The sequence below is a fragment of the Rhinatrema bivittatum genome, chromosome 4 (genome assembly GCF_901001135.1).
Source record: "Rhinatrema bivittatum chromosome 4, aRhiBiv1.1, whole genome shotgun sequence".
Lineage (NCBI taxonomy): Eukaryota > Metazoa > Chordata > Amphibia > Gymnophiona > Rhinatrematidae > Rhinatrema > Rhinatrema bivittatum.
The window spans coordinates 76,866,106-77,010,284 of record NC_042618.1 but is presented as its reverse complement, the minus strand read 5'-3'; positions in this window follow the sequence as shown (position 1 = coordinate 77,010,284).

Here is a 144,179-nt window from a genome sequence, read left to right as displayed (position 1 = left end):
CTTATATTTTCTCTTTTCAGAAGAAACAGCAGAACAGCTATGTTATCACAAATGTCAGTCAAAAAAGGCATAGTGTACACTTGGGGATTGTATGTGCTGAAACATCATTTAGTGGAGAAATACTCAATTCCATGGAGAAGGGCTATGGTAAAGATGGGGTATTCTTAGATGATATGCTCCAGAGCATTTTTATGGCTTCACGGTGGGATGGGGATATAAGCTGAATGAAATTTCAAAGGTTTGAAGAATTTAAAATTAATCATACTATCAGCATGCAGATAGATTGACTACTGTACTTACGCTATGTAAGCTGCATATCCCTACCCATTTTTAGGTTAGCACAGTTAAGCTGCTGCATGTTTCTAATAGAGATGTGATTCATTATCGGCCCGCCGCGGGAAATTTTGTTTCCTGTGCTTTGTGCCGATTTTATTTCGTCTACCCTCCCAAAACGAAGCCCGAAACCCGCCCCCGAATTACAATGGGGGTTGTAAAAAAAAAACCCAAACCCACACCAACCTGTCAAATTTAATTAATTGCAACGCCCCAACTTAAAAAATGGCCTGGGCCATCCATTGCTCCTACCATGTGACAGAGGCCAACCAATGGCACCAATAGCCCATCACATGGTAAGGGCAAAGGGCCATCGGCGCCATTTTGATTAGTCACAGCTGACGGTCTGAGAGGGGGAGATCGCTCTCGGGACCCCGCTGGACCATCAGGGACTTTCGGTAAGTCTTGGGGGAGGGGTCGGACAAGTCTTGGGGGGTCGGGAGGGTGAGGGGTTGCAATTAATTAAATTTGAAGGGTTGGGGTGGGTTTAGGTTTTGTTTTTTTTAATGTGCCCTTTCTCCCTCCCCCCCCCCAAAATACAATATGAAAACCACACGAAATTTCATGAGTTTTCTTATCGTTTCGTCATCCTCCCGAAACGCGACAAAATAGGAAATATCATCTCTATTTCCTATTTCATCGCAAACGAATACACATCCCTAGTTCCTAATGTGGCCATTGCAAGCTAAAATCAGTTCTAACTTCACAATATAACTGTATTGTAATATTAGAAAAATATTATTGACAAGTGTATACTTGCCAGATACACTTCTGATGTGACTCATCCAGATGCATGATCACTGAATCTAACTGAATAATAAATAGTAACAGTGCTTAATCTGCACTTTATTTCTTTGGAAGCTGTCAAGTAGGACAGGAACCAAAACTGGCTATCATGACTCCCTCACAGATGGCTGAATGAACTGTATGCTTCCATTGTATTATTATTTTAAAAATAATACAGGGATATCTATGGAATGAAAGGTACTATAAACAGATTAATTATTTTCTATTTTATTGCCCTGACATTTTATAGTATGATCTGGCAGCCCTTTCTTCCACTATGTGACACTGAATGCTAGGTAAGGATAAAATATTCTCAAATTATATTCAGGAAATCATTGTTCCATACTGCATTACACATTCCTTTTCATCACTTATTGTACAAATAAATCAAATAGAAAGTGGTACCTTATTGAACATTGTTATACAATATCCAAATTCAGTCATTTTCTCTCTTACAGTAAACATCTCAAATACTAGTTTAAAAAATAAAGTTGGAACGTGCACAATTAGCGAGTAATACTCTGGCATGTTGCCCCTTCCTCCTTTGCCAGACTCAGACACATCTGAGTTGGAGGATCAGTGGGGAGGGGAATGGTTGCGTGTGACTTGGCAGAAATGCAGTGGGTGTGTGGGTGGTGGAGGGATGTATGTGGTGAAAGAGAGAGAGTGTGTGTGTGCGCAGGGCCAGTGCAAGGGTATTAGGCGCCCTAGGCAATCCTTCTGCCTTGCGCTGGCCCCCCCCCCCCCCATTGCACCACACTGCCCCCCCCCCCAGGTCATGCCACCCCCCCCCCCTCTCCGGTCTCGCCCTGACTTCTACCTCATTCGCGCCGCCAACTGTGTGCTTCTTAGGGCCACGAGCAGGTTGGGCACTGCTCACAGCCAGACAAATCTCTATTGCTCTTTGCGGTGAGCAGGATAGGTTCCGCTCGCGACACCACATGATCAATCTTTGGCACCCCCTACTGGTTGGCACCACAGGCGACCACCTAAGTTTGCCTAATGGACGCACTGGCCTTGTGTGTGTGTGTAGGTGGTGGTGCTTGCGTGGAGACTCTGGGGTGTTTGTATGTGGCTGGAATATTTGGGGTGGGTGTATGTGTGTGTCTGGGGGTCTTTATGTTTGTGTGTCTATGGAGGTATATGTGCCTGTGTGGAGGGGGGGTGTCTGTAGAGATATATGTGGCGAGTTAGTTAGGGGTTTGAGGAGTGAGTGGTATATGGGGGGTGCATGTGTATCTGTGGAGGGGTCTGTGTATGTGTATCTGTGGGGAGGGTTTGTGTGAAGGGATGTCACTTGTACCCCCTTACATACACTCTTCTTCCATCTCTACTATCTTCCCCTCTCATTCCTTTCCCTTAGGCCCTCTCTATTTTCCCCTCTTTTCCTTTCACACTCCACTCTCAATCTCTCCCTTCCCTCTCCTTCTCACCCTTATCCCCCTACCTTCCCTCTCACTTCACAGGACTTCCCTTCTGCCAGAGGGGTTAGGGAACCCTGCCAGCACTGCAGCCTTCTACCTGCCATCGCATGAATCTACTATTTCTGCCAGTGGAGTTTGGGAACCCCGCCAGCACTGTGGCTTTCTCCATGCTGGTCTTCTCCGTCTGCTGGCAGGGCTTTGGAAGCCGGTCAACACATCACCATGAATTGTGCCTCCATGCAAGTCCTGGCTCCTCCTCTTTTTGATGTACCATGTGCATGGCTGCTTCAATAAAGGTAAGAAATTTACCTGATCAAGTCTTCTAGTGCACGTAGATGAACGGACAGATAGCCTGTGGTTGAGAGATAGCCTCAACCACAGGCTATCTCATTTTTGTGAAATGAGCCTAAGAAAGAACATTAATGAATAGGATGATCTAAAATAAAACATTACTGTATACTTTCACATAATACTATGTTATTGGTCTAGCAGGTCTTCCTGTTCTTTTTGGGGGGTTCACTTCAATCATAGCTGGCCTCTGTTGGGCTATGATGCCAAGAGACTTCATTTGCAACTAAAAAACCAGTTTGGTTTTCCCCAGGTTGTATCCCCGCCTGACTCAACCCAGACATTGCACTAACAGTGCTTGACTAGGGGTCAGGGGCCACAGGCTGCAGTTCCCATCATAGCATAGCTAATACAGTCATTGAATCTGGACATTAGGTGTTGCTATTGAGTGATGACTGAGGGGTTTTCCCCTACAGATGCCGTGGTTGCTACTTCTGTGGCATCACCAGACCCAGCCAACCTGGAAGGCAGAGTTCTGGTCTACATGGCAGTGCCATGAAGGCACCAGCCTGGCCCCAAACATAGTAGTATTAAATGTTCTTCAAAATGATTCTTTCAAAAACAAAAGTAATTTAAAGTAATTATTTTCTTTACCATACGAGTTACGAATTGCAGTGGACTCAAGCATTTTAAATTCTACTAGGTTAATGGGTAAAATACATTTTCATGCATGCATAACAAAAATGCATTTCCATTTGGCGTTTTACAGCTAAAGCTTGAAATCTTCCTGGCATTTATTTGACATTGAGACTGATAAGGAGTAGCATAATTACGGAAATGGGTGCACTGTTATCCTGAGCTCCGTGCTATCTCAATATTAATGATACAACCACAGGCTAGATACATTTCCATGTTATTCAAATGGGTCAGTTTTTGCATATAAGAATGTTACATTCTTTTTAAAAAGAGTTGTGATGCAGCATTCTAGTGAAAATGTTCCCGTTCGTCAAAAAATTAAGTCATATTTTCAACAATTACTTCCTAAGGGGTGGATGCAATAACGTGTGGGTTAAAACTGAGTGCTGAAGTTCAGCGTAGCTTCTTAATGTGCAGGTTAAACATTTGTTGTGCTTCCGATGCAGTAAGCTAATGCTATACTAATGCATCAGGAGTTTTAAAAAAGTGCACTAACTGGAAAATGTGCACATAAACTCCAAATTAAAATGTGCTCTCAGCACAGGTTGTTTGCATATTTTAAGTCAGGGGGAGTGGGAGATTCTCTTAGACATGATTCATGCATACAAAACTCATGTTTTGTGCCTGTAAATGACTTTTATGCACACAAACTATGATTTCTGCACATAAAATATTTACACACCCGAAAATGCTTTTCAGCGCAGAAACCATTTTGTTCAAACTAATTTTAAAACAAGAGCGCAAGCACCCATACACGTGCGTGTCGACACATGAGCAGAGATATGCTACAATTTTAAATCGTGCACACACTTATGCTCATATATTTTAAAATAAACCTCACGCGCCTCAGTATGCACCTCATCTTAAGAAATTTTTAAAGATGGTGGCTGCCGTCCATTGCTCCTACCATGTGACAGGACCCGGCCAATGGCACGGATACCCTGTCACATGCTAAGGGCAAAGGGCCATCGGCGCCATTTTGTTTACTGGCAGCCGACGGCCCCAGAACGGGAGAATGCTCCCGGGACCCCCGCTGGACCACCAGGTAGTTAAAAATTTTTGGAGGGGGTCCGGAGGGTGGGAAGATATTAACAAACTCATTTTAAAGAGTCGGCTGTATTTTTTGGTTATCGGCTCGGGCGCAGCGATAAAAAAAACCCGATCGGACTGCAAGATAAAAATTTCACGTTGTGAATCGGAACCGGAATCCAAACCGATACCGGTTCCGATTCACATCTCTACTTTGCATATCTTTCCTAGGACTTTGCCAGCATATGTAGGTGAATTTAAAAACATGCGTGCGCAGGAGTCAACCCAGTTTTTCCAACGAGTCCACCAGTCTGCTCAGTTAATATTGAGATCTTGAAAACCCCTCTGGTTCTTCATCCTGCATGCCGTCCAATGGATCTGGACCCGTCACCCTGTCCCGTAAGCCCTAAAACGTGAGATCTACAGACTTCATCCTCATCAGGAGCGGTAGTAAAGTTACGTGGATAACAAGCCAGCATGCGTTGCGGTCTTTGGTTTTAAAAATACAGAGTTACACGCGTAAATGTTGGCCCCCGCCCTGGGATGCGCATGCTCTACCCATGCTCTACCCATGCCGTACCCCTTCTCCGCCTTCTCCTTTTTGACACGCACACCAGCCTACACACCCTTACTTCGCGGCTTTTTAAAATCCGCATTGCTCGTATGTGCACATGTGGGCATATTTGCACAAGCAATGCTTTTAAAATCAACCTCTTTGAGCGCAGAAAGCATATTTATGTGCAGAAAACATGTTTTGTGTGTGCAAAACACCTTTTCTGTGTATAAATTCTCATTACAGATGCTAGTGTCAGAATTTCAGCTTCTGCTCATAGACTGATACAGGCACTGGAAACTTTACTCCACCTCTGACCAGGAGTAAACTTTCCAGTGCTAAGAAAACCCGAGTTAAGCCAGAGCACCTCTCTGCAAAGGGGAGTAATAGTTAATGCCCTCATGTACACAGGATTTCCACGCCAGCAGGATGCAGTTTTACACGCATATTTTTTGTACACAAAGCTCCTTGTTGCATCGGGAGTAACATTTATGAACCAAAACAAAATGTGTGCAGGTAAAACATGAACTCTGCTGAGCGGACATTACCGCATTGGCCCATAAATTGGGGTCCTGCTCATTGGCTAACACACAATAGCAGGAATTCCTTTCAGAATAGGGTTTTTTTCCTCCCCCTTATGCTATATCCTAGAAATGTATATTGTGGTGCTCCCATGAAAGAAACTTGTATTCAGTCCCCTGACCCAGAACTCACTATGCCTTATATCAGTAGGACCTTGGAATGATTTGTTTGTTTGGAAGTAGCTCACATCATTTCATTTGATAGTTTGAGGAGAGTTACATGCAGGTATAGTGGGTATTTCTCTTCCCCCAGAGAGCTTACCATCTAAGTTTATACCTGAAGCAACAGGTGACTTGCCCAAGGTCACAAGAAGCATTAGTGGGATTTGAATCCCAACTTCACTGGTTCATAAGCTACTGTTTTAACCACTAGCTACTCCTCCAGTGCCCAAAATTTCATATGGGAATCTCAGTAATCACTCAACAGCAACACCAGCTTGCTGAATTATGATCATATTTGTGCCAGGGCATCATGCTCTGTGCCTTTCAGGTGATAGATTAACTCTGCAATGATTGGCCTAGATGAAAGAATCATCGGCTTAAAATGAAGAAAAGCCCAAGGTAGCCAGGGAACCCAAGATGGCATTATGCTTCTAATGGTAGGCTAGAAGGTGGCTCCGTCATTTAAGCCTGAATTTCTTCGCTTCCTTCTTTTCCTCACTATGCTGACAATGGGAAAATGTAAAGAGAGGATTCAAGTCTATCCTTCACAGCTGGTATTTACCAGTAGGGATGTGATTCGGCCGAACCTTTTGGTTCGGCCTTCATTATTGGCCCGCCGTGGGATTTTCCCACAGTTCAGGCTGATTTTTTTCGTCTGCCCCGAAATGGCAACCCTACCCCCAACTAGGACCCCATTGCCCCTCAGCAAAAATGTCAAGGTTATACCCCAGTGTGAAGACCCTTCCTTTCCTACTCTTCCCTGCTCCCCAAAATCACATATGCCTACTATTAGGAGTCAAACTCCCACCCTCCCATGCCCCCAAAAGCATAGTGGTGGGGATCTTCCAGGAGCAGGATCAATCCCTACTCACTCCTGCTCCATCTGCACCTGATTTCAAAATGGCGCTGGCTGACCACAGGAGCTCCTTTGACATATATAAAGGACCTCCGGCAGTCAGCCAGCACCATTTTGAGCCAAAAACAGACGTCAGGAATGAGTGGAGACCACTTTTGCCCCCCTGAAGACTCTTGTCGCTATGGGGGTAAGCTTTTTTGGGGCAAGGGGTTGAGGGGAAGGACCCCTAATTGGGGGTTTATGGGATTTTCATTAACTTTTTTGTGTGCCCATTTTAACAAAATTGCCACATTAATGAGCTGCTTTGCATGTTTTTGCATTGCATCAGCTCATTAATATGCTATTTGAATAAACTCACTCAATGTGGACTATGCATGAATAAACTACTGAGAAACACAGTTTGCAAATTTTCTTTTTTGCAAAAGGTGTTTTCATGAAATCTTTCATACAAAACACCCTCAATGTAGTGTTTTAGTGTAGTTCTTGGCCTTTAGAGATATTTTTTGGTATGAAAAGCCTTTTCCTGAAAACATGTTGCAGCTTAGTAATTTGGCCTGGGAGAGAGACAGGAAGATCCATCTGATTCTGAAGTCCATGCAGTTTAACTACAGAGACTTTTTAAAACAGTAGTATACAGGCACAGGGTGCAATTCTTTAAAGCTGAACTATAATAATTTCTAGCAGATAACCCATCTAATGTATTCAAGATTTTCCCAGACTCAGTAATCACTGTCTAAATGTACTGATTGTGAGTCTTGACCGGAAAAAAGAAGAGTAAACAAACATCTTTTATTCAGCTTATATAACCTTACAAACTTCAGCTTCTTTCTGTAATTTGTCTGGATTTCTGGCTCAGTCCGATTCTCTTCAGTGCAAATGTAATTAGATTTTCCTATTGTCTCCAGTTGCTGATTAAATTTCTAATGCTGAATCTGACAAGGTGTATTTGATAATTAATCTTACTGCATTGTTAAAAAAAAATACATACAGAACACATTTTATTGATCTGAAAATGGTATTTAGTCAATTGTTTCTCCATATTCAAATCAGTAGCAAGTACAAAGCTATTCAACTTCATATCTTCTTTGGTTTTAAAATTAATCAATCATTCAGTTAGTTTGACATTAAAGCCCTGAATATCATCAAGCAACTGTTTCATAGTATGAAGAAAATTTGCCATCAATGAAAACAAAATAGAAATTAATAAATAATTAGCAGTATTGAAATAATAATTTAAATAATCAAACATCATGCTTGTGTGATCTAATGCTGCTTCTGAAGGTGTGGCAAGACAAAAGACAAAACTGAATGGGGCAGATTTTAAAAGCCCTGCATACGTAAATCCAGCCGGATTTACGTGGCAGGGGGACTTGCGTGCCGGCACGCCTATGTCGCATAGGCGTGCCGGCGCGCAAAGCCCTGGGATGCGCGTAAGTCCCGGGGCTTTGCTTGGGATGGTGTGTCAGGGGGCGTGTTGGGGGCGGCACGGCATTTGGGGGCATTCCGGGGCAGGGCCATGGGCAGGGTGCCGGCCTGGGGGCGTGACCGAGGCCTCCGAACCAGCCCCTGGGCCAGGGAATGGCGCACCGGCAGCCTGCCGGCGCAGGCAAGCAAAGCTTTCTGCACAAAGATAGGGGGGGAGTTAGTTAGGGCTGGGGGGTGGGTTAGGTAGGGGAAGGGAGGGGAAGGTGGGGGGGTCGGAAAAAAGTTCCCTCCGAGGCCGCTCCGATTTTGGAGCGGCCTCGGAGGGGTCGGAGGCAGGCTACTCAGCTCAGCGAGCGCAGGTTGCACAATTGTGCACCCCCCTGCGCGCGCCGACCCTGGATTTTATAATATGCACGCGGCAGTGCGCACATGTTATAAAATCGGGCATAGATTTGTTTGCGTCGGGTTGCGCGAACAAATCTATGCCCGTGCATAACTTTAAAAATCAACCCCAATGTGTTCAGACTTTGAGATATCCACATATATATATCACACAATCAGAATTCTTGGAGGGTGTTCGTGATCTTCTTAAACAAATCAAGTATGACTTTGTTTACCAAGGCACAACACCCCATGAGCAACAAAGGCAGGTCTTTCCATCTTTTCAATTGCAGCTTAGCTTTCTCTAGAATAGAAGTAAATTTATAATCATAAATCTCTTTATCCCATCTCGCCAAAGAGATCCCAAATTACATCAGACCACCCCTTGCCCAAGCCAGTGGAAACTGCCCCTGCCATCTATCATGCAGAGAACAATCCAGGGGAACTACCTAGGATTTATTATAATTAATTTTGAGACCAGCAAAAGCCCCAAAAGCATCAAAGATATGCAAAATATGGCCCAGGCAAGTCCCAGGGTTATCCACAAATAGCATCATATCATCTGTAAACAATCCTAATTTCACCCTTCTATTTTGTGTGCATATACCATGAAATGTTTCCAACTCATGCAATTTTATAGCCAAGGGCTCCAAAGATAGAACAAAGAGCAATGGTGATAATGGACAGCCCTGCCTAGTTCCCCATCCCAGGGCAAAAGAATGCGACAGAGTTCCATTTACCAGCAATTAAACCTGTGGCTGATGATATAATAACTGAATCCACTGAGTGAATGGGTTACTTGGGCCAAATTTCTGCAACACCCACATTAGATATGACCATTCCACACAATCAAAAGCTTTGGCGTCATCTAAGCTGATCAACAACCTCTCTTGTCAGATATATTGAGGGGATTGAGGCACCAGGATTGCCTTTAATAAATTGCTATGAGAAAGCCTGCCTTTGACAAAGCCAGACTGATCCTGTGATATCAGGGTCTGAATGACAGCATTCAAGCAGGTGGCAAGTACTGTTGCCAAGGTTTTCAGATCCTGGTTCAATAGCGATATAAGGTGATAAGCCTCAGATCCTTACCCAGTTTGGGGAGTAAAATTGCAATTGCTAGACTTTGTCCCACATCAAAAGAGCCATTTTCAAATGCAGCAGTGAACATAAGTTGCAAAGGAGTTACAGTTTTGTCTCCCAGAATTTTATAGAATTCCAGGCCAAACCATTGGACCCAGGAGCCTTGGCCAATTTCAACTGTTTAATAACCAGAAAAAGCTCAGCCTCTGTAAGAGGGGACTTCAAGCTATACCGAGCTGTATCAGACAATTGGGGAACATTCAAGTCATCAAGAAATGCTTGTCTGTTTTGTTCCACAATGGTGCCCGCTGCATAGACCTTGTCATAGCACTGTACAAAAGGTGACAGTATATCGGCAGTTTGCGAGTAAGAACAAGAATTATATTTAAGATGAGTAATCAGACCCCTAGGCTCTTTACCAACTTAGCTAATAGTTTGCCTGGTTTGTTTCCCCATCGATACAACCTGTATTTATACTATACTTTGTATTTATACTATATTTTGTTGGCCTTAATGGCTAAAGCCTCATTAAGCTCCCTTCTAGCTATCAGTAGATCTTCCTTAGTGTCTTGGGAGAGGTAACCCATATGCTGCCTTTTAAAGATTCGGAGACATTTTGTGAGACTTACAATCTTTTTATCTCTTTCCTCTTTTTTTCCAGGCTTAGTAAGCTATTATATGACCCCACGTGACCACCTTAGCAGCATTCCAAAATGTTGTATCGTTAACTTCTGGGGACTTATTAAACTCTATATACTCATCTCATTTTTATTTAAGGAAACCTTTAAAGCATTGATCATCATATAACCAGGGAGTCATCTTCCATTGTGCCACCCTTCCTTTCCCCATGGTACCCACTAACAAAAATATCACCATATCATGATCTGAAAAAGGGACAACTGCGATAGTACTGGATTCCAGTCTAGCGAACAAGATTTCTGCCATTAAGATATAATCCAGCCAAGTGTAAAGATTATGGGCATGAGAATAATGGGTAAACTCCACCTCATTGTGGTGTAATGTATGCCAGGTATCAATTAATTGATACCTCCCCCTCCCCCTCCCTTTTTTAATTAATTGATACCCTCCCCCTTCCTTTTTTATTGTAATTTTCCTCCTTTCTGTTCACTGTAAACCGGCATGATGTGCTTCACGAATGTCGGTAAATAAAAGTTCATAAATAAATAAATAAATAAATAAATAAATAAATAATTGCAGCTCTTGACAAAGAAAACAAATACCAATATGAGTCTGGTTTTTTCTCAGAGTTTTAGCTGGCCTGCAGTCCACCCTGGGGTTGTCAGTAATGTTAAAATCCCCTCCCATGATGATGGCAAAATCATCCCATTGTGCGATTTTTGAGAATAACTAAAGAAAACGTGGGAGAACTTATTAGGCGCATAGACACTAACCAATAATACTTTCAGGCCTTGAAGCACTCTGCGCATTATCACACTCTCAACAAATAATATCTTCTTACTGATCAATATCACCACTCCCCTTTGATTGGTCACATACGAAGTAAAGAAGCAATCTCCTACCCAATCTCTCCGCAGCTTTTGGTGATCTAAATCATTTAGGTGGGTTTCTTGTAAAAGACCGATAGTGATATTTTTTTGCTTCAATTCAGATAATAGTTTCTTCCTCTTAATGGGGGAATGCAAGCCAGCTATGTTGAGAGAGCATTGATATTAACCATACAAAGTATGATGGAAAATAAATTGCAACATAAAAAGTACATTTTGAAGACGCGAGGTCCCCCAGTCTAGATCTCCCCTCCTACCCCACAGACTCTCATAAGTGCCTGCTGCAGACCCACACAGTAGGAGTTCAGAATCAACTACACACATAGATACATACATACCATTGCCAATCACACAACCAAACTGCAAATCCCCATAACTCTCAAATCCAAAATCCCGTCCCCACTCCAGACTCCAACATGTTTTCTTCAGCGGAAGTCTCCTTTCCATGTCGTACATCGTGCAACAAGAATTGAAACCTGGAAGCTCCGGAGAACTGCAAAGTAACTGTGAAAAATATGATTAACCTGCGAGATGTAGCCATCAAGTGCTGTTTTTCCCAAAGTACATTGCCCAGCTCAAACTCCACAACAAGCAGAGCATGCCCAGAGTAGAAATAGGGCTTGGAATCCAAAGGGCTCAAGATAAGTCAAGCATCACAATTGGGAAAATCAACCCCAACTGGAACCAAACTATTACTTGAGATAGTTTTGGAAAGTCCTCTCAGATTTCTTTGAGAAATTTCTCAATGTCCTCCTTGGTATTAAACAGATGATTGGCTCCTTTATGAAAAACTCGCACCCAGGCGGGATACTGCAGGGCAAAGCGAATTCCTTTATTGAAAAGCTGAGTGCCGTATACGCCATGACACATGCAGAGAAATCCAAAAACAAAAGAATTTTGTGACACTCATAAAGAAGCTCTTTCTTCTTCTTCTTCTTGTAGGACTCTAGAATTTTATCCTTATCAATGAAATTGAAAAATTTCACAATAGCTTGCCAGGGCTTGTGATTAGCCACTTATTGAGGGCCTAATCTGTGTGCGAGCTCAACAATGATCTGCCACTCCAAGGTTACCAGCCGTAAGGCTTCCAGCAGCCACTTTACAAACCACCAACAGAGCTTCACCTTGGAGAGTTTCCGGTAGGCCCAGCACCCAAACATTGTTCCGCCAACTGCGATTTTCTAACCCATCTGGTTTGTTTTCCAGCTCTAGATCATTTTTTTTGCAGCGACGCAATGGAGCCCTTGGTGCCACCTTGCCTTTCCTCTTTCCAGTTTACACTTGCATTCATGGTCATCAATGCCGTGTGATTGTTTTCCAATTTATTGTGCAAATCATCTAGAGATAACTGCAACTTTTGCAGCTGATTGTTTAGAGCCGCTGAGACTGCCTTAGCTAGCAGATGAAGCGAGATTTCTGAAATGCCATCCAGCAAGGTATGCATGTCCACTGCCATCTTGTCATCCTGTAAAACCAACTTTTCCACCACTGCTTTTCTCATATCGAAAGATGTAGAATCTCCAGCAAAGTCCATTTAAGTTTCATTAACAAGTTGGTGTCCCAACTGGTACTCAATTCGCAGCTAGAGAGGGAAGAGTAAAAAAAAATTCATAGAACTCCCAGGAGCCGAGAGTGCTGACAACTGCTCAGCTCAGTGTTATCACCGGAAGTCCTCTGCGCTGATTTTTCTATACAAATATTTTTGATGTGCACAGCAAAAACTAGCAGCAGTGTGGGATGTAATAACAGCCACGTATGCCAATTAGATTTGCACATAAAACTCACATACACCAAACACACGCAGTAATTCGCACTCATGACCCTGTGTAGTAAATCACATAGATATCAGCGCAGAAATCCACGCAGTCACTCATTGGTGTGTGAACACTCAGATTCTTGCCTCAAAAGCCTTTCTTTTTTGAAAAAATGAATAAATTAGTGGTCCATAAGATGATGTGAAGGTGAGTAGAGAAATATCTAACCCCTTCTTGGTTGGACTCAGGCTACCGGGAGAACATTAAATGCAGATCAGCAATTCTACCTCAGTGAGAAGCTGCCTTCTCTCTACCAGTTGTCTGCTGCTTGGCTGACCCACAAAAGGATCAAAAAAACAGTCTCCACACTGGCGCTTTCACTTAACTCCTGCCCTGACCCAGGCACTATAAACCCACATTAAAAAACCAGCACTAACCCGATCTCCCTGCTAGCATGGTTCCCTGCATTGCCCATGATTAGATAATTGTCTCCTTTGCATGTAATTAGCATGCACTCATGCAGAACAAGACATGGATTGGAAAGCGGGTTTATACGCATGTTTTTTCCCGTGCACAAACCCTTATTACATATCCATCCAGGGTTTGCGTAAAAAAACACATGCACAGTACACACTAAAACCCACGCCAGCATTACCACTGCTTATAACATGCTTTCATGACCGCTGCCACACACGGGCCAAGGTTTTCAAAGCAGTGTTCACAATGATTCCAAATTCCTTTTCTTGGCTGATGATCCCTAATATGGAATCCAGAATCATGTACCTATAGTTTGACTTATTCTTTATATTTATCATTTTGTACTTATCCACATTTAATTTCATCTGTCATTTCGATGCCCAATCTCCCAGTCTCACCAGGTCCTATTGCAATTTATAACAATCAGCTTTGAATAATTTTGTGACATCGGTGAACCTGACACAGATAACACACCCTTTTCCAGATCATTTATAAATATATTAAAAAGCATTGATCCCAGTACACCTCGATAGGGCATGCCACAATTTACTTTTCCCCATTAAGAGAAATGAGCATTCAGTTTTCCAAACTTTAGCCCATTACCAGTCCATAATATGACATTACCTCCTATCTCATGACTTTATAAATTCCTGATGAGGCTTTCATGAGGGACTTTGTCAATGACTTCTGAGAATTCAGGTCCACTTACAGATGAATTTTAAAAGTACGGTGTGTGCCAAAACTGGGAGCATTGGGCACAAGTTGGGTCAGTATGTGCCAAGGAGATTTTAAAAGCCGCCTGGATATGCATGTACCTGCCCCTGTGTGCACAAATAAAATGTTTCCAAAAGGGGGCGGGGCATTGGTATGGTCTGGGCAGGGCATGGGCTTTCCTGGATTCAAACTTGAAATTAGCATGAAATTAGCGCATAACCCCCCGAAAACCGTTAGTAACCCTGCAAGCCCCAGCCTATTTTGCATAGGCTCGGCGGTGCGAGCAAGCCCCGGGATGCGCGTATGTCCCGGGGCTTTCAAAAATGGGCGGTCCAGGGGCGGGGCCGAGGGCGTTCCCACGTCCTCCGGGTCAGCGGCGGTGCCGGAGGTTCGCGCGCCGGCAGCTGGCCAGCGCACGCAAGTTACACCTGAAAGTTACATCCCCCCTACCTAGGGCCACGCCCCTGAGAAAGCAGCTCTCCCCCTACCCAGGTCCATGCCCTTGCTGGCCCCTGAGAAGGCAACTCTCCCCCCATCCAGGGCCCCAGAGGCAGGCGTAACTCCATCAAATAAGTTGGGGGGGGATCCAAAAAAAAGTTCCCTCCAAGGCCGCTCCGATTTCAGAGCGGCCTTGGAGGGAATGGGGAAAGCCATCGGGGCTCCCCTTGGGCTCGGCGCGCGCAAGGTGCACTGACCCTAGATTTTATAACATGTGCGCAGCAGCATGCGCATGTATAAAATCAGGTGTACATTTGTGCGTGCCGGGTAGCGCACACAAATGTACCCCGCGCACGTAAAATTTAAAATCGGCCCCTAAGTGCGCCGGGGTCCCAAGCCATGTAACTTCACTTCTGAAATGGAGGATGTGTAAGTTGTAAAATAAAAATATCTAGACTGATCAGTGGGGTTTTAAGGGTTGGGCCTAACAGGGGAGAAGGGAGGCTATTAAACTAGGGGGGTTTGGAAGTTGTATTTCTTAACTGGGCGAACTGGTAACTATCAGGAGAAATGGTCAATGGTGTCACCGAGCGTGTCTCTTAAAATCCCTCCACTTACGCGGTAGAAGTGGCATTTGCATGCACAGGCGCATGCCCGCTTAAAATTGTGCACACATGCATGCACGTTATAAAACAGGCTTGCTGCACGAACATGTGCGCTGAAATTTAAGCAGGTATGCACATGTGCGCGCAAATCCCACTTCTACCACATAAGTAGGGGGATTTTAAAAGAGACGCGCACTGATGCCATTGCCAGTAAAACCAGTTCGTCCCCAGTTCACCCAGATGGCAGCTAGCTTCACCAAATCCCCTAGTTTAAATGCCTTTACTCCCATCAGTTAGTCCCGACCCTTAAAATCCTGCAGATCTTCCTATTTTTCTTTATTTTTAAACTTACACGTTATCCATAGCAGAAGTAAAGTTACAAGGCAGGGGGCCTCGGCACACACCTGATTGCATAAGTATTTACATGCGCATCTCAGGTTCACACCCTGAAACGTCCATGCCCTGCCCAGACCACGCCCATGTCCCTCCCCTTTTTGAAAACTTTCAAGATGTACATGCTCTGGGAGATACTTGCATATCTCAGCAGCTTCTAAAATCCACTCTGCGCATGCAAGTCCAACATATTTGCGCATCCCCTAATTAATGCAAATGTCAGGCTTTTAAAATTCAACCTTTAAGTACCTGCAGAGATTTGCACTTGCTTTTGCTATGGATACTTTCCAACCAAAACTACACAATGTGGAGGTATTTGTTGCATCTGTGGATGCTTAGATCGAGGTAGGATTGGCTCTACCTGCAGGGAGGAGCCCTGAAGTTTCCCACTATTGGCAGGCAGACCTATTGAGGCAGAGACCCATCAGGACCTTCAACTTTATCAGCCCTCATTCCCCTCAGGTTGAGCCTTTGGGAGCCAAGGCCAACAGGACTTAGGTGGGGTCTCTGCTGGTGTCTGGAGCAAATGTCTATAGCTAACCTGGGTTGTAGGCAGGCGGCAATCAGGCATATACAAGGTCCAGGCAATGGTCAGAGACAGGCAGCGATCAGTGGTGTCCGAGGTCCAAGCCAAGGTCAAAACCAAATATACATCTGAGGGAGGAGACAAACGATGGCTAGGCATGGCAGGAAGGCAAGGACAAGAATAGGCAGGAGCAAGGCTGGAAATAATCTGGCCAAGAACTGAAGTCAAACTGAAGACAAGCTGGATGAAGAACTGAAGACCGGAATGCTGGAAGCAACATGCTTTACTCAGGAGTAATGGGACCTGTTACTGAGGCAGTGAAGGAATACCAGCAAGGGCCTTTTATAGGCCCAAGCGTGGGATGTCATTCAAGGGCGCCATGGGCCCTTTAAATCAAGAGATGTTGGGCACACGCACATCTAAGGAGAAGCGTGATCAGTAGAGGTTGGCAGCATGCCACCATGTCAAAGCACGGCATTCTGCTGCGAAGAGGACAGGAGAGGCTCGGCCACGTTGGGAGTAAGCAGAGACCCGACCAAGAAGGGGAGTGCGGCAGGTCATGGGAGTAGCCCGGGGACTGCCAAGTTAGTAATTTTCAAAGAGCTAGGTACTTAAAAAATAGTATAGACATGTATAAGTAGACTGCACTTGTGCAATCATTATTTTATAAAAGTTAAAAGTACGTATGCACTTTGCATTTTGCACGCACATATATGAACATAAAAAGGAGCGTTCTAATGGCAATCTGAGGTGGGGCCAACAGTTATACGCATAAGTTGCTATTTCAAAAGGCACTTACACATTTACGTTTGGCAACTTGTGTAATTTTACATCTACTAATTATTTTGAGTCATTGATAGACTTTTTTACTGTATAGTATTGGTTGGGTGGGAGGTCTGGGGCAACTGGGGGAAGTTCAGGCTCAAGAACCAGGAAGATCTCCATGAACTGCAGAAGGACTGGGTGAACTGGTGGCGTAATTAGTAAACTAGTTAATTTAAATTATGCACATATATTTTAAAATATACTGACATGCACATAAATGGGATTTTACATGAGTAAGTAGTTCTACTTTATTTTTGCTCATAAAATATATGCACATATATAGATAGGAAAAGTATGTACATTCAATGCATCGCATGTATTCGAGTGTAAGCATACATACACACACATATGTTGCGGGGTAGAGGTGTGTGTATTTTATAATACATGTGTATCTGATGCGCGTGGGTTATAAAATACTGTCGTCGCATGTACGCACATATATGCCACCGTGCATAACTGCTTGAAAGTTATCCTCCCTGTTTTGAAAATCCAAAATTATGCATGTAGTTTTCTCTTTTTACCTATCCCTGTCCCAGGCACATTACAATGCAGGGAAAACTACATGCATGTAAATTTTACCCACATGCAGTATATTTCTGAGAACTTCAATGCATAGACCCCCTAATCAACATACACGGTTATTTATACAATGCCAAGGAATTTACATGTGTAGTTTTCCTGGTAACAGAAAGTTACTGGCGTAAGGCAAAAAACACCATGGATGGAAATCAGCATAATTTTCCAGCGCCTCCTGTAAAGAATGTCTAAAAATGATGGTAATGTTGGCAAGCTGGAATCATTTTGCTACACACATATATTCTCTCTTCCCCAGGCTTGTTCTGCCTCTAGTTACAGGACTAGCCCTGTATTACGCATGTAAATCCAGAAAGAAAGGGCATTAATTTTGAAATCAGCAGACAGCTTACCAATTTATGGCAGAAGCTAAACATAACTCTGAGACAGATGTCTATACAGCATCCACATTTTCATTTCAGTTAATGCAAGGCACCATACTCACAAGCAAACATCCATATGCATGCACGAACATACACAAACACTTTCAGGAAGCTTCCATCTGAAGATAGCTGGAGAATGTTTCTCCTAATTAAAACCACTTTTTAATTTCCTGAAAATATTGAGGTTTCACCTGGATCTAAAGGCGTTTTTCATGTCTCTTCAGGGTCTAATTCACACTCCTGGAATTGGCACACATTTGCTGCATAGAGCAGATTTATATGCAGGAAAACATACAAATGGACGTTCACTGGTAGACACAGTCTTTTCCAGGGCATAAATTTCACTCTGTGCTCAAAAATGGATTAACAGGAGCCATGACTGAGACCTAGGCAGGACTCCAGCTATGGACAATTACACCCTTTCCCCAACAGACACACACACAACTCCCATTACTGTTTATCCTTAATCTGACTCTGTATGAGCCCCCATCTAGGCCTGAACCCTAATACCCCCCAATCCCTTAATCTGTCGCTGAGATATGCACCAAGGATCTAAATCACTAAACTATTTTTCCCCATAGACCCAGAATGAGAGAAAAACTAAGATGTACTTAAAACTGTTTATGAATGGGTTGTGTGAATAAAATACTGTAAGACAAAGAGGCTTCAGTGATATAAACACTAGTATTTAAAATCAAAATATGGAAATAACACAGCAAGAAGCAAGGCAGCCATTGATAAACTGAAAAAGTAAAGGAAGATCACTGGTTATATACAATGCTGACACTATTACAAATTTGTTACTACTAGATATATTTATTTGCTTTACAATTTGGCCCTAAAGCTTCATGTTTATCTGAGATTATGTATGCTATACCTTCACTATCTTCAATCAGCGAATTTGTCAGACATCTCATATAATAAATGGGGAGAGCAATTCTTAAAGCCATTTCAACAGGTAAAGCACAGTTTCCTCCAGGGAAACTGGATTTTTGAAAATGGATCACCCTCTTTGTGGCTGAAAATACCCACTAGTTTCACAACAAATGCTCTTTTACCTTCATTATGCAGAGGCATTCCTGGGGACAGGATGAGGTCAGGGGGAACTGACAACGCACATAGTTTTGACTATTCAAAAACATGCTTGTTTTGGCCGGAATTAGTACCTGCCGAAAAAGCAGGCACAAATCACCGTGGGTACTCTTCTAGGAGCAATAATCAAAGCAAAACTGCCCCTGCAGCATTGCTACGATTGTCAACCTGACAAGATCCCATGGCTTCAGCAACTTTAGAAATGAATAACACATTTCCAGCCACTGCTGGAAGGAACAGGCTAGCAGCCCATTACTATTACCTGCACTGTATGGACCATTTTGGGAAGAAGGAAAGATTTTGTATTATTATTTTTTTATTACCCAATCATTGTTGTATAAACGAGAGAGATGAAGTATTATGATTGTTGTAACACATTTAATCTAATATAGAGGTGGTCCTCAACAGTGACAAAGAGATCTAGTTTTCAGGATATCCACCATGAATATGCATAAGATAGATTTTCATACACTGTCTACATTGTATGACAAATATATCTCATGCATATTCATTTGTGGCTTTTGAGTACTGGAGTCAGTCACCCTTTGGTCTAGTATATGAAGCATTTCCCCATAGACACTATGGATATGCAGGTCAAAAATATTTGTTTTGGTTTGTTTCTTCATTTGGGGGGAGGGGTCATTTTTTCTGTTTCTTTAATGTTTTCATCAGTTCAGTAAATTTCCTTAATCCCCAAGAAAACAAAAGTAGGGCCTCCCCAAGGCCCTTTCACCTTCCCTCCTGCCCAGCAAAGACCACCCTAGGGCTCAGGCCTTACCAGCTGGGCTGAGTCAGGGACTTCCCCAGCCACTTACCCCTTGCATGGGGGGTCCCTGCCCTGACTTTCTGGTGCTTTAACAATGAAACTTGCGGTGCTGAGGGCAGCGCAGATGTGATGTCTCTTCGGTGCCCGTCTCAGGTGTGGTTGGCACCAAATGTTGTAAGGCTGCAATAGGTTCTACGAAATAACATGTGACTGAAATCTGTGCTGGGGGTCTACTTTGCTGGGAGAGCATAATCTCCCATGCTGCAGACCACTGCACTTATGGCCCGTGTCAGGAGAGCCTGTTCTCCAGTGTCCACAGGGTTCAGGTAGCAGCTAAAGAAGGGGGAATAAATGGTAGCGCACAGGGTGCTGCTCATGCTGACAGTACTGTGTGAGGTGCCTAATCTTTCCTGAGTTGAATTCATACTATCTCTCTGCCTCTGGCACTCCCTTTGCCGTAGCCATTAATATCTCCCAGTGAATTGTGGGACCAGAGGTCAATACTCCCTTTCACCCATTGGCTCACACATTGTAGCTAATATGTAAGTATCCTTCTTGGTTAGAGAATTGATCCTGCAAGAGTCCATGAACAGCAACACCTCTGGTATCAATCCCTGTTCCTGCCAGAAACCCTCTAACATCTTCTCCAGGATATTGACTATGCGGATGACCTGACTCAGGGTGGATCTTATAGAATTGAGATCTTCTGTAGCATCCTTAAAGGGCTTCAGGGCTTGTATAATCTACATCATGTGTCGTCAATCATGAGGTCCTTAGGGGAGGAGAATTCGCAGCTATCTCTCTATTCAGAGACAAGTCATGAAGGTCTGTCCATTGCTCCAATAAACCCTGCAAGATCAGATAGGTGAAATTCCACTTTATGCCAACATCCTGAATGAGCCAGTGCAGGTGTGCTCCCACTGCTTCTGGCTTCTTACAGAGCTGCTGCTCACCCTTCACAGTCCAGTGAAAATGTCTTTCAGGACTAAGCTACCATTTTTCTACTAGGTCCCCAAGCTGTCCTTTAATACCAGCTGCAGCAAGTGTACAATGCAACAGATCCCTCATAGCCTACATCTTCTACTGCTTTTTTCATGTTAGCACCACTGTCCATAATAATAATAAAAAACAGGAACAAATGTCTCTCCTGTCTGGTTGGGCAGCCCCCCCCCCCCCCCCCCCCCCCCCCCCCCCCCATCATCTCTCTTATTGCTCCTAAGATACTGACCAAGGAACGGCTGATATCATTTACCTGAGTGTGCAGCACTGCCCACATGTATCCTGATGATCCACCCGATAGAGCTCCTGCCTATCCCTGCTTCAATCAGCTACCACCAGTGTGCCAGCAGGGAGAGGTAGGCACATATAGCATTCTTAATGGTCCTGAATTCACTATCTTGGCCAGCTTTTCATGCATGTAAGCATGGCACTGAGGGTACAGGGCAGGGATAATGTGTCTACTAAATGTTGTTTGGGTTACTTTGTAATATGGGATAACAGATGCAGCATCAACTTGAATCTCACCTTCTCCACAATCTGCAGGGGATGGGTCATGCAGAGAAATTATTTCCCCAATGCATCATGTCACTACCTATAATGCCACCTGTCTCTTATTATGGGACAGTGATGTAGGTAAACACCCCATCCTTTCCACTTATCGCTGATGTGAAGTTAGTGGCTGCTGGTCCTTCCTAACTCTAAAATGCCTCCACATCTCTGATGTCTTGCAGGATCTCTTCTCCATCTCTGGATACTGGGACTGGGACTGAAGATGAACCAGGAGGGAAAAAGCCAGGGCCATCTCTCAAGTTCTCCAGTACCTACTTTTCCTGGGGGTTGCTCTTTTCCCAACAGTATCACTTTCTGCTTCTTGCAGCTCTCATTAGGCAGAAGATAGCATACTAGTAACTAGATTTCCAAAACTTTAAAAGAATATCATTTTGTAATTTTAGGTTATTTTTTTAGAAATGTTAATATTTTACAATATTTTTAATGTACTACTATGTGTATGTGAATTTTCTTGTTTAATGTAAACCACATTGATCTGTTTATGGATCTACAGAATGTCAAGAATGTAATTAAACTAAACTTGAGTTATTAGAAGTTTAATATACTCCGAGTCTGAGAATTTATCATATGAGTCATCTGAATCAGTACTTTCTCCAAGAATCTGCTACAGACACTGTTCTAGAGGAATCAGGAGTGCTATGCTGCTTTTGGGTATTCCACTCATAGTGTCCCTGTCCCTGTCCCTGCCCCTGCATTGCTAAAGTCAACCTCAATTGACTCTGCCTTCTTGTGCTCCTGCACCACAGGAAGAGATATCACGCTAGAAGCAAGCAATAGATGCGCTTTCAGCTTGAACTTCTTCCTGAGACTGTATGATTTCCATAAGCTAAAAAAATCTTATCATCATGAGTGAGGGATTATCAGTAGTGGTACCTGTATTCATCCTGGGTCCCTTTGGAGGAAAAATCTTCCCTATTTCTCTGCCCTCTTTGTTGATACTGATGACATATTTACCTTTTGTTTCCTGTGGCATGATGGAATTTTAAACAGTCGCTCGGTCACTAGAAGTGGCTAGAAGTTATAGTGTTACAATAGATTGTTTTCTGTAGCATTGTTGTTCACACTAGCACTAGTATGGAGACCGACAGGCAGAGTGGAACAGCTAGCACACAGTCTCTTTTGTTGCAAAGAGTGCCATACACTATCTGCTTGCTATGATTATGTAGAGTTCCTCTACAAAATGACATAGGTTGTGGAGAAAGAGTCTCTCTCTCTCGTGCACGCGCGCGCACACACACTGTAGACAGTGTATACTGACTTTTTTCCACACATACAAAATCAGAGAGAATAAAGAAAAGAGAATAGTCAATGGTTAGTGACACTGCAGCTGTTAAAATAAAAATAGATCTCTCTCTGTTGTGCAAGTGTACACAGAAAGAGATATACTCTTGTCTGTTAACGTGGTACAGTTACTCTGTGATAGTGAACAAACAGATTAAAATTGCAGTGTCTCCTCTTACAAAGACACACTGTGAGCACAGGCAAGAGCTCAGCCCTCCTTGCTTTAATTGTATTCTTCCTTTCCTTTTCAAATCCTTTTTTAAAGATTTTCTTTGACTCTGAGAATGAGCTTCAGAAGTACAATCTCTTTGTCTGAAATCCAGCAGAGAAATGACTGAACACAAAATGGTGATTGCTCAAAGTCACGTTACTTTCAGCTTCAAGTTTAAAAAAATTAGGAACTCATTGTTAATCCATGCAAATGCCAGCTGGAATAGGCTGGTTGAAAAAATGCTTAACCTTGATTGGTCCTGCTGTTACCTTGTCCCTTCCCACCCTGGCTCTTTTCTGTCTGATTTCAGTGGCTTGCCTTGAGTAGAAAGAAAAAAGCCCCTGTAGTTTTGCAAATACAATTTTTCATTATTTTGGGAGGCACTGTCCATTTGTTTTGATTTAAACAAAACAAAGCAAAAATGGTCTATTTTGTTTTGGATTACCCATTTGTTTCAAATAAATGTTTCTTAGCCATTCTATGAACTTTGTCAAATTTGGTAATGTTACTATCCTTTTCCATTTATTTTACAGCCTTCTGCATTTTCTAATTTAGTGCTACTGAGATCCAGGCTGGCATTGTACAGGCTGAATAGATCTGTCTATTTAGAGATGTAATGTGCCTGGGAGACTCCCCAGGCCTTCAGAAACATTTTTGTATTCAGCTAGAATTTGTGTCATGGATAGTTCCCTTCCCTGTGTTCGCTCTTGTGCACTGATAACACCATGGTGCAAATTGATTGCATACATTTCTGGCACAAGATTTAATTTTACAAGATTAATGCATTCACAAGTGTTGGCTGTCAGAAATGATTTCTGTTTAGAGTCTACAGCTTGAAATTCCAACTGGTATACTTTTTATTGATATTCTGCTTGTAGCACACATTGTCTTAGTGATTTGGTTGTAATTTTGCTGTCCAGTTTACATAATGTTGAGAAAATCTTTGTAGCCCCACGCACCACTGTCTATTTAGCAATCACTAGTGATTGCCTGTGATTTCATTTTGCACTGCAAGGTGGGATTGCAAATTTTACATACCATATTAATTCTGTCCCTTTTAAATATTTGTAGGATCTTACTGTCAGGGTTGCTGCTTAAGTCATTATTGTCTATCTCAAATATGTAATGTGTCATTTTCTTTTGCAGTTTTTGTCTACAAACTCTGGCATTCTTCCTGATGGTGATTTTTCTTACCAGTTTCTACATGCTATGCCATAGGCTGCGCATGTATCATCTTTATGTCATGCTCCACGGAGCCACAGCTTTTAGTGTATGGTATGCCGTCTCAATCACTATCCAGCTTTGCTACTTTATGCATTTTTGGTAAACCTCTACAGTTGTGTTTACTCACTTGATGCACCATTTCAGGCTCTGAGGTGCTCAGCCTTTGAATCTGAGAGTGCATTTTCACTCGCTATACACATATCTCTGGCCTCTTGCAGGTTTAATGTTGGGGCAATGCACATTCTCATTTGAACTTCCATGTCTTTGAGGTCTTTGAGCTGATCAAATCCTTTTTAAAAATTACATATTATTGCTATTTATTTTTCTTGATTAACTGCAGTTCCATTTGTATAATCAAAGTGCTTTATAAAACTGTAAGCTAAAATACTAAACAAAGAAATATAATATGAAGCAATACAAAGCAGTAGTAAAATGCATAATAATTTCTAATAACTCAGTAGTAAAATGCACTTATCTCATAACCAAATCATCATTTAGTTTAACAATATAAAATAAAAGCACAAAATCAAAAACAGGACATTTTAATACATAATAAAAATAAAAATAAATTTCGGTCCATTTCCTTCCCCCTCATTCTCCCTCCCCCTCCCTCTCCCACCTCCCCCTCATTCTCCTCTCCCCTCATTCTCCCTTCAACCTCATTCTCCCTCCCACCTCCTCCTCATTCTCTCTCCCCCTCCTCTCCCTTCCACCTCCCCCTCCCCCTCCCCCTCATTCTCCCTTTCCCCTTCCCCTCATTCTCCCTCCCTCTCATTCTCCCCTTCCACCTCCCCCTCCCCTCTCATTCGCCCCTTCCACCTCCCCCCTCCCCCTCATTCTCCCTTCCACCTCTCCCTTCCACTTCCCTCTCCTCTCCCCCATTCTCCCACCCATCTCTATTCTCCCTCCCACTCCTTCTCACCCCACTCTCTCCTTCCACCCCCTCCCCTTCCCCTCAGTCACTCCCCTCCTCTCCCAGCTCATTCACAACCCCTTCGGATGGCGCGCGCGTGCCGCCGCCTCTGCTAAGGGTCCTCGCCGCTGCTACGGGTCCTCACCGCCGCTACGGGTCCTCGCCGCCACCGCCGCCACCGCTGTTACGGGTCCTCCCAGCGCCATTTCTGTCAACAGGCAAACTCTGGCCGACGTGCTCGCCCGCGCATGCGTGGTAGAGCTGCTCTCTACTGCGCATTTGCGGGCCGTTGGTCAGAGCCCATTTATAAGTTAGATAGCTAAAATAACAATATTGTTAAACATCACTGTGAATAAATAAGCTATACTCCCTATTTCCTAGTGTGTAGCAGATGGACTCACGACCAATGGGGTATAGTGTACTCTTGATAGCAGTTGGAGATGGATCAGATTTCAATCTGACGTCAGCCCTAGTACATATACCCCTGCAGGAAGTGCAGCTCTTCAGTATTTTCCGTCTCCATAGCAGTTAGGGACTCTATGCATGCTAGCACAGCGTTAGAATAATTTTACCAAAGAAAAGCAAATTAAGAAGAAATCTTACCTCTACAGACGAGCTCAGCTCTCCTGCGGTGACACCCGTTGGGTCCCTCCCCCAGTTGAGAATTCCCGAGGTGATTTCCGCGATTCCTTGGAGGTAAGCCTCAGTCCGGCGGCCGACCCTTGGTGAGGACCTAGCCCCCGACATTGGGTGAGGCTGAGAGGCAGCGGGTGCAACCTCGAGCTCGGCGATGAAGGTATTTTCCCTCTCCCCCCACAGCCAGAGACCACCCGGAACGAAACCGGGAAGCGCCGAGACAAGGTAAGGTAGAAATCTATTTAAAAGTCTCCGGTCTCCGAAGCTCGAGGAGATGCACAGGTCACCAGCCGGGACCAGTGCCACCGGATTGATCTGTCCTAGCAGGGCTAGACCCTGGTCAGATCCGAAGGTCCTCCCACGTGGAGACCCTCCGAGGTGGTCACCATATTGTCCGCGTGGTCGCCGTCACCATTTTGCTCTGTTCGCCACCCTGTCCGCCGTTTCGATTCATGCGCACAAAGGCGAGCCGTGCGCACAAATACCTTGTGCGCACAACGTCACGCGCACAAGCGAATTGCATAGCCACACTCTTACTGTGCTGGGCGCTTAATTTCGACCTGCGCACACATCTCCCTGCACACGCACACCAAACCTATGCGCACAACTTCAACGCACACCGATGTGCACAACTGTATTGTACACGCACAAGTCATGGCACCACCAGAAAATAAACTCAAAGCTCAAGGCCTTTGCCCAGCATGCCATATTAGAGTTGCACAGCATGAGGAGGCCACAGTCCTGTGTATACAGTGCGAAGAGGTCCTAGGGGACCCAAATCATGGCCCTCCCCAGCCGGTACTGGACCCCAGCCTCTCAAGCCCTGTGTATACAGTACGAAGAGGCCCTAGGGGACCCAACTCATGGCCCTCCCCAGCCAGTACTGGACCCCGCCAGACCTAGCATTACACAGCGGGACCCCCCCTCAAACGGGGCTCCCCAGGTACATGGCACCCCCTAGACTAGACCCAGCATCTATCTCCTGGGTGGAATTCTTCAGAGGTCTGCATACCTTCATCCACATGCAACCAGGGCCTCCTATAATGCGGCCACAGGCTCCACCAGAGGACCTCAACATACCGGAACCCTCTATGCCCAGGGAAGTGATCCCACCGCCCAGAAGCCCCACCTTCGGGGACACGGACAACTCAGATGAGGAGTCAGAACCCCTGGAGGAAGGGGAACTTCCTCCAGGGACTGAACCCCACCGAACCATGAGACGCTTCTTCACCAAGGATGAGCTTCCAGACCTGGTCACACATAGCTTAAAAGAGCTTGCCATCCTGGGCACAAGTGCCTCGGGGGAACCTAAGATGAGCCCACTATTAGAGTGACTCTGTCAGACCTCCCACCATTTCCCACTATTACAAACCATCCAGCAACTAATTGACATGGAATGGGATGCCCCAGAAACTACATTCAAAGGGGGCCGGGCTCTGGCAGCCATGTACCCTCTGGACCCAGCTGCCAAAGATCTCCTGGCATGTCCGAAAGTGGATGCCATGGTCTGCGCGGTCTCGAAGCACACTACTATCCCAGTGGAGGGAGGAGCAGCACTCAAGGATGCTTAAGACAGACGTCTGGAATCTATCCTCAAACAGTCCTTTGACGTCTCTGCTATGTTTTTACAGATCGCGGACTGCTGTGCCGTGGTGACACGAGCCTGCTTAGCACAGACCAAGAACAATACTCCTGGGGAGGCACTGGAACCAGCTATATCATTCCTCATGGACGCCGCTTCGGATCTGGTACGCACAGCAGCTAGAGGAGTCTCATCCGCCGTGGCAGCCAGAAGACAAATCTGACTCCAAAACTGGTCAGCCGACGCATCCTCCAAAACGAGACTCACAAGGATGCCTTTCAAGGGAACACTCCTGTTTGGAAGCGAACTAGAGAAACTAGCCAACAAATGGGGCGAGTCCCCACTGCCGCAGCTAGTGGAGAACAGGAATAAGAGAAACCAGCAATTCTTCCCCCGGACCTCCAGGGGCAGAGGATCACAGTGCTTCAACCCATATAGAAGCTCATATTAAGCGGCCCGCCCCGCAGGCCGGAGCCAGTCCTTTCGGAACAAGCACAATAAAAGCGGAGCCAGCTCGGGCCCAGGCCCCAGCCACACCCTACAATGAAAATCAGCCGATCCATCCAAAGAAAGAAGACATAGGGAGAAGACTTGCCCTAATCTACCAAAGATGGGTCGAGATAACTTCGAACAAGTGGGTCCTATCCATCATTCAAGAGGGATATTACCTGGATTTCCACCACCTCCCTCCGGACAAGTTTGTGGAATCTCCCTGCCACGACTCTTCCAAGAGGATGGCAGTGGAAGCTACACTGACCAGATTACTAGCCTTAGAGGCTATAACACCGGTGCCTCCAAAACAAATAAATACTGGCCATTATTCCATCTATTTTATCGTCCCCAAGAAAGAAGGAACGTTCAGACCCATCCTGGACCTCAAGGCGGTCAACCGTCACCTGAAGATTCCTCGCTTCTGCATGGAAACCCTACGCTCGGTAATAAGGGCAATACAACTGGGAGAGTTTCTTACATCCCTGGATCTGTCGGAAGCCTACCTACACATTCTGATCCATCAAGAGCATCAGTGTTTTCTACGCTTCTCGATCCTGGACTATCACTACCAGTTCCGGGCACTACCTTTCGGGTTAGCCACTGCACCCCGGATGTTCACCAAGATTATAGTGGTGGTGGTAGCAACACTGAGGAAGGAAGGAATCCGCATGCACCCTTATCTAGACGATTGGCTAATCAGAGTGAAATCCCCAGAGGAAAGCTACCAGGCAACCAACAGAGTCAAAACTCTACTGGAGAGCCTCGGGTGGGTGGTCAACACAAACAAGAGCTGCTTGCAGCCCTTCCAATCTCTAGAATACTTGGGAGTCTGGTTCAACACCAAACAAGACAAGGTCATCCTGACACCGACAAGGAGATCAAAACTGATGACCCAGTTACGAACCCTGTTGAACGAACTTCACCCCACAACATGGGATTACCTACAAGTTCTCGGCCTCATGGCATCCACACTGGAAGTAGTCCAATGGGCATGAGCTCACATGAGACCCCTACAATGTTCACTACTATCACGATGGAATCCACTGTCCCAGAACTACACTGTACGACTTCAGCTCCCGGACAGAGTTCAGACCCAACTACGATGGTGGCTACAAGAAGCCCATCTGAGCCAGGGAATGAGACTATCCTCACCAACCTGGATTCTACTCCCCACAGATGCCAGCCTACAAGGATGGGGAGCACACTGCCAGGAGCTAACCGCCCAAGGGCAATGGAACGAAGAAGAGTCGGGATGGAACATCAATCGCCTAGAAGCCCAGGCAGACTAGCCTGCCTAAGGTTCGGTCACAGACTCCGAGACAAACCGGTCAGAGTAATCTTGGACAAAGCCACAACAGTGGCCTACATCAACTGGCAGGGAGGAACCAGAAGCCAACAGGTGTCTCTGGAAATAGATCTCCTAATGTCATGGGAAGAAGTGAATCTTCAAGAGATCTCGGCTGTCCACATTGCCAGCAAAGACAACGTCACTGCAGACTACATCAGCAGAGAAAGTCTAGATCCAGGAGAATGGAGGCTCTCGACCACAGCATTCCAACTGATAGTAAACCGTTGGGGAACACCAACCATGGACCTCCTGGAAAACCGGTCCAACGCCCAAGTACCGAGTTTCTTCAGCTGCAGGCGGGAACCTCAGTCCCAAGGAATCGATACCCTGGTACAGACCTGGCCACAGAAGACTCTGTTATATGCCTTCCCACCGTGACCCCTATTGGGCGCAATCATCCACAAGGTAGAGCACCACAGGGGACCAGTACCTCTAGTAGCCCCGGACTGGCCAAGAAGACCGTGGTATGCAGACATGCGAAGACTGCTGACAGGGAGCCCCCTGCCACTACCTCCACACAGAGACCTGCTCCAACAGGGACCGATCCTCCACGAGGATCCAGCTCCATTCTCTCTTACGGTCTGGCCATTGAGAGGACTCACCTAAGGAAGAGCGGATACTCGGGGGCAGTAATTGACACCCTACTCCGAGCACGCAAGTTCTTCACATCCCTAACATACATAAGGATTTGGAGAGTATTCGAAGCCTGGTGCGAGGACCATGGCATCATACCACACTCAGTCAAAATTCCTGCGATTTTGACAATGCGGCCACCTATACCTTGATGGAGCAGAACGACCCACAGAAGGGATTGTCCTTCAACTCCATCAAGGTACAGGTGGCCGCATTGTCATGCTACGGAACCAAGAGCGAGAGCGGCAGCATAGCCTCTCACCTGGATGTCTCCCACTTCCTGAAAGGAGTCAAGCACATTCGACCACCCCTAAAGAGGCCGGTGCCTCTGTGGAACCTCAATCTAGTCCTAGATTTCCTAGCAGGAACCTCCTTCAGACCTCTCCGCGGCCTGTCTCTCCGACTCTTAACATTGAAGACAGCCTTCCTGCTAGTAGTCTGTTCAGCCCATTGTATATCCGAGCTACAAGCACTGTCCTGCCGAGAGCCATTCCTCAGACTCACCCCGGGAGCAATCCAGTTATGCACAGTTCCATCGTTCCACCCCAAAGTGGTGTCTCACTTCCATCTCAACCAAACCGTCTCGCTACCATCGCCAGATGAGCATAAGAATTCGGAAAAGGCTCGAAGTCTACGCTATCTCAATGTCGGCAGACTCCTAGTCTGATACCTGGAAAGGTCGGAATCCGTACGAAAGATGGACCATCTATTCGTCCTTCACAGCGGGAAGAAGCAAGGGGAAGCGGCCTCGCGAGCAACCATAGCCCGCTGGATCAAAGAAGTCATCAAGGCGGCCTAGGTAGAAGCAGGCAAGCCACCGCCTTTACAAGTCAAGGCCCATTCTACTAGAGCCCAGACAGTGTCCTGGGCGGAAACCAAATGCTGACGCCCGCCGAGATCTGCAAGGTGGCGACATGGTCCTCCATCCACACCTTCTCCAGGTTTTACCACCTGGATGTTCAGGCTCAGAAGGACACAGCATTTGCAAGGGCAGTACTAAGTGGGTCATGGGCAGCCTCCCACCCGGTTCGGGAGTAACTTTTATACATCCCATAGGTCCTGAGTCCAACTGCTACACACTAGGAAATGGAGAAATTACTTACCTGATAATTTTGTTTTCCTTAGTGTAGACAGATGGACTCAGCATCCCACCCACGATTGCTGTTACTTATGGAATTCTCAGGGGACTTCCCTGGGAGCAAGTAATTCACGGTTAAGCCACGCCTTCCTTCATCTAGGACACCCATCCTACCGGGTATCGACGTTTCTCGGTTGAAGGCACTGGTGGTATCTAGCTATAGCCAATTCAACCAGTTCAAATTAATCAAGTTAACCAAGTTATAAAGTTAATCAAGTTATCCAAGTTATAGAGTAATCAAGTTATTCAAATTATTCAGTCATACATATATCCACAATGCTTTTTGAGAAGAATACTGAAGAGCTGCACTTCCTGCAGGGGTATATGTACTAGGGCTGATGTCAGATTGAAATCTGATCCGTCTCCAACTGCTATCAGGAGTACACTATACCCCATTGGTCCTGAGTCCATCTGTCTACACTAAGGAAAACAAAATCATCAGGTAAGTAATTTCTCTATTGCAGTAATTACCATCATCCTGAAATTTAAGCAGAGAAAAGGGATGAATATAATAGTCCCCTTTTAGTCGTATAAACTAGCCTGAGGATAAAAAAGCCATACTTTTAGGTAATACTCACATGAATCAGCCATTTGTTGCAGCCTGGCAATAGATTTTCTGCTGACTCTGCAGATGCTTGTACATATATGTGGGGAGAAGCGTTCATATATCACATTTCTGATATGCTGAAATTGTCATACATCTAAAATTTTGAAGAGATCTTCCCTGTCTGCTGGTGGCATGTGCAGATGTTGCTGTGCCATATGATAGTCTGCACATTACATCCAGTAGGATTGCAACCCTTATTTTCATATTTTTTTCATTCAGTCCTGCTGCAATTTCATAATTCTCCCACTATGTTCTAAAAACCATCAGTCCCATGGTCTCAGGGATATACATCACACTTACAGCCATGGCTAAAGCATGTATTTTTTAAATTATGCTAGTTCTTTGTTTACTGAGGCACTCAGTCTTCTGACACCATGTTAGATTTATTCAAAAAGAGCATTTACAGGGTTGCTACTGTGGCATTGACCGCTTTCTGAAGCTTACCCTCTGATCTATTTGCTGGTCTGCTGGAGGACAGCCATAGAGGCTGTTACATTGCTCAGTTCTCTGCAGGTCATTGCTGCATGTCTATCATAACATGGGGTGCCAGGCCTGGGAGACACCAACATTTCAGGAGCTACAGAGGAGGCAGTAGCTTTAAGACTAGAATGCAGCCACATCATCCAGTGAGATCCTGGCCAGCCATGTCAGCCATGGCTTGCTGGAATTTCAAAGGAGGAAGGAGCCCTTCCTCCCTAATCTGTGGCCAGCCAGAACTTCAGAAGAGGTACCTGCTCCCACCTGGACTGCCTGGGGTACCAGTTAGTTTGGTAATAGACCTGGTCATCATTCATACCGGGTGGCAAAATAGGTGGCACAGGTCTTGCTTCCTGAAGCTATTTGGGACTGGGTAGGGGGGAAGGCAGGCCTTCCCCAGCAACTTTTGGCTAGATGGGGGAAGGTCTGCAACTCTTCAGGGTGGGGCAAGTAGAATCTAGCCTTCCTGCAGCACCTTGAGAGAGAGAGGAAGGTTATCTGTGGCTCCATGGGGCTGGACAAGGAGGAATGTAGGCTATCTACAGCTCCATGGGACCAAATGAGAAAACATTTTCATCTATTTTTTTCAAATTAATTTGGGGATTTTGTATTGTGTTTTTTTGTATTTGATTAATTTATGTTTTGATTTAATGTGAATTAAATAATTGCAAATCCCTACCAGATGGGGAGGGGCCTTCCCGTAGCTTCTAATTTTGTACATTAAGAGGCTTTAATCACCTAAACAAGAATGTTATATTTCTGGATATAATGAACAGGTACATAAAACTATTTGCAAGCTATCACTATTTTTTTTTCACATTATTTACATGTACAATGATTTTAACCCTTGGGACTGGGGGTATCCTCTAACCTAGGCAAAAAAAAAAAAAATTCTGCTAGACTTATTATATATTTTATGAACGGTTGATGAGCTTTACATAGCCACTCACGACCTCCTGATTGGCTAATGCACAGGTAACAATGAGAGTGACTATGTCATCAGCATATTTTCAGGACATGGCATTTATAAGAACCTGTTTGCATGGTTTTCAATCAATATGTTTTTCTCCTGGGGACCTCCAGCATAAGGTCACTTATGCTAACAGTGAATGCTTATCATTATTAATGATTATAACTCTACATTCATATAAAAGAACTGACACCAGCATATTCTACAGTTATTTGAATTTCTGCTCATAAACTCTTATGAGCAGAAATTAAATCAATATTTAAAGAGGTAGGATTGACTAAATTTGTATACACTTATCCAGCTGACGTTTAGATAGCCCAGCTAACTGTGCAGCTGCCCAGCGACTGAAAATGAACCTCACTATTCTTAAAACTACAAATCCACATTATGCACGGATGATAAAAGTTGGATTTTCAGTCAGTTTTGAACTCAGATACATATTTTGGGACAACTAGGTTATGGATTTCCAATATTAATGAACAGGACCTCTTTTTCCACTGATTCAAATATGGTATGAGCAAAACTGTTTGAGCTATTAAATGATAAAGCCACACTGCCATCTCTGCAGTTCCTTGACCACAGGAGAGGCTAGATAATTAGCATGTCACTGCAGAATGTACATACCAGCTGGCTCCCCATCTCAGAATCAATTAAACTGCCTGCAAGCATTGTGATGAAACAACTGTATCCTTCTCCCCTGTGGTGCCGGCAGCAATACTGTTCTACAGCTGATTACATGTCCTTCTCTTTCGTCCAATCAATCCCCACCAGTGGGGAAGATAGCCAATCGGCATAGCAGAACAGAAGCAGCAACTTAAAACAGAAGAATTCTCCGACTCAGACTACACTGACAATATTGCGGTTGACATCTAGGGAGCACTTCAGTGAGGCGGACAGTCTGAAGGCCTGCAGGTTCTTTTGTACCTGATGATCTTGAAGCTAATTCTGAAAGGGAAACTACTGAGGACTTTTACTGGCCGCAGGCCTAGAGGGACACCAAGATGTACCCGCGCCACCACAGATTGGCTGACAGGGGTGGGCCTCAGTAGCTGCAGCCCATGTTCCCTTCCTCCCTCCCTCCCTCTCTGTGGAAAACCCTGTACTATAGCACAAAGCATGACACTTTATACATTCATTAAGATGTGAAATGATTTCATGGTTTAACCACCTTTTGTGATACCTCTGCAGGGCTATAGGTATTTTTTGTGCAATCTGCTTTTTTTTTTCCTGCCACTGTTCTGCTCTTTTTTTTTTATCTATTCATTCATTTATTCTCTATTAATACAATTTATTGATTTTTATTATTTACTATATCGTGTGGCAAATTCTGCTGAGCTGAGCAGCACTTCAGCATATATAAACTTTCATACTCGGAAAGAAAACAGCTTTCCCAAGAAAATATAAAAAGAATGGTCGCACTGTATTTGAATTCAGGACAAAAGTGACATTTCATAAAGTCTGTAACTTATGTCAAGTCTTTATTTGTTAAATAGATTTTATGTACATCTGTCATGGGGGTCACAGGCAAGTTATGGCCCTCTGCTCCTCTCTCGACCTCCTGGACATTTGCCAGCATACACACTATGAGCCTCAGCTGCAGTAAATTTCCTTTATTTCATCCCCAACATCCCTGAGGTCAGTCATGAAACAATATATATCTATAACTATCTATATCTATCTATATAAATCAAAACATTACTCAGAGCGCTGCCTGAACACTTAGCTGAAGACTGACTAGTTTGACGTGCTCTTTTCCTGTATCTAAATCCCATCCGTCCTGTACCCTGGAAGATATGCGCTTCGTCTTGGGCTCCTTTCTGTCTGACAGGCTCAGTTCCTCTATCCCAACTGAGGTCCTGAATTTCCAGGCATCCCTTCCACCGAGGCTCTCCTCACCTGTCCCAGTCTCTAGCTGTCCTGTGCCTCTCAGGCAGGTAACCCCCATCTTCTTTCCTAATGGCAATTTTTAAGGCCTGCTCCTAAGGAGGAGTGGAGCCTAGTTCTCCCTTTCCTAAAATTCCACTCAAGGACTCCCTTTGTCTGTTTGCAGGTTTTTATTTTCTCTTATTAACTTTATTTAGCAAGCTTAGTCTCTGGTCTATCCTTGTGAAACGGGTTGCTTCTCCTAGTTTCCTCATGCCAGAATCAACACGCCATCACAGCATGATTAACTTTATATCACATCATCATACACTTTATAAAATTTGCATCAGCTTAAATATTGAGCACAATATTCAAAGTCATGTACATGTGTGAACAGACATGTACATGCATAATGTGAAAATCTCCTGCTCTCAATGTGGCTAAAAGTAGGCACATTGTAGCACAACATGTTTTCTTTTGGCCTCATCAGTAGGAAGCCTTTCCAAGGGTATGTTTTTGATCAGGAGAGGAAAATAAGATGCACAGATTTTCCTTGAAACCACGCTATTTTCCATTGAAAAATTACCCACAAAAAAGGTCCAAATATCCATGGGCACTTTGTACCTGCAGCAAGTTACATTGGGAAATTCTGTTTACATTATCAAACTCATTAGCACACTTTTACACCTGCTAACTGACACATGCAATTGAAACTGTACTTCTCTTTTGTCTGAAGTTTTGGAGGAAAGTCTGTGTGAATTGGCATAGATCTAGGTGAACTGGCGAAGGCGTTAGCAAACTGATGATTTCAAGTGTATGCACAAGAATATGAGCATGCTTTGCTTCAGCGGCTGGGGAGAAAGACCGATACTTCACGCATATCCAGCATAGCTCTCTGCTTCAACGGCAGGGGGAATGAAGAAAAGTAGATCTATATACAGACAACAACCAACAAGGACTGAATAACATAGTCTAGGTAAACAAATAAGCATGGGAGTAGCTTGCTTATTGCGGCAGTTTCCACCCCTAACTAATTAAGCTAGATATTTCACTTAGATGCAGTTCCAACACTGCTCTCTACATTAATGGTAGGGGTGGAAGGGAAATAGAACCAAAAGGTTAATAAGAGCCAAGAGAAACAGATAAGTATGAGAAAAAAAAAGTGCGAACCTTGCTGTGCAAACTGGATGGGCCATTTGGTCTTCTTCTGCTGTCATTTCTATGTTTCTATGTTTCTATAAAATACCTGTCTCTGCATATAAGTGATGGTTATTACATGCACCTGTAACAAATATTATGCGAGTAAAATATGGGGTAGATTTTCAAAACTTACGGGCATAAAAGCTGGGGGTTTACGCGCGTGGGCAGGAGCAAAACGTGAGTTAATGAAATGGGGGGAGGGGGGGGCTAGGCTAGGGGGTTGGGAAGTTCCCTCGCTGTCCACTCCTTAATTGGAGCGGACTGGGAGGGAACTGGGGAAGGCCCCGATGCAGCGCTGCGCGTAATTGCAATAGTTGACACCCCCCCCCCCCTTGCGTGCCGACCCGGCATTTTATAACATGCATTCGCCAGCTCTGCACATGTAGGCTCACTCTTGCCTCACCATGGGCCAGCAACAGTGCATGCCACCTTTGCTTTTCTAATATTCTTCTTCTCTACCTTCTTCCCACAGGTGATAGAGGCTATCCCCTCAAAACCTGGCTTATGATCCCCTAACAAACCCCGAAAGTATGGCAGACTTCTTGCTTGGCTGTTGGAGGGGAAAGGGGGAGGAGAGTTATTTATTTATTTATTTAGCATTTTTCTATACCGACTTTCCAATAACAAAATTATTGATCAATTCGGTTTACATTTTAAACAATAACAACAATGACAAGTAAATGTCTTACAATAAACAGGTCGAATTAACTTGGATTAAGATATAAGGGGGTAATAACATAATTAACATGAGCGGTGCCTAATATAGGCTAGAGGCTGGGTTTTAATGATAGACTGCCAAAGATAATAGACTGCCAAAGATCATGTGATTTCTTGAGATTTCTTGAGAGTTATGACAGCCTGGAAACAATCCTTTGGACGATGCACTTAACCACATCCCTAATATGGTGGAGCACTTCCAGAGGCTCACCAGGACTGTAATAGAGATGATATGGGGCTATTCAAAAGCCACTTTAGGTGTCTGAGCAACTAGTGGGATGTCTGGCTCCTTTTCTGATAATCTTGGTATCTCCTGGGAGTTGGAGTTTGACTCCTATTCTGATTTCTTTTATATACTACATCTCTGTCCTAGGTTTTCCTTATAGCCCACTTTCTTGCATTCACCAGGGGAATATAATGTCCATCAGAACTATAAAGATATAAACAGAAAGCAAGGAACAAGGATACCATACAAAACACTAATACGAGCCAGACGCTAAACCAAAATCACTTAGGGAGGCTGAATAATCAGTCATTAAATGCTGACCTGTTTCTAAAGGTCTTAATGCAGATCTCAGCTCATAAATCATTGGGTAACAAATTCCATGTGCAGATCCAGCAATAATGCAAGCCAGGCTTTGAATTCCTAGAGTCAGGCCATTTAAAAGCCTCCTAAAGGAATTGTACAGCCTCAGGATATAATCACAAAACCTGCACTGGCCTTTAAAATCTTCTGTAGGAGCTGGCTACCTTGCCCGCTCTATTCTAGGCTATAACAGGCAAGCTTTGGATGGCTGCAGAATAGACAGTCTTACTTGTATAAGGGAAAACACCTAGGCATAGTACATATGCACTGCTAGAAAGTCAGAATGGCTACAAGTTGAACTGACTGTTGCGATCCCCCCTGTTGCTGCACTACAGGAAGTATCTTACCTTCCTCCCGGAGGCCGCTTCGAAGCCAGGGCCTCTCCTGTGCACCATCCGGGACTTGCTCCAGGGCCTGGGAGGCCTAGCTGTTCCTGAGGCCTGCCTGTGTCTTGCATGCCTCTATTGTGGGAGGGAGAAAGAGGACAACCAAGAGAGGGAAAGAAGGTAGTGGCTTGCTTGCCTTCTATTGTGGGTGGGGAGGAGGCGGGGGCGGCCAAAGGTCGCCCCGCCCCCTAAAGAAACAGGGAGAAACAGACAACTAAAGAAAGGGAAGGAGAATCCATTGCACCCCAGCGCCCCCTTGCGAGGGCGCCGGAGACTACCAGCATGGGACAAAGGAAGGGAAGGTAGGAGGGGTGACAAAACAAGAGGCCACTAGGACACACGTGGCCGAAAAAGCAAGCAGGAGGCTGGAAGCAGGAAGCAGCAGTAGCTGGAACCAGCAGGCAGCAGCAGCAGCAGGGCTCAGGAGTAGCAGCAGGGCTGGAGGCCCAGGAGACTCAAAGTCACAGGGCTGGAGGCCCAAGAGAGACAGCACTACAGGGCTGGAGGCCCAAGAGAGACAGCACTACAGGCCTGGGAGGCCTAGCAGACAGTTCCAGGGCCCGAGAGGCCTAGCAGACACAGTTCCAGGGCCTGGGAGGCCTAGCAGACACAGTTCCAGGGCCTGGGAGGCCTAGCAGACACAGCTCCAGGGCCTGTGTTCCATCCGGGACTTGCTCCAGGGCCTGGGAGGCCTAGCTGTTCCTGAGGCCTGCCTGTGGCTTGCATGCCTCTATTGTGGGAGGGAGGGAGGCGGGGGCGGCCTTTGGCCGCCCTGCCCCTTAAAGCAAAAGGGAGAAAGAGGACAACCAAGAGAGGGAAAGAAGGTAGTGGCTTGCATGCCTGCGTTTGGACTTCCTGTTTGGCGACGCCCTTCTCCTAGGGGCCGGCCCGCAGCAATCTACCCCACTTATAGGGACAGCGAGGGGCGGTCCTGGCAAACTCCTCCCAGGGAGTTGCCTACAACCTCCAGTATATAAGGATTTTCTTGTCACTTGCAACTGGCCTTCGGATTGAGTGCTACAGTTGCCTGTACCTCTTCCTCGATCCAGGTCCTCCATGGTCTACCTTGTTTTGATGGCTCCTTGTCCTGTCTTACCTTGATGTCCGCTACCTGATGTTACTGATGTCTGCTTTGATGTGTTACCTGATGTCTGATCCTGTGCCTGATCCAGTTCCTGCTTTTCCTTGATGTCCTGCCTTGAGCTGCCCGGAGTGCAGCGTTCCTGCCTTGTGCTGCCTGGAGAGCAGCGTTCCTGCCTTGTGCTGCCTGGAGAGCAGCGTTCCTGCCTTGTGCTGCCTGGAGTGCAGTATTTCGCCTCTTCTTCTTCCCAGCACCCTCCTATCCTCAGCGTGGTCTGCGACCAGCCTTCCTGGGCTGTGTAGGGCGCGTCTGGGACGGGGTGGTCCGCGACTCAGTCCCACGGGTGGGCTGAGTAGGGCGCCCTGATGGACAGTGCCATGTCTTCCTTCCAGCCCTCATCTTCGATGTCTGCACTAGCCTTTGTCTTCGATGTCTGCACCTGCCTTGTCTACGATGTCTTCAGTGTAAAGGACTCTGTCTGCCCTCGCCTCTGTCCGGCCTGCCGCCTATTGCCGTACCCAGCGGCAGGTCCGAAAGGGCCGGGAACAGTCGGAGGACCGTTCATCAATCAACTTCCCAGTGTTGGTTGCCATGGGCGTGCAGGTCCGGCTGAGGGTCAGACTCCATGCCTTACTCCCTGCTTTTGTACCCGCCTGGCTCACCATGCCTGCCCAGCTCACCTCCCACGGTGTGGCTTGGGGCTCCTCCTTGAGTCCTGCCGTGGCCCAAGTGCTCACCACCCGCTTGAGACGACCGCGCTCCGCGCGCACTCGTAACACTGACCTTGTGTGCCTTCTGCTCAGGAGGTATTTCACTGGCTGAGCCCTGACACTGTAGCTTTAACCATGGTGGGCAAAACTTGTATTTGATGGCAGATAAATTGAGCTGAGGTGAAAGACCCTTGTCGCAGATTGCAGCCTGTTCGGCTTTGATCTTCTTGCAGAGGACTCTCCATTTTTTTCTTAGGTCCTCTATGTCCCAGCAGTTATAGAAAAATACATTCAACTTATTCATCACAGCGTGTCAGATTTTTTTTGTTTCGAACAGGCATTCACTTCAGTGGATCCCTAGCTAAATGGATGACCCTGAGCCTTCAGGACTTCATTGAACAGCACTACCACTTTCTCTAGCAGGAAATTAGGCTTGCGCAGCTGATCACCCCTTCTGGCAGCCATTGTGCGTGACATGGACAGCGGGCACACACACAAATCTAGCATACCTGTGTCTGCGCATAAATTACTTTAAAATTACACACACTTATAGAGAATTATTTGGTGCATTAATTATACACATGCTTTTATAAAATGCAGGATGAATGTTCACACATGACACATACGCACATACTTTTCATAAATATATGTGTGCACATTTCCCACTTCTGTGTCTACAATGTGCCAGAGATACAAAGTGCCTGTACTATTAAGATGGTATAACTACATGTTTCACTGTTTTTTTAAGTGTATTCAAAGTCATGTATTATGTATTTCTATTTATCTGAAGCCTTAGCCATTATTAGCTCAGTGCCATACAGGTAGATTAGATATTTTTCTGTGATGTATATTAATATTAATTGGGTAGTGTGTTATACATGCAGAGGTTAAGACAACTACATCAGATGCCTTGTTGAAAGTGCTAAATATCTGGGCTATTCTGAAACACTCACCTTGCTTTGAAGTCTAAGTGCAGTATACATTAGTGCATTTAAGTAATGAAAATTGAAATTGTGACTGCTTTTAGTACTACAGTATGTGCTACTCAATGTGGGCTTTGCACACTATATCTGGCAGGTTGTCAGGTATTTCAGAGCAATGTGGTTGGCTCCTTCCAGGTGAAGCTCTGTATTTTAGAAAAAGAACTGCTGAGTATTAATGTTGTGCAAAGCAACAGACCCTTGTGACCCCTTACGGTAGAAGTAAACCAACTGCAAACAGTACCTGAATATAATCCACTTTGAAGTGTCTGGAAGGCAGAATATAAATCAAATAAATAATAAATTGCTAAATGCCAACCAACCTCAGCCTCAACTTTGTCAGCAATGCAAATGAGCAAAAAGGTGTAACTTATAGGGATTGCACATTGACTAAGGATATGGGAAGACTCATAAGAAGAATTCAAAAGGGTCAGAGTCACTGTGGGAGATCAGACTGCAACTAGGACTCTGTGCACTTGGCATTGCAGGGAGGAAAGACAACCTTTAACTCATATAGCCAAAATTGGGCTGAATTGCCCTGGGATGAATATGACAAGAGAAAGCAAACCCATGGTTGCATGGTGTAACCGCATATTCCTGCATCATGCTGTACAAGTAAGTGTGGATTTATTATCCAAGAGTAACAGTGTAGCTGGGTTTTTGTGTGAGAAGCAAATAGTGGCCAAACAACTATCCAGAAGTAGCAGCCTACAATTCTTGAGGGTTATGGGTCTTTAGAGCTGCTCATAGACACTGTTTTGCATGTGTTTTTGTTTAATAAGGTTATAAACATGTTACCTCCCTATGACTTGTGCAGGCTGTATTTGTGGGGAGTGGGATTCAGTGAGGTGGACCGTTCAGGAATACAGTTTCACAGAAGTCTGTTTCCTGGAGGCTGATACTCAGCACCACCTAACCAGATACGTTTGGACATATCTAGCTAAGTGGCATCATTTCAATATTCAGCCATGGTCAGAGGCTGCCACTTATCCAGATAACATTTTATCCAGTTAAAAAGTTATCTGGAAAAGTGAGAGCTGGGGCATTCTGGAGCAGAGCCACTTATCTGTACAGTCCAGAAAAAATCAGGACAGTTGGCAACCCTAGAAGGAGGACTCCGGACTTCTTAGTGAAGCTCCTTTGCATATGTGTGTGTGTGTTGCAGTAGGCCCTGACACCAGTTTCAGTAAAGGGTTACATGGAAACTTGGAGGGAAAGAAAATACAGCATATCTGAATATACATATTTTTTCATTAAACTATTATAACATTGTTTAAATACTTAATAAAACTGGGAAGAGGGTGGGGGAAGGAAGCACCAAGGATAAAAGTGTTATAAGAGAGACTGACCCAAAGAATATGAGGAGGAGAGGTTCTAGAGGGTTTAGAGGGCGATACTGAAGTGGCAGCCGCAGGGCTACCAGCTCAAAAGCAGCTGATACTTGCTTTTGAATGATAAGTAGGGATGTGAATCGTGTGATCGATCATCTTAACGATCGATTTTGGCTGGGGGGGAGGGAAATCTGATCGTCATGGTTGGTTTTTTTTAAAAAATCGTAAAAAATCGTAAATCGGGGGAGGGCGGAAAAACCGGCACACCAAAACAACCCTAAAACCCTTTAAAACAAATCCCCCACCCTCCCGAACCCCCACAAAATGTTTTAAATTACCTGGGGTCCAGTGGGGGGGGGTCCCAGCGCGATCTCCCGCGATCTCCCGCTCTCGGGCCACGGCTGCGTTAATAGAAATGGCGCCGGTGGCCCTTTGCCCTTACCATATGACAGGGCAAAGGTAGCGCCGGCGCCATTTTGGTTCCTGTCACCCGACGTCACAAGTGCAGGAGATCGCTCCCGGACCCCCGCTGGACCCCCAGGGACTTTTGGCCAGCTTTGGGGGGCCTCCTGATCCCCACAAGACTTGCCAAAAGTCCAGCAGGGGTCCGGGAGCGACCTCCTGCACTCGCGCCGGGTCGTATGACATAGTGAGGGCAAAAGAAGCGCCGGCGCCATTTTGAATATTGGCAATAAATAATCAATTCACATCTACACATTCTAGACCTCTCTTGATTTTAAAGACCTCTATTATATCCCCCCTCAGCCATCTCTTCTCCAAGCTGAACAGCCCTAACCTCTTTAGCCTTTCCTCATAGGGGAGCTGTTCTATCCCCTTTATCATTTTGGTTGCCCTTCTCTGTACCTTCTCCTGTGCAATTATATCTTTTTTTGAGATGCGATGACCAGAATTGTACACAGTACTCAAGGTGTGGTCTCATCATGGAGTGATACAGAGGCATTATAACATTTTCTGTTTTATTTGCCATTCCCTTCCTAATAATTCCTAACATTCTGTTTGCTTTTTTGATTGCTGTAGCACACTGAGCTGACTATTTCAATGTATTATCCACTATGACGCCTAGATCTTTTTCCTGGATGGTAGCTCCTAATATGGAACCTAACATAGTGTAACTACAGCAAGGGTTATTTTTCCCTATATGCATCACCTTACACTTGTCCACATTTAATTTTGTCTACCATTTGGAAGCTCAGTCTTCCAGTTGCCAATTGGAAGCCCAAATACTGGTCTGGACTTGAGCACGCAGATGCTATAACGGTAAAAAGAAAGTGCTAGGAGAAATTGTGCTCCCCTCTTAGGCAGCGGGTGCCCAGGAGAGGTAGTTGTCAGCAGGTTAGGAAAACAGGCTCAATTTTACAAGCATCCATTTTCCTAACCTGTGCATAGCCACGGGTTAGGAAATTGGATGCTCATTAATTGAACGACCCTTTTCCTATCCTGACTGCTGGCACTCTTTATTTATTTATTTTTTTAATTAATGTTTTTCCTTTTTCGGTTCCTCCGACTTAATATTGCCACAATATTAAATCAGAGGAACTACAGAAAAGCAGTATTTTCTGCTTTTCTGTAAACTTTTTGGGCTCCTCAAGAATCAACACGATCCAGGGCAGGCATTAATTTTTGAGGGTAAAAATGTGCGCATCGGGGGGGAAATAGCTAATAGCCTCATCAACATGTGATGAGTGCTGTCAGCTATGTGCTTGGTTGGATGCACGTGTTGATCATTTTGCATCTGGGGTGATGGACACGCGTCCAAAATGGAAGGCAGAAGAGATGTCTAGTTTAAGATTTAAGGAGGCTTTTGTTAGGGATGTGAATCGTGTCCTCGATCGTCTTAACGATCGATTTCGGCTGGGAGGGGGAGGGAATCGTATTGTTGCCGTTTGGGGGGGTAAAATATCGTGAAAAATCGTGAAAAATCGTGAAAAATCTAAAAATCTAAAAATCGCAAAACCGGCACATTAAAACCTCCTAAAACCCACCCCCGACCCTTTAAATTAAATCCCCCACCCTCCCGAACCCCCCCCAAATGACTTAAATAACCTGCGGGTCCAGCGGCGGTCCGGAACGGCAGCGGTGTGGAACGGGCTCCTGCTCCTCAATCTTGTTGTCTTCAGCCGGCGCCATTTTCCAAAATGGCGCCGAAAAATGGCGGCGGCCATAGACGAACACGATTGGACGGCAGGAGGTCCTTCCGGACCCCCGCTGGACTTTTGGCAAGTCTCGTGGGGGTCAGGAGGCCCCCCACAAGCTGGCCAAAAGTTCCTGGAGGTCCAGCGGGGGTCAGGGAGCGATTTCCCGCCGCGAATCGTTTTCGTACGGAAAATGGCGCCGGCAGGAGATCGACTGCAGGAGGTCGTTCAGCGAGGGTTCCGGCGCCTCGCTGAACAACCTCCTGCAGTCGATCTCCTGCCGGCGCCATTTTCCATACGGAAAATGGCGCCGGCCATACGCGTATGGCCGGCGCCATTTTCCGTACGAAAACGATTCGCGGCGGGAAATCGCTCCCTGACCCCCGCTGGACCTCCAGGAACTTTTGGCCAGCTTGTGGGGGGCCTCCTGACCCCCATGAGACTTGCCAAAAGTCCAGCGGGGGTCCGGAAGGACCTCCTGCCGTCCAATCGTGTTCGTCTATGGCCGCCGCCATTTTTCGCCGCCATTTTGGAAAATGGCGCCGGCTGAAGACAACAAGATTGAGGAGCAGGAGCCCGTTCCGGACCGCTGCCGTTCTGGACCGCCGCTGGACCCGCAGGTTATTTAAGTCATTTGGGGGGGTTCGGGAGGGTGGGGGATTTAATTTAAAGGGTCGGGGGTGGGTTTTAGGGGGTTTTAGTGTGCCGGCTCACGATTCTAACGATTTATAACGATAAATCGTTAGAATCTCTATTGTATTGTGTTCCATAACGGTTTAAGACGATATTAAAATTATCGGACGATAATTTTAATCGTCCTAAAACGATTCACATCCCTAGCTTTTGTATCTCCTTTCACCACTGGGATTTCAGAGCAGAGAGCTTGCCTGATCCCACCGACTTTTCCCCAAGAAAAGCCTCCAGGAAAAAATAATAAAGATGAAAAGAACAACTAAACTAAAGGAAGGAAGAACAAGAATCAGGAGATGCCATCTGGATTTCCTTTCAAGGGACCAGGACTGGCTGGGTGTCCAAGGAGAAGAAGATATCTGAAGGTAGGATTTTTGCAGTAAATTTGGGGATACTTCCACTAGGATTCCCATACAGTTGCTGGGAAAGTTTGCACAGGTAAAATCACCATGGACTCTTCCCAGAGGTCTAAATTAAAGACACCTACCTACATAAGAAATAAACCCCAATGTACCATCAGTCAGATATAAAACTTACACTTCTGGATAATGGATTTTAATTTATTATTACCAATCAGTACACTTTTATTTAACACCCAGATCTGGTCTTGTCTGCTTATTACAGCCTCTCACATCTTGGGAAGCACCTCACACTGGTGCCCTTTTTTCATTGTCTGGCCCATAAGTGAGAACTTCCCCTTGTAAAAAGAATCCCCCCAGGGATTAATAGTCAGGGTGGGATGTAACATGCTAGCCGGAGCAGCCCCAGAAGATATAAATTAGTTGTGTGCCTTGAAGGGAGTAACTACTCCTGAAAAAGGGGTTACAATACAAAATGGCAAAGAATAATCTTCAGCGTCAACACCTTGAAATCCTATGTTTTTGAATAAAGTGTAGTATGATTGCCATGTTAGTCCACTTGGATAAACGGAAATAAAGACTAATTTTGATGTTACTTTCTTAATGCATTCACTTCCTACATTTCGGCCTAGCTATTGAGAGTCATACCTGGTAAAAGGAGTATCTCTCTTGAAAGTGAATTACAAGTTAGTCCAGTGAAAAGGTATCACCTACAGCTTGTTTGCTTTCATTTCTCTCTCTTTCTTTAGATATTCAGGAGTATGTATGGGGTATTTCCCTTCTAGGTAACTGCTATATTTGATCACTTTTGCTCTGATTTATGAATATGTACCTCAGAGAGAAAATTAGAAACTAATGCTTTTCTTACTGAGATACAAGCATGCTCAGCTTCTGTGGTGACATCAGTAATTCATTATATAGCATACTTATTAGCTTCCTTATACCCATCTTTTTTCCAGTTGTGTGCATATCATTATCAGGAGACAAATGAGGGAAGAGACAGTGAAACAAGGATGGGTAGGACTTAAAAGTCACATATGTAATTCTTACTGGGGAGGGGGGGGGAGTGTTAGGTCTCAAGGGCACTTCTCCCATAACTTTACTCTCTTTCCCAAGGGTGAAATCCTTTTTGTGGGGGGAACTCTCGCTTATGGCCCAGGCAGTGCTATGTGTGTGTTTGTCTCTCTCTCTCTCTCTCTCTGTATGGTGTTGGCTGCTGCACCCCAGGGTGTGAGATGCTGGGACAAACCAGGAAGGACAAGGTACTGGGTATTAAACTAAATCTTTACTGATTCTTTAAGAATTAAAGTCCATTTTTCAATAAGGTGAATTTACACTTGACTGATGTACAAAGACGTATTTTTCTCTTCTGCATAAGTGTCCTTTATTTCAGGTATCTGGGTAAAGCTTCCCATGGTGATATTAAAGTGCACAAAGCTCTCCCAGTGGGCCAAATGGGAATCCTATTGGAGGGGGTCCCCTGAAACACAGAAGGGCCTGCCTGAGTCCAATTTACTCACAATTGCCCAGCCTGTCCTGGTCCCATGTGGTGGAGATCTGATTTGGACACTCCAAGATCTTGGTCCTTCTCCTTGATGTTGGTACTGGTGAATTCTCTTCCAGGAAAAGTCTTCAGAATGTAGGAACCGGGCTATGCCAGCCATGGAAACCTGTGAGGAGGGGTGAGTCACAAAAACCTCCCCACAAACAATATGCGAATACAGGCTCTCTGTAAAAGTTCTTGGTGGCTCCTGCTTCACTATCACTGGTGCTTGCCTCATCTAAGAAGTAGATAAGGGCTCAGGTCTTTAGCTCTTGTCCTTTGCTCCAGGGGAAGTCTTCGCCAAAGGGTGCATGGTTTAAGCAGCCATCCCTTCTGGAAAAAATCAAATATATCTTGGCCATCAAAACTCTCATGCTGGGGGTACTGTCACTGGTGTAGAGTGGGCTCACAGGTCTTCAAACCTTTCACGAGAGTCCCGAAGGGAATCCGGTAAAAATCTCTCTCACTGTAAATAAAGAGGGAGATCCTCTGGCAGGGAGTGCCCTGGGACAAAATATCCTCCAAACCAAAGCTTCTGATAAGGCAGTGGAACCTCACCGAATGTATGAAGCTAAATCCTTACTGCTCTGAAATTAACTCAAAATGACCACTCTGAACTCTAAAATGGCTGCACTAAATAGGAGCAGGCAAACAATCCCAGCTCCCCAGGTTGAGAAGGGTTGAAAAGGATGAAAGGCTCATAGATGTAAGTGTTCTAAGCAGGAACCTAGGGGCATCTAGTGGCTGACCCAAAGGGGTGCCACACCTATATAAAAATTGTACAAGCCTTTGACTGGTGCGAGGCCCCTAGTCATCGGCTCTTGCTGCAATTACTAGGTTAAATGAGTTGAGAGAGGATATAAAATAGAGGGAAAATCCCAAATCGCAAATGAAGACACATTGCACTGTGGCCCAACAGAAACCAGTTCTGATTGACTTGGAGGTCCAAAAAGAGCAGCGGGAACCCTGCGGAGTAAAAAAAATAAAATGTATCTGTGTGTCCATGCTGCCCAGTTATTGAACTCTGAATTATTTGTAAGACACCCTGAATATCCCTGTATATTATTTGTTACATACCTCTGAATTTGGTAGACAAAAAATAAGATCCTTAAGATGTTAGAAAGTAAAAGGAATGATTATGTTAACTGTATTTTGTAATATGCATTTTTTTTTTTTTGCAGCTGCCTATCTAGTGAGCCCCTCTAGTGGAAAGAGGAATGAACTGCAGCTACAAAAATATTAATGGAACGTCTTTTGCTTGACCTTAAGAAAGGTTTCAGTTTGGCTGATCATCTAAACATATTGATCAGAATGGCGCCTGTTACTTCTCTTCCCTGTTTCTTCTATTTCCATCTCCTTACACTCTTACAAGTACATGCTTTGTACAAACGAGATGCTTCTATGAGGCAGCGTTTTAAAAAAGCTACAGAAAGTAATTGTCCTGATGGTAAATATTTCCCTCTCAAAGAATAAGAATAGTTGAAGATAACTAAGATCCATCTTGGCACACATAAAATTGAATAATATGTACCCTTAAGTGCTTTCCTGTGCCTACGAAAAACAATTTAAACATATAACCCCCTTTTTCAAATCCATTATTCTTTCACAATTTTTCTTTGTTGTATTTTCTTCAGATCAAGCAGAGATTGTAGGGAAAACCTGGAGTCTGCTATGGTAGCTTGCTTGCCTGCCTTTTGCACGGGCCAGAAACTGCACGTTGCCTTGGCAATGTCAGAGGCTACTTTGGAACTCCTGCAGATTACAAAGCCAGAGACAAAGAATTCAACATTCTTTGGAAGTAGCAGCTCTAAAATCAAACATTTACAAGCTTTTATTTCATTTGTCTCGTAAGCTCGCTACAAAGAAGTGTATCAAATCCAAAGCAAAGGGAGGGAGAATGAGCAACTGGCAATCCTTGGTGCTGTTACTGCCCCTTTTCAAGTTTAATGCAAAGGTTTATTTAATCTTTAATAGATAATTGGCAAAACTAATCATTTAAAATTGTAAGAACTTATTTCCTCTTTACTCTGATGGCAATGTGTAATAAGAAGGCGGCACACTGGAGGTTGTTTCACAGCCTAGCAATAGGAAGAGTTTGAAAATCGCAAACTATTCTTTTTCACTGAGATCACGGAGGAGGTTACAGTGGTTGACGCTGCAAGTCACCACAATCCACCTCAGACCTGAGCTGCTCCCACCCTATGCTCCTTGAGCAGCTGGCCAGGAACCGGGGAGGATGTGGTCTATCTGCATTCTTCTAATGCTGCCTTGGTTGACTCTGGAAAATCACCACAGCCCAACTCAGCTGCTCACACTCCATGTTCCTTGAGCAGCTGGCCAGTTACTGGGGTTGTAGGCCTCTCTATATTTTCTTCTTCTGATATTAATCCTCCCCAATCTCATTCCCTGCTGTAAACCACTATTAATACCAAGTCCACCTTCCCCATTCTCTACATTCTTTACCTCACCTGCCATTCCGTCATCTACACTATCCACTGCTCTTAAGCGTTAAAGTTTTTTCCTCTCATCCAGCTGTCTCCATTCTCCCAGAAAGCATATCATCCTTGCCGCTATTGTCACACCTTTACCTCTCTTCTATGTATAACCCCTGGGAGGGAAAACCGAGAAGTCCACATCATAAAGGGTGGATCCTAATTGCACAGTTCTCAGCACACAAAACCTGAGAGTCCAAGATACCCTGTGGGAAAAAGCTCAGCTTCAAGGTCCTTTTGCAATAGCTTCTCACAAACTCTTCTGTCTCTCTCTCCAAGTCTTGTAAACAGCACTGATGATCTTCCAACATAGGCACCAGCAGTAATCATGCTGGAGACCGAGTAGGTTCCAATTCAATTTTACTGACTGGTTGTAAAAGTGAATTGATATTTTTTAACTCAGATTTTGAAACAGTCCAATTAATCTTCACAAATAAAACAATTAATTTGTGACCATACTTTTTCCAGCAACCAGTTCTCCAATTATTTCAACCAATTCCTTGGGGGATTTAACTCCTTACTTCTCCTCAATTTATAGTTAGATCTCCAGATCCTCCCTCGGGAATGGGAGGGTATTTATCTCACGTTATTTACTAAAATCAGAACAAAGTCCCATAGTCCTCACTAACCTTCACTCTCCACTTTGTGGTACCTGATGGGTACCTTTTCTCATACTCTTCTTGGATGGTTATATATGAGTTCATATAGAATTCTTACCCCATACCTCAGCTTCTTGTCCATGGAAATGCAAATGAGTCCATTCTTCCTTGATGACATCGCTTCTTCTCCAGTACTTTCTAAGGGAAAGATACTGCTCCTCAAACTAACAACAGCTGAGCTCCTGGGTCCTAGGGTGTTCAGTAACACATAAAGGCAAAATGTTACTCAAATCAACCAAACAAGAGGCAGGACGGGTGGAAAAAAAGAACTTCCTCCTCTGGCAATGAAAAAAGTTACCAAAACCAAGGACAAAACTACAGGGACACTTTCTTCTTACTTTTCCCAGTCTCTGTTTAGAGAGACTGCAGAACACAAAAAAGTAATGAAATAGGAACAACATAGGACATGCTGCCCTTTGAAGGTTAACTGAGGAAATCTAGCTCAAAAATCGAACCTAAAATCCAACTGAAATCCATGCTCTAAGATAGTGGCAGAGGTTTATACAGGCTCTGAGCACACCATTTGCTTTTCCCACATGGAGAAGCAACACCCAAACCTCTGCTTCACTACTCTCTCTGTACCTCTCCGGAACTTTGGTTCACTCTTTTTGGTAAGAAATCCAAAGCTTCCTTACATACATATTCCCTTGCTCTTCCTCCTACTCTCAGCTAGGGATATCAATCCTAATTCTGTCACTTCAAGGCAACTTTCACCCCATTGGTGTATATTAAGCCATTGCCTCTCCAATCTTTTCATTATACCCCTTCTCCTTCCCTCCTCTCTTCCTTTTTTGTGCTCTCTGTGGAATGCTCACTCTATTTACAAGATGTTTGCCTATATTCATAAGCTTTTTATATCTCCCATACTCTTCATTTCCTTGGCTTGACTGAGACATGGCTTTACCCTGAGGACTCTGATTCAGTTGCTGCTCTCTGTTATGGAGGCGATTTATTTCTCCCATACACTTTCCATAATAGGCCATGGTAGTAGTGTGGGACTGCTACTTTCCCCCTCCTGTAGGTTTCAACCCCTTCTTCCACCTCAATCCCACTCTTTTTCTTCCTTTGAGGCCCACTCCATCTGCTTATTCACCCCACTACCTCCTTTCTCACTGATTTTGAATCCTGGCTTTTCTTCTTCATTGATCCAGCTTCCTTTCCCTTACTCTTGGTAACTTTAACTTCCATGTTGATGACCACCACTGACCATCATATCTCAAAATTCCTTTCTTTAATCTCATTTGATCTCCAACTCTACTCCACCCCCTCTACTCACAAGCATGGCCACTGCCTTGACCTAGTCCATTCCTCCAACTGCTGTCTCTCAGACTTCTACACTTCCATTCTTCCCCTCAGACAATTATCTGATCATTTTCACACTAAACCACCTTCCCCCATAGCATCATCCAGTCAGTCACCACAAACACTTTCAGGAATCTCCAGGCTGTCAACCCTTGTATACTTTCCACTTCTGTTTCATCTCTCCTTTCTTCCACCGCATTGTCTGAGTCAGTTTCTTCTTGCAACACTATATTCTCCTCCACTTTAGATACTCTTGCCCCTACCGTTACCAGTCCTGTAAGGTGCACCAAAACCTAGCCTTGGCTCATTCCTAGAATTAACTACCTACATTCCTGTGAACATCTCTGGCTAATATTCCATGCCAATGCAAATTCCATATATTTCAAATTCATGCTAATCTCCCTACAGTCTGCCATTGCACTTGCCAAGCAAGACTACTATGTCCATCTGAGAAACTCGCTTGCATTCAACTTTCACCATCTCTTTGCCACACTCAAGACCCTTTTCAAACTTCCTTCACCTCCCCCCCATGCATACTCTTCCAAGTCTATGGCTGACCACTTCCATGAAAAGATTCACAAAATTGGTCTTGCATTCTCAATCAGGTCATCTCTCCTTACCTCTCCCCCAATTCTTTCCTCTACTCTTCCCCTGGCCTCTGGCCTCTTCCTCCTTTTCTGAAGTCACACCAGTGAAGGAAACTATTCATCTTCTCTCCTCCTCCAAACTCACTACTTGTTCCTGTGATGCCATTCCCACCTAGTTCCTCAGCTTCATTTCTATCGCAGTCATCCTTTCCATCTATCACATCCTCAGTCTATTGCTTTCCACTTCTGCTTTTCCTGCTGCCTTTAAACATGCTGTGATCACACGCTCCTCAAAAAACACTCACCATTCTTCCAACTATTGTCCCATCTCCCTCCTCCTTTTTGCTTCTAAACTACTTGAATGTGATGTTCACTGCCAATATCTTGACTTTCTTTCAGCTCAAGCTATTCTTGATCCACTCCAGTCAAGTTTTCACCCTCTGCATCACTGGCGCAGACACGGGTGGGCCTGGGTGGGCAATGGCCCACCCACTTTGAGCTCAGGCCCACCCACTCAGCATTTCCTGGTGGTCCAAGAAGAAGTCCTGTCACAGAGTCACAGCAGACATGCCGGCCGTGAGGAGGAAGAGGCCTACAAGGCCACTAGTAGACCCCATCCCACCAGCAGCCGAGAGGAGGAAGAGGCCCACGAGGCTGCCGGTGGATCCCATACCACCTGTGGCCGAGAAGAGAAGGAGGCCCAGCTGTTGAGAAGTTGAGCAGGCCAGCAAGGCTGCCAGTGGATCCATCCCACTGGTGGCCAAGAAGAGGAGGCGGAACAAGAGTCCAGTGGTCAAAGAAAAAAAAACCCTCACCAAAAGACATCAGTTCTCCTGCTCCTCCATGTGTGCCAGCCCTGAGGCATTCAAAACATGTGCAGCCAGTAAGTGCTCTGTGCTGAACTTGTATATCACAAGATCAACATAGGGGACATGCTAGCTCTGCGAGTTTTGAATACCGTGAGCAGTCACACAAGGAGAAGCAGCAGCAAAATAGGTTCCCCCTTTCACTCCCAATGGGGAGCCTGCCTGTGTTTTGTGTTTTTATGTGAGTCTACATATGAATGATAGCATGCCTGGGTATGAGTGTGTATGTGGATGGTAGCCTGCCTAGGGGTGTATGAATGATGGCCAGCCTGGGGTGTGTGTGAGTGTGGGAAGAGTAGCCTGCCTGGAGTGTGTGTGTGTGTGTGTGTGTCTGTGTGTGTGAGTGAATATTAGCTTGCCTGAGTGTGTGGGGGGGTCATGTGTGTGTGTTTGTGTATGTGTATGGTATCCTGCCTGGGTGTGTGTATGTGTGTGTGAGAATGGTAGCCTTCCTGAGTGTGTGTGTGTGTGTGTGTGTCTGAATGGTAGCCTTCCTGGGTGTGTGTACATGTGTCTGAATGGTAGTCTCTCTGGGGGGGGTAGGGGTGCGAATGGGAGCATGCCTGAGGAACTGGGGGTATGTGAATAGGAGCCCACCTGGGTTTGTGTGTGTAACAGAGAGCATGTGGGAGCAGGAGCCTGCATGTGAGAGAGAGCATGTGAGAGCCTGTGTGTTTGTGTATGAATAGGAAGCTGTGTGAGAGACATCTTGAAAAAGTGAGAGCCTGTGTGGGTGTCTGTGAGGAAGAATGGGGGACAGCATGTGAGAGTGAGAATCTATGTGTGTACGCATGCATGGGAGAGGGCATATGCATCTGTGAAAGAGCATGTAAGATTGAGAGCCTGTGTATGTCTGTAGGGGGGAATGAGAGCCTGCTTGTGAGAGACAGCATGTGAGAGTGAGAGTCTGTGTGTTGTGTTTGTAGGAATGGCAGCATATGTGTAAGAGCATGTGAGAATGGGAGTTTGTGTGTGTTTGTGGGAGTGGGAGCCTGTGTGTCAAAAAGAAAGCTTGTTAAGTGTGAGATCCTTTGTATTTGTGAGAGAGCATGGAAGACTGGAATCCTGTGTGAGAGTAAGCATATGTATGTAAGAAAACATGTGAGAGAGTCTGGATGTATTTATGAAGGAGGAAGGAAAGAAGACAGGAGGAGAGAAAAGAAGCAGAATAAAAGAGACTGAAAAAGGAATAAGGAAAAGGCAGACAAGGGGAAAAAAGAGACTGGGACCAACCTATTTGAAAAATAAGATCAAACAACAAAGGTAAAAAAAAATATTTTGCCTTTCAGCGATTGGAATATGCCATCTTTGGGAATGTGCATTTCTTATATAGTTGTATTTTGCCTTTTCTTCAGTATTCCAGGGTTCCTAGGCTTTCCATTTCAGTTTTGACTGCATGTTTGTTTCTAATTTGTAGTCCCTTATTCTGTATTAGGTAAGGGTCTGTCTGTGTTGTGCATGTGTGACAGAGATGCAGTATTTTGGCTAGCGTGTAGTTTTTCTGTAGGGATTTGTAGCAGTCCGGTTTGTTCTGTTTGCCCATTAGGTAATGTATTAGTGTTCTAGGACCTGATGTAATGTTTACCTTGCTGCCTATTTGTAGATAAGGTGTTGCTGTTTGAGCCCCGAGAGTTACTGCTGTTATAGTATGGTAAGTTTCTAGGTATTTATTCATTTTGCAGGGGTTTGTGTTACTTCACAAAGTGTTTGGCAGTGAAGGGAATTTGTTTTGCTGTCACTGAAGTGCCACTGGAATTTGAAATTTATTTTTTTTTTTGCATGTCCTAGTTCTGTTCTGCACCTGTTGCAAATCTTTTTATAATGATAATTATAATTATTGCTATTTTATTTTAGTTCTATGCATTTTTGAAAAGAGGATTCATAAAAGAATAAATTGATATTTGCTTTATTATGTGATTGGATCTGATGTTTCTGTTAAGTGTTCTTTGTTTTCTTTTTACATGATGCTGTGCATTTATAAACTCCAATATATATCAAATAAATTAATACAGGTTAATAAGGCATTTTTAATGTTGGCAAGTGCTTGAAGTAATAGAATTAAAATACTTTAAAATGTCACTCATGATGTATGATGGTGTTTGCAGACTACTCAGAAATCCATTGTAGGGTGCATGCTAAGGCATTATTTAATCAGTAAGAGTAAATTAGTAGGGCTCAGATCTGTATGTTTACTGCCCACCCATGTTAACCTTGGGCCCTCCCAAAAAAATCAGTTCTGGCTATGCCGCTGCTCTACATTCCACAGAGACAGCCCTTTCCAAAGTCTCCAATGACCTGTGTAAACCCCATCCCTGGGTGCAGACTGCACTCCAATGAGTCCATAAAAGAATTAGTAAGTTCTTTGGGGCAGGAGCCCAGGCCAGCTCTCCACTTCCCTTCCTTCCCAGGGTATAGTTTCGATAGACTTGGGGATGAAAGGAGTCCTCTCAGTCCCCAGTGTGGGGTGACTAAGTCTCCCTCTGGAATCCCCTGGGTTAGGGAAATTCTGATACTCTGTGTGCTATGCTCTGTTTGCCAAAAAGTCAAAGAAGCCACCGTGTTAGTATCCAGATAAATCTTTACTGTTGCAAATAGTTGAAAATTGGCACAATACTGGTTCTCAGCACCATAAATATGTTCTTTACAGGTTTTTTCTCAATCTGAACAGGACTCACTTATATCAGGGCAAGGGAGATACCCACCCTTCTTGGATTAAGGTAAAGTGGAGCTCCCAGATGGGCAGGGCCTTTAGAATGGTCAAAACCCTTCCAAGCTAATAAAAATAGCAAAAAGTCTATGGCACACAGAGTAAACCCTCTCTTTCTCTCCTCAGGGTGGTGAACACTGGATGGGTGTCCCCAGTGATGTTTTTTCCTTCACTCACGGTTAGCAGATCTTCAAGACCTCCTTGATCTTACCCAATCTTTTTAGTATTCTCTCTAGATCCTTGGTGCAAAGGATCCTCTTTGAAACAAGTAGTTCTCTTGCTTCTAGCAGGAAGGAAGCGGTAGCCAAAAGCCTTCCTCCTAGTTCTTCTAACAAAGGTGTTCTTCCCCAAATAGGATCAGAAGCTAACAGTGGAGTCCCCTCCTCACAGCAGGTCACCATCGTTTCAGGGATATCTTCCCTATCCCTGGGTGGTTCACATGCAAGGTTCCCCAATCCCTACATGTAAGACAGTCCCAGGTGCCAGTGAGGCTCCTTAATAAAAGTACCAAAATCCTCCTAACTTAGACCCAGAGGGAACTCAACCAGGCATGTTGTGAACTGGAAAAGGAAATCCCTCCCGACCCGGGCCAGGACCTCCAAACAGGGCTTGCTTGGCTAAAACTGACTAGGCCTGTAAATAATAAAAAGCTTAACTCTCTCTACCTCTGAACTCTGTTCTAAACTCAAAGAACTGCCTCCCAAGCTGTAGCAAGTGTGCGGTTATATACTGTTATACATGGGCTGGCCCTTCCAAACCCCACAGAAAGAGGGACTACATTTGAATGTATCCTCCATTTATCCATCCTTCTCTAGCTATTTGACACTGCACTAACCCAGGGCTTATTGGTAACCCGAGAAGTGCCCGGGTTACTCCTGTTTATGATTAAAATCAAAGGTCTTTACTCAGTCCTTATCCTCCTTGACTATCTGCTGATTTTGAAACTGCTGATCACCACTTACTCCTTGATATGCTATCCTCATTTGGATTTCAGGACTCTGTCCAGTCTTGGTTCTCTTCTTATCCCTCTCATTGCAATTTTTGTGTTTACTCTGGCAGATCCCCTCTACTGCCATCCCACTATCAATTGATATGCCTCATGGTACTGTCCTGGGCCCTCTTCTCTTCTAACTATATACTAATCCCCTTGATACTCTGATTTCCTCTCATGGCTTTCAATACCATCTTTATGCTGAAGATTCCCAGATCTACCTCTGCACTACAGAAATTCCATCAGGAATCCATTCTCAGATCTCAGCCTCCTTGTATGACATTGCTGCCTGAATATTTTATGGCCACCTTAAAATCAACATGGCCAGCACAGAGCTCCTTATTGTCTCCCCTCCAAGCCCACTTCCTTCTTTCTCTATTTTTGTGGATAACACCATAATCATCCTAGTCCTCTCAGTCCATAACCTTGAATTCATCTTTGACTCATCTCGCTCCTTCTTTACACCTATCCAAAACTGTTAAAATGTGCCATTTCTTTCTTTATAACATCATACAAATCCATCCCTTCCTTTCTAAATACACTACCAGGACCCTTATCCACTCTCTCATCATCTCCCAATTGAGACTACTACAGCCTGCTCCTCACAGGTCTCCATCTCTCTTCACTATAATCTATTCAAAATTCAGCTGCACGAATTATCTTTCGACAGTACTACACCCATATAACCCCTCTTCTCAAGTCACTACATTGGTTCCCTATCCATTTCCATATATAATTCAAGCTTCTCTTACTCACCTACAAGAACTTTCACTCTGCAGCTCCTCACTACCACTCCTCTCTCCCTATTTATTTTTATTTATTTATGTATTTGATTTACACGCATTCTCTGAACTCTGCTCATCAAGCAAGTCACTTATCTATGCCCTTCTCCTCTACTACCTATTTCTGACTCTGCTTTCTACCTGGCCCCACTGTATGCTTGGAATAGACTTCCTGAGATGGTGTGTCATGCTCTCTCGCTTGCCTTATTTAAATCCCATCTAGAAACCCATCTTTTTGAGGCTAGTTTTAAATCTTAACACCTGATTGTCCCACTTACAGCCTCATTAATTTTTAATCATTGATTAATAAATGAAATTCCCAAAGTCTCTTTTGTCCTGTATGTTTGTCTTGATTAGATTGTAAACTCTACAAAGCCAAGGACTGTCTTTTATATGTTTTTGTACAGCACTGCATATGTTGAGTAACACTATAGAAATGTTAAGTAGTAGTAATGCAGAAAAACAGAGCAGTGGGTTCTCAACCTGATCCTTGAGTACCCTCTTTCTGGTCTGGTTTTCAGGATACACAAAATGAATATGCATGAGCTAGATTTACGTGGACTGTCTCCATTGTAGGAAAATCAATCCAATGCATTTTCATTGTGGATATTCTGAAAAACAGACTGGCCAGGGTTCTCTGCAAGGCCAGGTTCTTTGAATATCTTTGGAACCATGCAACCTACATCCAAATCCTTCTGCCATTGTTACTGGTGACTGTGGTAAGTTATTTTATGTCCCATTGTCTCAGATACTCAATCAACGCTCTATGTACTGTATAGTGCCCTACTGTGTATTTGCTAAGAGGACCTAACCGTTAGGTTTCAAATGGATTACAGCTCCCTCATGTGGTTGCTGTCTTGGCGGTTTCTTACTACTTTAAAAAGAGGAAACATCTGGGAATGGATTTTTAGTTAGGCATTCTGAGCAGGCAAGATGTTGCTGATCTTGCTCCTGTTTTGTTTTTTGTTTTTGGGAGAGGACTCTTTGGGCCACATGGATTAAGGACTCGGTATGGAAATTGTAGAAGGGGTGCTCTTTTCCCAGTTTTAAGGAATATTATTTCCTTTTGGTACTGTGTGCCATTTTTTGTTCAAAGTTTTTGTCCATCCTTTCTTCCCTTTTTTGTTTGGATTTTGAAGACTAAATTTAGTTGCCATTATCAGGAGAAGAGTTTTTCAGAGACGTATCTCACCTAAAAAGATCCAGGGGCCTTCTGAAGGTTGGTAAAGGAATGTATCTTCATTGATTCCTGGGAGCAGGAAAAGACTGGGAAGAAAGGTGAACATTGGCACCAGTCTGGTGTTAACCACTACACTCTCATCAGAATATTCTGGGAGCAGTTTGAATAAGAAGTAAGAAACTTATTCTTGTCATCTGGATCAAGGCATGATAAATAGGACTTTGAATTATGCCAGCTAGGCTAATTCAAGTATCATGTCCACCAATTTGGCTGGAAGCTCCAAAACTATGAAAATGGGATAAGAAAATAAGAACTTGCCATACTGGGTCAGCTCAAAGATCCATCAAGCCCAGCATCCTGTTTCCAACAGTGGCCAATCCAGGTCACAAGTAACTGGCAGGATCCCAAGGGGTAGAGAGATTTCTGCACTGCTTAACCCAGGGATAAGCAGTGGATAAGGGGTAGAGAGATTTCTGCACTGCTTAACCCAGGGATAAGCAGTGGATTTCTGCAACTCCACCTTAATAATGGTTTATGGAAGCAAAAAAGAGCAGATTAAACTATCAGTTCAAAGAAACAGATTTATTGGAAAATGAGAATATAATGGACTGTATTGAACAAGGACTTGTAAATTGCCATTCATTTCCCTTTTCAATTAATTATCAGTAAAGTTATGTTGAAACCACATTCATCGACCAGTATGATTATTACTGTATTTCTTAAAGATTGTTAAAACAATGCTCGAGGTCTTGAAGAGAAGTCCCTTCTTCCAGCAGGGAATCCTGGGAAGCAGTGGGCTTATGGAAGGTATAGGAAGCTTGGACTTCTTAAGCCCATGGAGTTAGAGATGGCCCTTGGACTCCTCCGTGAGGACCTCAGCCCAGAGTTACAGTACTAATCGTGTTTCTCAAAGTCACAAATGGATAAAAGGTTTAGTATATTTGGCCTTTAGATCGTCAACTCATTGGCCTAGTTTAGGGCACCGCATAAATGCTAAAATAATGAAAGGATTGCAATGAGGTTGGCAGATGCCATTTTGCATGGCAGAGCCAATAGTGTCTTTCTGTCCTTTTCATCTGTTCCTGAGCTGCCAGTGTGGCAGTCAAAGGTGGTCCAGGCCTGGATAGAAGGAAGGGCATAGGGCAGAGTGCGGGTGACCTGGATGGACCTTTTTCTTCAGTCCAGGATGGTGGTGGAGAGGGGGAATTGGCCCAGTGAAGCTTCCTTACTCCTTAGTAGCATGTTGGAATTACAGTGGCTTCTTCAAGTTTTGGGTTGTTTGGGTCGGCCACACCAGCTTCATCTCTCCCCAGGGTGGCAGCCTGTGGAAAAAAGGCTCCTACAAGCTTTACACAGCACATCACTGCTGCCACCTAGTCTACAGAAACAGCTCTTCAGTCTGAGCTGATACATACTCAGCAGTAGGGAAGGGTCAAACCCACCCAATTGTCCATACTGCTACTATGTCATTCTGGTGAAGGATAATCTTATTGGACCAAGACAGTGAGCAAGGTGGTGATAAAACCTTAAAAATTGTTCCCCACCAACATCAGTAACCAAAACTTCAAGCAGTTTATCAATGTGCATTTGCAGAACAGCAGGTTAGTGAAAACGGGAGGCACCATTGTACGCACCCTTCCTTTGAGGGTACTGGAATGGCCATCCCCTTTGAGAGGGTTTTTAAGCAGCTCTTTCCTGAGAGCTCTGGGGGCAGTGTGAGTTGTTTTGAAGTTAGAAGAGATGTTTGGAGGAGTTTTGCCTGAGTTGTATTTTTGGGCCTACTCTTTAGGACTCCAGCAAACCCTACTGAAGTCTGTGAGTTAGGTCAGACCTGCCCTGCTTATTCACTCCTTGGTGGATAGGGTCTGTATCCTGGGTTAATTTGGGGCTTAAAGAGACTTTGGTTTGTAGGAAGCCTGGTGAAACCCTGTGCACCACCTCTATTCAGGGAATGGAGAACCCTCTTTCCGGGACTGCTCAGATTAGAGTAGTCCTTCCACTCTACACTGTCACCCAATGCTAGAACCTTCCAGTGTTTCTCTCAGTTTTGGGAAGAAGATTTTTGTAAAAAGATCTGGGAGGAAGTATTTAGCTGCCCCTTTTCCTGCCCTTGGAAGGAACATCTGAAACTGTTTGTTCCTGTGTGGATCCTTCCCATCTGGGATTCATGTAAGAGAAAAAAGAGATTAAAGAAAGATCTACTAACTACGAGTAAGAAACCATTAAGATCACTGGGGATATCCATCAGCAGTCTTTACCCTGGGGAGAGAGAAAGGTTTGGACTCTCTGTGCAGAGACTGAGTTACATTTTTACCAGTTGGAAGGTGTGTCCTGCCCATCTAAAGGATACTCAGCCCATCTGGGAACTCCACTTATCCAAGCCCTGCAGGGTGGATGCTTCCCTAGCCCTGGTAAAGGAAACACTTGCACAGATAGAGGGAAAGAGACTGTGAACAAAGAGAAATTTGTGGTGCTGAGAATTAAATTTATTGGACCATACTTCATCAGAGTTTTCAACATTAAAGACTTTAATTTTGGACAGAAACCCAGTGGCTCCAGTGTTTTTATTTGGCACACACAGCACACAAAGTGAAAGAAAACTACCTATTTCCCAGGTACAAGTACAAAGGTACAAAGGGCCACCCCTAGCACTCTGGGCCTTGAAAGTATGTCTTCCCCCCCCCCCCCCCTCCCCTCCCCCAGCAAAGGATCCGGGCCCTGGGGAAAGGAGATACAAGTTAGAGCTATCTAGGAACAGTTCTAGCCCCAAAGAGAGATTACAATCTTTTATGGGCCCATCAGAGCATAGCTCGCTCCCGAAGGTGGGGTTACATATAGAACATTTTTTAGATTTGGGAACCAGATATTGACAGAGTAGACTTTGCTTGTTCTGCCTAGCTGCCAGTAAAACTAATCAGAAGTTTTCGAAGAATGATACTGAGAATGACTGTATAATCTGTTTTATCTCTTAGCAGTTTTAATCTGAAGATATTTACTGTTATTTTTGGCTAGAGTTTGTAATCAAATGAAGTATGATCTATAAATTAGAGCATTAGACAATGGGTTAGGATGATTCCTGGAATGAAGGTTCAGTTCCCTTGCTGCATTTGATTTTCTGTGTGAATCTGGACAAGTCTTTTTGTAATTGGTTACTAATAATAGTATAATTCCTTCATGTGGTTTTTTAATTTTTTTTATATATATCTTCTATGGAATCTGTGTACCAGATGCACCTCAGATGTCGATATATACATGTTTCTAAAATACATAATTATAATGCATACTAGGATCTTTCTTAGAAAAAAGGTGCATTATACATCAAAATTCTTATTTATGCATGGACTTGATATTCAAAAATCCACAGATGCTCACTTAAATATACTTTTCAGCAAACTGGGATGTATAAATGAGATTTGGTTATAGGGGAGGGTACTGCTGAGTTTGGAAATGCATGCATGCAAATTTGTGCAGATGTCACATTGTTAGAAATCAAATATCAATCATGGCACATTTTCTACATAATAACTATATTATTTGGTTTTGGTTGCAGTGTTCAATTAAACTAAACGTATGCTCAGTCCTGAACAAATATGGCAAATGTTCATCTCGAGGTCCATATTCAATTTCAGAATTAGCTGGACAAATGGCACTATTTCAATATCCAGCTGTGCTCACTGCCCAGCTTCTAGCCATCTAACCTTTTATATAGCTAAAAGTTAGCCAGATACGTCAGGGGTAGGTCGTGGCCGTTCTAGTTAACCAAATAATTTTAGGACAGTATAAAAGCAGTCCAACTATTTTTGACTTAGCTATAGATAGTGGCGTGGCTGTGCCGCTGAATATCCAAACAAAATCAACCAGATAAGTTTATCTGGCTAACTTTGCAATCTGGCCAGTGGCTGAATATTGGCCTCCTTAAAGGTAAATTTGTAACAAGAACTTCATAGATGGGCATACAGCATTTTAACTAGGTCAGCTGTCATCACTTTCCCCTCTCTCTTTTTTTCAGCTGTCAGATTATTTTGGGTGATATATTGGGCCCTGATTCACTAAGAGGTAGTTTTTAAAAACATTGCTCATGCAAAAACAGTCACATATGTGGGGAAAGAGTGTGTGTATGGAATAAGGAAAAGGGCATGGGCATTCCAAGACTGGAATACATAACTTTGCTACTGGTGAGACAGAGTCAGACAAACAGACTCTGTATAGGGGAGGTCTGACAATCTAAATATAGGTATCACTGTAGAGGGGCACTTTGAATCGGGGTGGGTATTCAGAAGGTGGGTTGGAGTTAGGGGGAGTGGTGTTACAGACACAGACAGAGGTATTCATTGTAAAATTGACATCACTAAAGAATTTTACTCTTTGTAAGCGATGAAAAGGAGTTGATTTGTTTAATGCAGCTAGCAGAGACTGCAGTGTACAAATTTACTTCTTTTGTTACACTTTTCATCGCTTATAAGGACTAAAATTCTTTAGTGATGTCAATTTTACAATGAATATCTCTGACTGTGTCTGTAACACCACCACCACCCCTAACCCCAACCCACCTCCTGAAAACCCACCCCAATTCAAAGTGCCCCTCTACAGTGGTTTCTATATATAGAGCACAAGAGTGACCCTATATAGACACACACTCTCTCTCTCCCCCTCCCCCCTTGTGTGAGCATGCAAAGGCTATATTTTAATGCTACACACATAGGGACAGATCTTAAAACTTGCGCGTGGGCGTAGATTTGTTCGCGTGACTCGGCGCAAACAAATCTACTCCCAATTTTATAACATGCATGAGCAGCCACGCGCATGTTATAAAATCCAGGATCGGCACGCACAAGGGGGTGCACAATTGTGCAACTTGCGTGCACCGAGCCGCGCAGCCTTCCTCCGTTCCCTCCGCCTCCCCCATGTTCCCCTCCTTTCCCCTATCTAACCCTCCTCCCAGCCCTACCTAAATCCCCCCTACCTTTTGTTGTCAAAGTTACGCCTGCCTGAGGCAGGCGTAACTTGCGCACGCTGGCCAGCTGCCGGCGCACAAAACTCCAGCACGGCCGCTGTGCCGGAGGACTCGGGAACTCCCCCGGACCACCCCCGGACCACCTCCCCACCCCCACCCCGGCCCACCCATTTTTGAAAGCCCCGGGACATACGCGCGTCCCGGGGCTTGTGCGTGCCACCGAGTCTATGCAAAATAGACTCGGCGCGTGCAGGGGTAGGTTTTCAGGGGTTACGCGCTATATTACGCCCGTAACCCTTTGAAAATCTACCCCATACTTTATAAAATGAGGCACATGTTTATGGGTGCACACACATTTCTTTTAAAATTTACCAGTAAGATTTTTCTCCCATTTTCTCTAAGAAGGGAAAAACAGGTTTAGCAACTTACAATAAGTCTTTCCAAAGCAATGTACAGCAAAAGTATACATTAAATTAAAACAATGCAATAAAATAAAACCATCAATTGATTAAAAAAATATTGGACTAGGGGAAACTTTAACTTAAAATTCTTAAAAGCTCTAGTTTGGGCTCAAAGCTCGGAAGTCATGCCAGGACTTTAATTTATGACGAAAACGCATTAAGCAAGTTTCTTCCCTGATCAATAAGGAGTGATCTTTTATGCAATTTTACATGCTGAATGGTTCTAAGAGATGGGAGCTGAAGTATATATCTATGCTGAGAGCACACTTCCCTGAGTGAGGACTTCTAGCGCAGTCTAGATGACATATGAGGGAGGGCAATCCCATGTAAGATCTTAAAAGTGAAGGTAAGTACTTTATAGAAACATAGAAACATAGAAATGACGGCAGAAGAAGACCAAACGGCCCATCCAGTCTGCCCAGCAAGCTTCACACATTTTTTTTCTCATACTTATCTGTTTCTCTTAGCTCTTTGGTTCTATTTCCCTTCCACCCCCACCATTAATGTAGAGAGCAGTGATGGAGCTGCATCCAAGTGAAATATCAAGCTTGATTAGATAGGGGTAGTAGGGGTAGTAACTGCCGCAATAAGCAAGCTACACCCATGCTTATTTGTTTTACCCAGACTTTGTTATTCAGCCCTTATTGGTTGTTTTTCTTCTCCCCTGCCGTTGAAGCAGAGAGCTATGCTGGATATGCGTGAAGTATCAGTTTTTCTTCTCCCCTGCCGCTGAAGCAGAGAGCTATGCTGGATATGCTTAAAAGCTTTTAACTTACATCATAATCTTACCGGGAGCCAGTGTAGTTTTTCCCATAGAAAAACTACACTGGCTCCCGGTAAGATTATGTGCTAGGTGCAAAGAAATTTGCACCTAGCACAACCCATAACAATTCCAGCTGCCATGTTTTGTACCACTTGAAGTTTTCTAATTAAAGAACCCAGTAACCCCCAGTATGTATCATTACAGTAATCTAGAACTGAGATCACAAGGGCATAAACTACAGCTTTTAGAACCTCAAAGGTTAAGAATGATTTTAATTGTCTCATGAGGCATAACTGCCCATAGGCTGTACAGAAGACCTAGCTATATTGTGATCTAAAGGGATGACAATTTGAACATCATCTTCATAAATAATATGTGAAAATCCAAAAGAATGGATAATGTCCCCCAGATCGAGTCACATGTTCCTGAATAATGCCCTTGAAAGAATACGCTTGATGACCTATTTTGCAGGAAGTTTGAAAATAATTTTAAAGCCATCCCTGCTAACCCTAAAGAATGACAATGAAAATTAGGATTTTGTGGTCAACTAGATCAAAGGCACTTGAAAGGTCAAGGAGAATTAACAAAGCAGAATAGCCCTTATCTAGACTAGGTAGGACAAATTCCATAACATCTATCAAGACAGGAGGGGATGCAGAATGTAATTTACTATTGTCTTCCATAAACTCAGTAGGTTGGGCAGTAACAACTTTCTCTAATATCTTGGAGATAAATGGAAGATTAGAAATGGATCAATAATTTAGACATTTTCTGGGGGTCTACATTTTCATTTTTTAAAATATAAGTGATCACCGCTTTCTTTAAGATTTCAGGGACTTTCCCAGAAGCAAGAGAAGAGTTGACTCTGTTCTTGAGGCCTACCAAGACCATATTAGGTAACATTCCAACTAAAAATAATATGCAAGGATCCAAAGATGTATCTGAAATTTTGTTCTCCTTTTTCATGATAGATTGTATCTCCATAAGAGATTCTGTGTCAAAATCTGAGAGAGTATCTCATTTTTCAGTAATTGCCAATGATGAGTTTGCTATAGATATCTCCATATCTGGTAATATTTCAATTGGATTATCATCAATAAATTCAGTTCTTTTAACATATGTAAGATTTTGTAAAGAAAAGGTTTTTTAAATTGGAGATCTTCTCTTCAAAGAAAGAAAGACAAGAATCAGAGTCAGGTAAGTCATTGTAAATTAGCTTCTGAAGTTTGTCATCCCCTAACACTGAGTTAACTTAATTTATAAATAATTTTGGGATAATGGTAAGCTTCAGTAATGATATTTGAATAGAAATTCTTTTTGGCTATTGCAACCTTTTTGAGGTATTTACCCAAAACAGATTTCCAAACTTTTTTTTTATCAGTGGCTGAGTCAGTTTTCCTCCAACGTCTTTCAAGGTGACATAAACTTCTTTTTAATTCTAATAATTGGGTTGTATACCAAGGGGCCGAATTATTTCTAATTTCCATTTTAATTCCATCCTGAGGCCCTAAGGTGGCCAATTTCATGCCTTCCTCCAGTGTTAAATTCCATTTTCTAACCCAGTTTTCAGCTGTCTCTAAAGGATCTTTCCAGTTATCCTGAATTAAATTGGTAACAATATCTACGAAGCTGGATGAGACTACATTTTTAAATCTAGGTTTGAGATTTGTATTGGTTTTTTTCCTCCGCTGCATGTAGTTACCATTATTAAATCAAAAATTAACTAGGAAATAATCTGACATGGTAATTTTTCTGATCAACAAACATCAAATTACCTTGGTTCCTAGCCAAATAATAAATCTAGGGTGTGTCCTTTATCACGAGTAGCACTAAAAACTATTTTATAGAGTCCACTAGCAGCTAAAGTAGAGAGAAAGCTTTTAAATTGAGAGGAAACCATACTATCCACATGTAGATTAAAGTCCCCCATAACCAATAAAAAAGGGCATTTCAACGATTGACCTACTATGGATTCTATAACCAAATCAGTTAAAACCTCAGAAGAACCAGGTGAAAAGTACCATAAAAATATAGTGATAGGTTCTTTAAAATCTAACAAAACCAAAAGACTCTCACAACCAGCCACTTGGTCAGTAAAAATTATTTTCATGGGGAGAGAGTTGCAAAAAAAAAAAAAATAATAATAGCAACCCCTCCCCCTCTTTTCCTAATCCGGTTACACATGAAAATGGAATGACCAGGGGGACAGACTTGAGAAATTACTACAGTGTTTACCTTTTAACCAGGTTTCTGTGATGTATGCTAAATTAAGATTCCTGTCAAATATTAAATTATGAATTTGTAGTCAGTACTTGGTTAATGACCTAACATTAACCAACGTACTAAGAAGATTACCCTTTTTCCCCTCTACTACCCTTCTTCCATAATAATTAATACATCTAACAGGTACCGCTAAACATCTAGAAAGTTTTCTCTGATTGCGAGCAGCATTGGTCGAGTGTTGCCTGCTCATAGTATTTTTACCTCTACCCAGAAGGTGGAAATAGGAGAGAATATGTCAAGAATTTTCAGTCCCTCAATCTCCTAAAGAGGCTCCCAAAGAGTCAATCCTCTTTTGGCGAGCCACAGCAGTGGCTCGTCTCAGAGCTTTGAGGCTCCGCTGATGATGTCAGGTAGGCAGGTTTTTGTTTTTTTAACACTATTTATAGGACCTCAGGAAATGTTTCATTAAAAATGTGAGTTTTGAACAGCGTGCCATCCAAATATGCCTAACCATATCTTGTGCTGAAATTTTGGCCTCAAGTGAATTTGCACTAAGCTACAGCAGATACACAGTTAAAATATCTCAGCTATGCAGCATTGTTCATGGTCAGACACATCTTAGCCAACTCCGACTTCCACTAAGGGCACTTTCCCAAACACATCCTTAAAATGCTTTACACTGCAGTTTATTCAGGCAAAAATGAACTGAAACACAACAATGGGTAGATTGACGTCAATTTGGAACCCATCCTAAAATGTTCTCTAGATTCTGTTTAGGTTCTTTGGAATTTGTTCAGGCAGTGTGACCAAGTGCAAACTCTATTATAATCTCAAAGCTGCTTAATGAAACTTCAGCCATCCAGCCATCCAATTAATCTGTCATAGAAGCAGAGCCATGTGACTAGCAACTCCTGTGATAAACCTGTCAGCCACAGGAATTAGTGTGAAGGATGCAGCAGCTGTCTACTTCAGCCATCCAGATGATAGAAAGCCAGTTATTTCCCCCCTAGAGCTGTTATGCCTTCAGCACAAGATATGGTTATGCATGTTTGGATGGCACGCTGTTCAAAACTTGCATTTCTAATGAAACATTTCCTGAGAAGGTTTATAAATAGTGTTCAAAAAACAAAAAGCACCTAATTCAAATCGTCTTTGACAATATAAACAGCTATTTGTGTTATATAGTGCATGTACCTGTAATTCTCTGTCATCCTCATTTCCCTAATGCTACATTCTTCTCAAATATCATGAAACATCATGCATCGTAAATAAGCCGAACAAAACATACCTTGATCTGTCTGCATCCCCCTGCTTAGAACAGTCGTGGTTTTATCTCAGGGAGTAGAGGTGTCTATTTTAGTGTTTCCCTACCTGGGCCTGGAGCCTTATCTGGCAGGTCTTGATTTCTGGATATTCACAATGAATTCACATGACCCTGGTGTCATGAATTCACTAAAATGTCCCTAGATTTTTTTTTTATCCAGCTTAGAGTTTGTATTTTCAGACCATCCCTCATGCATCCTCCTTAACCTGGATTTGTCAGCTTTCCTATAAAAGGTAGTGCAGCACGTGGAGCAGTGTGGAATTATTTAGCTGTTTTCCAGAGTTAAGCTACAGATGGATTCTCCCCAACTTTTAGGCCCCACAGCCAGGAACAGGAGGAAAGAACATTTTTGTATTTCGTTGGAGTTTTTGGAAAGTGAGGAAGAGTAGTGTATTGTTGGGTCCCATTTTTAGGCTCCACCATGGGAAAGAGACTATGGCCTTGTTGGCACCCTCATGGATCTGAAAGGAATTGTCTGGAGAAAGAAGAGAAGATTTGAACGAGGAGATTATGTTTTGCATCTTCTGAGGAGGATTTCTTCCCCCATCCCCTACCTGGGAAGGTCAAGAAGGTATTGTGAATTCCTCTGTCCAGTAAAGGCAGGGACAACAGTTACCAGCTAGAGAAGGAGAAAAGTGGTGTTTTGGAAGAAGTTTTAGTCTTGAGAGTTTAGGAAGAATTCTTTTGTCCATCAGTTCCTGCCCTGTTTAAGAATAAAGGTTTTGACAATTTTGAACATCTTTTTGAGACTTTTCTACCAGAAGGCCTGCAGGTTTTTCTATCAGAGACAGAGATAGGAGACTCCAGCCCTACCGGGAACCCACATTGCATTTCCTAGTTTTCCATCACTGAGAAATTTGGCACTTTTGACTGTTTATTTTGCATGGAGATTTAGGGCTTTAGAGGTTTATCCTCCTCCCTGCTGGAAGAACTCCACACTCAGGTGGCCTATTGTGACTGTATTGGTATACACTGGAGAAGAGAGGAGAACTGGGAATAAGATTGGCCCAGGGACTGTTGTTGTGCCTCTGCATTCCAGAAGGTCCCAAAGAGAGGGTTTCACATACATTCATCTATCATCATCTGGGATCCTTTACAAACTAGTATAATTGCTCTCTATGGATAATTATAGTGAAGTCAGGATTTGTAGATGCATAGATGGATGATAAGGTTGAACCTAGAAGCACATATTTTATTGCAATGATAACATATGTTGTTTGTAGTTTGATCTTCAAAGTACTATCTGGGCTTTATACGTTCTTTCCTTCACACATGTTTGTCATTTTCATGATGATGTCTTTGCTACTGAAACTGTCAAATGCTACGATGAACACCAAATTTTCATGATAAACAATCATGTTCCAGCTGCTCCCATGTTTCTAGATCAGTGTTATACTTAATGTGAATATTCTAGTGAACATTTCAATAGCATTTCCTCTGACCACCTCTAGAATGTGTTCCAATCTTAAGCTGAGTTCCAAAAATATGCCCACCCAGCAAAACTGATGCTGAATGATGGAAGCTTCAATACTTAATGATTCAGTCTGTTCAAGAGCATTGATATTTGTTTGTGTATCTTGCCGGATAATGGCAAGAATTTTCTGTAAGTAGCACTGATGAAATTTCTCAAGTTATCTTTAGGTTTCTTCTATATGTTCTTCATGTTTTACCATCATACGGTAGTGTAAGAATCAGAACAGCATTAAAGACCATTAATTTGGTAGTCATTTTAATGTCATGGATATTGAAGATGCTCTGTCTTAGCCGATCAAAAGCTGCACTGGCACTGGCAATGAAATATTGATTCTTTTTATCTGTGTCTATGAAACAAATTGCTGCCAAGATAAGAAAAATTAAAATATCCTGAACCCTGACTGAAAGTGCAGTAAATGACAAGGAGTTGACTGAAATAATATATATATTTTTTTTATAATTGAGTGCCCCATTCTGCTATAAGCTTCAATGAAAGCATCAACTCACTGGTACACAAATTTCTGGGAAAATTTTGTTTCCTCCACAACCTTTGGTGAAACAAGTAGATTTTAACAAGCTGAACACAAATATGCATTTATTATGTCTATATCACGTACTGTTTGCCAGAAACATGTGATATACATACGCATTGTTAGGTATCTGTAGCAGCATAAGGTATAATGGCAATTTTGGCACCAGAAAACAAAACTAAAAATGTTTTACCACAGATTTTCGATTGTAATCACTGTCTGACGCTTTGTGGATGAGAGTCCAACTATAGTCACCCAGCATGGAGGGGTTCCACTTGCCTTGATACCGTTTCTCCATTTTGACAATGTCTTGATGAAACCTTTCACCATGTTCGTCACTCACAGCACCAAGGTTGTCTGGGAAGAAGTCCAAGTGGGAATGAAGAAAATGTATCTTCAATGACATGTTGCACTTCATCAATTTATATGCCTGAAGCAGATTTTCAACCTGTTCGACATAGTCTGCTGCCTTATAGTTGCCTAGAAAGTTACAAACGACATTCTTGAAGGCTGTCCATGCAACACATCCTGTACCTTGCAGAAGACCATCAAAGTGGCTGTTCTTCATCACAGCTCAGATTTATGGGCCAACAAAACCACCTTCTTTTATATTGACGTCACTTATGCGTAGAAACATTTGCTGCAAATAATCAAAGGCTTTACTTTGCTTGTTCATTGCCTTATTGAAGTTTTTCATCAGCTCAAGTTTGATGTGCAAAGGTGGAAGAAATATCTTACTTGGATCCACCAATGGGTCATGCGCAACATTCTTTTGCCCTGGAACCAACTTCTTGCGGAGATGCCAGACTTTTCTGACGTAATGTGAATCTCTTGCTCGACTGTCCCACTCACAAAGGAAGCAACAATACTTGGTGTAACCAAGCTGCAGACCCAGTAGAATTGCAACTATCTTGAGATCACCACACAAATTCCAGTTGTACCTCAAGTACTCAATGTGGTTCAGTAGAAGCTGCATGTTCTCATACGTTTCTTTCATATGAACAGCATGTCCGACAGGTATTGATGGGTAGATATTGCCATTTTACAGCAAAACAGCCTTCAAACTTAAGATTGATGAATCAATAAATAGTCATCATTCTGTTGGGTCGTGGTCACATCCGAGAGCACAAAACAATCCATTGATGTCACAGCAAAATGTCAAACTGTCTACTTGGTTGAAATATTTTGTCAAATCTTCATGAAGGTTGCGAAATACTGAAATTTTTGTATCAGATGACAAAAGATTCCATCCTTGCAGCCTTGACCCAAGCAGCTCCACCTGACTCTTCGATAAAGCCAAATCTCTGACCAGATTGTTCAGCTCTGACTGAGATATTAAATGAGGATTGATGGATGTTGATGGCACAAAGTCAGGATCAGCCGCAGCTTCCATCTGTGATGGCTTGCCATCATGGCCTTCCTCCTCATCCTTGTCATCAAGTGTCCACACCTCTGGAGGTTTTGGAACAGGAAGACTGTTGTTATGCAGCACTGATCTCATTGCTGATGCAAGGTTAGGGTACTCAATAAACTTCCTGTTCTTTGATGAGTATCCTGACACATTCGTCATGCAGAAGTAACAGTTATATGATTCCCTCTATATCATTGGGATGCCAAACAGCATGGATTGTCGCACACCATTCATCCAAGCTCACAGACTACTGGTGCAAAATGCGCAACATGTATGAGGAGCCCATGCTCTGTCCTGGTCACCAATTTTGCACCCAAAGTATAACTCATATGCCTTCTTAATGAGTGCAGTCATACTCCTTTTCTGTGCTTTCAGAGTAAACTCACCACAGATGTAACAAAACATGTCACGGCTATTATGACATTGGCGCAACATTTCATAAAGTATATGAAATTAAATCCACAAGCTTTAAACTCAACAGTTTTAGTGATACGATTCGCTCATTCACACAGATGTTGCATAGAAGTCTCCTTATTGCTGTTGCTTATATAAGGCTGCATCGTCATGGAAACAAGTTGGAATCTTGCAGCCAAGCTGGGGCTTGCTCGAGCAAGTTCTGGTATGATCAGGCAGAGTTTCTTGGTGTATTTTTAAAAAAGTTAGTCTCTGTTACATGTTACATTGCTTATGGCCATCAAAAATATGACATGAATTTTAAAAATCATAAATATACTGTCCAGCAAGAAAATATATGTGAGATTATGTTTTAAAATTTCACAATTATTGTAACACAAAATTGGCCGTTTCTCAAAAACCTTACATGATGTACAAATTTCGATGTAATATCTGTGATCAGCATCAAAAAATCTATTTGGAACACCAAAAAGCCTGAAGGAATCAAAAACTTTGTTTACCAGCTATTGCCTGAAGATAAATTTCTGTACCGGCATTGACTACTAAGTCACCAGAATATTGAAATTTCACTGCATACAGTATATAACCATGATCTTGATTTAAGACTCTAAGGCCTAGATTTCATCAAAATGATATAAAAATATAGCAGAAATAGTGCCCGCGATTAAAAAAAAAAGAGGGCATGCTTAGGCTAGTTTCCCTGCTCCCGCATCGTATAGGTAATTTCCAGAAGGTGTGATAAATGTATCGCACCTGCGCTATTTTTTACTTAATGTGCTGATCAATGCACCGCAGAGTGTTACGGGAAAAACGTTATCACCACACATGCCATTTTGGAGAGAGCGAGAGAAATATGTCACTCTACTATTTATATCACTGTAAGAGGGAGCACTTTTAACTTGGAGTGGAGTTTGAGGGGATGGGCTAGGTTTGGGGGGGGGGGTTTACATACGCAGTAGGAGGTATGAACAGCAAAGTACACATCACTGAAGATTTTCTGTCATTTCAATTGATGAAAGATACAAGTGGAGTTGATTTGTACAATGCACTCTCTACCTAGCTTGATGCACTCTCTACCTAGCTTCAAACAAGCTAGGTAGGTAGACATATTGCTCTCTATAGAGGCTTCCTTTCTCTCTCTCTTTCTCCATGGTAACACACAGAAAAAACTATTTAATACACGTGTTATGGCCCTAATGCAAAATGATAAATGAACCTGTAAAATGGCCAAGGTAAAACGTTTTCCATCTATTTTATAGACAACTTGTACACCACATAGACAAATTTATCTGATGTAAGGTGAAGCACTGTTGCAAGAAAGACTGAAAAAAATTGTTGGGGCAATTATACATCCTTGTTTTACTCCTGTCCTCATCTCAATTGGGTTAGTCATAGAACCATTACTGAAGATGATTGCCTACATACTAGTATGATGGAGGCAGAGAGATTCACAGACTTTGGGGGATAACCAAGTCTCAGCAGAATTTTCCACAGGGCTTCACTACAGAATCAAAGGCTTTGGTCAGGTCAAAGAAAGTCATGTAAAAGGAATAATACTGCTCGCAGCACTTCGCTTGCAATAGTTTAGCAGAGAAGATTGTATCTATTATTTGTGGTCCCTCAGTAAGTAAGCTCTAAAGCCCAGGTTGGTAAAATCAAAATTGTTAAACCGGCTATTATCACTCTTGATACGCTTTGGAATGCTATTGTGAGGCTGGAATCCTCAATATCTTCGTTAACTGATATTGTGGTTGAAACTAATAAATCTCTTAAGATGAATACCAATACGCTAACAAAACAAGAGGGGAAAATAATGAGTTTGGATACCTGAATAAATGCAGTTGAGAAAACCCAACAACATTTGATACAGATGGAGGGGGAAGTTTCCAGGAAAAATTGAGAACACTGAAAATGCCATTTTTGTGCTGAATTTGAAAGTGCTCAATTTTCCAATAATCAAACAATTGAACTTTATCAAAATGCGCTAAGGCATTTTCGCATGTGAAAACGTGTTTAACGCATGAGATAGCACCATTTCGTATGGTGCGATGCAAATTTGGAAAATAGGAGGAGTTAGGGAGTGGGCTGGGTTTGGCTGTCTGTGAAGAGCTATTGCACAGATGTAATGCCAATTTGAATTACACCTTTTTGAATTGCATTAAGCTGTGCAATAGCTGCCATGACTGGGTGGTAAGGTTTTGTTGCCTTTTGTGATGTCTCCTGGAAAGCCTATTTTAGGTGAATTGAAGCTCCCTGGGGAGAGAGAGAGAGAGCCATACTATCATCTCCTTAGATAGGTATTTGTATCCCTATAGTAGGCCCACCTAGTAACTCGAGGTGAGGTTTAGGTATTAGTGTAGGGGTTAGGGGCCACTTTGACATTCAAAGTGAGATGTACGAACAGAACAGTGGTCTCTTGTGAAGATTTGATGACCTTCGGAGTGAGGAAACTCACTCCAAGATGAGATTTGGGCAATGTTCTCTCAACCTAGCTTGATGGACTCTCTACCTGGCTAACACTTGTGCACCTTGCATGCGCCGAGCCCAAGGTGAGCCCCAATGGCTTTCCCCGTTCCCTCCAAGGCCGCTCCGAAATCGGAGCAACCTCAGAGGGAACTTTTTTTCGCCACCTCCCACTTTTCCCTCCCTTCCCCTATCTAACCCACCCCCCAGCCCTACCTAAATTCCCCCGAGTTACACCTGCCCGCTGCCAGCGTGTGAACCTCTGGCACGGCTGCTGTGCCGGAGGACTCATGAATGGCCCTGCCCTGGACCGCCGCCATGCCCCCGGACCACCGCCACACCCCCAGACCGCCCATTTTTGAAAGCCCTGGGACATATGCGCATCCCTGGGCTTGTGCGTGCCGCTGAGCCTATGCAAAATAGGCTCAGCGCGCACAGGTATAGGTTTTCGGGGGTTACGCGTGTAACCCTTTGAAAATCTTCCCCACTGTGTTTTCTGAACCAGAACAACTTAAAGGGCTGTTGGGCATTCAATCTTAAACTCACCGGCATATGTAAATGTAACTGGGGTCTCTCAGTGTTTCTAAACTTTATTATTTAGTTATTTCCTGGATTTCGCTCTAAATTTCTATGTCTCCCCCACATTACCTTTTAATATATGGGGTTGAAAGGTATTTCCTATGATTAACAGATGATGTTTGTATTTCTATTAATAGTTTGTAAACCTCAATTTGCTGATGCAAGTCTTCTTGTCAATATGTTAAATAGCAATAAAAATAAAATAATTAAAAAAAATAATAAAAAAAAAAAATTAAAACTCTGGTACACCTCAGAAAAATGCACCAGTGCTGTAACACAATCTACAGCACTAAAAATTACCGGTAATCAGAGTCTCTTCTCACTCTCCTTCCCAACACAGTTTAGCTCTTTGAGATAAGTAACCCTTCTTCCCTGTGCCCTTTTAGTACCTGGTTAGTTGCTAAAATCCTTTTCTTAAGGGTTCTTTTTCTCATCTTCTCTTGCATCTGGCTGATTGTAGCTGAATCAGATTTTGACTTTGGTAGACTTTCCCAGGAAGGCTGCCTCTCCTCTGTCACCTCCCAGTATACTTGTCCCCAACTTCCAGGGAATCCCTTTCTCATCAGAACTCCTCAGACCCTTTGGCTCTTCAGGACTACTTTCCTTTACACTATGTCTGGATTTCGAGGAACTCCAATCCTAGAATAATCCTCAAATCTCCTCTGGAACAGGATAGATCACATGGTGCTACTCTGTGGAGAGATAGCTTTAAACCACCCAGGACTCCAGTTCTTGGAATCTTCTCACTTTGTTCTCCCATATCACATAGGTTCATGGATTTTTATACTCTCACAACACCCTTCCCAGTAGGGAGTGGTACATTATATTAATACACTGACATCACACTATAAGGTCAGGGTCTGAATGAAGACCTCTGACATACTGCTGGTAGGATGACCTGTTGAAGCTAAAAATGCCATAGAGGTCCATATTCAAAAGCCATTTAGATGGATAACGTAATGGTTATGGCTTACCCAGCTATATTTAGCCAGATAAGAAGAGGACATTTCATGGGTGGGCAAGACGCATTCTGAGCAGAGTTAGCCACGTAAGGGCACAGCTATATAGACTGTCACTCCAAGGAATGAAGAGCTCAAAGAATGGGGACAGGGATACAGAGCTTGTCACTTCTAGGACTGGAGAGGATGAGCAATAAAATTAGCATTAATATAAAAATAATATATCATTAGCAATACATTAGCATATCATCATCATACCATAGTATTGCATAAAATTGCCTACAAATGTAGAACTTTCCTGTTAGTGGGAGTTTCTGGTAGGAGTGCTTAGACTGATGAAAAAAGGGAGTTCCTTTTTCTGCTTTAGGAAGCCCAGAGCTTGAAATGTGGTCAGCTATGACGTGAAGAGAATTATGAGAAATCTTTGTGAAGTTCTTGGTGATTGGAAGTAAAAAGCTGTTTTTTGATGTTAAATTCTGGACATGGACTACTGAAGTTTTTTGGGTTTTTTTCATCTTTATTCTGCTCTGATTGGACTTTGCCTTTTGGACTTCTTAAATAAGTTCCATCTATTTTGGAACAAGACTTGGAGTGTGGACTGTGCTGGGTTCCTTGTCTGGTGTGTGACTCCCTTTGGGCCCCATAGCTTTGTACTATTCCCACTGGAAGACCCCTGGTTTTACCACTCCTGCAATCCCCAAAGGTGGACCCCCACAAAGGGGGATACAAACATGGCACCCAAACAGGGCCCAAGCGGGAGTAAAGATTTTGTGTTCCAGAACTATATTTGTGCATTTTTGTGACAACCACAACTTTTTCAATGGACCAAGATGTGTCCCTGATGGGGCAGGGCAAATAAGAGGAAAAACCCATGGCTGCTTACCAGGGGCGGGATCAAAGAAATGTTTCAGGTTCAGGAACCTCAAGACCTGCTGACGTCAGCCTGCAGGAAGGAGAATGGAGGAGGTCCCCTGGGATGTGGCCAGCATGCCATGTACTATCTGTGTCCCTCAGGAAAGAGTTGCAAGAGAAATGGAGGCAGGCTGCATGGCTGAAAACGTTTGGTCCAGGAGTTCAGCTATCAGGGTGGGATACTAACTCTGTTTTTAGTCTGGGAGAGAGAGAAGTTGGTTTTACAGGACTTTTCCACCCTGTGCTGCCAGAAGTCTGGGTTGCCATCTTTGACCACAATGGGCTCCCGCGCTCTCTCTGCGGCAGTGGGGTGTCTTGCAGAATTCCTGCCGTCAGCCACTATCAGCCTTTCTCCTGTTGCAGTGGAACCCAGAAGGCTTGCAGATTGTCCCACTGAGGAGGAGAGAAGCTGCCTAAAAGAGGAGCCACACGCGTGATGAACAGGAAGGATCATCTGAGGCCACGTGGAAGCCGTTTGTCATAATTTCAGGCACTTCCCCTGCTATTGTGGAGCTGCAGGGGCCGGCAAGTGAAGACTGGAGGTCAGACAGTCAGTGGCATGGAAATGGAGAGGAGAGAGACCCCACACCAAGGTTTGCAGTGCAGGACATAGCAGTCTGCCTCACTGTGGGCAGAAGAGGACCTCAACTGCTGCTGCTAGCCCTGTCAGAGAAATTCACTGTGGGAGCAGATGAAGAAAGACAGCAGCCTCATGATCGGGAGGCAATAGTGGTTGGAGAATAGAGCAGAACAGAGGAATCTGCCACCTGAGATGAAGGGGACATAGCACTACGGGAGTTGTCACTGAGTTTCCAAGTCCTGCAGGAGAAGCAGTAGAGTGCTGGTAAAGGATAGGCCCTGAGTGCAGGTCTACAAGGGAAGTTATCATTGCCAGTGAAGGAGAGCCACTGGCTCCTAGTGTACAACACAGACCTTTTGTTAAAGGGGTCACACCTGAGGTAAGAGAAGCTTTAGTGAAGAGTCTTTTTGCCCTGGTCGTTTTTGGCTCTGAAGGAGCCTGGTGCTGGGATGTTGCTCCAGGTGTGCAAGATAGCCTTGTGAGTACCCCAGGAGCTCCCAACCCACCACAAGCAGAGAATGAGTTGGACAATGGGGATCTGAAAGTCCCGAACTGAAGTTGCAGTCCACCGCTGGTAGGTTGCCTGCATGTCTGTATCTAGCACTGTTAATCTTCATCTGACTACAAACTGGATGGGTTCAGAAGAGTGATATCTATGCTGGAGCTGTTTCAGAGATTCCAGTGGACCGTCTGTTACTGGAATACTGTTGGTGATACCTCCACTAAAGAAGGGTGCCACAACTCTGACCGTCAGCGTTGTTCCAGTAGTTTCCAGTTGAATCTAGTTCTTTTGAAGAGAACTTCGGGATACATTTTTTCTCTTTGTTGTCCTATGTTGGTCTGTTTGTCTTATCTTTTTTTGTAAGTGCCATTGATTCCAGACACCTATACTGTTGCTTCCTGTGGACAGGGGCTATCGAGGGAGCTGCAACTGGTAGATTAAAAAATCAAATTTTCTTGCAGTTTAGAGGAACTTCTGTATGGAATTTTGCAGATCCTACTCCCTGAAGCTGAAGGCCTGCTCTATGAAGAGAGCTAGAAGCTCTGAAAGAGAACAATATATATTATTTAAGGGCAATAAAAATTATCATGGATGGAATGATTCCCCTTTGAGCAAAGGCTAAAGAGGATAGGGTTCTTCAGCTTGGAGAAGAAACCGCTGAGGAGAAATAGAATAGAGGTCTATAAAATAATGAGTGGAATGAAATGGGTAAATGCAAATTGGTTGTTTATAAAGACAAGGGAATATGCAATAAAGTTACTAGGTGATACATGTAAGACAAATAGGAGAAAATCTTTTTTTACTCAACACAATTATGTAACCCTTTATTAGGGGATTTCACTGTTTTCTGAGGGTACATAAAAATATTTCTATTTTAGGGAAACTTCTTATACCACTTCCCCAGCTTCACTGTTCCAAAGGAGTGGGTCCTTTCTGTGGGAGGAAGGCTAGCCATCTAAGCCCAGATGGTGGTGTATTTTTTTTTCCTGTATGTGGTTGTATGAGGTTTCTCTCTGTCTGTCACTTGATGATGGTGCTGCAGGGACCAGAAAGGAAACAGCATGGGATGTTCAAAATACCTTTACTGTGATTATTAAGAATAAATAAATGTCCAATCAATCAAGTAACTGTTTCTTCTGTGTTCCAAATGAATATTTACAAAGTGGAATTCCCCACTGTCCTCTGTATGTGTGTCTGGATACTACTCTCTGGGAGGCTGCTTACCTCATCCAGCTCTGAAATGGGCAAGTGTCCCAGCCTGATGTGGAAATCCTAATTGTGAGGGTCTCCAAAATCATGGAGAGCGTACCTGCATTCCAATAGAGTCTAAGGTGTTCCACAGGGTAGAGATCCTATAGAGGGTCTCCAAACAATCTGGTCTCTTTTCTGTTAAATCTTCCTGGTGTGACCTCTCTGAAGGAAAGGTCTGATGTTGTACAGGAACCTGGCTTTCACAGCCTAGATTCCCAGTGAGGAGGGGTGGTACAAGAAACCTCCTTACAACCCAAAACAGAAAGGGTAAAACACTTTGAAGTCAAAAACATTTCCTCTGGGTTAACATTAGGGATGTGAATCGTTTTAGGACAATTAAAATTACCGTCCGATAATTTTAATATCGTCTTAAACCGTTATGGAACACAATACAATAGAGATTCTAACGATTTATCGTTATAAATCGTTAGAATCGTGAGCCGGCACACTAAAACCCCCTAAAACCCACCCCCGACCCTTTAAATTAAATCCCCCACCCTCCCGAACCCCCCCCCCCAAATGAGTTAAATAACCTGCGGGTCCAGCGGCGGTCCGGAACGGCAGCGGTCCGGAACGGGCTCCTGCTCCTGAATCTTGTTGTCTTCAGCCGGCGCCATTTTCCAAAATGGCGCCGAAAAATGGCGGCGGCCATAGACGAACACGATTGGACGGCAGGAGGTCCTTCCGGACCCCCGCTGGACTTTTGGCAAGTCTCGTGGGGGTCAGGAGGCCCCCCACAAGCTGGCCAAAAGTTCCTGGAGGTCCAGCGGGGGTCAGGGAGCGATTTCCCGCCGCGAATCGTTTTCGTACGGAAAATGGCGCCGGCAGGAGATCAACTGCAGGAGGTCGTTCAGCGAGGGTTCCGACGCCTGAAGACAACAAGATTCAGGAGCAGGAGCCCGTTCCGGACCGCTGCCGTTCCGGACCGCCGCTGGACCCGCAGGTTATTTAACTCATTTGGGGGGGTTCGGGAGGGTGGGGGATTTAATTTAAAGGGTCGGGGGTGGGTTTTAGGGGGTTTTAATGTGCCGGTTTTGCGATTTTTAGATTTTTCACGATTTTTCACGATATTTTACCCCCCCAAATGGCAACAATACGATTCCCTCCCCCTCCCAGCCGAAATCGATCGTTAAGACGATCGAGGACACGATTCACATCCCTAGTTAACATTGTCACTGCAGCACGTTCTCTGGTTTAGATGGGGGCTCGCAGGTCTTCAGCTTCATGGCCTTCAGACATGGGGCATGTCCTTTTCCAGGGATGGATCAGGGTTTCATCTCCAGTCAGAAATCCCAATAACAAAAAAGTCCGGACCCCCGCTGGACTTTTGGCAAGTCTTGTGGGGGTCAGGAGGCCCCCCCCAAGCTGGCCAAAAGTTCCTGGAGGTCCAGCGGGGGTCAGGGAGCGATTTCCCGCCGCGAATCGTTTTCGTACGGAAAATGGCGCCGGCAGGAGATCGACTGCAGGAGGTCGTTCAGCGAGGCGCCAGAACCCTCGCTGAACGACCTCCTGCAGTCGATCTCCTGCCGGCGCCATTTTCCATACGAAAAACGATTCGCGGCGGGAAATCGCTCCCTGACCCCCGCTGGACCTCCAGGAACTTTTGGCCAGCTTGGGGGGGGCCTCCTGACCCCCACAAGACTTGCCAAAAGTCCAGCGGGGGTCCGGAAGGACCTCCTGCCGTCCAATCGTGTTCGTCTATGGCCGCCGCCATTTTTCGGCGCCATTTTGGAAAATGGCGCCGGCCGAAGACAACAAGATTCAGTAGCAGGAGCCCGTTCCGGACCGCTGCCGTTCCGGACCGCCGCTGGACCCGCAGGTTATTTAAGTCATTTGGGGGGGGTTCGAGAGGGTGGGGGATTTAATTTAAAGGGTCGGGGGTGGGTTTTAGGGGGTTTTAGTGTGCCGGCTCACGATTCTAACGATTTATAACGATAAATCGTTAGAATCTCTATTGTATTGTGTTCCATAACGGTTTAAGACGATATTAAAATTATCGGACGATAATTTTAATCGTCCTAAAACGATTCACATCCCTAACAGTTAGTAGAAGTGGTGGGCTGAGACTCCCACGAGTCAGAAGTCAGCAGACTGAGGCTTGATGAGTGCCCAGAGGAGTCCCGAGTTGAGAAGATCTGAGAGTTGGAGGTATGGAAGAAGCCCAGGATAGTTTTCAAGGAAATAGAGAATGACTCAGTGAACAGGAACATGTTTGTCTTCCTTGGGACACCCACAACTTAGGACAGAGATTTTGAAGGAGGACAGGAGTTTCCAGTGCTGCATTTGGGATCCTACAGGAATAAGGAGTCTTGGATGGGGCTGCACTGGAAAAGTTCCCTGAAAACTGGTCAAATTTGAAGTGAACAGAATTGTGAGTAACCTTTGTGACGTTCTTGGTGATTGGAAGTAAAAAGCTGTCTTCTGAAGTTAAAGTTCTGGACTTGAACTGTTTAAGGGTTGTTTTCATCTTTATTCTGCTTTAACTGTACTTTGTTTGTGGACTTCTTAAATAAATTCTGTCTTTATTTTGTAGCAGCACTTGGAGCGTGGACCTGTGCTATGTTCCTTGTAGGATATGTGACTCTTTTTGGTCCCCATAGCTTTGTGCTATTTCTCAGTTGAAGACCCCTGGTTCTGGAGCTGGAGAAAGGGCTTATACCACCCCTGCAGTCACTGATGGTGACCCCCCAGCAAAGGAGGAGTTGCATAACATATTAATATAGCATTAACACATCATTAATGCATAATTAACATGATGTAAACATGCCATTAACCAGCAGTGTATCATAAACATAAATTTAATTCTGCATTAGCATAAGATTAGCACACTATTAACATAACATTAGTTCTGCATTAGCATAAACATTAATGGAGACTTTATTAAAAGAAGTGATAGTGAAGTATCTACAAGTCAGCAGCTTGCAGGATGCAAGGCAGCATGGCGTTATCGGAGGGAGATCATATCAAATTAATCTGATTGATTTTTTTGAATGGTTGACCAGAATATTAGATCAAGAGAATGTGCTGATTTGATTTATTTTGGATTTCAGCGTAGTATTTGATACTGCTCCCCATAGGAGGTTCATAAATATATAGAACAATCTAGGGGTAATTCTAAGGTGATGGACTGGATTAGAAACTGTTTGAGTGAAAAATGACAAAGGGTAGTGGTAAATGGAATTTACTCTGAGGAGAAAATATTGATTAGAGTACCACCTCAGGGATTGGTCTTGGGGCAAGTTTTGTTCAACATCTTTGAGAGAAATATTGCAGAGGATTTAGAAGGACAGGTTTGCCTTTTTGCAGATAACAAAGTTCTGCAATAAAGTGCACATCAGTGAGAGGAGAAGTGAGCTTGAGAAGTGGTCAAATGCTTGGTATTAAGATTCAGTGTGAAAAAGTGCAGAATCATGCACTTGGGGGTGCAGAAATCTGAGATAGTAGTACACAGGGAGTTGAAGAGATGATATAGACTGACCAGAGAGAGACCTCAGGATGACAGTGTCTGATGATCTCAAGCTATCAAAACAGTGTGATAAGGCCAGGAGTCAGGAGCCTGCTGGAGTGTATCTGGAAAGGTATAATCAGCAGATAAAAAGGAGGTGATAATGCCTCTGTACAATCATTGGTGAGGCATCACCTGGAATACTGTGTTTAGTTCTAGAGGGCATATCTCAAAAAGGACAGAGATTGTCTATCTTTGAACCACCTCTAGCGTATCAAAATGGTGCAGAGACTGTACCAAAAGCCATATGAGATGAAACTGAAGGACTTAAATATTATACTCTAGAGAAGAGAAGAGACAGGCGAGGTGGGGAATAGGATAGAAGAATCTAAATGCCTGAAAGGTATTAATGGTGCACAGAAGGCAAACCTTTTTTCAATTGAAGGGAAGTTGTAGAACTAGGGGTCAGGATGTGAAACATCAAGGGAGAAGATTCAGGAACGACGTCAGGAAATATTTTTTTCAAAGAAAGAATGGTGAATGCTTGGAATGTCCTTCCAGAAGAGGTGACAGAGACCAAAAAGGTAACAGACTTTAAAAATGTGTTAGATAAGTGCATAGTGGCAAGAGGATGGAAATGAAGTATATTGGTATGATCTCAGTAGTTACAACCCAAACCAGAAGTGGTACAATTGCATTAGGGCTCCAAAACAAAGCTTGGGGGCAACCTGCACGGAGTGGTTTCAACCCAAAAACAGCAGTGGTAATTCTTCATAAAGGCTCATAGAAAGTCTAGGGAGGCCAATGGTGTGATGACCATGATGGGCTCGGCCATCCCTGAGACAGATATGAGAGGAGGATTGAGAGATCGGGTGGAAGACTCGAGAAGGGTGGGGAGTAAGTGATAGGTTGCATTTGGGAATTTTATATGCATGCCTATCAAAAAAGTATGAATCTCAACTGAGCACACTGGACAGACTATGTTACTATTTAAAAGCAGCAAAATACTGACATATAATTTTACTCCATTAACATAATAACATATTTATAGAGAGAGTAAGTATATCATTAACATAACATTGAAATTTCATTTGCAAATCACTAACATTATGGCATTAGGGGTACACAGTCTATCATCTTTATGACTAGATGGCTTATTGCATGGGAACACTAATACAGAGCCTATCACCTCCAGGACTGGATATCTCAGGAGAGGGGCAAAGAGAAACAGAGCTGGTCATGAACCTTATAGTGGTGTGATGGAAGCAGTACTATTCCTAATGATCCCTTAGGCTATGCAGCCTGGACCCCTGGCTCCTTGTACTCAAGTCATAAATGCTGAGTTTTGAGGAGGTCTATGTGGTTAGCTCCATGACATTGCAGTCATCATATCCTGCCCAGCAGAGGCATGAATGTGTGGCAGGCCATTTGATTAACAATTATGAGCTAACATGCTTGAGGGCAGATCCTCCATTTGCCTCAGGTTCCTTGCCATTGGTTTTAGAGCTTATCCTAAATAACTGGTGCATAACAGTGTCCTTACGTTAATCTATTCTCAGGGATTGGGAATAGATAAAAAAAGGAGGACTGGGGATGAGAAAGAGAGAGGATTGGGGATGGGGAGATGAGAAGGAGGGAGTATCAGTGATGGAAAGGTGGGAAAAGCAGGAAGCGAAGAAAGGGAGGACTGGGGATAGAAGCAGAGGACAAGGAGGAAGACTGGGGGAAGAGAAGGCATGAAAATCAGGATCGCAATGGGGAGGTGAAGAGGAGGGAAGTGAGATGCTGGGATCTTGGGAAGATACGGAGTGAGGATAAAGCATTTCGGGGATCTTAGGGACAATCCAGCAAGAAGAAAGGGAGGTGTCCATTCCCTAGATTTGGCACTGTTCTTCCTCACATCCCTACTCCCCTGACTTTCACCCTACCCTGGTCCTCATCTTCTCATCTCTCCCCTTTCCCACCCCAGTCTTCTTTCTCTTTATTCCTGTTCCCATCCCAGGTTTCCACAACCACTCAAACCCATTCATTCTCCCCAGGCCCCTCTTTCACACAACCTCACCAGCTCCACTTTTAATAAACCCCTATATCCAAGCAACCATTTCATGGACCACCCCCAATCTATCTTTCCACTCCAGCAGGAGGAAAAGATTGGCATCATCTTAGGCCATGTCCTCTTCTTCTACCCAGGAACCAATTGGTGCTTTCAAGCATGCAAGGCACCATACTGCCATGCTTTCATAGCAGCAGCAGCCAGATCCTGAACAGGGAAGGAGGATGTGGCCTGAGGCACTCCTTGCTCCCCTCCTGTTGCCCAGTCAACACAGGAGGAATAGAATCATTCAAGAGAGGAAGTTGGAAAGCCACCCCATGCCAACCTCCGTCTCTTTCACCTGGCTTGGCAATTCTTCAGGAAGAGGGCAGATTTTGTGGTAGACTCATGGGAGACCAGACGCCCTGCTACAACCAAAGAAAAAAAAGTTCCATGTAGTGACTGTTACAGTAGTCAGTGTAAAACTAGCTAATGCACATTGCGTGGTGCAAAAGCGAATAGGGATTCTCTACTAGAAAGAGAGAGGAGTCAGCATAGGCTCAGCAATCCTGCCCCAGGCACGAAAAGAGACCAGACGCAACACAAATCCAGAGCCCAAGGGGAGACGAAAGTCAGTGCAGACTCATAGATCTCCTTCCCACACACACAGCCAGGTAAGAAAGCAGAGTTAACATGGATATGGGGATCCCCTCCCTGAAGTTTAGGATAATGCTAGAGGTGTTGCTACCCCAAGGATCTCTTCCTTGCAACCCAACAAGAGTGAGGAATCATCATGGGTCCCTGGAGCCCCTTTGCAGCTTTTTACATACGGAATTTGTGGGTATCCTGAAAATCAATAAGGTTTCTGGACTAGCTTGGAAAACAATGGCCTAGCAAAACCTTAAACATAAAGGAACACAGATCTCTTTAAAATGAGTGTAGCTCAGGAGCGCGGTGGGTGTCCTGAGATGACAGCTAGGGCATTCAGCATTAATTATGTTTGAATAATGAACATATATAAGCTTTATTTCTCAATGTATACCTTTCAAGTTTGCTTAATGCTTGATCTCTCAACTTGTGCTTTATATATTTATATATTTTTAGCATTGAACAGTGAAATGAAAGCTTTACAAGAAACGGGATTTTTTTTCTCTGGAGGTTCCACCTTTACAACTGAAGCTGAAGTTGAATTATACCTAAGGGAAGTAATTTCTCATTATTTTTAAGTGCATAAAAAAAAGTTTAAAAGATGAACTGAACCACCATTTCTGGAACGATGATTATTTATGACTCAGTGACAGTTCAAGGAAGTAAAATCTAAAGCTTCCCTGCATGGGTGTTATGCTAGTCCTTCTTACTATACTTTTGAATGTTTTGTGAATTGTGCTGTACGCTAGAAGTAATAACAATACTACTGAGTGCTTTTTGATAGCACTACTAGCAAAACATTATCCAACAAGCTGCAAGACATCTTGTAATGTGATTTTACTACATGACCCTGGGTAGGTCATATTCTCTTCTTCTGCCTCCACTTATCAAAGTGTAATTAGAGAACAATACAATAACTTTATTCCATTTTCCCTCCCCACTTTGGAAAATTTCTAGCAGTCTATATACAAAAAACTTAATAGAAACATAGAAATGACCGCAGAAGAAGACAAACGGCCCATCCAGTCTGCCCAGCAAGCTTTCGCACTTTTTTCCCTCTCAAATACTTATGTTTCTCTTGGCTCTTAGTAACCTTTTTTATTCTATTTCCCTTCCACCCCTGCCATTAATGTAGAGTAGTGCCAGTGCTGGCTACATGTATAATAAATGAAGTACTAAATTATAAAGCATAATGTGATCCTGTTTGGATTAAACATATTATACATTTCCAACTTTTAGTCAAATGTTTTTTTTACTTATTGTCTTGGAATATATCTTCTGGTATTATTCCTGTTGATAATTGTTTGAATCAGAGCATAAATTCAATCAGAGCTCAACTCCAATCAATATTTTTCTTTTCTGTTATTCCCTTAATATTCCCACCTTTTCAGTCTAATAATACTGTAAAAGGCAGCTTACAATAGAATTCAAAATGCAATACAAAAAAAAAAAACCATAGGAAGCAGATACTGTAAATGTGAATACAAAATCTCTTACACGCAAGAGTAAATGGGGTAAAATAAATAAATATAATTACCTGCCCAGTGATTATTGGGACAATGGAGTCCTGATCTGGTGGCCCAGTCGTTGGTGGGTTTAGGGAAGCCCATGAGGTAGTGGCCCAGTGGTTGTTGGAGCAGGGGAGGCCAATGGCGAAGTTCCCCCGAAGTTTGTTTTTTTTAACTACCGGCGGCTGGCTGCATCTGAAAATGAAAGCGCAGATGAGCCGCGATACGGGGGGCGGGGGGCGGGCAGGCTGCTCCAGGGATTCCCCCAATGCGACAGGTGAGCCGCAAACAAGAAGAGGCCGGCCGCTCCAGGGATTTTCCCCCCTCCCAATGTGGCAGAGAGCCGCGATTTAAAAGTAAAAGCAGGGAGCCTGGAGCGCTCTCGGCAGCCTGAAGAGAGGCAGAACACTCGTGATGGGAGCCGGGGCCAGCAGCAAGCCTGGTTATTGCTGCTGCCCCTTCGACTCCCGATGTCAGCTGGTGCTGTGGCATTTTCATAAATCAATGCCGTGACAGCGCAGTACTGGGGCCGCTGCCACTGCTGTATTTAAGCAGACAGATAGAGTTGGGGCTGAAGTCGAAATCCTGGCACCTTAGAGGTGAAGGCCCAGGGGTCCTCACTGCCATCGGGGATGATGTCAGCCACGCTACCCCAGGAAGTGCTTGAGGAAAAATTAAAGGTTAATAAAAATTAAATCAACCACTCCAAAAGTGTAAAAGCATGGCATATGTGGTGGAGAGCCTCAGGAAAGCCTCCCACATTAGTTAAAGCCCCCGGGAAGCACCCTGGCAAACCCAGCATCAATAAATTTAATACACTTCTAAAAATTAATAAAATTCATTTCTTTGACAGTGTTAATCTGGTTTAGGGGTTCTTGTGACCTGACCACATTTAGGATTTGGGGTCAAAAGTGAATATTAATAGAGTTATCACACCTTTTTTCTCTGGGGTTTCCTGTGATTAAAACATTTCAGAAACTTGGGTTTGATGATGGTAGTCACCATTTGGGCTTATTCAACAAGGTTTTGACCCTTGGTTTGGGAAAAAATGTTTAATATGAAAGTTATATATATAATTACATTTAAAAGTGCTTAAATTAACTTATATGGTCATGAAAAAACCACAGGACCTTTGTTACATTTATTTGAAATCTAACCTGAAAAATGGTATGTTTTGAAACTGTAGGAGTGGATTTTTTTTTTTTTTGTTTGGTTTCATTTACTAATTTCCCCTGTTTATTTTAATGGGCAATGTTAAAAGTGGTCAAAAATAAGATCCATCCAGATCTCAGAGAGGGGGAAAAAACAACTCCTTAAGCCATCCCATAGACAATGCCATGGTAAAACTATAGCAACACTAGACCACCTCACTGTCTATGCAAAGCAGTTAAGTGACCAGGCCTGTGTAACACTACTAAATTGAGGCAAAGCACAGGAAGATTTAAGAAGTAACTTACCTTAATAGAATGTTTGAGCTTACTAAAAATTATTTTGAAGGGTGTTTTACTTAGCCAAGGGGTTTTTGATTGGTTCATAAGAGGTTAAGAAGGTTTCCTGAAGTAGATAAGTACTATTTCCTAAAAATGACATCAGAGGAGTAGGAATCTCTACTGAGGATTTTCAGCAAGCATGATGTGAAACTGAGAGCAGAGCTGAGCTGGATACTGCAGGGAAGAGACCAGGCAGGCCCGGCATGACTGGGTGTGCAAACCGTGCAATTGCACAGGGAAGCATACCCAGGGGGGCGATGTCAACATCGGGAGAAAGGAGAGGCCTATGCTACTGCCGGTGGACCCAATCCCACTGGTGGTGAAAGAAGCAGGAGGCCCATGCAGCTGCCAGTGGACCCCATGCCACTGGCGGCAGAATAATCAGAAAGCCCGTGCGACTGCCAGTGGGTTCCATTCCACCAGCAGTGGAAGAAGCCTGTCCTGCAACTCCTCCTCAAATCCTGGCCTCGCAGTAATTCAACACTTGTAGTGCTAGCACTTCCTGTATTCTCATCTTGTGCATGCAGGAGGGCATACAGAATGGCTGCTCTCCCCGACATAGAAGATTCAGCAGCAGCAGTGTAGAATGAATGACCCATGGACCCTACCTGCATGAGTTTGTGTGAGTGTTTGGGAGGCTACCTGAGATGGGTGTGTGTGTGAATGGGAGCTTGCCTGGGGTGCATGGGTGTGAATGGGAGCTTATCTGGGTTGTGTGTATGTGTGAGTGAATGGGAAGCTGCCTAGGATGTGTGTGTGTATGAATAGGAGGCTGCTTGGGATGAGTGGGCGTGTGTAAATGAGAAGCTGCCTAGGCTGAGTAAATGTCTGTGAATGGGATTCTGCCTGGATGGGTGTGTGTGTGAGTGAATGAAAGGCTGCCTGGGATGGGTGAATGCCTATGAATGAAAGGCTGCCTGGGATGGGTGTATGTGTATGAATGGAAGGCTGCCTGGGATGGGTGCATGTGTATGAATGGAAGGCTGCCTGGGATACATACATGTATGTGAATGGGAACCTGCCTAGGATGCATGCATGGGTATGTGTGTGAATGGGAGCCTGTCTGGGATGTGTGTGTATACATTTGTACATTCATGCATGGGAGCCTTCCTGGAATTGGCCGTGGATGTGTGGTGAGAATGAGAAACTACCTGGCATTTGGGTGAATGGGAGCTTGCCTGGGGATTGTGGGTGTGAATGAGAGCTTGTCTGGGTTGTGTGACGAGAAAGAATGGGAGTTGCCTGGGTTGTGTGTGTGAGAGAGAGAGAATAGAGCGGCAGGTGGATACCAACCTGCCAGCAGCTGAAATGAAGAGGAGTGCCGGGGAAACTAGCAGATCCCACCCAAAGAAGCACTGGAGACGCCTGGGGATTTCTCTGAGAGGAAGCGTATGTGTAAATGAGCTTGTGTGTGTGTGTATTATTATGATTATGTCTTTATTTTATTTCTTGATTTTATTGTTTGATGTTTGAGGAATGGTGATGGTTCTGGTTTATTGTTTCACTGTATAGAGAGTCTGGCTTCTTGTTATTTCCAGTTCAGGTGTTGTCACATATATATTTGTACCTTATGTGCCAGATTTTAATACCTACGCGCAGGTGTAGATTTGTGCGTGCAACCCGGCGCGCACAAATCTATTTCAGGAAATCCCACATACTTTAAATTGTAGACACTCCAACTGTAGATAAAGGTATTACAGTGTTGATCCCAGGACCTATAAATAAAGGTACTCGTTTCCTTAAAGGAAAAATTCTGTGGAATAATTTGGAATAGAGAAATCCTATAATTTGTTCCTGCCTTTACTGAAAAATAAGTGTGGAATGTGAGAGAGAGTCATCATTAAACATTTTTCTTACTCTATAAGTTCTCACAATGTCTGCATAATTAGACAAGGCTGAAATAATTATCTTTTTATTTCTGTTAATAAGAACTCCAGTCTCAATTAGACAACACACACTAGGAACATTGTAGACTGGGGAAGATTGGCGGTGTGAGGAAGTCAGTCTTTATTATTGATTTGGTTTGAGTTAGTATAGTAGGTGAACCACTGTATCCTGAGACTTCGTGATCAAAAGTGGTAGTCCAGGTCCAGTCTGCACCATCAATCAGCATACGCTATTCCTTGATAACAAGCCACCAAAGCTTCACTTCATTCCTGGGTCAGCGCTCTCTATCCAGTATTCACAAGCTGCACTCTCAAAATGTATTACCCAGAAATAAATTAAAGATACATCTGCACTAATGAACTGTGGCACAATTTTGGTAAATTGCATTAGTGCATACACATATGGACAGACAAGAGATCATAGTTATTGAAGATTTAAACCAGGTTAAAGAGAAAAACTGTTCATATTTACCTGAAGGGAAACCTGGAGGATTCCAGAATATTCTGAAGAGTCTGTAACCATAAAATGTTGACACAAAGAATCAGTTTTCTTGAATTAAAGTTAAGAATTCCACATTTGTTCTCATTAAGAAGTCTCAGAATACAGATAAGAAAAAAATACTTATCTAATAGTATCTTGGTGAGAAGTAAGCCTTGTACAGGAACCGATGTCTATTCAACTGCGCTGTTAAAGAATTAGGATGAGAGTCAAATATAAAAAATTGTTTTGTGCATCAGAAAAAAATAATTTCTCATTGAAAATATTGACATGATTGAAATGTTATATTGTTCAATAATTACACTTATTTCTAGAAGTGAAGAATGTGAAAAATTATCCATTTGCAACAAAATAAAAGAGAGCGATACTAGCCATAATGTGCTCATACTAGGTAAGTATTTATACCTCTATATGAGGCCCACCTAGTAACTCGAGGTGAGGTTTAGGTATTAGTGTAGGGGTTAGGGGCCACTTTGACATTCAAAGTGAGACGTACGAACAGAACAGTGCTCTCTTTTGAAGATTTGATGACCTTCGGAGTGAGGGAACTCACTCAAAGATGAGATTTGTGCAATGTTCTCTCAACCTAGCTATCAAGGGCATTATGGCTAGTCTCTCTCTCTCTCTCTCTCTCTCCCTCTCCCCTGCCCCAATAGTAAACATGGTTCCCCCAGTGGTTGTATGTAGGATCACAATTTGTGGTAACTTAGCGCTTCGCATAGGTATTAGTGCAAATTTTGATAAAGTGCCTATTACCATAAAACACGCCCCTTTTTCTATCACATGCAATATTTAGTGCATTTTGATAAATCTAGGCCTATGAGAGAAGGAGGGGTTTGTGTATTTCTGATTATAAGTTGCAAAAACCTGTTTTTTATGTCTTTTTGAATTCTAATAAATTCTTCTTCTTTTACCTTAACATCATGGATTTCTCTCTCCTATAGAATAGGGGAGACTGATACATAGCTGGACAAATAGCAACTTAATCGGCTAAGAGGCTGCTGCTGAATATCTGTCTATGTGCAGCAGCTGCCACATACCTGGATAAATATTTATCTGGTTAAGTAGATAGCCGGATATCTTGGGAGCAGGCAGTGGGTGGATTGGGGCAGGACTACTTATCCAATATTCAAACTTATTTGGTTAATTTAATCAGATATGTTAGACCTGCCATACAACAGGTCTAACTTAGCCAGATTTAACTTATGGGATATTCAGCAGCATAGCTGTACTGCTGAATATCCCATGCCAGTTAGCCAGATAAGTCTTTTGCTGTGTATGTTTTTGTTATAAACTGCTACGATCATTTGGAATTGGCAATGTAGACATTTTTTAAAATAAATACTTAGATGACTATCTTTAAATATTGAGGCCTAAGAATCTAAGGGGTAGATTTTTAAAAAATATGCATGCGCATCCATGTGCGCGTGCTACCCGGCGCGCACACATGGATGCGCAATTTTATAACAAGCGCGCGCCAGTGAGCACATGTTATAAAATTGGGGGTGGCGCATGCAAGGAGGGGTTGAAATTGGCAACTTTCGCGTGGCGACACATCGGGGCCTTCCCCAGTTCCCTCCCAGTCCGCTCCAATTAAGGAGCGGACTGGGAGTGAACTTCCCTACCCCCTCCCCTATCCTCCCTTCCCCTTTTCCTTCCCCTTCCCCTTTCCTCCCCACCTCACCCCCTAAACCTAATCTCCCATACCTTTTTTTAATTGTTCCGTAAGTTGCTGCTCCTCCGGAGCAGAAGCAATTTACACATGCCGGCCAACTGCCAATGCGCGCTCTCCCAGCACAGCGGCAAATGGCCGCTGTATCGGCGCCACCAGTCCCACCCCTCCCGCTCCCTCCCCGCCCCCTTTTCAGGCCCTGGAACTTACTCGCGTCCCAGGGTTTACACGCGTGGCTGAACCTGTTTGTAAATTGGCCCGGTGTGCGTAAGGCCCGGCCACACGCGTAAAACCCCGGGATTTACGCGCCCCAGGGTTTTAAAATCCGGCCATAAATGTGTTATCTAAATGTGCATGCATTGATTTTGCTTATATTACGTATATTACTTGTAATAGTAATATTTTGTTTTACTTATTATACATGCCCATTCTAAACCACACATCTGAGAGGTGTAGTTATTTATGTAGCCCCACTCTTAGATGGGGATTTACAGAAATGAATACAATTTTGAGTCCTGAACAAACTGAAATGAATCACCAAGTCAATTGAACAAAATGAACAAACAAAACAAAAAACATTTATTTACACAGAACCTTACTAGTTCCAACAACTGGATAAAGTAGATACAGTTATGAGGCAAAAACATTGTGGGGGTGATTTTCAAAACTATTCATGTTAATGCAAAGCCCCCATGCATTTTTATCTAAGCTCTTTGTACCAGCTTTCAAAGAGAAATCATGAGCATACATTTTCCTTTGATAATTTCCTTGGGAAAAAGTGCCCACAGACATTTGCACTTGCTTTACTTTTTTTTTTTTTTTTTAATAGAAAACATAGCACATAGTTTTGAAAATGCAAAACTATGTGTGCTGTTGCCTCCCCCAACCTAATCCTATCTCTAAAAACACCTTCACACTATGCGCAGAGGTCCTCATAATGTTTCTCATTTAGCCATTCCCTCTGCAGAATCCCTTTCAACATAAAACTTTAGAATCTTCTTTCTGTGCCTTTAAATCATAGACTGTTCTTTGCTTAAGAACATCTGCCTGCTGGAGTTTAGCCACGCTTGTGTCATGATCAAGCTTCTTAAGCAGATCCACTTTCTTCTGCATGGATAGCACATGCTTCTTCCTTTTCACTCCTGGACAGGGCCTGCGCAACCCACTAGCCATGCACTTGCACAGGGTGGCGGCCTGAAGGGGGGGAGGGGGGCAGGCTGAGGGCTGCCACCAAGTTGAATGAGCTGCTGGCGCTGCTGCAAGGAGGAGGATCCACAAGGCCACGCAATGAAAAGGAGGGAATTGAAAGGCCACGGAGCGGTTCCCAAGCCACCCTGCAGCAAAGATGAAGCACTGCAGGGCTACGGCAAAGAAGAGGAGAAGCCATAAGGCCGCATGGCGGGTGAGAACCCACCGCGCGGCAAAAATTAGAGAGTTGCAGGGCCACGTGGCAGTTTCCAACCTGCCCCACAGCAGAAGTGGAGGCTGCTGGGAGAGGCCTTGGTGTAAGCATGCGTGTGGGTGTCTGCTTGTGGGTGTCTGAGCATGTATGTGTATGTGTGTGTTTGTGTGTGTGTGTGTCTGAGCAGAAGCAGAGTGTATGTGGGTGTCTGAGCATGTGTGTGTGAGAGGAAGTGGGTGTATGTGTCTGAGCGTGCGAATGTGAGGGAGCACTGAGACAGATGCAAGCTCTAGGGATGATGGAATAAGAGATCTAAATAGTAGTAAGTTTTTTTTGAGAAGTAAATTCTTCAGTTTATATTAGGAAAGATTGACGTATTGAAGCATAGAGTGTTCTCTTCATGTGTGTACCTGAATATGTGTGTGTGTTTGTAAGGGTGTGTGTGTGTGTTTGAGCATGTATATGTGAGAAAGAGAGGGATCATTGTGTGTATGTGTATGTAAGAGGGAACATGTATATGTAGGAGGGAGCATATTATGATTAATGTATTTATTATATTTCTTGATTTTATTGTTTAATGTCTGAGGATTGGTGGTAGTTTCTGTTTTTCCATTGTTGCACTGCATAGAGTCTGACTTGATGCGGTTTTCCTCTTCAGTTTTTGCCTGTATGTTTCTATGTATACTTAAAGGTCTCTTTATTCTGTATTTGGTGAGGGTCTACCTGTGTTCTGCATGTGTGACAGAGGAGAGATATTCTGCTGGCGTGAGGGAATCTATAGCAGCTTGGTTTCTTCTGTTTTCTTAATAGGAGGTGTATTGGTGCTTAGGGCCTGGTGTAGGATTATTACTTTTTAAAGTGCTGGCAGTTAGTGTGGGTTTGGTGTGGGAGGTTTATTATCTTTTAATTGTAATTTACTCATAGCTTTTTGAGCGTAAAGCCCACACCTAACACGCATTATAGTAGCCCTAATGCCATATGGGTTCCAAGTGTCTTTTTTGTAGGGTTTTCTGGTTGGCACCAAAGAAATGCATGCGAATCCTTGTGATTATTTTTTTACCTCAGAAGACTGTACTTTGAATATTCTTTTTCATGTAAAACCTGAATAATGAATGCATCATTTTTAACTGTGTACATGGAGGGAGCAGGAGGCAGGGTGCAAGGGTATAAGCTTTGCCTAGGGCACCTAATATTCTTGCACCAGAAATGGGTTCTGGGGAGGGGGTGAATACCCGGAGTGTAGAGAGGTGACAGTTTTAAAGTTTAGGACGCTGAAAGGAAATGGGCTTTTTTTGGCAGGCCCAAGACAGAGGTGAATGAAATGGGGGGGGGGGGAGGGGGGAAGCACAGTAATTGTTCGTACAGGGCAGCAAAACAGCTAGCACCGGCCCTGCGCCTGGACTTTTCTCTGCAGAAAGCCGGGGGTTTAAGGATCCTTTGCACCCTTCTCTGATGGGCTCCCCACTATCACCACTTCCAGGAGGGGAGAATTGCTGCTGATTTGTCATGGCTCCATCAGCTAAAAACAGTTTGTGAGCAAGAAGGGAATGAGGTTTAGGCCCACAAATTCTGGATAACAGACGTTTTTCCAGATAATGGAATATGGTCCGGGGATCATGTTATTTTCAAAATAATGGAAGTTTCCAGATAATTGATCTTTGCATAAAAGTCCTTTATTGTATAACAGCAATATGTTCATTTTTAATATTAATATCTATTTTGGATGAGTGAACAAGCTAAATGTAATTTACAGTACAATTGTTGGATTCATTTTAAGTTGCGGTTATACTTCATATCACTGCATAATGGTTTAAATTCTTAACTAACATGACCTTCAACTAAAGAAAGATTTACATGTTATCTCTTTATAGGCAGGTCTTTTTATATTATTTTACCAATTCATCTTAAATTATCTTTTCATTTGAGTGGGCATTTTGTAACAATGTAAGATTAGAAAAACTATTATCTTGAAAATCCTTTTTTTTTTTTTTACCAGGTCATGAAACTTCATCCTACTGATATGCAGCGTAATGGAGAAGTCTTTCAATAGAAAAATGTCAAAAGGACATTCATATTAAGTGATTTGAAATGGGAAGTGAATACAAATAGTATGAACTAAACTTTTGATTGTTTCCAACTTGCTTGATTCAGTAGTAGTTTTCATTTACTTAAAAGGCAAGCGGCGAGGGCCTTCCCGAGCCGCGGACATAACATGGGGGAAACCGCGCGAGATGAGAGGAAGCGAGCAAACGGGGGGGGGGGGGGGGGGGGGGGGGGGGTTAGGAATGAGGCGGGAAACAGAGAGCAAGCGGAGAGGGGGATGGGCGTACAGGAAAGGGTGGGTAACGGTAACATTTAAAACTAAGGAAGGGGATTGGATAGAGCAGGTGACGTAGGGGCTGAAGCCAGCAGAGGAAGAAGGCTGCGAGCAGGACAAGGAGCGAGTGATTTGCTGTCCTGCCCGCCCACCCTGTTGTATTATGAAACCTGAAGATTAAATGAATAAATGAACATATCTCAACTATAGATTATAACCAAGAAACGAAACGTAAAACAGAACAGTAACTAACCAGCATATGATTCCCCCCCTATGTTTAACAACTCTTTGAACCTTTTTTGAAACCCTGTTAATCCCCTTAACCTTTTAACCTTCGTATTTTTGTAAACCGTTATGATGGCTTTATGATGATGAACCCAAATGATGGTATATAAAACTCGATAAATAAATAAATAAATAAATAAATACGTAAGTACATTTCTGGTGATGTTAATGTCGCAGGGGAGGTGGTAAAACCCGAGCCCATTTTATGTGTTTGGATGTTGGAAGGGGGAATTGGTTGGGGGAGGAGGGGGTGCCCTGTGTAGTTGAGGGGGCTGCTACACGGGATGACCGCAGAACCGTGGGGCTAAGGTTCACGGTAGAGCTTGCTCTCGCTGGTACGAGGCAGAGCTGGTGGGAAAAGGGGGGAGGGGCAGCTCCACCATTGGGATTAAGGTGGTGGAGAAACAGGTGAAGGGTGTGGGGGATTGGGGGAGGGTTGGTTACTGTTCATGTTATTGTAAGGGCTCGGGTTGTGTTTGTTAATAAACTGCGGCCTCTTTTAAAGCCAATAGGTGTTGAGTTTTATTGGGGGGCAGATCGGGACGGCAAGCGAGCACACAGGGGCGGATTTTAAAAGCCCTGCTCGCCTAAATCCACCCAAAACCGGGCGGATTTAGGCGAGCAGGGCCCTGCGCACCGGTGAGCCTATTTTACATAGGCCTACCGGCGCGCGCAGAGCCCCGGGACTCGCGTAAGTCCCGGGGTTTTCGGAGGGGGGCGTGTCGGGGGCGTGTCGGGGGCGTGTCAGGGGCGGGACCGAGCGCAGCGGCGTTTTCGGGGCATGTCGGGAGCGTTCCGGGGGCAGGCTCGGGGGCATGGCTACGGCCCGGGGCGGTCCGGGGGCGTGGCCGCGCCCTCCAGACCCGCCCCCAGGTCGCGTCCCGGCGCGCTAGCGGCCCGCTGGCGCGCGGGGATTTACTTCTCCCTCCGGGAGGCGTAAATCCCCCGACAAAGGTAAGTGAGGGGTTTAGACAGGGCCGGGCGGGTGGGTTAGGTAGGGGAAGGGAGGGGAAGGTGAGGGAAGGGCAAAGGAAAGTTCCCTTCGAGGCCGCTCCGATTTCGGAGCGGCCTCGGAGGGAACAGAGGTAGGCTGCGCGGCTCGGCGCGCGCCGGCTATACAGAATCGATAGCCTTGCGCGCGCCGATCCCGGATTTTAGCGGCTACGCGCGTATCTACTAAAATCCAGCGTACTTTTGTTTGCGCCTGGAGCGCCAACAAAAGTACGCCTATTCGCGGTATTTGAAAATCTACCCCACAGTGTTTCATCCCTATGTTATTGCTATTGTAGCCTAGTAGTTCTCAGGGTCATTGAGACAGGCTCTAAAATGGTTCTTTCATTCAGGGGAACCTGCAGCTCCAAAACTCTACTGGTGGTCACATGTTGCTTCAGAGTCAGGGGTGGTTCAAGATGATCTGCTGCCTGAGGCAAGGAAAAAGAGTGTCGTCCCCCCCCCCCCCTTCACTATGGCCCGGCACAGTCAAATCAACAAGAAAGCAAAAAAGGTGGGGGATCCCCCTTGGCGCATAGCCCTTTTCACTATTTGAAACATGGGTGTGTGCTTGGCCCTCAGAAAGCCATGAATAAACAATTACAATATAGTAAACTTCCCATACCAAAAACAGCACTAATTGCCAGCACTCAAACTACAACCCTACCTACAAAAAGGCAACACTGCAAATATTACATCATGCTTTAAAACACCAACATACCTCCTATTTAGAAAACAGAACAAGCCGGGCTTCCTAAAATACCTGTAAAATAAAAAAATACATGTACCTAAAAATATTGTACAAAAACTACATAAAACTAAATAAGTCCCTTCTTCAGATGTCAGATCAGAGACATTCACATCTAAAGATGGATCCTATACTGTCTCAAAAACTCATGTACAGTAGTTTTGGATAATACTTACATAACCAATAAAAGCTATCGTAGCCTGTCAAGCATACAGTTTACCCCAAAAAACAAATCTACCAAATCAAAACAACACTAACTCCCAGAACTAAAACAGCAACAACTCTACTCAGGAAAGAGCAGCACTGCAAATATTACATCAGGCCTTAGAAGACCAATACACCTCCTATTGAAAACAGAACAAGAGAGAATGCTCTAGACCTACACAAACTATACACAGCAAAATCCCTCACCTTAATCACACATACAGAACAAAATAAGACGCCAACAAACACCAAAAAAAGTAATATAATACATCAATCATAAAAGTAAAACCATATAATAAAAAGAATAAATATTTAAAAACTGAGTAGAAAACCCAATAATTAAAACCTCAAAAAATGTTTATAAAATTTCCCAAAATATATTTCAAAACAGCAGACATATCTAATAATAAAGCTAATAAGGATTTTAAAAATCTCCTGCTCTTCATATCTGGGATGTTTCTATTTCCAGCCACTCTGAGATTGTTGTTGATTGGAGTAGAGGGGAGCTATAAAAGCTTTATCCTCTCATACACACTCACAGGCTCTTATTCACTCACACACACATGCACCCAACACACAGGCAGTCCTCCACACCATCCACTGGCTCTCATCTACCAATCTACACTGGCTCTCACACACACCACATACCAGCAGTCAAATATACACAGGCATACCTCACACACAGGCTGTTACCCATCCACACGTGCACACAAAGACTCTCAACCCCTCTCCACCATGCAAACAGCCTCTCTCCCCCCACCCCCACACAGATCCTCTTTCATACACATATACCTACACATACACAGGATCTCACCCACCCACCCACCCACAAAATCATCCACATACACACACAGACCCTCCCGCCCCCCCCCCCCCCACACACACACACATACAGAGTCACACATGCACGCACACACACACACACCGACACTCAGGCTTTGACCCAGCCACTCACCCATATACACACACACTGGCTCCTACCCACCCACCCCCATACACAGAGCTTCTCAAATCCACCCCAAAGAGCCTGTCACCCAGCCATCCAGGTAGTCATCCACACACACCCAAGCAGTTACACATACACACCCACACACAGGTTCTTACCCACTGACAAACACAGACTCTCACCCTCCCACTGACACACACAGGCTCTCAACCCCCTCCAACACACACACAAGCAATCACTCATCTACCCAGGCAGGCAGTCACTCACCTGCACACACACACAGGCATACATACACACACACCAACACAGGCAGTCACCCACACACACCCATAGGGCCTAAGCCTTCTTTTCAGCCGCCAGTAGGGTGGGGTCCGTTGTAAGTTACCACATCATCCTCCTCTCTTATGTCGCCAGTTACGGGGTGGGCGGCAGCAGAAGTCGCGTTTATCCCATCATCTCCTGCTGCTGCGGGGCCAGTCTCATGGTAAAAGCTGCAAGACTGGCCCCATGGCAGCAGGAGACGTCGGGATATACGCGACTCCTACTGCCTGGGGTTAGGGACATGTGTTGCCACTGAGCGGATCAGGCAGGGATTTGGTTTATCCCTGCCTGATCTGATGTTTGTCTTTGGAGGAAGGGTGAGGCAGCAGCTGTGGTAGAGGTGTTTTGGAGGGACAAATTTTGCCACTCCAAAATTCTGCCGCCTCACCCTGCCTCATGATTGAACCACTCCTGCTCCTCACCTTCAGTAGAACAACATTCAAGTTCTATAAGAGTGATTGGGTGAGGGAAGGGAATGGAATGTGGGTGAGTGAAAGAGAAGAAAAGTGGAAGAAGATAAGGGTGAGTTAGAGGAAAAAAAGGAAAAGGAGAAGTGGGTGTTGGTGAGTGAAGAAATGGGAAAGGAAGATAATATATCTGCAGGGCACATCACAGCAGCTAGCAGGGAGGCAAGGCCATGCCATGGAAAGACGGCCCAGCTGGACCCAGCAAGTGAGTAAAGGAAGGAAGGGGAGATATTGGAATGAGAGAGGAAAGGAAGGAATGAGAGGAAAAGAAAGAAAGAAAGGGGTGAGACAAAAGGAAGGTATGAGAGGCGGTGTGAATGAGAGAGATGAATGAATGGAGGAGAGAGAAGGCTGCAGAGTGGAGGTGAATAAAGGGAGGGAAAGGAGGGGAGAAGGATAAGTGAGAGGAAGGGATAGGATAGCACACCAAGAGGCCAGAGTGAGAGACCCAGTGGGGCCACTGCAGCCAACGAAACACATGTGAGAGAGAAGCCCTGCTGGGGATGCTGGTGAACCTGATCCAGCCAGAGAGATTTGTATGTGTGCACCTGGTGCAAAGAGCTCCTGTCTCTCAGAAAATGAGTCCAATCTCTGGAAGCTGGAGTGGCAGACCTAGAGGATCTGAAGTAGCCAAGTCCGAACTCCAATTTGGTAGCCCTAGTACTGCCTTGGAGGAGGAAGGTCTTCTGGTGAGCCTGACTTCACTGCCAAGAGAAATCATGGAAAATATTATAAAGAATAAAATCACCGAACATATAGATAGACATGATATAATGGGGCACAGCCAGCATGGATTTACCCAAGAGAAGTCGAGCTTCACAAATCTGCTACTTTTTTTGAGGGGTGAATAAGCATGTAAATAAAGGTGACTGGTAGCTGTGGTGTATTTGGATGTTCAGAAGGCATTTGACAAAGTCCCTCAGGAGAGGCTTCTGTAAAAAACTAAAAAGTCATGGGATAGGATGAAATGTCCTTTGTGGATTACAAACTAGTTAAAAAGACAAGAAACAGAAAGTTGGATTAAATGGTTTGGTTTCACAGTAGAAAAAGCTAAAACAGTGCAGTGCCTCAGGGATCTGTACTTGGACCTGTGCTTTTTAATATATTTATAACTGATCTGGAAAGAGGTATGATGAGTAAAGTAATTAAATTTGCAGAGGACTCAAAATTATTCAGAGTAGTTAAATCACAAGCGGATTGTGATAAATTGCAAGAGGACCTTGCAAGACTGGAAGACTGAGCATCCATGTGGCAGATGAAATATAATGTGGACAAGTGCAAAGAGATGCATACAGGGAAAAAATAACCCATGCTGTAGCTACATGACGTTAGGTTCCATTTTGGAGTAACCACCCACAAAAACCTCTGGGAGTCATACTTGATATTACATTGAAATTGTCAGCTCAGTGTGCTGTGGTGGTCAGAAAAATAAACAGAATGTTAGGAATTATTAGGAAGGGAATGGCAAATAAAACAGAGGATGTCATAATGTCTCTGTATTGCTCAATGGTTAGCTCGCACCTTGAATACTATATGTAATTCTGGTCGCCATATCTCAAAAAAGATATTGTTGCACTGGAGAAAATACAGAGAAGGGCGACCAAAATGATAAAGGGGAACAGCTCCCCTATGAGGAAAGGCTAAAGAGCTTAGGTCTGTACAGCTTGGAGAATAGACAGATAAGGGAGGGATATGATAGAGGCCTACACAATTCATGAAAGGACTTGAATGGGTAAATATAAATTGGTTATTTACTCTTTCAGATAATACAAGGACTAAGGGGCACTCCATGAAGTTATCAAGTAGCACATTTAAAACAAATCAGAGGAAAACATTTTTACTCATTGCACAATTAAGCTCTGGAATTTGTTGCCAGAGGATGTGGTTAAAACAGCTAGAGTAGCTGGGTTTAAAAAGGGTTTTGATAAATTCCTGGAGGAGAAGTCCATAAACTGCTATTAATCAATAGGGAATAGGCACTTGTTGCGAGCATTAGTAGCATGGAATCTATTTAATGCTTGGGTACTTGACAAGTAATTGTGACTTAGGCTGGCCACTGTTGGAAACAGCATACTGGGCTTGATGGACCCTTGGTCTGATCCAGTATGGCATTTCTTATGTTCTTATGTGAAAGAAAGCTGGAGTGAAGCCTTGGCATGAGTGAGCATGTGTTGGTATGTAAGAGACAGATGGAGGGAGTATGTGTGGGAAGGCACATTTATTTATTTTTTATTTATTTAAAACATTTCTATACCATCTTAGCAATGTGTAATTGATCAAAATGGTTCACAGTTTGATATAAATATAAAAAACAAAATAAAAATAAAAATAAAATAACTAAAAACACAAGACTTGCTTAGAGTACAGTTCAATCTTAGTGTTGTGCTCGGGGGGGTAGACCCTTGGCCTGGGGCAAGGGTGGAATGGCTCCTGAAAGGGAACAGGAGGTAACTGGCCCCAGGGGGCGGTGCACTGAAGGAGACAGAAGCTAGGTAGAGCTTCACCACTGGAAGCCCGAGGCCCCCCACCCCCCACCCCGGGAGGAGCCCGTAGGGACCCGGGCCACTTGGGCTTAGGTGAGCCTCACAGGGTCTCCAGGGAGAGTGATAGTCCGGCATGCCCAGAAACACAGAAGGAGCGCGGTCAGGTTCGAGCTGGAGCAGGGAGAACCAGAACAGAGTCGGTGACGACAAGGCGAGGAACAGAGCCAAAATCTGGAGGTGTGGTCAGGCAGGTGAAAGGTCAATGTCCATAGATCAGTCCGAGGAGTGGTCACCGAAGCAAGGGTCAGATACCGGAGGTCAGATGTAGTCAGAGGCAAGCAGAGGTCTAGAGGCAGGCGGCAGACAGACGAGTAGATCAGGAACAGGCAAGGTCTTGAAGCAGGCAGCAGACAGACGAGTAGATCAGGAACAGGCTGAGTCTTGAGGCAGGCGGCAGACAGACAGGCAGGTCCAGAATAAGCCGAGGTCAGTACCATGCGCAAGTTATAAAATCCGGGGTTGGCATGCGCAAGGGTGTGCACACTTGCGCACCTTGCGCGTGCCGTGCCCAAGGGGAGTCCTGATGGCTTTCCCCGTTCCCTCCAAGGCCTTGGAGGGAACTTTTTTTGGATCCCCCCACCTTTACCTCCCTTCCCCTATCTAACCCCCCGCCCCCCCCCCGCCCTACCTAAATCCCCCCCCCCTACCTTATTCGATGGAGTTATGCCTGCCAGCACGCCGGCATGGCCGATGTGCCGGAGGACTTGGAAATTCCCCGGCCCTGCCCCCGGCCCCGCCCCCGATCCTCCCATTTTCGAAAGCCCCGGGACATAACGTGCGTCCCTGGGCGAGTGCAGGGGTAGGTTTTCGGGGGTTACGCGCGTATCTTACATGCGTAACCCTTTGAAAATCTACCCCTATATCAAATCAAGTATCATAAACAAAGTATGTGAATAATAATTTTTACTTTTTTGAAAGCCTTGCACCCTCAGGCTTCCACTGAGGCTTAGAAAAGTTTACTGTTTTACAGCTTATAGAAACTGGATTTATCCTGATGATGCTCAATCATCATTGAAAGCTTCAGAGATCCCACAGTAAGATGAATATTTGCAATCTTTTCCCAAGAAATCCCTTTGCTCCGTACCTGGGGATATATTCACTATTCCAAGTTCATTTGCATTTATCACTGTCTTCCTTTGGAAATCCTAAAAATAAATGTATGTATACTGATCAAAGAGCGCACGTTTTAGCAGTATTGATGCAGAGCTTTCTTGCATTGAGCTCACAGAATATGTAAAACCAAGTCATTCTGGCTGGAGAGAATGAGCTGGTGTGGCACATTACTGGAATGGAAGCCACAGGCTCAATTTAAACCTCTAGAGCTGCTACCCTGTTTCCCCGAAAATAAGACAGTGTCTTATATTAATTTTTGCTACCAAAGATGCACTAGGCCTTATTTTCAGGGGATGTCTAATACCGTTGAGCTCCTGGCTGCCCCTGCGTCAGCCATGTCCCACCAGTGTGCTGTCAGAGAGAGGTAAGAGTGTGCAGCATTCATGGTAGTCAGCTTGGGCTGACTCTGCTGCTTTTGAACCTCTGCACACTGCTTGGAAGGGGTCCCCCGACTGGTACTGCCACCATCCCCAGATGTCAGTAATCTTGCTGCCACTGTCACTGCTGCCACATGGCTATTGGGGAGGTGCCGATTGCTGCTACTGACACTGAAGCCCATTCTGCTGCCTCCTCTGTGCAGGCCCCGTGGGCTTCCACTTTCTCCATGCTGATCTCGTACATTGTGAGATCTGCATAGAGAAAGTGCTATTCTTGCACATTCCCAAAGATTACATGTGCCAATCACTAAAAAGTAATTTATTTTTTTTTTTACCTTTGCTGGCTGATGTTAGTTTTCTAATCGGTTGGTCACAGGCTTTTTTTTTTCCACCTTCCCTTTCTTATTTTTTTGCCAATTCCTTTTATATTGTCCTTTTTTCTTCCGTATTTCTTTTCTCTCCGTCTTCTTCCCTCAAACACAGTCAGGTTCTCATTCTCACATGCATTTCTCTCTCTCACACACACACAGACCCTCACTGTCACATGCTGTCTCTCATACAATCATTCATACACACAGTCTCTCACTGGCACATGCTGTCTGACGCTCACACGCACAGGCTCTCTCTCATTCCCACATGCTGTCTTGCTCAAGCATAGGCTCTCACCATCACACGCTGTCTCTCACACACACAGAGGCTCTCACATGCTGCCTCTGCAAACATTCAGATCCTCACTCCCACACACAATCTCTCAACTCATCTCATACACGCACGCACACACACTCTACAGACCCTCAGCCTCTCTCTCACCTCTGGGCCTCCTCTTCGCGGGTCGCCGCAGGATGGGCTCTGCAGCGGCCCTGAACTTCTCGGGCCTCTTCCTCGGCCCTGCTACCGGGCCTCTTCCTCTTCTTGGGCCGCTGCGACTTGGGATTCGCAGCAGCCCACGGCGGCTCCTCTTCTGCATGCGCTGATGCTCTTTCTCCTTCCTGCCCATGCGGCTCCGGCAACGTTTACTTCCGGGGCTGCACAGGCAGGAAGGAGAAAGAGCATCAGCGCATTCGATTGCGCGATCTTTTTCTTCGGGCAAGGAGGCTCAGCGGCCGCATGAGCCTCCTTGCGCCCGGGCGCATCGGCTCCCCTCCGGATACCACTGCAGGCCTCCTCTTCGCGGGTCGCCGCAGGATGGGCTCTGCAGCGGCCCTGAATTTCTTGGGCCTCTTCCTCGCTACCGGGCCTCTTCCTCTTCTTGGGCCGCTGCGACTTGGGATTCGCAGCAGCCCGCGGTGGCTCCTCTTCTTCACGCGCTGATGCTCTTTCTCCTTCCTGCCCATGCGGCTCCGGCAACGTTTACTTCCGGGGCCGCACAGGCAGGAAGGAGGAAGAGCATCAGCGCATTTGAACGCGATCTTTTTCTTCGGGCAAGGAGGCTCAGCGGCCGCATGAGCCTCCTTGCGCCCGGGCGCATCGGCTCCCCTCCGGATACCACTGCTCGCGCGTCTGCCCCTAATACTTTAGAAACTTTATTTTAAAAAAATTAAAAAATTTTAAAAAATGACGTCACAGGATTGACCGGCCCACCGGGGGAAGCCCGATCCCCCGATAGGTCAATCCGCCCCTGTTTACAAGGGATGTCTTACTTTCGGGGGAGGTGTTATATTTAGGAATTCGGCAAAATCCCTACTAGGTCTTATTTTTGGGGGATGTCTTATTTTCGGGGAAACACGGTATGTACCTATTACATAACGGGGAGTTAAGTACTCATAAACTCCAACTGGCTGACTTGGCATTTTAAGGCACATAACGTCCCTCTGTGCATGACATATGTGCTGCTTTTCCCTAATTCTCTGTTACTTTCTCCTTTCATGCTTTATATTAGTCTGCTCCCTCAACAAACTCCTGCACCTCACTTAACAGCAGAGGTCCTTATAAAACACCATTAATGATTATAGCTCTAATTGGGGGCAAGATTAAATACATAGGGAATGTAATATTGATACTCCCTGCAGGACTTGCAGTCCCTACAGGGTCCTTTTCATTTTGCAAGCTCATATTCAAAAGGGAAACTCTTCCTGCTGTTTCCTCTTGGAAGTGAGGGCTAGCACATGCAATACAGGGACAAAGTTTCAGTCTACTTTGCACTTGCATTGGAGCAGATACACAGTATGAGCTGTAAAGTATGAACAGAGACTCCAAAATGCAATCTCTGCACATACTTTGACTCCACCCACCTGTCCCAATCCATTTGTATGCAGGTAAAAGTATGCACACTGGAGTCCATTTTCAGCCACTGTGCGGCTCAGCTAGTTGGCCGGATAAACTTATCAGTCACACCACTGAATATAACTGACTATCTTAAAATTAGCTGGTTATGTCTAACTGATTTAACCCCTTTCAGGACGAGAAAACACAATACAATAGGCTCACTGACGAATATATTTGGGGTGGACCAGAGTTTAGGACAGCCCTATGGCCTGACCAGAGTTAGTTGCATAGGTTAAGCGGCTTAACTCCGAATATTGGAGTTAGCCACATAACTTTTGCGGCTAACTCTGCTCCCCCAGAAACGCCTCCCGCCTGCCCTTGGAAAACCTCTGATTTATGTGGCTAAATTCTAGCCACGTACAGCAATGAATATTGCAGGGTGGCTATTTAGACAGATAATTTTTCAGTTATCCATCTAAATAGCTTTTGAATATCGGCCTCACTGTGAATAGCGCACATACTTTCACCTGCACTATCAGGGAGGGGGCAAGAATCAAAACACTTTTCTTACATGGATAAACACATATTTACTCATGTAAAACTTTCTGAATATTGCCCCCTTGATTTGTGAAATCAGGTGTTAGCTGTTCCAACCAACTGTCCATCATAAAAGGGAAATACACTTACAGTTTCAAAAGCATCATTTCAGCACTGGCAACATAGTTACCTGCTGTTCCATATCATGCTCTATTTAAAATAATAATAATAATAATAATAATAATTTCGAGAACACTTTTGTGCCACTGCCTTTACAACAGATGTCAAAAATAATGATTAGGTTAGCTGAAAACATGAAATAGCTGTCACTAGCTTTTATGAATTAGGGACTCAATGCCTAAAATTATATGAAGTCCAACAAGCAAGAGCAGCCAGGTGTTTCATTTAATCAATGCAATCAAGAATTACAAAAATATTATTGCACCACCCAGTGGTGCCCAAAACTAGTGCACTTTTTCCTCACAGTATTTCTTATCCTCTCTCACAGACATTCCCAATTAACTCATCATTAGCTTAGAGATAATGAGCAATCCCAATTAGTTCATCATGAACTTAGAAGTAATGAGGTTCAATAAAAATAAACCACTTTTCATCATGGACATGACAATATCTGCTTAGCTCTGAAGTGAATCTCACATCAGTCATATCTACAAGGGTGTCATCTTGTTGACGGTACACTCAAGACAATAATTACAATTACTCAAGAAAGGAAGCTGCTGCCTAATAACAGATGTCAATCTGCTATGGTATAAATTGACTTCGGATGGCATAGTGATAATGATCTGTTCCACTGTGTTCAGCCATAACCTGCCAAATGATATAATCTAAGTATATAATATAATGTTGCTTTCACTTGAATCACCGGTTTCCTAGAAAATGCTAAATTAATGTTACTTATCTGTACCTTAATTATAAAATATTGCCTCAATTGACTTGTTAAAATTGTAATTCTGATTAACTGTAATTAATTAAGGAATATGTGAAACATATTGATCATTCCATCATTTATTTGAAAATATACAGATATTTTTATTTATTTCTTTCAATTGGATAGCTAACCTTTCTCAATATATCTCAAGACGGAGTCCAATAACAAATACAGTTGTAAAAAACAAATTAACCAACACTTCATAAATGACAGACACCATTTCAAATTTGTTAAATAAAAACAAAGTTTAAAACCACTAACTGGAAGTCCTTACTAATAAAACCTCATCTCCTAACTCAATGGTTCTCAACCCAATCATTGGGGCACACTTAACCAGTCCAGTTTTCAGGATATCCACTATGTAAATGTATGAATATTTATTGTGAATACCTGACTGGCTAAATGTTCCCCGAGGACTGGATTCAGAACCCTTAATACATTTAGAAGAAACCAAAGGAAAAGCATATTCAATGGTGGGACTTCTATGAAATTCATTACTGGAACATTTTCGACTGCTCACAAATTTTCTGGTAATGAATTCCATAAGAGGGGTCCTGCTCACAGATGGAAATGCTTTTAGGAAAGCACTTAAAACATGGTTATTCAAGTTGGTATTCGAGCTGGATGATTAATCATGGTCAATTAGTTGAACTTTATGATCAGATTATAAAATAAGATTTCAGGTAGTTGAATATTGTGGGTTTTCTATCTCAGTTTTATTTTGTGTTTTTATGTCTTTGAAATATGTTTTCATTTTTGGCCTTTGTTTACTCTGTGTTTGATTTTTATTTGGTTCTAGTTTTATTATGTTGTTATCATGAATCTATTGTAAACCGCCATGAACTTGCCAAATGCCTGGACAAATAACCATACCTTCAGATTTTTCCAGAACTGCAGGTAGCATGATTCTTACTGAATGTCTCCCAGAAAGCTATTCCAGAGACCTAAGGCAAAACATCCAAATGCTTACTGCTTCTTAAGCAACAATCATGCAAAAATTAGAAAGGAAACAATTAATAAACTCTGTTGCGAGGATCTGAGTGATTGTCTAGGAGTATAGTATGACAATATGTCCACTAAGTACACTGGCATGGCTGTACAAAGGCATTAAAAAATGATTATAGCACCTTAAACGTTAATCAAAACTCTACTAGCAACCAATGAAAGTCTTTAAAAAGGGGAATTATTTAATCGATTACTTTTGCTTGTTGGGAGTCATGCTGATTTATTCTGAAGAAGTTGTATGCTTTTTAGGCACAAGAATGGGAGATCTTAACATAAAGCATTACAAAAGTCCAAATGACTGGTAACTAAGGAGTGAAAAATCATGGCTATATCTTTTTTTTAAAATCAAGATATGTCTGTATTTCGCTAATTTGATGTTGCTGGAGGAAAACATAGGCAGAAACTTGATTTTTGCATTGACAATTCTGAATCTAAGTTTTAACAGACTCTTCGTTTTTGGGCATTAAGTCAAATCTTAACAGAGAGGGGGTAAATAGTCAATATTGTCCCTTGTCTGCTTGGCCAAAATGCTTCAGATTTAGAAGGAATTAGTTTGTCTTGCCTGGTTCAGCCACTCTAAGACTACCGTAAGGCATATATTAGGGATGTGAATCGTTTTTCAACGATTAAAATTATCGTCCGATAATGTTTATATCGTCTTAAATCGTTATAGAACACGATACAATAGAAATTCTAACGATTTATCGTTAAAAATCGTTAAATCGTGTTAGTGCGCACTAAATCGAGTTAGTGCGCACTAACTCCCCGTTAGTGCGCACTAACTCGATTTAGTGCGCACTAACTGAAAATGATACAAATAAACACTTTCCAGGTCACTGAAGGTCAGTTAGGAATGAATATGTGTTCCTATTGGCTGGCTGCCCTCTTATCTATTGATGTTACCAAGGTTACCACTGAGGTGATGGTTGGGGGGATGGGAAATGGAACTGGAAACTAACGAACACCAACAGAAAATGAAACAAAGTGTTCACACTTCCCAGGTCAGTAAAGGTCACTTAGGAATGAATATGTATGTATGTATTCCTATTGGCTGGCTGTGCTCTTATCTATTGATGTTACCAATATGGTTGGGGGGATGTGAAATGGAAACAGTTGGAAGCTTGACAAAAAAAGTAATGTAATGATCAGCACTCACGTGACTAGAACTTGTTTGTTTATTATTTTTGTTAGCAGGCACCTGAAATGCTAGTGCATGTTGAATTTGCCAATCACTGTGCATTTTAGAAAGGTGGTCCTGGCTGGAACTGTACACAGTTCAAATATATGTAATTGATTGTTGGTAAGTGTATTTTTTAAGTAGCCACACTGGCACCAGTATGTTTACTTTTCCTCCTACTTAACTCACTAGCTCAGCTTTGTAAGAAGGGCTTCTCTGCTTGTGTGTTGTTTTTGTTTGGTGTGAGGAGAGCAGAAACATCAGATCTTTATTCAATCTACTACAGTCATCTCTTACAGTGCCCTATCCCTATTAATACCAGGAGTGTTGTGATCTTCCTGCACACAGTGCCCTAACCCTGATACCAGTCTGAGACAGCTCCCTCCCTGCATTACTAGTGAGAGGCTGGCTTCACAGACAGGGGGGGAGCTGCCTGACCCTCACTCCTGACTTCCCCCATGTCCCAGCTAGTGAATGGTGTGTGGGTGAGGGGGGGGGGAGGATGGTGAAGTCTGAGACAGCTCCCTCCCTGCATTACTAGTGAGAGGCTGGCTTCACAGACAGGGGGGAGCTGCCTGACCCTCACTCCTGACTTCCCCCATGTCCCAGCTAGTGAATGGTGTGTGGGTGAGGGGGGGGGGAGGATGGTGAAGTCTGAGACAGCTCCCTCCCTGCATTACTAGTGAGAGGCTGGCTTCACAGACAGGGGGGAGCTGCCTGACCCTCACTCCTGACTTCCCCCATGTCCCAGCTCGTGAATGGTGTGTGGGTGAGGGGGGGGGGGAGGATGGTGAAGTCTGAGACAGCTCCCTCCCTGCATTACTAGTGAGAGGCTGGCTTCACAGACAGGGGGGAGCTGCCTGACCCTCACTCCTGACTTCCCCCATGTCCCAGCTAGTGAATGGTGTGTGGTGAGGGGGGGGGAGGATGGTGAAGTCTGAGACAGCTCCCTCCCTGCATTACTAGTGAGAGGCTGGCTTCACAGACAGGGGGGAGCTGCCTGACCCTCACTCCTGACTTCCCCCAAGTCCCAGCTAGTGAATGGTGTGTGGGTGAGGGGGGGGGGAGGATGTTGAAGTCTGAGACAGCTCCCTCCCTGCATTACTAGTGAGAGGCTGGCTTCACAGACAGGGGGGAGCTGCCTGACCCTCACTCCTGACTTCCCCCATGTCCCAGCTAGTGAATGGTGTGTGGGTGAGGGGGGGGGGGGGAGGATGGTGAAGTCTGAGACAGCTCCCTCCCTGCATTACTAGTGAGAGGCTGGCTTCACAGACAGGGGGGAGCTGCCTGACCCTCACTCCTGACTTCCCCCATGTCCCAGCTAGTGAATGGTGTGTGGGTGAGGGGGGGGGGAGGATGGTGAAGTCTGAGACAGCTCCCTCCCTGCATTACTAGTGAGAGGCTGGCTTCACAGACAGGGGGGAGCTGCCTGTCCCTCACTCCTGACTTCCCCCATGTCCCAGCTAGTGAATGGTGTGTGGGTGAGGGGGGGGGTGGATGGTGAAGTCTGAGACAGCTCCCTCCCTGCATTACTAGTGAGAGGCTGGCTTCACAGACAGGGGGGAGCTGCCTGACCCTCACTCCTGACTTCCCCCATGTCCCAGCTAGTGAAAGGTGTGTGGGTAAGGGGGGGGAGGATGGTGAAGTCTGAGACAGCTCCCTCCCTGCATTACTAGTGAGAGGCTGGCTTCACAGACAGGGGGGAGCTGACTGACCCTCACTCCTCCGGGGTATTGTGATCTTCCTGCACACTGTGCCCTATCCCTGATACCAGGGGTGTTGTGATCTTCCTGCATGCAGTGCCCTATCCCTATTAATACCAGGAGTGTTGTGATCTTCCTGCATGCAGTGCCCTATCCCTATTAATACCAGGAATGTTGTGATCTTCCTGCATGCAGTGCCCTATCCCTGATATCGGGATGTGTGCAAGAAGATCACAACACCCCCGGTATCAGGAATAGGGCACTGTGTGCAGGAAGATCACAACACCCCCAGTATCAGGAATAGGGCACTGTGTGCAGGAAGATCACAACACCCCCAGTATCAGGAATAGGGCACTGTGTGCAGGAAGATCACAACACCCCTGGTATTAGGGATAGGGCACTGTGTGCAGGAAGATCACAACACTCCTGGTATTAATAGGGATAGGGCACTGTGTGCAGGAAGATCACAATACCCCTGGTATCAGGGTTAGGGCACAAGTTCTAGTCACATTGACTGATCACATTACTTGTTTTGTCAAGCTACCAACTGTTTCCATTTCCCATCCCCCATATACTGTCAGTAGGAAACTTGGTAACATGAATAAATAAGAGGGCAGCCAATAGGAATACATATTCATTCCTAAACTGACCTTAACTGACCTGAAAAGTGTCAAATTGTATCATTTTCAGTTAGTGTGCACTAACTCCCAGTTAGTGCGCACTAACTCCCGTTAGTGCGCACTAACTCGAGTTAGTGCGCACTAATCGGAAAAAACGATTTTTAACGATTTTTTAACTAAAAAATCGTGCCTAAGACGATTTTCTTGCCCTGCCACACGATTTCTATCGTTAAGACGATATGGAAAATGATTCACATCCCTAGCATATATTTATGAAGAGCCAACTTCTCTTCATAAATATATGCCACAATCTGAATGTCATCAACATAAAGGAAACACTCCATCCCAAAATGTCAAATTAACCCTTATCAATGCAGCTAAATATACATAGAAGAGTAATGGCAATAGTACTGAGCCCTGAGGTACACTGCATAATAATGCTCTAGATGTCAAACTTTGAAGAAACAAAGGATACAGAAAGCTCTTGAAAAAAGTGATTGATTTGATATAGTAAAATGATCTTCATTAAACCATCTTAAAAAGTTAATCCCTGGAGCCTAATGACTGTCACTAGGATTTCTCAGTATTGAAGGTACCACAGATTATTTTGACTTACTTATGTCTTACACCAATTAAAGTTTAGTTCAGAGAGATCACATGATGAGATGAGTGGGGAGAGACACTCTCACTCATGTTCCGGTTGCCACCCCCATTTTCTACTGGCTAATTTTGTTGCTGGAGTAGTACAAACCAAGCGACTGTAGAGCTCAAGTCATTTTATGGACATCTTCATTTTTAAAAAAAGGTGAAGTTATGACAGGAAAACTACAAAAGTAGAGTAAGAAAACAGGGAAACCTGTTGACATGATGGCAGAAGCCTGCAAATCTCTCAGCTCAGCAGTGCTTGACAAAGTGACTATTCTATCATTCATGCAAGCTGTAGTGATAGCATTGGAAAATAAATTTGAGATAGTAAATACCAAAATCAAGGAATTGATGAGGTGGGTAAAAGATTGAATACTGCAGGAAGTTGGATATCCATGCTAGAAGGTGATACAAATGCACTGACGGGCAAAGTAACGGCACCTGAGAAGGCAATAGCAGTTGGTGAAGCAAAGATAGACGATCTAGAAAATCAATCTCGCAGAAACAACTTGCAGTTTGTGGGATTGCCTGAATCCATTCCAAAAGACGATCATTTAGCTACCTTAGGGTCATGGCTCTCACAGGAGTTAAAATTAGACGAGATGTAAGGTAAAGTGATAACTGAAAGAGCACACTGTGTGGACCCAAAGACCAGCATGGGGGCCAAGCCAAGGATGGTGGTGGTACATTTACTGAACTTTACTCGGTGCTAGATTATTTTTGCTTGCACACAACAAATGAAAGAAGTAGTTTATAAGGGACAGAAAGTTTTTGTCTTTCAAGATTTTTCTGCGCAGGTATCCTCACAAAGGCGCACTTTTGCCCCAATTTGTACAGATTTGATAAATTTAAAAATTCACTTTTCCATGAAGTACCCTGCTAAACTACCCCTTTGGCATGAAGGGAAGCATACATATTTGATTCTCCATCTATGCAAAGGCTTTGCGTGAGCGATTCCAAGTGAAGTGGCCTAATTTTGATACCCACTATCTCATAAGCTGTTAAGAGGATGGCTGCTTAAATTGTACATCTATGTTAAAGAAGATATGCCACCATGTTTTGATGGTGTTATCTTCCATGAGAAGCAGTTAACAGAGAGATTTCTCCTTTCTACTTTAGGTTTCTGAAAATGGCTATGGAGGAGGTAGGAGAATTATCTTTAGCATGCCGCAGTCTTTCCATTTGTTACATGCTACTTCCTAAAATGGCTGACAATCTTGGTTTAAACAAAGATTTCAAGGATTCTTCATTCTTATAAATTGTTACTGTTTTAAAATTTATATGGTATTGGATAATTTGTTCCAAATGGACACTCAATTTTGCGAGGGAGGAACCTATTTTCTTTCCTTCTGCTTGGAGAAGAAACTACTGGTTTTCAAGTTTCTCCAGAGGCACCTGAATAGCAAATCTGCTGAGGCTGCTTGGTGACTGCATTATCGGCCTTGTAACTCTCAAGAAAAGAAATTAATCTGCTGCTAATTGTCTCAGAGAAAGGTTGTTGCAGTCCGGAGTAACAGAGCTCTAAAAGTTATTATAGCTATAATTTTTTACAGACTTTATGGTAAAGCTATATGCAAAAGTTTTGTTTGCAAAATATTACTTGTATTCATATTGTGTTGGATGCTAAGGGGAGGAGGCATCTGAGTGCTAGTCATATGTGATCTCTGCTCTTATTCGAGACCTAGTTGATTGTGTTGTAAGATGGAGTTACATAGTGGTGTATTGAAGGTAGAAATAGACATTTAAGGAGGGGGAGTAGGGAGGGGTGCAAAAGGGAGCAGAGGGATGGGGGAGAAATAGGGTGGCAATGAGAAAGAAGGCTTCTTAATTTTCAAGTGATCAAATGTGGTTTTCCTGTTACGTGCAAAAGAAATTCTTGATATCAACTTAGAAGTTTTTTGGGAAGGTGGAGGGCTAGGATGGGAGTATTTTACCAGGTACTCTCTACCAATGAAAAGGTACTCTCTACCAATGAAAAGGTTTATTAAAGTAAGGATGTGAAATATTAAACTGATATTTTGGAATGTGGTTGGCCTACGTTTGCCCATTAAAAGGATAAAGGTTTTGCAGGCTTTGTGAAGGCAGAAACATATCTAACAGAGGATGAAAGTAAAAAATTGAAAAGGGAGTGGATTAATCCATGCTATTACAATCTGACAAAAGGTAAAAGGGCAGGGTTGCTATTCTAATAAATAAAGGGGTAAATTTTTCAGATGGTAAAAGTAATATCTGATACGGAAGGACACTATATAATTCTAATCGGGAAACTTATTTATTTATTTATTTATTTTTAATTTTTATATACCGATGTTCCTGTAAAGAATACATATCGCACCGGTTTACAAGGAACTGAACAGTCGCCTCCAGGGCGGAAATACATTAAAACAGTCGCCTCAAGGCAGAATACTAACTTGATGGGAAAGATATCATTCTCCATAATTTATAAGGTCCCAATGAGTATAGCCACTCTTTCTTTACCCACATCACAAACACCTTGTTGGGTAATATGAAGGGAGTTATAATAAAGGCCAGAGACTCTAATTGTGTGCACAATCCTACATTGGATAAATCTGTTAACCCTAAAGGATGAATTTATGGTAAAGACAAATGCATTCTTTATTTGCTTATTTGTGTAATACATTGTTTGATTGATGTCTGGTGCATGCTTAACCCTAATATAAAAGATTTTCCACATGTATCTCAAGCCCATGTGTCATTGTCCAGGACTGATTATATCTTAGCTTCTCAAAGTTTCTTTTCTAAAATCAACACAGTTGAAATAGGACCTGCTGCAGTGTCTGATCATTCTATGATATGAATAGATATTAACAAGTCAGAGGAGGAGGCGGAGAGCCCATTTGGAGTTTTCTGGGTCATCTGGTAGGTGACTTAGATTTTCAGTCATACCATCAAGATAAGTGGGCAGATTCTGAATATAATAACAGTCATACAAAGATTCTCCAGCTTTAATTTGGGAAATGAGCAAAGTGGGTCATGAATAGTGAAGATATTTCCTTTTTAATTTGGAGGAATAAAAAATTACATAAAACTATATTACAACTAGAAGAAAAGTTAACGATATTGAAAAGGAAACTGCCTTCACAGGCAAACAAGAGGGACGGGAAGGAATACAAAATGATCCTAGAAAGTCTTAATATGCACCTGCACCAAAGAGCACAGAAAATTTTGCAATATTTGGAACATAAATTTTTCAAGTTTGGTAATAAAGCCAGAAAATGAATGGCCGATGAAGAGGATAGTGGAGAGATACCCATTCCAGAGATGGTTTTCAAGGGTGATGATTCAGATGAATTGAACCAAATCACGGTGAACCTGAAAGATGTGGTAGGCCAGATTGACAAATCGAAGAGCAGTAAATCACCCGAACTGGATGGCATACACCTCAGGGTTCTGAAAGAACTAAAAAATGAAATTTCAGACCTATTTCAGTTAATTTGTAACTGAAGATTGGAAGATGGCCAATGTAACCACGATATTTAAAAAGGGATGCAGGGTTGATACAGAAAATTATAGACCAGTGAGTCTGACTTCAGTGCTGGGAAAAATCGTGGAAACTGTTATAAAGAATAAAACCACAAAACATTTAGATTATCATGGTTTAATGGGACACAGCCAGCATGGATTTACCAAAGGAATTCTTGCCTCACACATCTCCTACATTTTATTGTGAATAAACATGTGGATAAAGGTGAACCAGTAGATGTGGTGTTTTTGGATTTTCAGAAGGCATTCAATAAAGTCCCGCATGAGAGGCTTCTAAGAAAGCTAAAAAGTCATGGCGATGTCCTTTTGTGAATTGCAAGCTGGTTAAAAGACAGGAAACAGAGAACAGGATTAAATGGTCTGTTTTCACAGTGGAAAAAGGTAAACAGTGGAGTGCCTCAGGGATCTGTAGTTGGAGCGGTGCTTTTTAATATATTTATAAATGATCTGGAAAGGGGTACGATGAGTGAGGTGATCAAATTTCTGGATGACAGAAAATTATACAGAGTAGTTAAATATCAAGCGGATTATGATAAATTGCAGAAGGACCTTGCGAGACTGGAAGATTGGGCTTCCAAATGGCAGATGAAATTTAAAGTGGACAAGTGCAAAGTGATTCATATAGGGAAAAATAATCCTTGCTGTAGTTATACAATGTTAGGTTCTATCTCAGGTGTTACCACCCAGGAAAGAGATCTTGGCTTCATAGTGTATAATACATTGAAATTGTCAGCCTAGTGTGCTATGGCGATCAAAAAAGCAAGCAGAATGTTAGGAATTATGAAAAAGGGAATGGCAAGTAAAACAATGGATGTCATAATGCCTCTGTATCGCTCCATGGTAAGACCGCATCTTGAATAATGGGGCAGATTTTTAAAAAGTACGCAGGCACGTACTTTTGTTCGCGCAACCGGTGCAAACAAGAGTACGCCGGATTTTAATAGATATGCGCGTAGCAGCGCATATCTTTTAAAATCCGGGGTCGGCGTGCGCAAGGCTGTGCAAAATCGGCAGCCTGCGCGCGCCAAGCTGCGCAGCCTGCCTCTGTTCCCTCCGAGGCTGTTCCAAAATCGGAGCGGCCTCAGAGGGAATTTTCCTTCCGCCTCCCCCCACCTTCCCCTCCCTTCCCCTACCTAACCCACCCCCAGCCCTATCTAACCCCCCCCCAACTTTATTATAAAAGTTATGCCTGCCTGAGGCAAGCATAACTCGCTCGCGCCAGCCAGCTGCCGGTGCGTGATTCCCTGGCCCGGGAGCAGTTTCGGAGGCCTCGGTCATGCCCCCGAAACACCCCAGGGCCGGAACCACGCTCGTGGCCCCACCACCGGAATGCCCCCAGATGATGCGCTGGCCATGACACACCCCCGACATGCCCCTCCAGGAAAACCCCGGGACTTATGCGCATCCCGGGTCTTGCGCGTGCCGCCGAGCCTAAGCAACATAGGCTCGGTGCACGCAGGGGGTGGAAGGGGAAGCTTTTGGGGGGTTATGCGCGTATCTTACGCGCGTAGCCCTTTGAAAATATGCCCCAATATGTGCAATTCTGGTCACCACATTTCAAAAAAGATATAGTTGCACTGGAGAAAGTGCAGAAAAGGGTGACCAAAATGATAAGTGGCATGGAATGACTGCCCTATGAGGAAAGGCTAAGGAAGTTAGGACTGTTCAGTATGGAGAAGAGATGACTGATGGGAGATATAATAGAGGTCTACAAAATCATAAAAGGACTTGAACAAGTTAATGTAAATTGGTTATTTACTCTCTCAGATAATAGAAGGACTTGGGGGCACTCCCTGAAGTTAGCAAGTAGCTCATTTAAAACAAATCGAAGAAAATTCCTTTTCACTCAGGGCATAGTTAATCTCTGGACTTCACTGCCAGAGGATGTGGTTACAGCAGTTAGTATAGATGGGTTTAAGAAAAGGGTTAGATCAGTTACTAGAAGAAAACTCCATAAACTGCTAGTAATTATTAAGCAAAGGTTTACTTAGGGAATAGCCATTGCTATTAATTGCATCAGTAGCATTGGATCTTCTTAGTGTTTGGGTAATTGCCAGGGTCTTGTGGCCTGGTTTGGCCTCTGTTGGAAACTGAATGCTGGGCTTGATGGACCCTTGGTCTGAACCAGCATGGCAATTACTTATGTTCTTTATTTATTTATTTTTATTTTCTCTTTTTTCTATACCACCTATCATCAATCTAGGCGGTTTACACATTTTACAAACATAAAATTTTAAAATAAATAAAATACAATACAATACAAAATAGTAAAAAACACACAACATGAATAAGCGACTCTTGACCTTCCCCTCTAAACATTCTTGCTGCTTAACTCTTCAGCCCAGTCTCTTTACCATTAGATATCATAAGCCTCCTTAAAAAGCCGTGTTTTTAGCATTTACCTTAATAGCTTAGAATCAAGTGTTACGCAAATGGAGAAGGTTTTCATGGGTAATGATTCAGATGGACTGAATCAAATCACGGTGAACCTAGAAGATGTGGTAGGCCTGATTGACAAACTGAAGAGTAGTAAATCACCCGGACCGGATGGTATACACCCCAGAGTTCTGAAGGAACTAAAAAATGAAATTTCAGACCTGTTAGTAAAAATTTGTAACTTATCATTAAAATCATCCGTTGTACCTGAAGACTGGAGGATAGCAAATGTAACCCCAATATTTAAAAAGGGCTCCAGGGGCGATCTGGGAAACTACAGACTGGTTAGCCTGACTTCAGTGCCAGGAAAAATAGTGGAAAGTGTTCTAAACATCAAAATCACAGAACATATAGAAAGACATGGTTTAATGGAACAAAGTCAGCATGGCTTTACCCAGGGCAAGTCTTGCCTCACAAATCTGCTTCACTTTTTTGAAGGAGTTAATAAACATGTGGATAAAGGTGAACCGGTAGATGTAGTATACTTGGATTTTCAGAAGGCGTTTGACAAAGTTCCTCATGAGAGGCTTCTAGGAAAAGTAAAAAATCATGGGATAGGTGGCAATGTCCTTTAGTGGATTGCAAACTGGCTAAAAGACAGGAAACAGAGAGTAGGATTAAATGGACAATTTTCTCAGTGGAAGGGAGTGGACAGTGGAGTGCCTCAGGGATCTGTATTGGGACCCTTACTTTTCAATATATTTATAAATGATCTGGAAAGAAATACGACGAGTGAGATAATCAAATTTGCAGATGACACAAAATTGTTCAGAGTAGTTAAATCACAAGCAGATTGTGATAAATTGCAGGAAGACCTTGTGAGACTGGAAAATTGGGCATCCAAATGGCAGATGAAATTTAATGTGGATAAGTGTAAGGTGATGCATATAGGGAAAAATAACCCATGCTATAATTACACAATGTTGGGTTCCATATTAGGTGCTACAACCCAAGAAAGAGATCTAGGTGTCATAGTGGATAACACATTGAAATCGTCGGTTCAGTGTGCTGCGGCAGTCAAAAAAGCAAACAGAATGTTGGGAATTATTAGAAAGGGAATGGTGAATAAAATGGAAAATGTCATAATGCCTCTGTATCGCTCCATAGTGAGACCGCACCTTGAATACTGTGTACAATTCTGGTCGCCGCATCTCAAAAAAGATATAATTACAATGGAGAAGGTACAGAGAACTAGAGATGTGAATCGTGTGCCAGATCGTCTTAACGATCAGATTCGGCTGGGGGTGGGGGGGAAATGTGATCGTTAAGATATGTGAATTGGAATCGTTTCCGATTCCAATTCACATTGCTAATTTTTTTTTTAGGGAGGCCCGCGCCGCTAAAAAAAAAAGCCCACCCGACCCTTTAAATTGAACCCCCCTCCCGACCCCCCCAAAACCTTTTAAAATTACCTGGTGGTCCAGGGGGGCCTCGGGGAGAGATACAGGGAGCCTCGGGGAAAGGAGAGATCCAGGGGGGCCTCGGGAAGAGATTTCCCATTCCCAGGCATCAGCTGTTCTAAAAAACAAATGGCGCCGATGCCCCTTTGCCTTTACCATGTGACAGGGTATCCATGCCATTGGCCGGCCCCTGTCACATGGTAGGAGCACTGGATGGCCGTTGCAAAGCCAAGCTTGAGTGCTAGGCTTGAATTTAAATACGCTGAGGGATCTGATGTCAGCATCTGGGTCCGCGGCCAGGTTCCCGCCGCGGGCCCTTTAAAAGTTTTACTGATGCACGCTGGCGGCATCTCTCCGCGAACCCCGCAGAGAGGCCCGACGGATAGAGGCATCCTGGCTGAAAATCCCAGGAAGTGGAGCAGGGCCAGAGGTGCTGGCAGGAACACGAGGTCGGAGCCAGCGGCCCACTGCCACAAGCGACGGTGAGCTGGAGCCTGGAGATTGCTTGGAAAGGTGAGAGGGCTGCACCGCGGGGCTGCTGCGGACGGCGAGCGTAACAGTACCCTCTCATTTTTGCCCCCCCTCCTGGAGGTCGTGGTTTGCCCGGATGGGCACGATGGAAGATTATGAGGAGGGTCTTATCCAAGATATTCCGTGCAGGCTCCCAAGAATTTTCCTCAGGTCCATAATCCTCCCAAGAGAGGAGGTGCTCCCATCGGCGACCTCTATGGTGGGCATCTAGGACTTCATGCACTTTATAAGTAGTATCTACTTCTGCCACCAATGGAGGTGGCTCAGGAACCCTCCGAGAGGGCCAGGATAGCACTACCGGCTTGAGCAACGACACATAGAAAGTGTTATGTAAACCCAAAGAAGGAGGCAGCCGAAGCTGGTATGTCATGGGTCCAATGCGTCAGGTATTCAAGAATGGTCCAGTAAACCTCGGGGCGAATCTTTGTGAAGGAATTCGGAGTCTAATATGCTTGGTGTTTAACCAGACTTTCTAGCCAGGAAGGAATTCAGGAGCTGCGCGGCGACAACTGTTAGCAGTTTTCTTGGCCCGGGAAGCGGTCTGACGTAGGCGGAGATTAGTTTGTTCCCATAAAGTCTTAAGGGTATCCGTAGTAGCCTGTGCCACAGGGGACGACATGGAAAGAGGTATGGGTAGTGGTGGTCGAGGTTGTTTTCCATAGACTATTGAGAATGGAGATGTTCCAGTAGCTGTGGAGATATGAGAGTTGTGGGAGAACTCCGCCCAGGATAAGAGGTCTGACCAGTTGTCTTGTCAGTCATTAATATATGCACGCAGAAACGCCTTCAATGAGTAGTTCATCCGTTCAGCTTGCCCGTTGGCTTGGGGGTAATAGGCGGTCATGAGGCTGATGTTGATACCGAACTTTCGGCAAAGAGATCGCCAATACCTAGCGACGAATTGAGGACCTCAATCAGAGACAATATCCACTGGTAGACCATGCAGTCTGAAGAAGTGATGAAAAAACAATTGTGCTAACTCAGGTGCAGATGGTAGGCCTGGAAGGGGCCCAAAATGAGCCATTTTCGAAAAACTGTCTATGGTAACCCATATCACAGTATTACCCTTAGAAGGCAGCAGATCCATGATAAAGTCTATTGACAAGTGGGTCCACGGTTCTTCAGGTGCTGGAAGCAGCTGTAAGAGTCCCTACAGTCACCCGACTGGGGGGTTTTGTTTTGCGCAAACATTACAGGATTTGACATACGCCTTCGCATCAGAAACCAAGGTAGGCCACCAGAAGAACTGCTGGAGCAGTGCCACAGTTCACACTTGTCCTGGATGAGCGGCAACTTTGGAATCATGTGCCCAATGGAGAACCCTTTCTCGGAGTCGTCGGGGCACCACGGAGTTTCCCGTAGGAACTGGATGGATGGCAGACAGGGAGATACAGGCTGGATTAATGATGTGAGCTGGCTCTTCGGGAATATCTTCGGGTTCAAATGACCGGGATAACGCATCCGCTCAGAGGTTTTTATCAGTAGGGTGGTAGCGACACTTGAAATCAAACTTGGAAAAGAATAAGGCCCACCGGGCCTGGTGGGTGTTTAGGCGCTGAGCTTGACTTAGATGTTCCAAGTTTTTATGGTCCGTGAACACCATGAATTTGTACTGTGTGCCCTTGAATCAAGGGCCCACTCTTCTTGGGCCAATTTTATGGCGAGTAGTTTGCGGTCTCCAATGCTGTAATTTTGTTCTACCGATGAAAGCTTTCAAGAATAAAATGAATATGGAACTACGGCACCAGAAGCGGTTCGCTGGCTTAGGACAGCCCCAGCCCCTATGGCTGAGGCGTCCACTTCAACTTGGAATGGGCGAATCGGATCAGGGTGACGCAAACAGGATCCCTTTTGGAAGGCCTCTTTCAACTGATGGAAGGCGGCTAAGGCTTCAGGTGGCCAATTCCGTGTGTTCTGGCCCTTCCGGGTCAGAGCCGTCAAGGGGGCGGCCAATGTGGAATAATGAGGGATGAAATGCTGGTAATAGTTAAGGAACCGCAAAAAGCGTTGGAGCACTTTGAGTCCCACAGGCTGTGGCCAACCCCGGATCACCTTCAGTTTATCCGGGTCCATAGAGAAACCTTGTGGCGAAATTATATAGCCAAGGAATGGCAAACTGAACCTCTCAAATAGACATTTGTCCAGTTTCGCGAACAAATGATTTTCACGAAGAAGTTGTAATACCATACATACGTCAGTCCGGTGGGTATCAAGATCTTTAGAAAAAATGAGGATATCATCCAAATATACCATGACTTTGGTGACAGGAAATCTCTAAAAATTTCGTTCATCATTCGCTGGAATACAGCAGGTGTGTTGGAAAGGCCGAAAGGCATCACTAAGCATTCATAGTGACCGTCCATGGTAATAAAGGCAGTCTTCCAGGTGTCATTGGGACGGATCCTCACTAAATTATACGCCTCGCATAAATCCAGCTTTGTAAAGATGGTAGCACCCTGAAGCTGGTTGAAAAGTTCTAAAATCAATGTTAAGGGATATTTATCCTTACGGGTGATAGCATTTAGACCACAGTAGTTAATACATGGTCTAAGTGACCCATCTTATTGGTTACAAAAATGAACACCGCTCCAATGGGTGAGGTAGAGGGGCGGATAAATCCTTTTTCAAGATTTTCTCGAATATATTCGATCATGGCCTTTGTGTCAGGTAGCGACAAAGGGTAAGTGCATCCACGAGGAGGCGTGGTTCCAGGAAGAAGATTGATAGGACAATTGAACCACCGAAGAGGCAGGAGAAGTCGGCCTTTTGTTTGGAAAATACATCCTCATAGGCGGTGTATGGAGCAGGTATACCAGAGGAGGTGGTCACCAAAGGAATCGTTGCTGATGGAGTCACTTTCTGAAGACAAGACTGGTGACAGGTCGGACCCCACTCTACCAACTGTAGTGAAGTCCAATTGAACGGGGGAGAGTGCTTCTGTAGCCAAGGAAGTCCAAGCACTATGGGATGAATAGATTTATCCAATACTAGTAGCTCTAGTTCCTCAAGGTATAAGGCGCCTGTGTGTAGTTGAACAGGTTCCGTGGTCAGAGAGATGCGGCCGGGGAGCAGCTCTCTGTATATGGAGGCAATACACAAGGTGGGAACCAATGAGTGGGTTTTTATACCCAAACATTGCACAAGATCTTTGAGAATAAAATTACCTCCTGCTCTGGAATCTACCAGAGCGAGGACCAAATGAGTGTAACCGGAACAGACAGTTGAGGGGAGGGAGACGTTTCACCCAAGTTCAGGATGCCTACTGAACTTGGGCCCTGGAGTTTCCCGGACGAATGGGACAATTCTGTAGATGGTGGCCTGGTGCTCCACAGTGTAGACACAAGCCGGTCTGTCTTCTTCGGAGGTGTTCTTCTGGTGCCAGTTGCCCATGATCCAACTGCATGGGTTCCTCCGCCCTAACCACTCTAGTGTCACTGGATGTGGTGTTTGTGACAGGTGGTGAGCAGGAACGAACCCGCGAGGGTCTCATAGGCATCTGACTCTCCCGGTGACTCTCTTGAAGACCGTGATCTATTTGGCCCATCAGGTCTATAAGGTCCTCCAAAGAAGAAGGGAGCTCCCAAGCAGCCAACTCGTCTTTTAACTGTGAGGGGATACCATCAAGATAAATGGCTCAAAGGCAATCCTCTTTCCAAGCGAGCTCAGAAGCCAAAGTCCGAAACTCTATAGTATAATCAAAGAGACTTCATTGTCCCTGACGAAGGTGGAGTAGACTAGTGCTTGCTACAACATGCCGCCCTGGATCGTCAAAGATCCGTTTGAAGAAAGCCACAAATTGAACCAGCTCCCTTAACAGGGAGTCTGAATGTTCCCACAGGGGTGAAGCCCAGGCCAGGGCTTTCCCTTCCAGGCGAGATAGGATAAACGTGACTTTCTTTAAATAATCCTGGAAGATGGAAGGTTGCAGAGCGAATTGCATATAACACTGGTTTATAAACCCTCTGCAGAGCTTGAAGTCACTGTTGAAGTGTGGAGGCGCTGAAAGAGCCAACAAAGCTCATGGCAATGATGGAGGTGGCAGAGCTGGATCGCTAAGGAAGGCATCAACCCGGGCATGGAGACAGTCCATGGAGGAGTCCAGTGCCTTAAGGAATTGCTGCTGTTCATGCACTTTGGAAGCCAGGCTTGGAATGGCCTGGAGGGCACACGGCTCCACCGAATCCATGGCCTTTGCAATCTGTTGCACTGGAGGTGGATTCTTGGGCTGAAGTGGGATTGATGCAACCCGTAGGCAAGGGCCTACAGGTCCCCACCATCAGCAGGTGAAGTAAGCTGAAGCTAGAGGCCACTGGAGTTTCACCTATACCAGCCCACATCCCCCTCGGGTTCAGCCTTTGGTTGCCGGGGCCGGCAGGATTTAGGCGGGCCTCGAGGTAGAACAACAAAGGTGAACAGTTCAGCTCAGAGACAACAGCCAGCAGGTGGCGTAGTATTATCCTGGACTGGTCCCAGTACAGGAACTCAAGCACCAAGGGACAAGGCTTGACTGAAGGTGGTTGAGCAGAGAAAGGACGAAGCCTTGACAGTCCAACTCAAATGAGAGCTGGCAGCAATGGAAAGGTGTAGCAAGTAATCGTAGAACTCTGGACACAAAGAGTCTATAGCATAGTCGTTCATAGCAATGGTCAGGACACAGAGAAGGCAGGCGTGGTCAGGCGTAGCAGTAGTCAAGTCACGGAGAAGGCAGGCGTGGTCAGACGCAGCAGAGGTCAGGCTTGGAGAAGGCAGGCAAGGTCGGACATAGCAGAAGTCGGCACCAGCAGGTCAGTCAAATACAGATGAGATGAACAAAGACACAGGAACTGGAAGACACTCAGGAACACGGAATGAGGAAGCATGGAAGCAACGAGTATTCAGAACCAAACAGGGAACCGAGGAGACCTGTTGCAAAGGCAAAGCTTGAGTGCTCGGCTTGAGCTTAAATACGCTGAGTATCTGACATCAGCATCCAGGTCCGCGGCCAGGTTCCTGCCGCGGGCCCTTTGAAAATTTTACTGATGCGCGCACACGCACACCCAGGGAATGGTGCAGCACTGCTGGCGGCGTCTCTCCGCGAACCCCCGCGGAGAGGCACGATGGATGGAGGCATCCTGGCTGGAAGTCCCGGGAAGTGGAACAGGGCCGGAGGCGCTGGCAGGAGCCTGAGGTCGGAGCCGGTGGCCCACTGCCACAAGTGACGGGGAGCTGGAGCCTGGAGGTTGCTTGGAAAGGTGAGAGGGCTGCACCACAGGGCTGCTGCGGGCGGCGAGCGTAACACACTCCTCCTCCACCCCTGCAGGAAGCTGCTCATTTACTCTCATACTCATGTTAAATCCTCACAAACTCTCAAATAGATGTGATGTTACTTACTTCTGTTGTCATGAAGAAGTTGCTTTTCCCCTGTTTAGAGCTTCCTCTCTGTATGGCTGGCCACAAATTTTCAGATGTCTGTTGGCACTATTCCAGAAAGCATATACAAACTTTTGAGATGAGTTAGTTAAATTCAACCTTTGATAATTCACCAGCTGTTATTCAGCATGGGATTGATTTCTTTGCAGGGGCAGAGCATTTCCATACTGCGCAAGCCTATTCAGCACTAGAGTAACAGAGAGAAAATGCAGGGCTTCACATTGTAGCTGAACGCATTCCTCCGATTGAGTTTCCAAGCTTACAGATGATGTTGTTTTGGGTGCTGACCTTACTTCTCATTTTTCCTATGTGGATCTTGAAGGACAGTCCAGCCTCACTCTGAGACAGACTGGATCTCATGCTGAATCAGATATTCACCATTTCCCATTGATGTTTATTTCTTTATTTGCATCATGACTGTACAAGCGGAAATGGCTGACCTGTTTCTTTTTTGAAGTTGCTTGAAGTTGATTAATGATATACAAGTCAGACAGTCTCTCTCGTACAAATGTCAAACTGTGCTCATTATGGGCAAAGTTTCCTGCTTGCACCACTCTTCCTGAGTCATTGGTGTAAATAAAGCTGTATGTATTCAGATGAATTGTTAGATCATTTGTGCAGCTATCGAACGGGGCTGTGCCAATACCCTTCCTTGTGGTAGGCCATTCTGTTGTAGACACTAGCAGCTGCATTATGCCCATAAACACAATTTTCAGATTATTTTTGTTTAGCTACTGTAATTAGAAAATTGTGAATTGTTGCTCTCCTGTCCCCCACTCTGTATAACACTATATATCAATTAGTACAGCCAAGTCATTACCACAAATAGAAGCTGCAATACCCAGAAAAGTCTTAATTCTGTACATGAACAAATTACCTCTAAACTGATATTTTTTATAAACATATTATCTTGTTCCTCTACAGCTGTTTATGAAAAGCCATAAAACGCAGCTTGCTGAAAAATACTTTTGAGAATTGCAGTCATTATTTTTCTAGAGTTATTGTGAGAGTACAATTTATTTGGATGGCCAAACTTTCAATAGGACTTGACAAAGCATTGACGGCCTCAGTATTTCAAACCATACCAGCCCTGATTCCAGTAAGATTGTAGCCCTGGGCAAAAAAAAAAAGGATTTGCATTAAAATTGTAATATTTGGAAAAATGAATACCCCTGAGGCTTTCCTTGAAACCATTTTCTTTACAGTGTTTGAACAAAACAGCATTAGATGACATTCTGACAGTGATGTAATGATATGGTTTAGATGGAAATTTGCAGTCCAATGTGCAGTTCCCGCATAGCTAGAAAGTTTTGAAAGACCCATCCTGACATTCTTTTTCCACACAAACTTCACTGAAATAGTAAATTAAATGGTATCATTTATTTTTATGTAGAGCGCAATATAGCACCAACATCTTTTACAGCACTGCTGCTCAAGACAAGGAAGGGATAGTTTGACAGCAGCCCATAAATATTAAACTGCAAAAACACACAGAAGCTACACGAATTTTCAAAGTAAGCTTATCTACTTAAGTTCACTTTAAAAATTATCCCAGCAAAACTACCCACTCACACTTACACCTGCTATAATGTGTGCGGAGAAATTTTACATACATACTTTTGAAAATGCAAAAGTATGCTCACAAGTCCAACCCCACTCCTGGGAACATCTCCTTTCAGTCTGGGTAAACTTAGATGCCTACAGGACATACATGCATACGTTTCCTCACATATTGGACAAGCAATTTTTAAGCGGTCCATTTCTGCAGGTAAAGCACCTTTTTTACCATGGAAATGCCTCTGAATATTACCCTCCCTATGATATATTAGTAAGTAAATAATTTTCAAGATAGTAGGATGGATCTCACTTCCCCCAAAGAGATTAAACTATCACAGGTTAACTTCCCTCTGGTGAATAGTAACAACATTTCCTGTTTATCATATTGGCATAACAATAAAAATACTTCACTTTCAGTAGCAGCAAGGGATAATTGAAAACTTGTGATTATGTTTTGTGACAAGCTTGCTGTAGTTTGCCTCAAATTAACAAAATCAGAAGTCATGTCACTAATGAGGGTAATTATTTCTATCCAATGCAACACAGAATACTGGGCAATTAGCCTGAATCACTGCTGTACCTTGGCACGCAGAACTGAAAATGACCCTTCTTTCTGCACTCTGATAGAAACCTCCTAAGAAAAATATACCCTTTCTGTTTAAATATACACTTTCAAGAACTACACCAAATAAACATAGGATATGAAAGTAGATGAAAACTCTAAGACCCATCTAGCATGTCCAATTTACTTCTGGGTTAAAGACCCAAATCAGGGTCGGAATTAGAGGGAGTAACCAGGGCACATGCCCAGAGCCCCAAAGCTGCAAGAGGCCCCTTCCAGCAGACAGCCCAAGTCTCCCAAATCTTCAGGAAGACTTCTGGGCCTGTCTGCACCCGCTCCCATTTGCTGCTTAGAACTCTCAGGTGAACCAGACCCCAACACTAAGAGTCCTGTTCGCTCTTTTTTATTAATTTACCAGTAGCAGCAAAAACAGCAGCATGAAGAAAGGCAAAGAGGCACACATATGGTTTCCACACTGAACTGCCTTCTCCCTGTGGCACACACTTTCAGTTTAGAGGAGAGCTGTGCTGGAAGCATAAGTATGTGCCCTTCTGCCTGTCCTCATGCCACCACTTCCAAACTGATTAAAGGAGCAGATGGCTGCCTGCAACCCATGTTGGGATCCCAATTTACCTAAATGACCTGTGGTTGTAGGCAGATGGTGAGGAAGACAGTGATCCATTATACAAGAAGATTGGGGAGAGGAGCAAACATGTGAGGGAATGAAGGAGGTTAGAAAGAGCGAGAGAGCACTGAGAAAGAAAGAGAAAGCTCCAGCGACTGGAAGCCAGAGTGTAGCAGGGAGTGATGGGGTGGAAAGAGCATGAAAGAGAGCACTGGGGGCATACCTGGGAACTTTTGATTTCCAGTCACCCTGAGATTACTGTGAATGTGTGTGTGGGGGGGGGGGGGGCAGGCGAGCGACCAGATGTGCACAAACTTACTCTCATCACATACACACACACACGTTTGCGATCACTTTCAACACACACATGCTCATTCTTACATGCTACCTCTCATTCTTCATTCTCTGACACATTCTCACATGCTCACTTACAGCTTTACTCCTCTCATTTTCCAACCTGCACACCCCTCTCACACACACATGCTCGCTCACTCACTTCTCTCCCTCTTCCACAGACACAGACAAACACACACATGACCACTCACCCTCATACCCACGTTCATTTACACTTTCACTTCTCTTCCTCTTACACAAACACGCACACTCATAGACATGTTCTTTCCCCCTCCCCCATGCGCACACCCATTCACATATATATGACACACCCACACATGCCCCCTCACAAACACACATGCACAAATACCCCCTTCACTGGCTACCTCTCCCCACCCCAAACTCACCAGTAGGGCAACCTCCTCCTGGGCTTGATAGGAAGACTCCTTCTTCCTGCCAACAGCAATAGCAAAAGCAGCAGCATCTTCTACTGCTGCTTCTGCTATTGGCCTCCTCCCTTCTTCCAGAGGCCAATCAGAGGGCCTCCCTTCTTCCAGAGGCCAATTGGAAGCCTCCTCTCTTCCTGCCGGCCAGCATTGGTCTGCAGGCTCAGAAAGAAGAAAGGAGGCCTCTGATTGGCCACAGGGCAGGGAAGAGGAAGCAGGCAATTGGCCCGTGTAGGCCAAACACTTATAAATTGCTGCCTTAAAATGACAGCAGCACAAATTTAGAATATGGCCAGTACTTTGTGCCACTTGTAATGTCCGTACCTGGAGACCAAATTTGGAATACCAGGAAAAGTAAAAAAATGAACCTCACATGGCAAGTTCAGCTTGCTTCCCCATTATATTTCAAATCTGGGTTGTAGAATTTGATTTGCCACCCACTCCAAGTTTCAATTCGAAGTCCCCACTTCTGTGCGTAGGAATGAGTACAGTTGCAACAGGTTGTTTTTCATTGAATTTGACTGCTTTCCTTATAGTAGACAGAAAAATGTAAACTTTAAACAGTTGCACAATATCTTGGACCACATGTGCAACAAACTCCCAAAATGTACACTGTAGTGGTGTTGCACCTTAATGTTAATATACTGAACGCTAGTATGAGGCACTCATGTTTCAAACATCCAGTTCAGTTTTTTTTAGAACAGATAGCAGAGTACTTGTAAATTAGGGAAACCTAATTTACAAACCTTATAGATAAATTTGTGTGATTGTACTATGGTAAATAAGCATTTTAATGTAATCGAATACTCATCATGTGCAGCAGGAAATTACTGCAATTATCATTCTTACATATTATTTATTAAATATAAGAAGCAAAACAAATTGTTCAGAATTAGAGTAAGCTCTGTAACCTGTTCTCATTATTTCATTGGTCTTTAGTGTGTATTATGTGTTCTGTTTGGAGAGCAAAGCCCTTTAATTCATTTCTTCCCCTCTCTCCCTCCCCCCTCATCTCCCCCTCCCCCCAAAGCTCACAGACATCATGCAAAATATATTTACATTAATTGTATGAAACACCAAAAATTTACAATGTGTTCTTGATTAAATTAAGTGGTGCTGATATAACCTTCTATCTAGGGCATATCCCTTTGTTGTAAGTAGAGGGTCTGGATTTTTCTACGGGGTCTGAGAGATGTTATATACTGACCATGGGCTGATTAAAAAATGTAAAAATAAAATTCCTTCATTGAAATCACTGGTCAGTCAGTTCATCCTGGACAAAAAGCAAAATCACTGTCAGGCTGATGCAGTAAAGCGCGGCCGCGGTTACCCTGTTTCTAACCCGCTTTCTACTCACAATTTGGCCGCGTAAGTCTAACCCGCGATTCACTATCCATTTTTACCAATCTTTACCGCTTCTTTAAATCGACGCGTATCCCTTTCCGCCCACGGCATGTATATGATATGTAAACAATCGGATTAGCTATTCCCTCCCATACAGTAACGTGCGGCCCGATTATCACCTTTTTAACCAACTGTTTTGCCGCGACTTTAACCCGCTAATTTACCGCCTACCCTGACCCTGGCGTTAGAGGGATGTGACAGCAATAGGCAGGCTCCGGTCAAATAAGTGGGTGGGTTGGAGCAAGTGAGTAACATGGTGTGGCCTGGTTCTCCTACGCTTGGACATCGGGGATTGCCAGTTCTCTCTCCCTCCTCCCGAAGCAAGGCGCAGGGCGAAAATCGACTCGACATGTTATTAAAGCAAATAGAAATTGTAACAAAAGTAAACTTACTGCATGCTTCCAGCAGCCCCAGTCCTCTCTCCCCTCCTCCCGAGGCGCCCACCACGGCTCCCCTGCCTCCCGGGGGCAGCCGGCGGTGAAAGCGGCTTCCAGCAGCCCCGCCGGCGAAGGTGCATGACGCACGTCCAATTTGGGCGCTCAAGCTGCGAATGTGCATGAGCGCACGCCGTGATCTGAGCGCCCGGATGGACGTCCGAGGTTATGGCATGCGCTCAGCTCACTGGATCGGCTACCGCTTTGTTTTTTGGGTCCAACATTGCAAGCAGGCCACATCCTGAAGGATTCTGGGAACTGAGTGAGCAATAGTCTTAGCATTAGGCTCCATCCATATATCAGATGGAAAATAGTTGGTAAGAGCCACTTTCAATACCCCACCTTCTCAACCTTCATCAAATTCTTGTAGAATGAGCAAATCAAAAATAAAAATACAAGGAAAGGAGAACAAGAAAAGGAAACCTTCCTCCCTCCCCTTACCCTTTGTCACCATGTTGGCCACATCTTTTCTTCCTCCTCACACCATCACAAAAAAATCTAGCACACTCTCAACAAGTCTTAGACTGCACCAATCTAGGTTCTCACTAGAGCGGCATCCTGGGCAGCACCAACTCAAAATTACACAAAGCTACCAAAAGACTGCTCTAAAAAGACAATAAGAATCCTAGCCTTTGCCACCATCAGAGCTTATGACTTCAATTCCTTGATTCTGAGCATTCCAGGAATTATAAATTGCCAGTTAAACCAGATTATGCAACTAGTCAGTTTATTGAAGCCGGAAATAGGCCTAAAATGTTAACCCAGATCATGAGAGGGTTTTCATCTGGATGATGTTCCTTATCTTTGACTTTAACTGCAGCTGTTTGGTTAATTTTTTTGATGGTAAGATTGCTGATATTTGATCATCTCTTTTTGATGACCCCTTTCAACTGATATTCTACTTCCAGTAGGCCAAAGGGATTCCAAGACTCAATTATCTTTTCTTGCTGATCCTTCAGCTGACATTTTATTTCCACTGGATCAGGTTGATTTCTGTCTTAAAAATGTGAAGTGACCAGCTATAAATGCATTTGCCTGATTTTCTTGAGTGTCTAATTAAAAAATGAATATAATTCTTAGGGAAATTAATCTGAACTATTCCTTACTGATTCCAGTACCCATTAATTTGATAAAAGAAGAAAAAGCCATTCTGATATCTTTATTGCCTTATTTTGGTTCCCAAACCTGTGTTTGGGGACTCCCAGCCAATCTGGTTAGTTAGACTGATATATAACCCCTCTCAAAAAAGAAAAAGGAAAACAATACAAGATTATTCTAGTACATATTCACTGTACCTATCCTGAAAACCTTGGAACCCCCAGGCAGGTTTCCAGGATATCCACAGTGAATATGTATGAGATAGATTTGCATGCACAGCCTCTATTGCAGATATCCTGAAAACCAGACTGGTTGGGAGTCCCCAAAGACTGGTATGGGAAGCACTGGTTTTGAATATAGGAGCCAATAATCCAACTACTTACATGGGTAAACCATGTTTGCCCATGAAAAAGCAGGTTTTGATTATTACATCTCCCCCACTGCCATTACTGGGGGTAAAAGTACGTGCACGGGACTGCATGCACGTACTTTTACCTGCACGCAAAAGAGGTAGGAACAGTTCTAGGAGGCAAAATATGCATAGCGCAAATTTCGGGGCATACACTGTACCCACCTTGTCCACACCAGTGAGGAGTTTCCTTTGAACATGAGCTTGTAGTTTCATGGGTACCTTGTACCCACAGATCTGCAAGGTCCAGGGGAATGCTCATTATTGCCCTCATGTTGTCTAAAGCAGAGGCTCTTTATAATGATCCTGGAGGGCTGTAAACTGGTGTGTTTTTCAGGGCAATGAAGCTATATAAATTAGCCTTCTTCTTAGATCGTATGTACAGTATGCCACTTTATCCAATCAATATTCATTATGGCCTTCTTGAAAACCAAACCTCTTTACAGTCACCATTGAGAATGACTGGTCTCAAATTTCTGCTATTTGTGAAAGATAATTTTCTCATATAGTTGCCAACAATGTTATAAGTTAGAAGAACCATGGAATCATATGTAAAATGAGAGAAATTACTATGAGGTCCATATTCAAAGGGATTTTGCTAGATATCATTGGAGTTAACCGGAGAAACCCTACCCATAATTGGAAAATTTATATCCAGTTAAGTCATTAACTGTATAAAATGTATCTGGATAAATTGGAAGCATTCCAGAATGGAGTTAACTTAGCTGGATAACTTACACAGGTAACCCTGATATTCTGAATTAAGTGAATTACATATTTGGCTAAGTCTGGATGTGCATCAGAGCAGGTTTAAAGTTACCCAGGTCTCAGGACCTGGATAACTTTATCTTAACCTGCTATATTCAAGATACAGCCAATTAAGTGGTATCCGCCTGATACCCTACCTCCATCCCCCTAACATACTAATATAGTGGGTAAAGGACCCTCTCATTAAAGCCTCCCCCAACAAAAAAGTTTAAAAATATTGTGGCATATTGGCCCAAGGAGCCTCCTCATGCTCCTCCCTCATCCCGAATTCAGCAAATATATTGGTTGTTTCGTAAGGCATATGAGAGTGAATGCAAATAAGGAGTCTGAGTTCCATATTATTAGTATAATATGTTAGTTTTTTAGATTTGAAATATTAGAAGTAATTTTAAGATTTTATAATGGTTTGTAATATTAATTTTAGTATTTTAATGATTTGAATTTAATTTTAATATTTGTATCAATTTTTATGTTTTTTATTCTATGTGAACCGTGGCGATGGAATTACTGTGCAACGGCATACAAAAATTGTATATCTAAAAAAATAAATATTGGGCTTCTAAGAGACCACCTCCTGCCCACCCCCTTCCCCCTGTAACCCCAATCCAAATCCTTTTGTCTGATCCAGCCACCCTCTCCCCCCGCCTATAAATTCCCCATGCCTCCAGAAGTGCAATGTGATTCTAGCACTCCCAGAGTCATCCATTGTTGCTGTCCGAGTATTATCTCTAAAATAATCTTAAGGTTTCCAAATAGTGTGATGGGGCAGATGTCGGAGCAATAGGAATGCTATGGTGCATAGGAAGTAGGGATGTGCAGACCAAAAGTTTAAGTTCATAAGTCCATAAGTTGAAAGGGGGGGTCATTTGCGGTCAATATGGACATATGGAGAATTCCATAAGTTGAGTCTATGTCATTATGTGCAAATAAAAATTTAAACCCCTCACCCTCCTTAATCCCCCCCCTCCCAAGACTTACCAAAATTCCCTGGTGGTCGAGCGGGGAGTCAGGACGCCATTTCTGAACTCCTTTGCGAGGAGCACGTGACGTCGGCGTCATGTCGGAGTGATGCGGCGTCACGTGATTCCCCCCGCGTTCGCTCCGGGACCCTCCCCCCCAAGCTGGCCAAAAGTTCCTTTTGGGTCAAACGAGGGTCCCGGAGCGAACGCGGGGGGAATCACGTGACGCCGCGTCACTCCGACGTGACGCCGACGTCACGTGCTCCTCGCAAAGGAGTTCAGAAATGGCGTCCTGACTCCCCGCTCGACCACCAGGGAATTTTGGTAAGTCTTGGGGGGGGGGATTAAGGAGGGTGAGGGGTTTAAATTTTAATTTAGGATCAACAATCGCGATTTCCAACGTATTCAACATAGCTATGTTGAATACGTTGGAAATCCGATCGTTTTCGCCTCATCACTTTTTTAAGTTAAAAAAAAAAAAAAGTTGCGTTTTACATTTACGGTAAGTTCAAAACGAATGCACACCCCTAATAGGAAGAAGTATAACTAATAAAAAAGGAGGGGATAAAGCCTTTATACAAGTCATCGGAGTATTGTGTCCTGTTCTGGAGATCGCACCTCTAAAATTGAATAGATAGAGCAGCATAGCAAAGAATGGCTACTAAAATGATGCAGAGTCTGCATCAAAAGTCCTATAAAATGAAAATTAAGGACATATACAGTCTATGTATACTCTACAGGAAAGGAGAGTGAGGGGGTTATGATATATTCAGATACCTCAAAGGTAGAAATAAAGTACATTACTAACACATTTTTCATTGGAATGGAAGTCCTAGAACACAAGCTCAGGAGTAACATAAAGAAGATATTTCTTCACAGAAAGGGTGGTGGATGCATGGAACTGCTTCCCATGGAAAGCGGAAGAAGCAAAAACAGTAGCAAAATACTCAAGAAAGTCTGGGATTTAATTGCAAGGACACAAAATGTAAGCAGTAGATAAATTGGGAGTCTATTATATTGCAACAAGGAGAAAATTAGGAAAGCTAGGTGAGGCCTTATGGCCTTTATCTGCAGTCATATTCTGTTCTTTAAAGCAAAATTCCTCATACAGGTTTCCAGACAATATTGTTTAACTTTCAGTAAATTAAATGAAGCAAATTGGGTACAGAGAGACTTGGATCATTAGGCAGTGCAGCACAGCACATGCTATTCAGAGCAGATACATTGAAACTCCCAGGTCTTATAGGAGAGAGAAAAAAAAAAGAAAATATCACCTTCAGTGGAAAGACGCCGAGCATATCAAGCAGAAAAGGGATTTAGAATGCATTGTAGAAGAATCTCACAAGCTTTCAGTTCAATCTGAAACTGCAGTGAAAAAAAATTAAATTGAATGTTAGGATATATTACAGGGAAAACTGTATGGCATATATCGTTGCTGCACACAGCACAGCCAGTAGTGTGCTACATTTGAAAACCAGAGTTCCCAGTTTGTTCAGTGGACAAAGAAATGAGCTGAATGGAAACAAAAAACAAGCATTTAAATGAAATATGGGGACGATTCTGCTATGTATAGTAACAGTTGTCGTGGCATTTTTGTAACATATCCTGAAGCAGGCCACCGCTGCTGGTTTACTCCTGCTTTGGATTTCTGTAAGAATAAGACCAGTGGGCAAAGACAAACCCCAGCAAACGAACTGCAGTATGAAAATGGGTCATATTGTTGGTGAGTCTGCAGCTTTTTCTTTTCTGCTAAATAAATTACTCCCTCCGGGCATCTATTTTAGGATATTTCTGCTTACTGCACCTCCCTGTATTGCCACTGTTTATTTTTCTAGACCTCCATCTCTGGGGTGATGCTCAAGGACGTCAGTTTTCAAAGTGACTTACATGGGTGAAAAAGTGTTTTGCCCACGTTAATGAGCAGTCTGCTCTGGAAAATTCAAACCTCCGCCCCCCCCCCCCCCCCAATCCCCTTTCCACATACACTGCAGCTGAAAGTCCATGCATCGCTCCACATCTCATATGCTTTTAGTTGTATTGAGAGGAGACTTGCGCAGGGGCTTTCTTAGGTCAGGAAAGGAGAAGTACGCATGTAGATTGCATTTTCAGTTTTCCATTCGTATTTTTTCACAAAATTGTACCCACAGAAAAAGTAGATGCAAGTGACCATGCGTACTTCAGAGCCTGGACAAATTTCCTAGTGAAGGCACACTCATATTTTCGCTTTAAGAATCGGTGCAAAGCTCGCAGGTAAAAAATAAAACAATTTCTTTGCCCCAATGCCGACAGTCTGAAAATTGCACCCAGAATGCAAAAAAAGGTTGGAATGTCTCTTTCTTAGGCCTAGATTCATCATTTTGCTATAAATTTTGCATGAATAGTGCCCGCGATATAAAAAAAAAAAAAAAAGGGACAAGGTAATTTTTGAGTTACCACACTGCATGCTATTTTAATGCTTCGCAGTCCGGAACCCCCGCTGAACGACCTCCTGCAGTCGATCTCCTGCCGGCGCCATTTTCCGTACGGAAAACGATTCGCGGCAAGAAATCGCTTCCTGAACCCCGCTGGACTCCCAGGAACTTTTGGCCAGCTTGGGGGGGCCTCCCGACCCCCACAAGACTTGCCAAAAGTCCAGTGGGGGTCCGGAACGACCTCCTGCGTCGAATCGTTTTTGTCTATGGCCGCCGCCATTTTGCGGCGGCCATTTTGCAAAATGGCGCCGGCTGAAGACAACAGGATTCAATTGAGGGGGCCGTTCCGGACCGCCGCCGTTCTGGACCACCGCTGGATCCCCAGGTTATTTAAAGCATTGGGGGGGGGGGGTTCGGGAGGGTGGGGGATTTAATTTAAAGGGTCGGGGGTGGGTTTTAGGGGGTTTTAGTGTGCCGGTTTTCCTGCCCTCCCCCTTCCCCCGATTTACGATTTTTTAACGATAAATCAGGGGAATTGGTATTGTATCGTGGCCCTAACGATTTTTGACGATTTAAAATATATCGGACGATATTTTAAATCGTCAAAAAACGATTCACATCCCTATTAGATAATGAGGCTATTATCTAATCCCCCAATGCCAAAAATAAATGTGTGCCCGACGTGCACATGTCTACTTGCCAAAATTAACGCCTGCCCCAAGCAGGCATAAATTTTGGAGGAGCCTAAAAAGTGTACAGAAAAGCGAGTAAAAATGTTCACATCGAATGCACATTTATTTTTGGCATCGGGAGATTAGATAATAGCCTCGTCAACATGCATTTACATGTGATGAGCGCTATTACCTATGCGCATGATTGGACACGCATTTTGGACGCACTAACCCCTGTTTTGCATCGGGGTTATGGACGCGCAACCAGTTGTGCGTTGAGCCGTGTGCTGCAGCCAGCGCATGGTATTGCATCAGTAAATGCAGCAGAGAACTTTCTGATTCTATTGAAATAAGATGAGGCTAATAAATCCAAGACCCAAAATAAAGTTATTTTTGAAGAAAGAAGATACAGACTGCATGCAGCCTGGACAATTCTGAAAGTGACTTAGAGCACAGAGTGCTGCAGTCCACATTCATTAGTAGCTAGGGATATGCATTCATTTTGCACAAACATGCAAAATGTAATAAATGAGGCTATTTAGTTCGAACAAATAGTAAAAACTGAAAATAGACCTCAGATGAATATAGACGAAAATTGTTATGTATAGTCAATTTCTTAAAAAAAAAAAATCGAAAAAAAAAGGCCTGCAGCAGGACCAGGGCATGTCCTAGTCCTGTCCCTGGGGCTTGTCTCAAGACAGGGTCCCCGTCACTGATGTCCAAACCTAGGCTCAAGGCCCAGGCACAGGTCTGATGCCAGAGCCCTGCTGAGGCCGGGTCTCAGTCATCGAGGCCCGGACCTGGCCAAGCCCAATGCCAAAGCCTCAGATCCTGGTCACCGAGGCCTAGGCCCAGGCTTGGGTCCTATGCTAGGGGCCCGGCCGAGGCAGGTTCCCAGTCACCAGTACCTTGGTCTGGGCCTAGGCCTGAGCCCATTGCCAGCCCATTGCCAGGTCCTGGTCTCTGAGTCCCAGGCCTAGGGCCTAACTTATCCGGCTAAGAAGCGCTGAATATCACATTCTCTGTATCTTATTTTCCTTTTCAGCACAGAAATTAACAATCTAGAATGTCTCATCATTGTTGCTCTTTCTGTAGTTTCTGGGATATACTGTTAAAAATCTTTTTAGCTTTGATCAGATTCATCCCCCACTACCACTCCTTCCCAGGTAAGTTGACCAGTTAGCACTGGTGAGCCTTGCCATCTCCAGGACTGGAAGGGTGCCGTCTCTGACCTTCTGAACCACTGGTTGACTGGTAGAGGCAACCACTACAGTGGCAACTACCATTCCTCCTTCCCAGAGACTGTGTACAGCAACCCAACCAGCACCAAACAGGGTATCTAAACCCACTCCCTCAAAACCACAGCACAGAATGCTGCAGCCTGAGGCATGAACATGACTAGGGCATATATAATATTGTGATGTTATAACAGAAAGTCATATTTTAAAACTAATGCCATCCCTTTCACTTATTGCTGTAAACACAAGGTATGCTCTATAGGAGAGAGTTTTGAATTCTTGGTATTGATAACTCCTGGAACTCACTTTCAGATCCCATCTCCAAATGAGTTTAAATAAATCCTTTTATCTCTCTGCCTCTAACTAGCCAACGCTACAAGCATTAGGTAATGCCAATTGTTTCTTCTCCTCTCATCTCTTTAGAAGCATTCCTGTGGCCTACACACCATTTAGCTGATTGATACATACAAGTTTAAATTGCAGTCCATTCTATAATTTTCTCTTCCTTATTAATAGAGTACTCTTAGAGATTGCATGCTACCCATCCGAGTGAAATAATGATACGAGATAGGATATAATCCATTACAGACTGACATGTTTCTTATCTGGAAAATTATATTGTAAATATGCTTTCATTTAACTATATAAATCAGGAAACATTGCCTGAAATCTATGCATATATTTTAAAATGTGTACATGTGGTCATCTTCCGCCTTTCCATGGGTTATGAGCAGTGTTGTCCTATTCTCCAACACAGCCGATGCTTACGAGGCTAATTCCCCTCTGACGGACTCTTCTATGTAGCGTGGTCATTTCAAACTCAGCCATTACTTGAGTGGGTGCTTTTAATCCTACAGGGAGCTCAAACAACTAAAAGTAACTACTTTTGTGTCGTCGTCCCCCCGCCACCTTCCAGTCTGTAGCAGGCCCTCTGAAAATAGGCCCAGCCTTCTCTACCCAGGCCCAGCCGCAGCTCATAAAGAGAACCGCTGAGTCCATGGCTTCTGACTCTGGGTTTAAACCTCGCGATTCCAGACACAGTTTATGGCTCCTGCCATTAGGACTGTTCAAGCACCGAATCAAGTGCCTGTGGGCTTGGTTCGAGGAAAACCAAGCTCTTACTGCCACCACCCACCGTAGCTTGTAGAGGGAGACTTAAACACTGCACCTTGCACAACTACAGCTACATCCATCCACAGCAGTTTTCTCTTAGCAGACTCTAACCTGTTTGGCGATCCAGGACTCCTTGAGGGGGTTTCCACCTCCATAGGTATCAGCCCCGGTTCTGGACTCTCCAACATGTCCACCTCCATCTCCTCCATGTCTCACTCTGCCTTTAGTCATCCTTCATGTTCCTGCCGGCCTCTTCCCCAGGCCACCTCCCCGGCTCTTCCCAATCCACCTGGGTGTCCCCACCCTCTTGCTGAGGGGCAGGCTGTGCAGTCCCTTCCTCTCTGTTCATCAACCCTCCCCCTCCCCCAGTACCTCTCAGTGAAAGATCTCTTCCCCTAACCTGGGGTTTCTTGGGTTTTGAGGATTTCACCCATGTTTCCTGCCTCAGCCTCTCCCGGGATATATAATAACCATCATAATATATACAAATTTCAGGATTTTTGAAGGAAAGTCATCTAAATTTTTTATTGAGGTTCACAAATGGGTAGAAACATTTTTTATAAAAATTATCACTAATTGTTTTGCCTGTGTTTCATTATTGTAGTTTTAAATATTTTGCTTTCCCAAAAATAGTTTGGTAATAGCTGAATAATAAGTACAGTGTATGGGCATGCATCATGCCTGATTGCCATCCAAGAAACCATTTGGCCACATTTCATCAGTTAATTGCTGGGACCATCTTTGGCAATGCTTAATTTGTAAAATACCAAAGGGAGTACATGGATGTTTATGTTTTTATTCAAATTTGTTTTCATTAGTCATGGTTTATAGTTGATTGACAATTACATATTAGCCTCTTCCAGACATGGTATTTTATGAGTTCTTTGGGGTAGATTTTTAAAAACGGCGCGTTCGCGTACTTTTGTTCGCACTCCAGGCGCAAACAAAAGTACGCTGGATTTTAGTAGATACGCGCGTAGCCGCTAAAATTCAGGATCGGCGCACGCAAGGCTGCCGATTTTGGGCAGCCGGCACGCGCCGAGCCGCGCAGCCTGCCTCCATTCCCTCCGAGGCCGCTCCGAAATCGGAGCGGCCTCGGAGGGAACTCTCTTTCACCCTCCCCTCACCTTCCCCTCCCTTCCTCTACCTAACCCACCCCCCCGGCCCTATCTAAACCCCCCCCTACCTTTGTCCGGGGATTTACGCCTCCCGGAGGGAGAAGTAAATCCCCGTGCGCCAGCGGGGATTTACTTCTCCCTCCGGGAGAAGTAAATCCCCGGACGCGACCCGGGGGCGGTTCCGGAGGGCGCGGCCACGCCCCCGGGCCCGCCCCCAAAACGCTGCGTCGATCGGCCCCACCCCCGACAAAAAACCCCGGGACTTACGCGAGTCCCGGGGCTCTGCGCGCGCCGGCAGGCCTATGGAAAATAGGCACGCCGGCGCGCAAGGCCCTGCTCACGTAAATCCGGGTGGATTTACGCGAGCAGGGCTTTTAAAATCCGCCCCTTTGGTTTTTATCTTTCAAGACCCTGGGCCAGCCCTGGTAACAATTGATCATTGTTTTTACAGTTCTGTCTTCATCTCATCTGAAAAGTATTTTTTTTGTGATTATGTCTTCTTTTGTGTGCAAGTTTAAAAGAACACTTTCAAGGGCTAGCTTAGCCTTTAAGGAATTGGGTTCAATTCCCAGGTCAGATCTTCCACTTCTTGGGCCCAGCAGAGCTGGGAATGTTGCAGAGGCAGTATTCATAGCTCCTAGGTAGGGGAATCCCAGTCAACATTCAGCAGCAACACTTAGTGGCTGGACATAGAGCACCCGATTTCAGGGTTCCAAACACAGCCCTGGTACAGGGCCTCCAACTAAGGATTATTGCTGGAATGTCAGTGCTAAGTGAGTTGTGATGGAAACAAAAAATAGTAGAAAAAATACCAGCGTAGTTGTAAATGTAAGCTCATGGCACTGTAGCTCAACAGAGGTCGATTCTGATTGAGCTGAAAGCACAAACGAGCAGGAAGAAATTATTGGACAAAAAAAAACTATTTCAGCTTACTAACACATATAGGTGGTATTTTTTCATTGCATAAATTAATTTTGTAAATTAAGATTCATTTAAGCTGTTTGCAGGGATTTATGTCTAGAAATCTTTGTAGCAGAGACCTTGCCCAAGTGAGTTCTTGTATGGTTAAATAATTAAGCAAATGAAAAAGAAATCTGCATTAATTAGGTACTCATGTTGTGTAAAGAATATATATCATCTGTATCCGTAGAGAAATTACTGTTTTCAGACACTATCAAATATTATTTTATTGAATTTTTCTTTCTAAATAGTCTTATATTCATATGCATTTTCTTTTGCATCAAAATGTGTTTGAAATTATGGTACATCCTTTAGTCTCAGATCTCCAAGTTGCTGAAGGCACACTTTCTGTAAATTAACTTTAATAATATTTATAACATAGTAGCGCAGTACCCAAGAATCCACACCAACACCTCAAAACCACAACTGATTGCAAACTCCATGGATTCGGCTCAGCTCACTGATTGCAGGCCATTCCAGGCCTGGCCCAGCGAACCTCCGAACAACAGAACTCACTGTATAACTTGACTACTGCCTTTAGCCACTTGCACACCAGATGAATACACTGACCATTGCATATAAAGATGTTACACCACCAGAATTGACGGTCAAGACTACTGTATATCTGCTCCAACACGCTTCTCAAGTGAAGTTTGGAAATGTATAGGATTTATCAATCAATGTTGCATGTACTTTTCTCTGCAACCTAATCATTTTCCTACAGCTTATGCCAAGACCACTTATATCCTGTCTTATCTGGACGGAAGAGTGTTGGCTTGGGCCTCTATGCTGTGGGATCACAATGACCCTATCCTGAATGATATTTCCGGGTTCCTTGAACTGTTCAGATCAGTATTCGATGACCCTGCCCGGTACACAACAGCAGGATCTACTTTGGTTCATCTCAAACAAGGTAATAAACCTTTACCAGACTTCGCCAAAGAATTCAAGACGTTGGCGTCAGTATTACATTGGGACCCTAGATGCCTGAAGACCCTCTTCTTTGAAGGCCTGAACTCCCGGCTAAAAGATGAGCTGAAACCTTAGCTGAACTAATGAAGTTGGCAATAAGGATTGATCACCAACTTCGTGACAAGGTTCAAGAGGCCAAGAGTCCCAGAAGACCACTTCAGGGAAGACTCGAGTCAAGTCTATACCCTGGCCTATTCCCTCAGGTCCTGTTGCTGGTGAAGTAGAACCAATGCAATTAGGCCGCTGTCATTTAACTTCTAAAGAGAGAAGAATGTGAAAGAGGTTGGGACAATGCATGTATTGTGGACAAGCTGGTCATGCTGTACAAACATGCCCTATATGTCCGGGAAACTGGCAGAACGAAGTCCTGTGGGAGGACTCTTCTTAGGTCTAACTGCACCCTCTCCTCCAATCTCTCTTCCTGTATCCTTAATCTGCGGACCTCTAAAATATCAGACCCTTGCCTTAGTAGATTCTGGGGCAGGGGGAAATTTCATTTTGAAACGTCTAGTGGAACATTTGCAGATCCCCACCACTAACCTGATGGCTCCGCTACTTTTGTCTTCTATCCATGGGAAGCCCTTACCAGGTGAAGTAACCCTGCTCACAGAACCAGTGAGCTTACGTACCAGTGCTCTTCATACAGAGACTATTTCCTTCTTTGTACTAGAGAAGGCCATGCACCCCTTAGTACTAGGGCTACCATGGCTGCAGAAACATATGCCACAATTCAGCTGGGCCACTTTGGAGCTTTCACGTTGGGGTCCAGATTACCATAGCAAGTGCCTGATGGAAGTTTCTCCAATACCCTGTATGCCAACTACCCCATTGCTGCCTGGGTTGCCACCTCAATATGCATCTTTTCACGATGTATTTTCCAAAGAAGCTGCTGATGTATTGCCTCTACACAGATCATACAACTGCACCATCAATTTGAAGCCTAACACAGAACCACCCAAAGGAAGGGTTTACCCTCTCTCCATAGTAGAAAATAAAGCGATGTTCAGAGTACATCCAGGAGAATATTCAAAAAGGCTTCATAAGACCCTCCAAGTCTCCTGCCAGCGCAGGCTTCTTCTTCATGGGGAAGAAGGATGGAACATTACATCCATGTATTGACTATAGAGGTCTAAACGAGATCACTGTAAAGGATCACTATCCCTTACCACTCATCTTGGAGCTATTTGATAGTCTACAGGGAGCCAAGATATTTTCCAAGCTTGATCTCAAAGGAGCCTATAATCTAGTTCGCATCCGTTCTGGTGATGAATGGAAGATGGCTTTTAATACCAGGGATGGGCACTTTGAATACCTGGTGATGCCTTTCAGTCTGTGCAATGCTCCAGCTGTCTTCCAAAACATGATGAATGACA